Source organism: Argopecten irradians, chromosome 2 (assembly GCF_041381155.1).
Source record: "Argopecten irradians isolate NY chromosome 2, Ai_NY, whole genome shotgun sequence".
NCBI classification, from domain to species: Eukaryota; Metazoa; Mollusca; class Bivalvia; order Pectinida; family Pectinidae; genus Argopecten; species Argopecten irradians.
The window spans coordinates 3972922-4117100 of NC_091135.1; the positions used below are offsets into that span (position 1 = coordinate 3972922).

General features: G+C 34.9%; 3 protein-coding genes and 1 pseudogene across 5 annotated transcripts; 1 reads left to right on the forward strand and 3 right to left on the reverse strand.

The window, feature by feature from the left end:
- Nucleotides 1–4105: 4105 nt before the first annotated feature.
- On the reverse strand, nucleotides 4106–12637 carry LOC138314175 (aldo-keto reductase family 1 member A1-A-like). The gene is made up of 7 exons (XM_069254365.1): nucleotides 12555–12637; nucleotides 11205–11321; nucleotides 10570–10685; nucleotides 7979–8066; nucleotides 5125–5208; nucleotides 4765–4847; nucleotides 4106–4452 (listed from the first exon to the last, which is right to left on the reverse strand). Exons 2-7 carry the CDS (start codon nucleotides 11316–11318, stop codon nucleotides 4410–4412), a joined length of 528 nt encoding a protein of 175 aa, XP_069110466.1. The 5' UTR covers nucleotides 11319–11321; nucleotides 12555–12637; the 3' UTR covers nucleotides 4106–4409.
- Nucleotides 12638–17754: 5117 nt separating this feature from the next.
- On the reverse strand, nucleotides 17755–24023 carry LOC138316857 (uncharacterized). Its single transcript, XM_069258506.1, has 7 exons — nucleotides 23793–24023; nucleotides 22947–23040; nucleotides 22356–22477; nucleotides 21853–21943; nucleotides 21178–21260; nucleotides 20246–20372; nucleotides 17755–17950 (listed from the first exon to the last, which is right to left on the reverse strand). The coding sequence occupies exons 1-7, from the start codon at nucleotides 23936–23938 to the stop codon at nucleotides 17891–17893; spliced, it is 723 nt and encodes a 240-aa protein (XP_069114607.1). The 5' UTR covers nucleotides 23939–24023; the 3' UTR covers nucleotides 17755–17890.
- Nucleotides 24024–35949: 11926 nt separating this feature from the next.
- LOC138314176 (parathyroid hormone/parathyroid hormone-related peptide receptor-like) lies at nucleotides 35950–100616 on the forward strand. Of its 3 annotated transcripts, XM_069254368.1 has the most exons (16): nucleotides 35950–36219; nucleotides 37711–38500; nucleotides 39263–40223; nucleotides 80856–80958; nucleotides 81510–81620; nucleotides 85198–85337; nucleotides 87030–87124; nucleotides 87670–87823; nucleotides 89747–89903; nucleotides 91103–91163; nucleotides 91688–91754; nucleotides 93668–93753; nucleotides 94670–94808; nucleotides 95888–95929; nucleotides 97432–97557; nucleotides 98024–98147. In XM_069254368.1, the coding sequence occupies exons 3-15, from the start codon at nucleotides 40122–40124 to the stop codon at nucleotides 97540–97542; spliced, it is 1368 nt and encodes a 455-aa protein (XP_069110469.1). In that variant the 5' UTR covers nucleotides 35950–36219; nucleotides 37711–38500; nucleotides 39263–40121; the 3' UTR covers nucleotides 97543–97557; nucleotides 98024–98147. The 3 variants fall into 3 exon arrangements, with proteins under 3 accessions (XP_069110469.1, XP_069110467.1, XP_069110468.1); XM_069254366.1 differs by lacking the exon at nucleotides 97432–97557 and having other exon boundaries at nucleotides 35960–36219; nucleotides 98024–100616; XM_069254367.1 differs by lacking the exons at nucleotides 35950–36219; nucleotides 97432–97557 and adding an exon at nucleotides 36867–36986 and having other exon boundaries at nucleotides 98024–100616.
- A 20446-nt stretch (nucleotides 100617–121062) lies between these two features.
- LOC138314178 (dipeptidase 1-like) lies at nucleotides 121063–129067 on the reverse strand (annotated as a pseudogene).
- Between the last annotated feature and the right edge of the window lie 15112 nt (nucleotides 129068–144179).

The following is a 144179-nucleotide window of genomic DNA, read 5'->3' on the forward strand; positions in this document are numbered from 1 at the left end:
TGTTGCCCTTTTTATAGTGCTATATCACTGAAGCATGCCGCCGAAGACACCAAGCAACACACCCCACCTGGTCACATTATACTGACAACGGCCAAACCAGTCGTCCCACTCCTTGTATGCTGAGCGCTAAGCAGGAGCAGGAACTATCACTTTTATAGTTTTAAGGTGTCTCGGCCAGGGGACAGAAACCAGAGCCTTCCTCACAGGGGTAAACGCTCAACTCAATGCCAAAAGCGAGGCGGTACCAAGGGAGGCATTAGGAAACAAAGTCAGTTAGGAAGAAGAGAAAAGATAATATCCTAAATTTAGTCGCCTTTTACGATCATAGAATATGGGCAGCAAGTACAGGGCAGAGGGACCTTGATATCTCACATTGGATCCCTTCTCTAATTTTTTGCATATGTCAAAGCTGAAAAGACCTCGGTATCTCAGCCGCCGCTGTTGAGCAACTGGATGCCTGTCAGGAAAGATGGTCGAATACGGTCGGCAAGGTGGCTCGATTTTGTTTGTTTGATTATTTTAACGTCCTATTAACAGCAAGTGTCATGTCAGGACGGTCTCCAATGTATTCAGTGTGTAGTGTAGTGTGTGTGAAGTGCGAGGTGCTTGTTTTGAGAGACGGCGGTATGTTCGTGTTGTGTCTTCTTGTATAGTGGAACTGTTGCCCTTTTCATAGTGCTTTATCACTGAAGCATGCCGCCGAAGACACCAAGCAACAGACCCCATCCGGTCACATTATACTGACAACGGACGAACCAGTCGTCTCACTCCCTCTTTGCTGAGTGCTAAGCAGGGGCAGAAACTACCACTATTATAGACTTTGGTGTGTCTCGGCCAGGGGACAGAACCCAGAGTCTTCCTGACAGGGATGATCGCTCAACTCAAGGCCAAAAGTGAGGCGGTGCCAAGGGAGGCATTAGGAAACATCATGTCAGTTAGGAAGAAGAGAAAAGATACGATCCTAAATTTAGTCGCCTTTTACGGTCATGCAATAGGGGCAGCAGGTACAATTCCAACGCCCTACATGCAGGTGGCTCGACGGCGGTCCGTGGAGCGGTCTGTATAATATGCAGAAAACAGAATCTAAAAGGAACAACTGCAAACTGCGCTTAGGTCACCGGCGGTAGCAGAGGCAGTTGAAGTCCTGAACATGTTTGACAACGGTGACGTGACGGAGGTTGCCAATGCCCAGTTCTCAAAAATCCGCAATTATCTCATTTTCCGAATGCTTGCCTGTAATGCTTAACAGTCAATAGCCGCTATGAGTATGAGAGCATATAACTACGCAGAAGAACGTTAAGAAGAGACCCAAGCCAATCACGGTTGCGGACCACAAGACCGTGTAACAAAACCCCGGCAACCCTAGCAGTGTTGGCGAACCTTTGGCGCCTCCTCTCCATCTATGTAAACATACACAGAAGAAATATCGTTCCTAAACGGAGGGAGCTCGAAGATGAGAACGGCAAGATCTACACAGTTTTCACCGGAAATGACATGGAGTCGGGACATGTCAATAACGCTATTAATACACCTGGGCTCCGGCATGTACCGGCGCTCCAGCAATTTCCGCTACTAAGATCAGAAAGGCAACTGTATAACTGCAGTAAGGGAGAGACGTCCAGAGATACGAGATGCTCAGTGGGCCATGTGGCTCACAGCAGCCGTCCAACACAAGGATGAAGAAATACAGACCTTTGACGAGGATAATCCTTGTGTAATAGTCCTTAAATTTGTTTGTTTGTTTGAGTTTTACGGCCCATCGACAACTAAGATCATTTAGGGCCAAACTACAAGGCAGGCATTAGTATTAGGATACAATCAAGGACTGTATCTAAAAGATCAGAATAAGAAAAAGGCAAGTAAAAACTAAAAACACAAAATGTAAATGTTGATTTAATAAAAAGAGTTGTATAGGATAAACTCTTTTTGGCTAAAACACATGAGAAAACTCACAACGAGTGTTGCGTTGATATGATAAGATGAGAAAACGTTCAAAATGACAAATTTATTAAAAAATGCCGATCTATGAGATAGTCGAATTTACGATTATGTCTCACGACATGGAACAATGTGTACATGTCGGAGACTTCAAAATACTTATCTCGTATGTGTTTAAAATCAATACAGTGCACTAAAATATGTTCCATTATGAGAGGAGAATCACATGCATGGCATGTTAGTGGATCCTCCCCTCTCAATAGATAGGAGTGTGTAAAATGTGTTTGTCCAGTTCGGGGCCGAGAGAGAACAACTTCCTCTCTGCGGTCTCTCCGACTGGATAGTTTAGCATTAAGTGTAGGTTGTATTTTAAACAGTTTATTGTTTGTTTCGGTAGACCACCTTTGTTGCCAATGGTGTTTGATAGCTGATTGAGTAGAAGGTTTGAAATCAGTATATGGTAGTTTCAAATATGTGCTGGATGAAGAGCAGTCTTAGCTGCTTTATCGGCCTTTTCATTCCCATTTATACCCACATGACTGGGAATTCAGAGATAAGTAATTTGAGTTTTAGAAGATAATCGAAATGTTCGGATCAAAAGATTTTGGACCAATGTGTTTTCTGGGGTTTCTTGATTTCAAAGCCTGAGTTTGTTTGTTTGATTATTTTAACGTCCTATTATCCTTTTTGATCCTTTGCATATGCTACCCGGTAAAAGGCGACTAAATTTAGTATATACTTCTGAATTATTATTATTGTCTAGACATACTTATAAATCATCATTGTCTTTGAATACATGTTTTGAAAGAATATATGGTTCAATAGACGAGAAAATATATACTTTTTCTTAAATTAAAGTATTGTATAGAGGGGTAACCGAACTCTAAGCATGATGATACCTTTCACTTCTATTTCCGGAACATAATACATGTACAACATACATTTCGAAGCATTTCAGGCGTTTAAAAAACCCAGCGGAGACCGCTTTTTTTGTTATGACGTATTCGAACCATGACGTCACGTCATTATTTACTGGCGTGAATTAATGACGTTACAAAGAATGTCCAGCCAATGAAAAGCTTAATAAATCCCTAGTCGATAAAAAGAGTTCTTGGTTATATTACACTGATGAAATCACTGGATATGATGGATTATGTGACAAGATATAATATTATGGACTTTTATTCTGTTGAATATAATGTGATACAGAGTAGAAAAAGAGTCATAAAGCGAGGCGGTTCATATCAAATCATATTTACCAGCATTATATGGTCAATAAAGTAAAATAAAAAATAATATAAAAAAACTTCCTCTTAATTCAGTCAACTTTTAATACACAATATTTCAAAAAGGAAGGAGGCCACCTTTTAGTACGTATTCGAATTCTGACGTCACGTCATTATTTACTGGCGTAAAGTTATGACGTCATAATGCATGTCCAGCCAATGAAAGGCGTAATAAATCCCCGGTCATTAAAAGAGTTTTTGGTTATATTAATTATATTCAATCCCAACTTGATACTACATTCAGAGTCTGGTGACTTCAGTATGAAACTCCTCCAGGTTTGTTGACTGAAAAATGACATAGTTATGGTACATATATAATATCTTTTTACAATTAAGCATTTATAGCATCATTTCATAATTGACTTGAATATTCGATCATGATGTGTTTTAACCAGTGCTCTATCTTTATATAGGTATGCATTTAAGCAGTGAACATCTTTCAGTTGGCATTCTTAGCCAATATGAATGCCAACTGCCTATAAAGGCAAATTCTATGAAGCGCTCTAGCGCTTCATGTTGAATTTGTATAAACATTGGCTATTAATGCCAACAGAAGACATTCAATGCTTATATTTACATTTGGTTTCATATTTATGATGAAACCAGAAGAGATTTTACATCTATGATGAATTAAATAATTCGTTATCCTCAAGGAAGGAGCAGCCATTTTAACAGCCATTTTAATAGCCGTTTTCCGTCCGTGATTGCTGGCACGACAGTTCTGATGTCACAACGATAATGACGTCAAAATAAGCAGTTGAAGTTCATAGTCAATATGATTGCCAACAGCGTTTGATAAGGTTACATAGTGGGACTGCAGTAAAAATGTAAATATATTCATGTACAAAAAAGGGTTATTGACAAGGCAATAGAACATGTAATAAACGTTTGATAATACTTTATATCAAAATGATTTTTAAATCAACTCTAGTGAATAACTAAGGCAGTTGATAAACAAAGCTTTTTAAATTCTTAAATTGATGGAGATTTGAAGATTATTTTTATGACCGAGACACCATACATATAATCGGGATGTACGATTTGTTTCCATGTGGTATGATTCCACTGTCGCTACTGATTACTAGTTGAGACCGTGATAGATTCAATGTAGATTTGTATGGCGTATGCCGCGATGAAGTAGTAAGCGGTTCCTCTCTCGGAACACCTGGTTATCATATCCCAGCCCTACACCGGGATGTTGAATGGGAAATCGGGAGCGTGGACCATTCTAAAATATACGAAATAGATTCATCATTGTTTTATTGGATAATACAAAACGAGAATTAAACAGTGAAACGTTAGGGAAATTTTCTAGTGTAAAATCTTGTCCTTTTCACATTAAAGTGTAAAGATAGAACAGTGCTAATCTTATCCTTTTGTAACTGTATGTACAATGAACAATAGCATTATTACAATATACATGTATCGGTAATTTAACAACCATTTTAAAAGAAAAATGAATGAAATCTTATAAATATTTTCTTATCAATTTTTGCTACATTTGTGATTTTGTTTTCTTTTTACAAAACTTTTTACTTACATATGATACTTGAACATCCGTTGGTCAGTATCTATGTTTTCAATAACGGCCGTATCTTCAGGCGAGAGTTCGAAATCAAATACCTGAAAAGTTCGTCATTTACTGTTCAGCATAGCTGAATTAAAATGTATTCAAAAGAACATACACATATGTAATCTGCCGAGATAAGTTTAACTACAGCAATCCCAACTGCAAAACTCCCTATGTTCACCTATATCAAATTGGATAACTATTAAGTTGAAGAAACTTAGTGTGCCAAAATAAACAATGTTATTCCCTGTGTGATCAAACTTACAGTTTTGTTGTTTGTAAACCACATACACACGTTTGTACGGAGAAATAAATGGCGATGGTACTCACATTTCCATTTTCCCTAATTCTAGAGGGCGTTACACTTTTAGGGATAACGATTAGCTCCCTTTGAAGGAGATTCCTTATCAGGATCTGAAATACAACCATGAAATAAAAACTCCTCATTTCGCGAACTCATGTTTTTTGATATATCCAATTTCACGAGGCCAATCTTCTGTATAATCTTATATAAAATACTATATCTGTATTTACAAAATCGCTGTGTAAGATATGTCTGTTGTTACGCAATGAGAAATGTATCTGTTCTACTATTTATTATCAGCCCAGAAGCCGTTTATATACGTGAAAAAATCACAAGTTCATTGTTCATACTATTTCTGTTCATGTCCTCATAATCAACTTCATAACTTTGAATCTCTTAGTATTAGTAAAGTTGATAAGTATAAAAAGTATAGATATAGACTAATCACGGGAACTATATAATATGGTCGCTGGCTGTGTTCACACTACCGTATACGCAGTCATGATAAAGTTTTAACCCTAGCTGACTAGTCGAATCCTTCCAAATGCCTATTCTACAAACTACATTTACCTGAGCTAGAGTCGTTGATACTTTGTCGCTAGTTATCCTAAATTACATTTAACTGAGTTGGAATCATTTTTACTTTGTCGCTAACATAAGTTCGAGTCCTTTGATTATTTGTCGCTAGTTACCCTAAACTACATTTACATAAGTGCGATTTTTTTATTATTTGTCGCTAGATACCATAAACTTCATTTACCTGACCTACTTTGTTGCTAGTTACCCTAAACTACATTTACCTGACCTACTTTGTCGTAAGTTACCATAAACTACTTTTACATGAGTTCGAGTATTTTGATTATTTGTCGCTAGTTACCCTAAACTACATTTACCTGACCTTCTTTGTCGCTAGTTACCCTAAACTACATTTACCTGACCTACTTTGTCGCTAGTTAACCTAAACTAAATTTACCTGACCTACTTTGTCGCTAGTTAACCTAAACTACATTTACCTGACCTACTTTGTCGCTAGTTACCCTAAACAACATTTACCTGACCTACTTTGTCGCTAGTTAACCTAAACTAAATTTACCTGATCTTCTTTGTCGCTAGTTAACCTAAACTACATTTATACCTGACCTTCTTTGTCGCTGGTTAACCTAAACTACATTTATACCTGACCTTCTTTGTCGCTCCTTACCCTAAACTACATTTACCTGACATACTTTGTCGCTAGTTAACCTAAACTACATTTATACCTGACCTTCTTTGTCGCTAGTTAACCTAAACTACATTTATAGCTGACCTTCTTTGTCGCTAGTTTCCCTAAACTACATTTACCTGACCTACTTTGTCGCTAGTTTCCCTAAACTACATTTACCTGATCTTCTTTGTCGCTAGTTAACCTAAACTACATTTATACCTGACCTTCTTTGTCGCTAGTTTCCCTAAACTACAACACCTGACATACTTTGTCGCTAGTTAACCTAAACTACATTTATACCTGACCTTCTTTGTCGCTAGTTTCCCTAAAAACTACATTTACCTTACCTACTTCGTCGCTAGTTAACCTAAACTACATTTATAGCTGACCTTCTTTGTCGCTAGTTACCCTAAATTACATTTACCTTACCTACTTTGTCGCTAGTTAATCTAAACTACATTTATACCTGACCTATTTTGTCGCTAGTTACCCTTAATTTCAAAACCTGAGCTGGAATCTTTTGATACTTTGTCACTAATTACCCTAAACTACATTTACCTGACCTATTTTGTCGCTAGGTACCCTAAACTTCAATACCTGAGCTGAATATTTTGATACTTTGTCGCTAGTTACCCTAAACTATATTCACCTGAGCTGGAATCCTTGATACTTTGTCGCTAGTTACTCTAAACTACATTTACCTGAGCTGGAATCCTTGATACTTTGTCGCTAGTTACCCTAAACTACATTTACCTGAGCTAGAATTCTTGATACTTCGTCGCTAGTTACCCTAAACTACAGTTACCTGAGCTGGAATCCTTGATACTTTGTCGCTAGTTACCCTAGACTACATTTACCTGAGCTAGAATTCTTGATACTTCGTCGCTTGTTACCCTAAACTACATTTACCTGAGCTGGAATCCTTGATACTTTGTCGCTAGTTACCCTAGACTACATTTACCTGAGCTAGAATTCTTGATACCTCGTCGCTAGTTACCCTAAACTACATTCACCTGAGCTGGAATTCTTGATACTTCGTCGCTAGTTACCCTAAACTACGTTTACCTGAGCTGGAATCCTTGATACTTTGTCGCTAGTTACCCTAAACTACATTTACCTGACCTATTTTGTCGCTAGTACCCTAAACTTCAATACCTGAGCTGAATATTTTGATACTTTGTCGCTAGTTACCCTAAACTATATTCACCTGAGCTGGAATCTTTTGATACTTTGTCGCTAGTTACCCTAAACTACATTTACCTGAGCTGGAATCCTTGATACTTTGTCGCTAGTTACTCTAAACTACATTTACCTGAGCTGGAATCCTTGATACTTTGTCGCTAGTTACCCTAAACTACGTTTACCTGAGCTGAAATCCTTGATACTTCGTCGCTAGTTACCCTAAACTACGTTTACCTGAGCTAGAATCCTTGATACTTCGTCGCTAGTTACCCTAAACTACGTTTACCTGAGCTGGAATCCTTGATACTTTGTCGCTAGTTACCCTAAACTACGTTTACCTGAGCTGGAATCCTTGATACTTTGTTGCTAGTTACCCTAAACTACGTTTACCTGAGCTAGAATTCTTGATACTTCGTCGCTAGTTACCCTAAACTACGTTTACCTGAGCTGGAATCCTTGATACTTTGTTGCTAGTTACCCTAAACTACATTTACCTGAGCTGGTGTCTTTTGATACTTTGTCGCTAGTTTTGCTATAACAGGATCGGCCAACAATACAGGTGGTGGGGACTCGCCGGGTACCCTACATAAGAGATAGTGGGCACGGTTTGTTTTAGTGACATTAACAACCTTTCCCCTTTTATACCGAACGTTTGGTGATATTTACATATATTGCAATCGACATATCTGGCACTATGAGCATCTAATCTGTTAATAACAACCTTTTTTTTCAATCTCACTTGTAACAAGCGTTTTCATTTGGTTCAACAAATTATGCTTCTTGCTTGTAACAAGCGTTTTCATTGGCTTAACAAATTATGCCATAAACCCATAACGTAAAAAATGACGTCACTATTTATAACGTTTATAAGAATTAACTTGAACATCTTTTGTTTTAAAATCTGTGTATATGCTCTGTCGATTATATTTCACTTGAATATTGTTGTATTTGGCTGAATTTTGTATTTTTACTGTATTATTGTTGTATTTGGCTGTATTTTGTATTTTTACTGTAATATTGTTGTATTTGGCTGTATATTGTATTTTTAATGTAAGGTTTTTGTATTTGGCTGTATTTTGTATTTTTACTGTATTATTGTTGTATTTGGCTGTATTTTGAATTTTTACTGTATTATTGTTGTATTTGGCTGTGTTTTTGTATTTTTACTGTATTATTGTTGTATTTGGCTGAATTTTGTATTTTTTTACTGTATTATTGTTGTATTTGGCTGAATTTTGTATTTTTACTGTAAGGTTTTTGTATTTGGCTGTATTTTGTATTTTTACTGTATTATTGTTGTATTTGGCTGTATTTTGTATTTTTACTGTATTATTGTTGTATTTGGCTGAATTTTGTATTTTTTCTGTAATCTTGTTGTATTTGGCTGAATTTTGTATTTTTACTGTAATATTGTTGTATTTGGCTGTATTTTGTATTTTTACTGTATTATTGTTGTATTTGGCTGTATTTTGTATTTTTACTGTAAGGTTTTTGTATTTGGCTGTATTTTGTATTTTTACTGTATTATTGTTGTATTTGGCTGTATTTTGTATTTTTACTGTATTATTGTTGTATTTGGCTGTATTTTGTATTTTTACTGTAAGGTTTTTGTATTTGGCTATATTTTGTATTTTTACTGTATTATTGTTGTATTTGGCTGTATTTTGTATTTTTACTGTATTATTGTTGTATTTGGCTGTATTTTGTATTTTTACTGTAAGGTTGTTGTATTTGGCTGTATTTTGTATTTTTACTGTATTATTGTTGTATTTGGCTGTATTTTGTATTTTTACTGTAAGGTTTTTGTATTTGGCTGTATTTTGTATTTTTACTGTAAGGTTTTGGTATTTGGCTGTATTTTGTATTTTTACTGTATTATTGTTGTATTTGGCGGTATTTTGTATTTTTACTGTAAGGTTTTTGTTTTTGGCTGTATTTTGTATTTTTACTGTATTATTGTTGTATTTGGCTGTATTTTGTATTTTTACTGTATTATTGTTGTATTTGGCTGTATTTTGTATTTTTACTGTAATATTGTTGTATTTGGCTGAATTTTGTATTTTTACTGTAATATTGTTGTATTTGGCTGTATTTTGTATTTTTACTGTAATATTGTTGTATTTGGCTGTATATTGTATTTTTACTGTAAGGTTTTTGTATTTGGCTGTATTTTGTATTTTTACTGTATTATTGTTGTATTTGGCTGTATTTTGTATTTTTACTGTATTATTGTTGTATTTGGCTGTATTTTGTATTTTTACTGTAAGGTTTTTGTATTTGGCTGTATTTTGTATTTTTACTGTATTATTGTTGTATTTGGCTGTATTTTGTATTTTTACTGTATTATTGTTGTATTTGGCTGTATTTTGTATTTTTACTGTATTATTGTTGTATTTGGCTGTATTTTGTATTTTTACTGTATTATTGTTGTATTTGGCTGTATTTTGTATTTTTACTGTAAGGTTTTTGTATTTGGCTGTATTTTGTATTTTTACTGTATTATTGTTGTATTTGGCTGTATTTTGTATTTTTACTGTATTATTGTTGTATTTGGCTGTATTTTGTATTTTTACTGTATTATTGTTGTATTTGGCTGTATTTTGTATTTTTACTGTAAGGTTGTTGTATTTGGCTGTATTTTGTATTTTTACTGTATTATTGTTGTATTTGGCTGTATTTTGTATTTTTACTGTATTATTGTTGTATTTGGCTGTATTTTGTATTTTTACTGTAAGGTTTTTGTATTTGGCTGTATTTTGTATTTTTACTGTATTATTGTTGTATTTGGCTGTATTTTGTATTTTTACTGTATTATTGTTGTATTTGGCTGTATTTTGTATTTTTACTGTATTATTGTTGTATTTGGCTGTATTTTGTATTTTTACTGTATTATTGTTGTATTTGGCTGTATTTTGTATTTTTACTGTATTATTGTTGTATTTGGCTGTATTTTGTATTTTTACTGTATTATTGTTGTATTTGGCTGTATTTGGTATTTTCACTGTATTATTGTTGTATTTGGCTACCTTGCTATAACTCTCTGTGACACTGTCACACCTCTATAATGATTTGAGGTCTAACTTACGTAAGAGCTGCCGTACTACCAGGGGACCCTATCGGGCCATACGCCATCAACCTAATATTGTCCTTCAGTAAAACTCTCTCTAGCTTCCTCTGCTGAAAATAAGCGTGACACTCAACCTGCATAAAGCAAAATATAAAAATGTACATCATTTGTACCGCTACAAAACGTTTTTGTTCAGAAAAGGAAAATTATTGATAGTATACGGTGTAGTAGTAAGAGAAAAAAAGTAGTTTGTATACAGAAATTCGTCAAGCAGTAAATATTTTCTCTCTTAGACAAACAACATAAATACAGAAATGTATTTCACAACGATAGAGGTACACTTACTGATGAATTTTAGTGTAAAACCTATTGATTAATAACTTTACACTAAGTTATTTTCGCGGCGTTTTCATATCTCAGAATGTTTTCATGTCTCAGGACGTTTTCATGTCTCAGGACGTTTTCTTATCTCAGAGCGTTTTCATTTCTCAGAACATTTTCACATCTCAGAACGTTTACATGTCTCTGAACGTTTTTATGTCTCAGAACGTTTTCATGGCAATTAAATTTCCCGATTAAGAGGTTTAAAACTCTATTGCGCTTGCAGCTGAAACTGGTTTTAGTTCATGTGTAAAATGAAAACACTCCCAAACCTGATTCAATACTGGCTTTACTCGTGCAACTTTCAAGATGCGTGCCACTTGTGCGGCATTGAAGTTCGATACCCCGATACTCTTTGCTTTCCCTTCATCGACAAGTTTCTCCATTTCCTATAGGATAAGAAAACTGAAAAGGTCAGGCGGGAAATTTTTGATACAATATTGTGACAAATCTTTTTTATATGTAACGTCATTGTCATTAAAGGCCAACTAGCTCTCCGAAACGGTTTTAGATTGGAATTAAATCGAAATTGATAATTTTGTAGAGTCACAAAAGTTATTAGCTTACCGTTAATACTACACCCGTCATCCCATTCTGAAGAATTAAATTTGAATAAATTAATTTTTAATTTTCATAACGCGGGTCGTATTACGTTTCCCGCCGTCGTCCTAATTACCGAGCGTTAGATGACTGAGGCAGACGGCAGAAGAGCTGAATGAATCTTCACCGTTAAATATAGTTTACGCATGAAATCTTGCATTTGTTTGGCAATGTAACCTCATTTTTGGCCATGGATATATATTTTCTTATGTTAAGTATGTTTTTAAGAAACTTAACTTTTTTGTTTCGGAAAGGTAATGGGTCTTTAATGCATTGACAAAATGTTTTTATCTCTTACCTTACTTGCAAATACACCATTAAACTGCTATAATGTTTCTCTTATACTTCATGATTGCACATAGTTGCTAAGGAAAAGACAATTACAAAGGTGGGGTGTAAGGCACGCGCACTGAATGATTACGTGACATCATCAATACATTGTGGATGACGTCATCAATCATGAAGCATACGGAAAGTGCTCGATCGAAAACAGCTGTTAAAGCAGTTCACTTGACAGACCCATGTAACATTCTTGTTGTAGCGGGCAACGGTGGGAAGGGAATTAGTGTTCAGTTTTACTCGCTTGGCTGAGAGGATATGACAAAATACGTTTCCGCCAGCTTCCATCTACAAAAACAAGACTTCCGGTTTATCCAAATTCCGGATTACATATACTATAACACTGAAGGGAGATAACTCGTACGACCTTATTACATAATCATCCGCCTAGCCATACTATAACCATAACATTGTATAGGACCAAATCAACTAAAGGCAGCTGTCTCGCTATACGTTTCAGCGAGACAGCTTTCCTTGACAATCAAAATACCGGTTGTACAAATGTTAAGATGACTTAAGCTTCCTCTCATATAAAAAGCATACAACCATGTTATGCATGTTTCAATTAAAAATTAGAACATCCCTTCATTGTATATGTATATATTACTATCGAATAGACTCCAGGAAGCGATTAAAAAGACATTCTCTAATTATCAAGATACACTATAGTCGCGAACGCTTACCTTCCAAACCCCTTCAAAATCCACCGCGCCATCGTTGTCCAGCTGACCATCAATGAAGGGGAAAATGTTGTTGGGGTCGTTTTGCTTCTATATTTATAAACCAAATAAAAACACACACGGGTTATCATGTTTTGTCCTTATCATACGTAATCTAACCTGAACGTTGATCAGGTGAGGACAAATATAAAAATTGGCCCCTGATGTCAATAACATTTTTCTAATCTTTTGCCAGCTATTACTGCTTAGTTTTGCTATCATTGTATGAAGTTTGAACAAATTCTGTCTCAAGTTATCCTCTAGAAACGAAAATTTGTGAACAAACTATTTTTAGTAACGGTGACCTTTTGACCCCAAATGCAATCCCAAGCAATTTCATTGATGTGTTCTTAACGTATCATCTGGAAACTAAAATTTGTAAAAAAAAATCTATTTTCAGTAACAGTGACCTTTGTTGTTGAACTTTTGACCTCAAATCTAATCCCGAGCAATTCCATTGATGTGTTCTCAACTTATCCGAAAACTAAAATCTGTGAAACAAATTATTTTTAGTAACAGTGAACTTTTTGAACCCAAATTCAATACCGAGCTGAATTTTCTCATATTATACCGTTGTGTGAAGTTTGATAAAAATACATTGATGCTTTCTCAAGTTATTGTCCGAAAAACTAAAATTTGTGAAACAAATTTTTTTAGTAACAGTGACATTTTTAATTGAACTTTTTGAACCCAAATTTAATTGAACCAAGGAAAAATAGTTTAACAAACTTACAAGATTTAAACAGGTATATTTTACCTTTGTCGTTATAAACAGGTATATTTTACCTTTGTCGTTATAAACAGGTAATTTTACCTTTGTCGTTATAAACAGGTAGATTTTTACCTTTGTCGTTATAAACAGGTAGATTTTACCTTTGTCGTTATAAAAACAGGTAGATTTTACCTTTGTCGTTATAAAACAGGTAGATTTTACCTTTGTCGTTATAAACAGGTAGATTTTACCTTTGTCGTTATAAACAGGTATATTTTACCTTTGTCGTTTATAAACAGGTATATTTTACCTTTGTCGTTATAAACAGGTAATTTTACCTTTGTCGTTATAAACAGGTATATTTTACCTTTGTCGTTATAAACAGGTATATTTTACCTTTGTCGTTATAAACAGGTATATTTTACCTTTGTCGTTATAAACAGGTATATTTTACCTTTGTCGTTATAAACAGGTATAGATTTTACCTTTGTCGTTATTAGATTTTTACTTTGTGTTATAAACAGGTAGATTTACCTTTGTCGTTATAAACAGGTAGTTTTAGTCGTATAAACAGGTATATTTTACCTTTGTCGTTATAAACAGGTAGATTTTACCTTTGTCGTTATAAACAGGTATATTTTACCTTTGTCGTTAAACAGGTAGATTTTACCTTTGTCGTTATATATTTACTTTGCGTTTTTACAGAATTTTCCTTGTCGTTATAAACAGGTAGATTTTACCTTTGTCGTTATAAACAGTTAGATTTTTTACCTTTGCGTTAAAACAGTAATTCCTTCGTTATAAACAGGTAGATTTTACCTTTGTCGTTATAAACAGGTATATTTTACCTTTGTCGTTATAAACAGGTATATTTTACCTTTGTCGTTATAAACAGGTAGATTTTACCTTTGTCGTTATAAACAGGTAGATTTTACCTTTGTCGTTATATAAACAGGTAGATTTTACCTTTGTCGTTATAAACAGGTATATTTTACCTTTGTCGTTATAAACAGGTATATTTTACCTTTGTCGTTATAAACAGGTAGATTTTTACCTTTGTCGTTATAAACAGGTAGATTTTACCTTTGTCGATATAAACAGGTATATTTTACCTTCGTCGTTATAAACAGGTCATCCCTGTTGACCTTGTTTGTACTAAGGTATTCCTGGAGGACTTCGCCTATCTCGGCCTCGTTCTGGTAGTTAAAGGCCGTATCAAACAGGCGGTACCCAGAATCCAACGCGGTCCTCACGGCAGCCTTCACTTCCTCTGGCTTACTCTTAGACATAAAGAAGTGCATTTTATCAATGGTTGTACGTAGAGCAAGTGGATTGTGATATGGACTTAAAATGTAAATCTAGGTCGAGTTAGAGTGTTTGCTATTGCCCAAACTAAAAATGTAAATCTAGGTCGATTTACAGTGATTGATATGGACAACACTTAAAATGTAAATCTAGGTCAAGTTACAGTAGTTGATATGGGTGATTGATATGGACGAAACTTAAAATGTAAATCTAGGCCGAGTTACAGTAGTTGATATAGACGAAACTTAAAATGTAAATCTAGGTCGATTTACAGTGATTGATATGGACAACACTTAAAATGTAAATCTAGGTCAAGTTACAGTAGTTGATATGGACGAAACTTAAAATGTAAATTTAGATCGAGTTATAGTGATTGATATGGACGAAACTTAAAATGTAAATCTAGATCATGTTACAGTAGTTGATATGGACGAAACTTAAAATGTAAATCTAGATCGAGTCATAGTGATTGATATGGACGAAACTTAAATGTAAATATAGGTCGAGTTACAGTTACTGACATGGACGGCACTTAAATTGTAAATTTAGGTCGAGTTAAAGTGATTGATATTGACAATACTTAAATTGTAAATATAGGCCAAGTTACAGTGATTGATATTGACAATACTTAAAATGTAAAAATCTAGGTCAAGTTACAGTTACTGACATGGACGCACTTACATTGTAAATCTAGGTCGAGTTATAGTAGTGGATATTGACAAGATTTAAAATGTAAATCTAGGTCTAGTTTCAGTAGTTGATATGGACCACATAAAAATATAAATCTAGGTCGACTTACAGTGACTGATATGAACCACACTTAAAATGTAAATCTAAGTCAAGTTACAGACAAACATTATGATCATAAAAACAAAGAATAAAAACATTAACGTAGATATGTAGTTATGGTAGTACATTTTGATGAATTGTAAAATATTTTGCAACATCTAAGAAATTTATTATGTGGAGGATCGGATTCCAAATAAACATAAACATCAAACTTATCATTATCTATATTACTATCTCTATGGTAGTGTCAATATTAGGAGGACAAATGGACGATGTTTTCATTTTAGACATTGGTATACAGTTTTATAAGTCTTGAAGGCTTGTATACATTTGTATCGTGTACAGGGATCAAATCCCCCCGCAACACACACTCCCTTATTAAGTATCTAACTAGCGGTAAAACAATATAACTTATCACAGATGATATACTTCATACCCCTAGATAATACATGGCCACAGTCTTTATCTATAACCTTAAAGCTGATGAACATTTTTTTCTGGCCCTGGCTAAGATTAAGACATTATCACACTCTGGCTAGGACATGTAGGCATGCATTTTAATGAGCATGCAATATTAATTCAAGCAATTATATTTATCTAAATTATAAGAGATCATAATCGTGAGGGCGACAACAGGGTAATATAATCATGATGGTGTAACTATGGAAACATTATTGTGAGGGCGTCACTATGGTAACATTACCCTGAGAGCGTCACTAGGGTAACATCATAGTGAGGGTGTTACTATAGTAACATAATTGTGAGGGCGTCACTATGGTAACATAATCGTGAGAGCGTCACTAGGGTAACATAATAGTGAGGATGTCACTAGGGTAACATAATATGAGGGTGTCACTAGGGTAAACATAATTGTGAGGGCGTCACTATGGTATCATAACCGTGAGGGCGTCACTAGGGTAACATAATTATGAGGGTGTCACTAGGGTAACATAATTATGAGGGTGTCACTATGGTAACATAATTTGAGGGCGTCACTAGGGTAACATAATCATATAGTGAGGGTGTCACTAGGGTAACATAATTGTGAGGATGTCACTAGGGTAACATAATAGAGAGGGTGTCACTAGGGTAACATAATATTGAGGGTGTCATTAGGGTAACATAATTGTGAGGGCGTCACTTTGGTAACATAACCGCGAGGGCGTCAATATGGTCTCATATTCGAGGGGGATGTGTATCAATTTTGGAGCAAATGGTCGTCACAACTGTCAAATAGAGCAAAGATTAGTACAAGTATTCCGATAAAGTTAGTGTCATATACGGGATTATAACGTATGCAATGTAGCATAGGAATAGTCGTTGGGAATATCAATCGTCGACCTACCTGCCAGGTGCCCAGACCAAACAAAGGCATCTTGATTCCATTGTTCAGTGTTATTTTCAGTGTAGAAATGGACATGTTGTCTTCATGCACCACACGATTAGGCTTCTGATCAATGTACCGTATACCTTGGACAGTTCACTGTTGGCATGTGGGGCACTACATATTTATTTGTTATCGGTATACTTCGGCCACTGTGGTGTGGATCTATTATCAAGGTTAAGATAAGGAATGTTAACTGACATGTGCATTATATATTTATATTGAAAGGTATTTCTACGTTGCTTGTTTATGTCGAAACCTATACAATAGAAATCCACATGAAAATTCGTTAAGGCCAAGTTCATTTCTGATGAAACTCGTGTGGAATTCTGATCAATTTGAGTTAACATTTTAAAACTGAAAATACTACAAATTGTATATTATATATTGTTAGTTAAATTTGAAGAGGAGAAAAACTTAAGTAGAAATTGCTTATCTGAATTTGTACTGTAGTCTCTCTCTCCCTCTCTCTCTCCCTCCCTCTCTCTTTCTCTCTACATATATTATTGTATTAACTTATCATCAAGCCTACCAGCTCAATGACTTCTATAAGATTAATTCACACAGATAGGCAGTATTATTGTATGGAATTATAATATAAGATGCAATGTTGGTTTGTCTATGGTCAAGTATGGCCAAATTCAACAATCCCAGTATCCGGCAATATCGTACCTAGTAACTGAAGTTATGAAGTTAAAAATGATAAGTATATAATAGAGAAATAAGAACAAAAACAACGCCACAAAATTCAATTGATGCATAAACGAATTTATTCGCAATTTGTATAGATTAGTTATCATTTATGTGGCATATATGAACGTGTATTTGACTAGGAGTTACAGTATATGATGAGTTTAAGACATGTGTTCAATGTAAATTAACTAAAACCGTTTTGTATCACAGTACAAGTATACTATCACAGTCTTACTTTGTATACTATCACAGTCTTACTTTGTATACTATCACAGTCGTTAACAGTGTATTGTTATCAGTTTTAAAGTGTCATGATTTCCAACAGTATCTTCTGCCAGCTGGATGCAGTGCCATCCGCTAGACAGAAATGGTTTGTGAACTTCGCTCTGGTTATCACAGTTAACGAGGTTGTAGTATCTATATCTTGTCGTATGCAACTTTTCCCTTCCCTCTCGTTACAGTGAACATTACGCCATCCTGAAACAAACAAGATATAACACCCATAAAATGTAGGTATTGGCTATCGGTATACGTTTGCTCATCCTCGATACTCCAGGGGTTACGATCACTTACGATATCTACACCCCTAGACTGACTCCTAGTAACATTGAAGGCAGCTCAGAGGAAAACACCTGAACCAATTACGGGCCAGCCAAAATTTCCTTTGAAGACAACAGAGAGAGAGAGAGAGCGACGCCCAACTTCAAAGTCACACAGCCAGTCACATTATACTGTTATTCTGGTCTTCAAACGCCTAAATTACTTTTGTTCTGTTTTGTTGCCTCCAATTTACTATGAGATAGTTCAGGGGTGTAGAGATCGTAAGTGATCGGAACCCCTAGATTATTGAGGATGACATTTGCTGTGGTCTGGCCCATTCCGATGCATCCGAGTTACTGTCCTTCGTTTCATTCCACCACTAACTAACTTTGATAGATCAGAACATCCCAGCTAGGTTTAGACATGTAGAAAGTAAACGCGTGTATTGTTATCATTTTCTTATGACTTCCGTGTGCACTTATGTGATAAATCCATTTCATAAATATGATTTATTACATACGCGAAACATAAAAAATGAATTTGCATTGTGATTAAGATTTGATACTCATTCAAAGACATATCAAAAAAAATTAAGATGTGATTCACATTCAAAGACACAGCGAAAACTGTAAGATGTGATTCACATTCAAAGACACAGCGAAAACTGTAAGATGTGATTCACATTCAAAGACACAACGCAAACTGTAAGATGTGATTCACATTCAAAGACACAGCCGAAAATGTAAGATGTGATTCACATTCAAAGACACACCAAAAAATGTAAGATGTGATTCGCATTCAAAGACACAGCGAAAACTGTAAAATGTGATTCACATTCAAAGACACAGCCGAAAATGTAAGATGTGATTCACATTCAAAGACACACCAAAAAATGTAAGATGTGATTCGCATTCAAAGACACAGCGAAAACTGTAAGATGTGATTCACATTCAGACACAGCCGAAAATGTAAGATGTGATTCACATTCAAAGACACAGCCAAAAATGTAAGATGTGATTCACATTCAAAGACACAGCCAAAAATTTAAGATGTGATTCACATTCAAAGACACAGCCAAAAATGTAAGATGTGATACACATTCAAAGACACAGCCAAAAATGTAAGATGTGATTCACATTCAAAGACACAGCCAAAAATGTACAAGAGCTGTTGGAGAACAGCAAAGCTCGCCTATTCAGAAGAAGTTGTTGTTCAAGTATTTACTATTTAAACATGGAAATATGACAAATTAACAGACTCAAAAAAAACCTAAAGGGCCCCAAATTGGTTGTATTATCACGTTCAGCATCCATACACACTAGGAAAATAAAATCATAAACATTTATGATGACTTATGCTTAAACAATTGACAAAATAGAAACTTGCTCAAAAACTTTAACATGGAAATATGACAAATTAACAGACTCAAAAAATCCCTAAAGGGCCCCAAATTGGTTGTATTATCACGTTCAGCATCCATACACATTAGGAAAATAAAATCATAAACATTTATGATGACTTAAGCTTAAACAATTGACGAAACAAACAGAAACTTGCTCAAAAACTTTAACGTGAAATGGGACGCCAACGCTGACGCCGACGCCGACGCCGGGGTTACAACATTAGCTCCCCCTATTCTTCGAATGGGCGAGCTAAAAATGTGATACTCATTCAAAGACACAGCAAAAAATGCAAAATGTGATACTCATTCAAAGACACAGCAAAAAAAGCAAAATGTGGTACTCATTCAAAGACACAGCAAAAAAAGCAAAATGTGGTACTCATTCAAAGACACAGCAAAAAATGCAAAATGTGGTACTCATTCAAAGACATAGCCAAAAATGTAAGATGCCTGATAAACACAGAATGTTTTCATTGTATATTTAGATGAAAACATATATGCAGAGATCAATTAACAATTTATTTTAACTATTAATACCAATAACACTGTAAAAATATGAAATGAAATTGTAGACCACAAGTTTTCTCCGTGGTTTGATCACATGTTATAACTTCATTGCATTGCATATAAATATGATAATTTGGCGTACTACCAAATTTTATTTTGAGGTGGTATTTATACCTGTAAAATTAAAACCTATGCATTATAAGTATTGGAATTCTCAAAATGTTGGTAACTGTTAATGATGTATAACATTAAAAGTATGGAAAGTATCACACGTTTAAGTTTAATTTTAATTTCATGTTTAATACCATTTCATTGTAACCTACCCTTACTAGTGTTGGAATCGCTGTCCATAAAGCATAGTTAGGAATTCTGTGTTTCCCTGTCTCCTTCCTCACAAAACTTTGAAATAACACACCTGATACAGCGTACACTAGTACAACTCCGGCAAATCTGGGGAAAACAGACAAAATCAAGTCAGTCGTCATCACTGAATCGTGTGTTAAAGGGGAATGTCATTCAGTGAATCGGATATCAGGAAAATTTATGTAGTGTTTTATAATAGAGATTCCAATAGGGAAACATGAGTTAAGAAATGTTTTTGTATGAACGAATTAACAAGAATGGGTCATAGGATTGAAAAAAACCCACCAAAATAACATAGTTCTATTGTTATTTTTCTTTATCATGCGCTGGGGATGCGCATGGGGTAAAATAGTATTGCGTATACATTTTAGTCACAAGTTATCGTGGAGAATCAATATCATTTGGCTCAAAGCGGATTCTTTGATATTTCTTTATATGTACATGTATGTCAATTTCAACACTTGCGCTATCTGGAATATACCTTTCTCCCACACTTGTCAGGGTTATCCCGCGCTTTTACAGGGGTAGGGAAAAGAAAGCTCACAAGCGCTAGACAGTGACGTCATCAATACAATTTCCACCATATCTCGTTAAAGTAAGGGAGAAAAAGAATCAAGCATGGGCCTGTTAGGTGGACAGGGATATCTCAACCCTCGTGAAAGATTTTTACCATTAACCATCAACCCTCGGCAAGCCTCGGATTGACCAGCCAAAATCTTTCACTCGGGATGAGATATCCCTGTCCACCTGACATGCCCATGTAAGATTATATTGTTACATATAACACGTGCCCGGATACCTACCCTATCCTGTCGATACCTACCCTATACACAGTAATGTTCCTGTCGATATGTGTGTTCCCGGATACCTACCCTATCCTGTCGATACCTACCCTATACACAGTAATGTTCCTGTCGATATGTGTGTTCCCTTGGCGCTAGGAGGACAGGCATATTTTGTTTTTAATTCAAAGTGCTGAAAGAAAATATGTAACAGCAAATATTTATAAACATAAACGAAAATGATTCAATCGGCATATTTTGTAGTTTGTACAATCAGCCCGCGAAAGATACAACAAAAGCCACAGCTAAAATCTAATCACACCATAACAACTATCCAAGTGAAAAATTATCTTGCTATCACCACAAACAAGAGAGTACATTGTAGTTTGTACAAAACTCATAACTCCATTACCTACAATGTCATGCTCACTTATGGGGTATTTTAACAATGTCATACGTCAAATTATTGAAGTTTCAATCTACGCCAGATTCATTTCTTTATGCATTATTCTCAATATCTTTTGGGTTTACGAAGTCATAGACAAAACACGGAAGGACATTCTTCATTTAAGCGAAGACAAACGTTCTGTATGTATGACGTCATAATACTCGCTGTACAATCCTTTCGGTCTATGGAAAAATAATCTCAAAGATCTAACCAATATAAATGAGTGTAACATATGGAATTGAATTATAAAAAAGTCGTACTATTCTAAACTTCGATTTATAGAACATTGTCACAGCTACCTACAAATGTTTATAACGTGAGACTGTAATAGACCTACGTATTCTTTTTGGCCGTCCTCCATGTCTAGTCCGTACGCTGTAGCTGTTCCTTCATCATCTGGTGCACAGATTATATTTACTGCTGTCGTCCTGTTGAACACAAAAAATGCTTATCAACAACGGGAAACTTGCACAATGGATGTCTTGTGTTTTAGAAACATCCAATCCTCACACGATGGGGGAGGATATGGGGGAGGGGAGAAAGCACTCCCGTGGAAGGATTGACAAGAGAAAGAGTCCGAGTCTCAACACTAGCTGTCTTTCATGGAAATTGTTCTCCATCATATTTAAAATCATCTCGAAGAAATTCTAACGATACAGAATTTATGATAATTGCCTGCAGGGTACTTGTAAGATGGAATGTACTTTCGTTTGTGGCATGAAGTTTCAAATTATTTCATTGGCAGAAATAATGATACATAGACTACTGTACCTGCTTCCATGGCAACCAGGACAACAAATAATTTGAGAGTGAACATAAGTAGAGGACATGTTGACTTACGCATTGCCGTCCGTGTACTGTAGCGTAAGCAATCCCTTGTCATCATACAGAAAGGTAGCGGAATCCTGTGTGCCTATACCCAGATATTGGGTGATCATTCCGGACGGGACGACTTTACACGCCTGGCACCGAGAAATAAATTTTAAAGTCATCGTGTGCGAAATATTGTATTCAGTAAATCTACAATGATAATGGCATTAGTATTATCTAGCGGTTGTCCATTCTCAAGAGAAAAAAATGTCAAAGTAAGTTTGGCGTAAAATTATACCATCAGTGATAGGTCTGATAAAGTCATTACCAACAAAATTGACCCCTAATTGAATGTTTCAGATCCTCTATGAAACGAATTGAGAATATGGATCTGTAAGGACAGTAAGTTTATTGAAAGAATCATATCGCAGCATATTTTTTTTATTATGTACCAATTAAATTGATTCAACGAGGAAAATATTGTCTAATAACGATTTACATTGACTCTTGGTGAATAAATGGAAAGATTACATTAAGTATGTATGTTCACGTTCTTGACTTCAATTATACGTTGAATTCTAGTATATGACGAAATCAATGTCATTACACGTCCTAACATACCGCTTCATTGACGCACGTGCCTTCCGTAAACTGTTGGCACGGGTTCCACGAGTATACGTCTGTCTTTCCCTTGGAGTCGGGAATGTCCTGGAATCTGGAATCAACGTCAAAGCAGGTATCAGATTTAATAACTAATATCATCAACAACAAAAGAGTAAATCAAATGGTAGATGAAGGAACTTGACATAAACAGAAAAGAATATTCAGAATACTTTGACATCGACCTACTTCTTATTGTGGCTTTCACACCTATTATGTCCCTAGATCTTCTTGCTCACACGACACAAGCCATCAGAATCATTTAGACTATACTGTCCTTTTCTCCAATATTGTTAGAGTTTAAGCGATAGGAAACTTCTGGTAGGCCTTGATCTATACCTCAACCGTTTCGAGTGGAATTCACACGTCGTATAATGAGTCAAAAGTTCGCTACTTGCCAAGACATTAGACATTAGATATTAGGGTACGCTATTGAGATAATGAAGGCAACTGTCAGATGTTTCTAAACGTCGACCATCTGATATTGTTGAATCATCTCGTTCTCAAATGATTCTTCCAATACGTGTGTTGTGGACAAACGACAAAGATTGCATCTGGCTGAAGATGTTTCCTTATTATCCGACTACATATGTCTGTTTGACCCTGTCTGTTGTTGTCCTAAACAAATGTCAGACCCGTGCTAGCTTAGAGTATTCGTTGACACTCAAACTCACACGGGTCAGACCCATGATGGCATCCTCATACGGCTACTATCAGTGATCACCTTGATCTGAAGTTATAGTTATTTAGAATGTATTTGACAATGAATGATGTTCCTTTTTAGTAGAGATCTCGAGAGGTACGTACCTAGGGGTAGTGTCTGTGTTCCCCAGGGGTGTCAAGTCTATCACCAGCCCGGTATCATCCTGACAGGAGCAGCTCGACAACTTGGTACATGTTTGTGCTGTAACAGATGAGATAAACAGACAGACCGTTGTCATTAAGAGAATCATGTTTGTCTCCTCGCTAATAACATATCCGACATTGATCACCCGTCATGTGACAGTCGCGGGTCGGCCGGCTGATACAGATACAGGTTATCGTAAGTCGGCAGCTTAGTAATCAGCTTTCTTCATAATAGATAACTTTTAAAATGTCTCATCATATCACATGTGCAGATAATACATCCATATAACTGTTTCCTTATTCATTTCGTAAATCGTTTTTATGCGTGATGAAGATCAATCTTATAAACAATGCCAGTAATTGGGATTTGCAAATGGGATAACTCAATCGGTTTAAGACATGATTTTAGATGTTTTATATTTTAACAACTATGAGATGGAATATGGAAGATATCAGCATTTATATTATATATATAATGATATGTTTCCATTACTTTACTGTATTATTGTTGTATTTGATGTTTGGATAATTAAAGTTTTGGAAGGACAAATAGCGGAATTGGTGTAGAAAATATCCATTGGATTGATATGACCCACATATCAGTCCGTTTTGGTCTTGAACTAGTCTGTCGGAAGCTGTAACGAACTTTGCTAAATGACTAGACACAAACAATTCCGCCGCAATGACACATAATTATGAAGAAAATATATATACTAGACCCTATAATATGCGTTACTAATATAGAGATGCTATAAACCTATCACTTGATAGCAGACCAGTGTTACTACCATACATTGTACAGGTAATACGATAAAGAACGGCGTTATCTATATGGTGTAGTACAGATACATCCACACAAGGCGATGAAGGAAGCAAACACTTCAAACATCTAGCATTATTCCTTTGAGTTCTTTCGGGCTATGGTTTACATTCTTTTCTTTCATACCTACGGGTGTAATACTGGCTGGTCTAGGGCAATACACTCATGCCGCCTGAGGCTGTATTGTATAGCTACATGTACCCATGCAATAAAGCCTCTTGACGTCACGGCGTCGAAGAAATTTCTATTTCCTAGGTAAAATTTTAACATTTTTTCACAAACTTGACTGGTTTTACTAAAAAAGATGCAAACAACGGAATTCTGGTTGAAAATATCACGTAATTTTTCATGTATGGAAAATTGATTTTAGTCGTGGGTTTCTTCGAATCTATTTCAAAATGGCGGGATATTATAGTTGTAAAATTGCAATAAAACGTCGAGGTATGAAAGAAAAATACTCTTTCATAAATGGATATGATGGATAGGGATATTCTACCCTCGGGATCACAAAATGTTGCAAAACCCTCGGCAAGCCTCGGATTTTACTACATTTTGTGACCCTCGGGTAGAATATACCTATCCTTCATATCCACATATGGAAGAGTCTTATATTCTTGATCATTTGAGGGCAGTTAAGGTCATGATGACAGAGACAATCCGAACGTCCGTGTATTACCTCGGTTGATTCCCATTTTACCCCGATAACATAACACACATTTGTATACGAGACTGCTATCATAGTACCTATTGATGTCTCCCTAGAAATATATTAAATACTGACCCCGGTATGGATTACTATGACATCAATCATCATGTGACATTGGCTGTATATATCCAGTCTAGACACCCGTCATCCTACGATCATGGCCATATTGGCTGTTATCCTATTTTTACCAATGACGGAATCCTGGTCGTAATACAATGTACAAACCAAGAGCTTCACAAAAGTGAACTGTTTACTTAACCATAACGTAAATACATTTATAAGATTCGAGATGTTTTTTTTTTAACTCAAACAATATTGTTTCATACTAAATTCGGAACATGAAAAATACAATTCTATAATTTACCCGAATATCCTGTCTTTTCGAGGTTCTAATTAATAACTTGACTTAAAGATTTTACTGCTTTATTTTTGTAGCTCATTTTGCCATTGGAATTCATCGAAAAGTAGGTTGTTGTACGTGATATATGTAATAGCATGCACCGAAAACTTCTGTTGCCTTCATGAATTAATGTAGGACATTCTTATCAGTTTTTGATTTGCAAGTCAATAACGCTATATATGTATGATACAATGACCGGTGATTATTTGTTAATTACACACATGTTTATTTCCAACGCTAATGAAAAATAGGGGACGGGTGTGCTATGGTTATAAAAAGGTATTACAAACATACTCTGGAAAATTTTACATTTGTATAAGATATTCCCATATATTTTAAAGGAAATTTCAATCTTACAACTTGAGACGTCTTCTTCCTATTGTCCCCCTTGAAATCGCCCAACTGACTGATGTAGTTTACTTAAATATTGTATCAATCTACCGACAGGAAGTGATATATTCTATTATTTTGGCAATGTTGGGCATTGTCGACTGGAATGGAATGCCAGGATAATGCAATCGGTCGGTATGAGTTTCTTAAAAAAGATAAATAGGGAGTTCCGCTGCTTTTGGCTTTGAAGACTGGATAATAATACTAATTCTATAAATTATTGTATGTCCGTTTTCCATAAGAAAAACTTCCGGATCGCAGATTGTTTATAATAGCTTTCCCTGTGTTTGCTGTGTATCTGTATAAAAACAGACGCACTTTCACTTTCGTTTTAAATCCAAATCCCTAATATACGAATTTTGAGTTAAAGGGACAATTCACTCAGGCTAATTCTTTTACATAATCAAGTAGCAAAATATGGCAAAAATGTATTGTTGAGTACATTTCTTATGAAACATATAAGATAAAATATTGACAAATTCCATGTCATTATTTAGTATTTTAATTGATACCGTTGTAAATACAAATCGTTGATCAATACGATTAAGCAGGTACAACATGTACGCTGTACCGATATCCGAGCCAAAGTCACGCACGTTAAACAAATGAACTACATAACCACTGTGGAGGTGATAAAAATGATTTTCTAGGCAAGAAAATGCACCTGATAAGGTAAAAACACTACTGTCAGAGCGATTTGAGCAGTTCTAGACAAAAGTAGCATTTCTCTACGAGCAAGGGACAGGGTTCGGCATACAAGATGTTCGACCACAATGTGTAATGGCGGACAGCGAGCGAGTTTTTCAACATTTCACACGCATTTCATTACCATGATCTTTTCTGGAATATCACAGAAAACCCGACTGGTCTAAATTCCCATTTAGAACTGGTTTATTTTCCGATATATGTACAAATTTTAATGTTCTCTTAGACTGAATTGTCCCTTTAAAAGAAATGTTATCAATACAATCGATTTTTGAATAATACAAACCACATCAAAACGAAAAGTGTTTGAAAATCAAGCCATTTCTGTATACTGCCCATGATTATAATATGTCGGGACGGCGTATTACGAGTGTTATAGCTTTAGGATAGAAAATTGCATTTTGAAATATAAACCTTTAAAGATGCTCCATCGCCTACAGAGCATAAATGATATTCATCATTTGAAACAATAATTGATGTGTAATCGTGTATATATCTGTCTAATTAACACAAAAACTATATATAAAACAATTTATTTCGTATTTGGTGCATGCGCAATCAGTACTTCATTCCATTTATAGGATATAGTGTGACACGGATGCAATTAATTATTTTTCATATTTTTACCTTGAAGTAAAAGTAGAAGCTCAAACTTTTCAATGGTGGTAATGGTGTAAAGTACGTAACTTTTGTAATTGAAGAAAAATACTAAATCGTCTGCTCCTGTTTGTGATAGTGAAAAAGTATCATTTGACAGCGGTGGAGCATCTTTAATACTTGTGGAACCTTAATATTTCCTACTAACCGTCTGACCTTGGCCTCGATTTTACCTAAAACTTTCGCCTGTGGTGGAAGTGAATCCGAGACGGTACTATTCGCTCTATAAAAATAAACTCGATGAATCGCTTTGCTAACGCGTCGAAACTAGATACGTAAACTATGTCATAATGTGACAGTGACTATGTAGCCTTGCGCTGATTCTGGTCGATTGTAATAAGAAAACGTAACCAATGTCCCGGATTATTTGTTCCGGATTCATCACAGATGCGGAATTAGCCAATAGATTATAAAGTCGAAGTGTCTTCTGATCACATGACCACTGTTCTGGGTCTTCTATAGCCTTTTCCTATTGAAGCCGCAGAATATTGTGTAGTCTGTCACAGTACATGGTTTATTGCAGCCATGAACACAATGAAATGATTTCGTAAGATCCAAGAAAACAGTGGTGTAAACCAGCTAATTGGATTTCAATTTTAAGCATTGATAATAACACAAAAAAATCTCTAGTTAGAGTTCTGAAATGTATATTGTACAGTGTTTGAAAGATTACACAGGTATATTACAGAATATCACTAGTAAGTAAAAAAGTGTACCGATAACTTGATATCAGGAAACAGACATAGACACAAAAGGGTTACACGTAAAGTATTATCAACAGCGTGTCCTTATAATTTGTAAGCGAAAGACCATGTTCACCACCCAGACTTAAGTTTCTGTAGTTACCCATCGGTAAAAAACCAAACGATAATAATTTAATTATAATTCTTTTTTACGAGACAAAAGATTTCATAAGTAAATTGTAAATGTAGTATCCTGATTTTAAATCTTGAAATAACTTTTTATGGAAAAAAAATTTAATGAACATTGTGTAACACATTTTGATTGATACTCGCATAATGACACTGCAATAGCCTGCTTCAATTGCCACTGTTCTCCTCTTTGAATGACATTTCCCAAAGCCAAGAATTTGCGTAGTCCTGTCGCATACGATGCCGATAGCAGTCTGGACACAACTATATAGTAAAGTAAAACACGCATGACACAAAAATCTCTAGTAAAGTAAATGTGTACCGATAATTTGTACAGTAAACAGCATGACACACATAAAAAATCTCTAGTAAAGTAAATGTGTACCGATAATTTACATGACACAAAAATCTCTAGTGAAGTAAATGTGTACCGATAATAATTTGTACAGTAAATAGCATGACACAAAAATCTCTAGTAAAGTAAATGTGTACCGATAATTTGTACAGTAAACAGCATGACACAAAAATCTCTAGTAAAGTAAATGTGTCATGATATTTTGTACAAAACATAATGACACAAAATTTCTTCAATGAATGTGTCACGCTGTTTTACGTTAAAGCATGACACAAATATCTCTCGTGTAATAGAGGAGACCGAATGTGTAGGTAATCAAGAATCGGCCATCGTAGTCGCAGGACAAGTTGCACTTTACTATGAAAACCTTTATGCGATGACATAACACGTTAAGCAAACCATGTAAAAAATACACTGGTTTTACCAGCTTTTAAGTCAATGGCCTATTTTAACATAGACAACACATTGACACACCGGATTTATCCAGCAATGAATTGTATAACCATATGAATATATACCAACAACGCTGCTTCTGCCTGTTGCAGTTCATGGCTACATGGTTATAAATGTTATTGTAATGTTATACAAAAGCAAATATAATATCGGTATGTTAACAAATTGATTGAAATAATATCGCCCAAATCGTGCGATGTACGGAATGGTTACATACATGATGTAACGGATGGTGTAGGTAGTTATGACATTTGTAAGCAACTTGTGTAGATATATCATATCTCGTTGTTAGGCAGTACGATTGCAGTAGAATTTATTAATGTTTAATGTATAGTTTATCACCTCCTTTTGATAACATATAGTCGTGTGCCACAGTTATTTAATGTTTCAAATCTTTGAACCCCAGCATCTTATATTACCTTTGGATGACATAATCAGATACACGTGGTAGATACACCTGTATTTGAAAACAGTTAACCAGATAAAGGCCACGTATGTTTTACTAAATGCCACCCTCCTTATCTTGTTTTTAAACAACCTTTACACGTGAAATGATATGCATTAACAACCACAAAACAAGCCGTAAGTTATAAAATATACTGCACAACAGAAAACCAACTAAAATCTGTATTTCATGGCAAAGATTTGGTGACAAACGAAAACAATATTAAGCAAATAAATCGATACTTAAAACTGAAATAAAATCAGCACTCCCTAGGAAAATCTATCTGGTTCACCTACCACCTTTCGCCTGCTGTGCTAACTATACAGGTTACACGAGGTGATATCATTTGTTTGATGTTTGTAATGTTCTAATATAAATCGCTATTCCCAGCATCACTAAGGCGGTCTGTGACAGGCCTGCTGGGAGGTGATGATGTTATGACATACAGAGGCCACAACCCCTCTAGTAATACGTATATGATGTACACCAGGAAGGTAGCTTCCGAAGTTATGTTATGTGTCCACCCAACCTTGCATCATCTCGGTCATGTCTCAGTAATTTTACTAAACCAATCCTTAATACTTTTCTCGGTTATTAGTTTAACGTCCTATTAACAAGCCAGGGTCATTTAAGGACGTCTTTGTTGGTGGAGGAAAGCCGGAATACCCGGAGAAAAACCACTGACCAGCGGTCAGTACCTGGCACCTGCCCAAATTGGATTCGAACTCGCGACCCAGTGGTGGAGGCCTTGTGGTAAAAATATGTCGGGATATCTTAACCACTGAACCACCGCGGCCCCTATCCTTTTTAGAAAACATTTTTCTAATAAATCCCGGTTGCCAATAAGCGCAATCGCGTTGTAATGTTTATCCGTATACGACGTCTTTATAGCGTAATATTTGGTATAGTTAACCACTTTAAGTTCTGCTTGTGACAAGAAGTGAAATATGTTCAAAAAATAAATTAAAACATAACGATAATGGAATAATGAAATTGCTGTCTCTGGTAGCCTTTTCAAATATTTTTCTTTTACAAATAGAAGGAGACGAAATGCATCTAAACAAAGGAGTAATAAAAGTAATCCAGATTTAAATGCGATAAAGCAAGGACAAAGTATGGATTTATCATCATTCTTAGGAATGATTGACTCCATAACATAAAACGAATCAAGGCAAGTAAGCGACAAATCATTGGTAGACTGAATGCAGTAGTCTTTAATGATGATTGAGAAGTTAATGAAAGTTATTTAACAATATAAAAATCATTTTTGAAGGAATATTTGGTCTGCATAGCTGTGGTTATCTGTCAAAACATTCATCAGAAGTAGAAACAAAAGCAGATTGAATGGTAGATCGATTTAAATATACATGTATTATCCTCAAGGGTTTCATCTATAGTGCATAACATTGCATAGCATGAATAAGTGTAATAGAACTTTGACTTCATTACAATCACGTCATTGTGTTTTTTTCTTTTGAAAGAATTGAAGAAAATATGTCAGCTATTTTCATGTTATTTTTAGTTATTTATAGGACTTTTATTTTGTAAACATAATCATTTAACAAAACTAACGCCATATTATATAATTTTACCGCAATGTCTTCTTATCAAACATACCTATACAGTTAAAACACAGTAGTTTTGAATGACACGAAATGGTAAACAGATTTAGAATGAAGTAGAGGAAAGATAGGTTTTTCTTTGTACTTTGGAATGGTTTCAAGACAAGACAATAAATATAATTTAATGCATTAGTACGTTTTGTACCTGAACTCGTTCTTTCGTCGAAAGATCGAGTAAATGATCGACTGAGTTTGGGAGATAACTAGAAATACTCTATAGATGAAGCTTCAACTGCAAAATTTATAACTGTAATGTAACACGCCTGTTACCCAGTGACTTTATATTGGTTGTATCTGACAGAAAATCCATTGTGACGTCATGATATCAATAATGACGTGACGACAGTTAACAATAATATGATGCCAGGATAAAGAAAAATATGCTTGGAACTGTTGTATTTTTCGCAGTATATTTTAATTTTGAAACTATGAAAGAAATATAAAGTTCTAATTGAATTTAACAATTGGAGCCATATCATTATTAATTCCACCTGCAATTCGTAACGATCACATTATGCCTTTTATGCTGTAATTTTCTAACGGATGTCCCAGCTTTGTATCCCTGCCATTTATGACAAAAAATCCATTATATTAAAATTATTGGCATGACTTTAAATACCTTTCATTTCTGTCTTGTGGAAAATGTCATATTGAAGTCTGATAAAATTGATCCAAATTCAACATCAAGCTACGCATCAATTCCCATTACCCTAACAGCAAGGTAGATGACATTGACATTGTAGCGAAATTGATAATAACAAACACATCATGATAACATTTTTCTTGGTAATACAAATTCTAAAACTTTTAGGGAATCTACCTTTTTAACCATCCTTTCGAATGCTAATATTACTTTTTGTTTTATTAGTGAACTAATGCTTATAGATGAACGTTTATATCGCTTTCAGTGAAATTGATATTCAAATGCAAGAAATCATTGTATCACCAATATGTATCTGATGGGTTTATTTTGAGAGACTCGGTTATATTTCTGAGGTCGCTTCATCATTCATGTTTTCAATTCACCATGCATAGCGCAGAAATGAAGAATACTCCAAAGTATAACAAACTGACACCAACTGGCTAATTTCAACTTAACCTAATCATTTGAATAAAAATAAAACACCTAAAATATATTTATTTCAAATAACGCATAGGAAAGTTATCAAAATATTTGAAAATCAATTTGCTTTCAATTACTTAATTGACAAAACATCATTAAAGGAGATTTTTAACAATGCCAATCAGCCAATCAAACGAAGTCGATAATCACGGCTAAATAACATTTTTAAAAAATAATAACTTTACGGAATAATTCACCAGATAAAAGACTACTGTAGAATTGTTTTGAGTGTAGAGCAACCAAGAGCAAAGAACTTTATTTAATTCAGTTTTCTTTTTGAAATTTTTAAAGTATCGTCAATTGAGATTTTTTTCTAATGTCTCTCCTAACACTGATTTACTACTTTCTTGAATTAAGAGTTCAACTATTTATGAAACGCTCTGTCTTGTGTCCACAGGCCAAGACGCGCATTATTTCTATAATTATGGAAGTTTCTGCGCCTCTTCATATCACTAAGCATAAAGGGAGTGGGACGATTGGTTTATTTGTTATCAGTGTAATGTGATTGTTCGGTATATTCGGCAGTTCATTTCTGTGAGATTGTACTGTAAAATAGTCAGGAGCTCTACAACCTTAATGAGACACGAATATACCCCCGCCTCCTAAATATACACTCACTAGCAAATCGCAGACAGGAGGAGACCAGTCTTTATGACTTACATTTAAATTAATATTGCATAAGTATTAATAAGTATACATCGCATTGAACAAAATTTCTGGAAATCTGTGTCAAAATCACTTATGTGAACCTGTAAGTAACAGCTAATAAAAGCGTTGGTACTCTAAATGTGGCTTAGTACAATTAACCAGCCATACTTCATATATGTAATATTTTTTACGATATAACCAAAATAAAAGGTTATATACATTTTATTCGTGTAAACCTGTATCTGTCTTATGTTACCTTCTCTATCTGTGGTTAAATTTTTTGCCTTTCTAGATAATTTTTTCTCTATGTTTTTATATTTCAGTTCTGCTTTGCGTCTCTCACTCCGCACCTCCCCTTAACAGAGATCCTTAAATGACCCAGTCTATCAAGCGAAGTTAATCCGGTGCATTGGAAATAAAAACATGTTCATTGTTTCCTTTAGTTTACTGATATACACCCCGCACTAAATTAATACAAAATACACACACCATATCTCTTAATTCTTTATTTCTTCTTTTTTAAACTTATTGTTCGTTATCTTCAACCACTTGAAATCGTCTTAGGGGGATTGGTACCTTTCCGTCTATTCTGTCGTCAATTATTTATAAAACATGTCATAACATTGAAGGAAAAAGTATAAACAAATCCATTTGTTTCCTGCAAAGGAAACCTACACTGACTGCAGTGTCTATCAATTCTTTGATCGCATGTTTCTAGTTTTTAATACATGCAAAGAGATCAGTTAATTATTAAATCACCACTTTATGAGTTATTTACAAAAGATAAAACTTCTATTCACGCGAATAAGGGACCGTGTTAATCGTTTGTCGGGGGTGCCTAAGATTATGTAATTACAACAGACTTTACGCAGTGGATGCCATGAAGCGGTTCCCCGAATAGATAGTCGGTCTGTGGTATTATTGAACTTAATTGCTGCTATTGAACAAGTCTTTATGGGAAGCACTGCATACAAGGCCGATAGGATGTTGTTATCGTTGTTTATAAGCTATATGGAGGTTTTTCGTTTTCACGTGCTGCTCAGATAAGGAGTTACCTTTCAAGCCATTCTTATCACAAACATTTCCAAAATTGTATCAAATATGCTCCGTGAGCCCTGATATTTTATCAAGACACACATACAAAGGTTAAGACAATTATCAAATTATTCCGTGAGTAAATTTTGGCTTTTAGAATCTGCGATATCACGAAAACAAATCTATTTCAGGGTGAGGCTTTATTGACCGTGGTCAGTGGCCCGTATTACAAGCTTTCATGAGAATATAACTTAGCACCCCATAATGACTGATGGGAATTATATGATATTTTGTTTTCCTTTAATGTACATGTATGTCTAAATTAGACACTCCCATGAAATATATTTTCAGTTAATAAACAAGATGGGTGAAATGACCTTGACAAACGATTTCATCAACAGTAGATAAAACGCCCAACTAGGAAAACAATAATGATGACTCTATTCCGTCTTTGCATATTACAGAGTTAGCTCCCTTGCGGGTAGGTATCGATTGTTACGTCATTATTTTGTGAGCGCAATTCACGTCGTTTTCTCCGAAAAGTCTGACGTTACGCTCGAAAACATATGACGTCACCATCAATACCTTCCCGCAAGGACAGATAACTCTGTAATATGCAAATACAGTATAATCCTTGTATAAAGACCACCTATTTAAAATCACTACTTTGTTGGTCTCAAACGATATATTTTAACAAAGTTTGTACTTTTTGTAAAGCCCAGTTAGTTATAAAGACTATTTTCATTTGTTTCTTGGGTGGTCTTTATAGACAGGTTTAACGTCATTGTTGATAAGTAAGATGGACCATGCATGGTCATACATTAAGTAGACATTCGTAATATGTATTATTTGAATAGTAGATGAATGGGAAGTAACACGATGGTACATTAGTTGAAGGGCTTGACAGCTTTATATTCCTCTAGCAAATTGTGCGTAATCCAGGTGCATCCTCGCATTGCGTTAGACTGCATGTTTCATTTACAAGAATGTCAATCACTAAATAAAAAATAATTATAACATGACAAATGCCACTTAAAGCACTAATTTCATGAAACTGAATACAAAATATCGATCGAATGCATACAATACCTTACATTCTGTAAAGAAGGGAAAGTGAGATGACTTTGGTTAAAGTTCGTGATGGTTAAGGGAAAGTACATAAAAATCGAAATACACGAATATCGTTTAATTAAGAAACCTAACAAAACTGCCGCGAATGTATTAATTACTAGTTTTATTTTCAATGCTTGTGTATTTGATTTCAATATTTGGAAATTAATACCGATTTGTTAATTTAAACACACTGAGAAGTTTCACCGGTGTAGGAAATATAATGTTTTTATAATTTCGAGAAATAATTTAGAGTAGTGAATGCATCCGTAGCACAAACCATATGGTTTCTGTTTCTGCGCACCAGTGGCCGAGCCGTGAAATTGTCCTATAGTGTCGATAGTGTCGATAACTCGCATGCCGAATTAGTTCGATGTGTTGCTAAACATACAATGATTAATTATTGAAATTCACAAAGTGAAACAAATAATCTTCACAATTACTCACTGGTTCTTTATTCGGTTATAATTGTGGCGTTTATACCCCATTTAACTAAATTAAAACGCTGTATTTCTTTTTTCTTTTCATCTTAATAAATAAAGGTTGCCAAAATATACAATATGCATCGACAAAGCCAATGCATGATCCCATTTATTACAATATCAAGTGAGCATTGTTTTGAGGCGTACACGTTGTATTTAGGTATCACCAGACAACACCTGGGAAATTACAAAGCCGTAATCTTACCATTATACAGTAACAACCAAACTTTTGGCATTCGCCGCTAAAACAGCTACAGCCAACATTTCGCTGCTATCGGAGATACCAAACGGATGTATATAGTTATCCAAGGGAAAGTGCAGCGTTCACATGCACGGTAACGTTACAGCATGGAATGTCTCTTAACCAGTTATAGTGTGTATGGTCTTTATAGTATGACGGTCTGACCGATAGCGCCAGGCCTCACGGTGACCTCCGCACATTTCCTATTCTCTATATAGGCGGTGTTATGAGATAGAACAACTTCTGTGATTTTGTAGACGTAACAGGTTACATTGGATGTTTACTGGATTGGCGTCCCCCCGCTCGTGTGGTCGTTTCTAAGGGGTGAGGCAATATTTGATACTTATTAATTATTTCATCAATTGTTATGGTAATATTGTCAGATTCATTGATAGATTCATAAAATGTCAACAGAATAACACTGTGTACCTTTAAAATATTTCAATTAGGTTGTTTCATTAGTGGAATATTTTCCATGACAAGACTCGGTAATTGCGGACAATGCCATGCAAATGTATTGAATACTGTGCATGCATATTTGTTTACTGCCTAAACGTAAGAGCATTGGCAAATTTATCCAGTGGATCGAATGTCTTTCTATTTTGTATTTTTAAACTCCAATGTTTTTAATAAAGTTACCATATGTATTATATTCAAGATATTTAATTACCTCTAAGATTGTAAACTGATAGGCCGTATGTAGCAAGGTACTCAATGAGAAATGAATATTCATTAATTAACATCCTAGTGTAATAGATAGCGTTAAAGAATTAAAAGCTTTATCACATACTATTGTAAATATTTTTGTCAGTCATGATGACGTAAACAGACACTTTGTACCTTTATTAACGTAAAATTGAATGAGTTGAGACATTTGTATTGCAGGATTGATAGGTAAATTATATTAAACCTTGAGAGCATTTTATCCCGTAGAGTCTATAATTGATTAAATCAGCTTTACAGTCAATCACCTTAACGTATCGTCTCAATCATCCCCGCACAGTTGCAATGGCTACAGGTTAGATAAATCAAGTGTCAAAGATTGCTGTCCAATATAGATAGTTGATGATTACACCAATTGTCTCCTGAAGGTAAAGTACAAATGGAAGTTACATTCAGTTATAAGATAAGTACTTTGATTGAATTAAAAGTATATATTTGTGACGATTTGATATCAAACCGATGGTAGATAGATAGGTGTTCAAGGTTTGTTTCAGCTTTATCATATGAATGAATATATATTTGTAAATTTCCAGGATTCTTGAATTACAGTAAATGATGATTTAATAGCACATAAGTGATGTCAAAATTTCGAAAACAGTATTTTACTACCTTAAATCCAGGAAAAAACATTATCGCGAATTTTACAAGGTTTGAAGCAGTTTGCAATGTCTGCTTTTAAATAAGCTTAGAGTAGCGAAGTGTTATGATATATGTTGAATCGATAAGTAATTGCTTTGAAATGTTTTAAATTTTGAAATCGATTTAGCGAGACTCCTATGACATGTTGTCATCTGTTTCATAAAGACATCTTTGCCAATTGTTTGAAAGTTAAAGATATATACTAGTTACTAGATCAAGAACCAGTTTAATGTTTAAGTTTAATCTGTTTCATTTGTCAGGAAGATATTTCATGATATACCTCGAAGTACATGTAAGAGATCTGAGTTGAAGGACATTTGGTTTTTGCAGTGCAAATATTTTATTCCCCAGCTGAAAAGGGATGTTGGAAATTTGTTTTCATATGATTGATTAACATATTTGAGTCGGAAATATGCTTAGATTGTCTAACTATGTTTTCTTTTTCCATTTCAGGTAATGTGCAATCGGATCAAAAGGATCAAAATTTGTCATATACACAGATTTCGATCTCGTCACACGCATCTGACATATATACATCTTTTGATTTAAATCTGGATCACCTTTTTTTCGTCACGGATGACTCATTTAATTACTAGTGTCATACGTGTTGCATTCTCCATACCTCTCAATGCAAGACAGGCCACTAAATCTGCAACCTTAACTTTGTGAATTATAATGCCTGCACATGAAAGACACGTATTGACCGGTGTAATTAAAGTTCTTAAGAATCCACGACTGCTGACCTGACAAAAGTATAATTATATGCACTTCTGGAGCTACTTATTAACGATCACCAATCATTGTGATCACTTGTGAATGACAGGAATACCCCCAGAGTATTCAGCTAAAGGTATTAACATTACTCGATACATTGTCAACAAATTGTGAAAGACCGTGTATCTCGTCAAATCAACATACAGTGCATCAAACTCCTTAAAGGTGTTAAACTTGCTACTGAACATGACCTCTCACAAGGTAAAACAAAGGGAGATTACGTCTGGTTACATCGGGGATTCAAAGCTGCTACCTATTCTCAATGGGAAGGGAGCGATGATCGAGACTTTCTTACGGAGTGTCGACAGTTGAACACCATAGCATACAGATGAATGGTGCCGATTCGCCATTAGTTTAAGGAAATTTGCTGAAAAGTATGCTCACCGAAAGCTAAGACACTTTTGCTAACTTAAAGGTTTTGGTGGACCATTAATGAAGACATGTCGTTATAGACTAAATTGCAGTATATGTAAGTTTTTATTGTAATATATATGAATTAGTGCAACTGACTTTCATCTGTTCGTTTTGCTTAACTTCGTTTTGTTAAGAAATTGGTCCGTTGTTTTCTAACTTTTAAAATAATTTGTATTGAAAATTTGTTCAGAATGAACCTAGTTATAATCCTCATTTACAATTATGATTTCAAATCTTGTTATAGGACTAAGAGACAACGAAACAATTCATCCATTTACGATACATAAGAGTACAATACTTTTTCCATATTTCAGATTAACCTTACAATTCTTACCAAGAGTAATTGTTAAGAGTGGTACTATTCGAATAATGAAGTATCTAACACTTTTTGAAATTGCATTACTTGGTATCTCACAACCAAAGTTAAAATTGTCTTACACATATTCTGGAGGTAAACTAGAAATATAAAAAAAAAAAACCTAGAAATGTTAAACAGACAATAGAATCTGACAAATCTCGTAGAAAGCAATTGTACTAGCAAAATCTAGCGCTATAACAGCAATTAAGCTCCAGTAAAATTACATGGTTTATAATCATAATATCATTGGCTTATAGTGATTATATTAACTTAAATTAGCAAATTTCATAAATGTCAAAATTGTGACAATCAAATCGCTTGCCATGAAACCACTAAATAAATGCAATACATGTACATAAAAAGTAGCTTTATCTATGTTTTAAATTCTAATTTTAATTTTAAATAAATCGAATTTTATTTTGAATGGTGGCAAATTTGTTACATTTTTCTTTTTCATAGGAAAGATATTCCTTCCGATAACAAGTGAATTACAACTCTCTGTTGAATCGGACCTGTCCTTGTTGGCGCCACCTACCGGCGATGTTGGACCTGTGTAGTTATCGGACAGCTAACGAGACAGCTGATGTGAGCGGCACCTATCGGCGATATCGGTCCTAGGACATCGAATGAAAAAGTTTAATGAGTCTCAAATTACCACAAGCATAACGACACTAATGTCCTGCTACTGTCGACAAGCTGTCTAATATCTGATTAAACAAACGCCTTGCACTGATTAGATTTTATAAAATATATTATTTCAGATAGAAAAAGGGACAAAATAGATTCACGAACAGATATTGGAAAGCAATTTAATGCGGACTGAATGTCCTACTTCCAATAAATACATTTTATCAGCAACTGATTGTCCTATCCTCGAGATAATATGGCGACTAATCCGTGTCTTGCTGGAATAATTCGCTGAATGAAGATGTTCCCAGGATATATTAGACTTCTCAATCCAAGCCATTCCAAAAGTGTTCAATACAACAATAATGATATTTGTAAGACTTGTTAAACCCATACTTGCTGACGTCATATCGACCTTTGCTTAATGATCATTTGCAGATACGAATAACAACTAGCAGACTTGTTGGTGCGACTTTGTCATGAATGTTCCTTGATACGAAAATAATATGGACATTACAGCAACAATATCGTGTATCATGGATGACCTTAAGGTGAAAACTCTTCATATCAAAACGGTAACATTAACGTAAAAACACAAAACGATACGTTAGCAGTATGACTTAAGCGTTGGGATTTTACTATTTCATTCCTTCATATACCAACTGCAAAGTACACCATACCATTCAGTAGTATGGCTTACCTTCGCTTTGATGGAATTTGGCTGCGTGTGTTAACAATGTATTTACTGATTATAACAGTGTCATCATGGACTACGTGCAAGAAATCCAAAAAGGTAGGAACTTAATCTTAGTTCATTTAAATATATCTACAAAACATATGTAATATATATGTATGTTATCGGAATGTACACTCGGCGGTAAAGGTATTGAAAAGTAAGATCGAACGCTATCTTACCACTTGGTGTATACCTGGGACCCTTGTAAGCTTCGTTTAAGTCCTGTCAACAACCCTTGATAATATGATACCATCGTGTAGCATTTCTGTATACAATCGGAAACAAATATCTAGGTGAGGCAGTACTTCACCGATTCAAAATAGCGAGGTCTTATTCGTATTATCGTGCCTGTCATACATACAATGTATAATCTAATGTTCATATACTGACAATACTTTGAAGGACATGACTGAATTATACGATTGTTGTTGCATTCAACAAGGAAATAGTACTGCTTTATTCTAGCAGCATTCCACATTCACAATTTCACATGTATTGTATACGGCATGCTCCTCTAACCTTAACTAGATATTTGATCAGTACATCGGTATTATAATTATATTCTTTGACGGAAAGCTGGATGCGGATGGTGGCAACATGCATGATTTGGATATACTGCTTCATAAATTGAGTTATGAATTAGTGTATTGATGGGTGCTGCCATGCTTATTTGGGAAAATGAGATTCACTGTCTGCAGTTATGACCAATAAAATCATGCGCCTTTCTCCTTCAAAGCTTAGGTAGTGTGTAGTTTTCGGAACTAATCCTGTTCTTATTACCAATTTTACGTTAATGTTAAAAGGGGGTGTAACTACAGAGGTTAAAATACCGAAATAAAATTATTGAGTTACTTTTAAAATATTTAAAGTCCTACTGAATATCTGATGAAATATATATATACTATATATAGAAATAAAAAAAAGTAGAAACGCGTTGTTAGTTTAGCATTAACGCTTTCATCATGTTCTGCAATGATGATGAAAGCGCTAATGCTAAAATAACAACGTGTTTCTACTTTTTTATTTCTATATGTTTACCGGACACTGAAAATTTAATGTTATTCAATATACTTATATATACTGTGAAATCATTAATTTTCGTGGGGGTTTAATTTTCGTGGATTTCGTTTTTTGACCAAAATCAACGAATTTACATCCCCACGAAAATATATATATACCTATACCAGAAACACATATACGTTTCTGCCTATACCAATGTCATGTAAGTTTATGCGTTCATACATTGTAGGATAATTATTACCTCACTACATAAGGTCTATTTCAGGGACAAGCATGACAAGTTCAAAGTTGGAAAATATTGTTCAAACAAAGATAGTTTTCAGAATTTCATAGACTTCATCTACATGTACCAAAACACTGGCTGAGTACCGACTCTAGCTTGTGATTGTAACTGTGTTGTGTGGTAGAGCTTAGTTCCGCTTGAGAGATCAAACAATACAGGTGACAGTTTCGACTGTGTATTTTAACGGTAATGTGTAAGGTCTTCTCCACGAATTTAAGTGCCAACGAAATTGTAAAATTTTAGAATCCACGAAAATTGAGCCCAACGAAAATAAATGATTTCACAGTACACATTTCTCTCTCCTTACTTCAAAAACGAACTCATCAAATAAATTTACTTATAATTATAATGAAAAACTAAATTCTTTTATAAATATATTATGACAGTTTTAAGTGTATTGTGGAGATTGAACGAAATATTTTAGATACGAGCATTGTGTTTTGATTTTAATGTTAGAAAGTATGATTTCAAATAATTTTATCATGGTAGGTTAAGCGTTATATTCCTGTACAACCAAAAGATCAGAAAAAATAAAATATATATCACTACAACGATAATTTATTTCTAATGAGGCATACTAAATACTATGTTAATCTAAATTTCATCTTGATATTTCTCTTGTACATATCAAATGACTATATTTGGAACATTATCGTGTAACATGTATTAATTCAAAACTGACATCCTTAACAGTGATTATTAGAACTAAGGTCAGAATAACTCTATCATAAAGAAGAACGTAACAATGAAAAATGTCACTGATCGATCCACAGGTAGATGGATAGGTGTGAAAACCCAATCAGGCGTAATGAAGGCTTTATCTTAGACTATTCATGCGGAAACATTACAAATGAAATGGGATACTATCTGGTAATTAGTACTATGTCGTTCGAAAGCTTGGTATCAGCTGGGTACCGAGATCAGTTAAGGATTGATAACAATGTTCAGATAGTTAAAACAGACACCCAAACATTCTAGTGTGACCAGACCCGTGGGGTTAGTCCGCCCTTTTATAACATTAGAGACACATATACCAATAAAAAGGAATTTAAGACGTACCCTATTTTATTTAAGGACATAGTTCATTTTTTTATCAAATAGCGTTTGTTAATTTCTGATTTTGCTTTGGTTGAACACTGTGTAGTCGTATGAGATCAAAAGTCTAATATGACACTGCGACATGGCCGATATCAGCCACCATACATTGAATCAAAGTACTTATTCCATGGAGGGTGTGTCGATCATATATATTATCAATGTTACAGTATAGTTTAAGTTCATTTGGATACCTTGTATACCGTTTTTTATTTGAAATGTAAATTCCTTATTGTGAATTCATTTTCAATGTTTGGTGTGTTTAAGGAGATTTTTCAGACATGTCATATCAAACATAATGTAAATCATATAATGTATTTCAAAGTCTGACAAAATGCCTCTGGCCCAGAATAAAGAATAAACGTTATTATATTTATGCTAAGCCTTTCCAATATTTGTTCTTTGATATGCTGGGTTTTTTTTTTACAACTCCATACATTGTATAAATTCATTAATAAATGATTCATTCTTTGACACACATGGTTTATTCACTTGGACCGATGTAACATGATTTAAAAGTCTCGTGAAATGTTTACTTATTGAATGTTTCAAATGCTTCTAATTGAGGCTACATGTACCTTATGTATATCAATATATATATATATATATGAATTCTGGATTAGACTCTTTGTATAGTATTGAACACTTATACAAATGTAAACCGATGAAACTCATTGAATGACCGCTTATCTGAACAAGCACAATTTGTTGTCGCGACAATTATGTTACCTTGACCATTAGTTCCGAGTAGGATAATTGTTAATGCGACACGACTGACACAGATATTTTTTATCTACCAATACTGAATGTGAAACAGTTGAGACTGCTATAGTGGTAGTTTGTCATTAACGCCAACAAGTATTGGAAAAACTAATGTAGGTACAAACTTCTGTCTGCTCGATAAGATTATAGATGATGTCCTAGTTAACAGACAGCTTCTGCTGCAAACGTTCAATATTATAGTGGTAACAGACAGCTTCTAATGTAAACGTTCATATTTTAGTGGTAAACACTCTCTTCAGTCCATAAATTTTGCGCTAAATTGTGATTAGGTTGATTACGTTTTCTGTACATGGTAAGTAACAGTAATTACCATAATACTCGAATTGTTCATAGCGCTGACATGTACACTGAAAAATAATGATTGCACCAAAAAGTACGTTAACAGTAAAAAAAAATGAGTGATATTCTGCTTACTAACGTTTCGTGTTTACTTAGTATGGTAATATTGACAAGAGATACTCTCCTTCTTGAAGTGGTTATTCATTAAACAATTATAATAATGATCATGCATCATGTTATAAAAAAAGTAAACCAGATTATCATTAGAGAGAACCTTTGAACAGTCGAAATGTGTAAAAACAGCTATACTATCATCATAGGCACTACCAATGAAGCAATGTGTGTTTGTGGGGCTGTGCCAGAAAGGTCCAGTTCGTACAAATAGTCTGCTGGGCGCGGGTGGTAGAGTGTTTATTTATTTAAGAGAGGTGCTGTATTGCGTGATCCTGTTATTGATTAGGTGATGTGCTTTCATTAACACATTCACCACTTGAGACACATGTAGACTCTTCTAAAACAAAGATCTGGCCAGTCCCATTATGAAATTTAGGGGTAAATGAGTTAAAAGTCCCTTAGAGATGGGATATTCGGCTTCTAATGTAACCCATCCTAATGTTTGTCACTGCTCCCGCTTGCGTGCAGAACTTCACTAGAATACATGGAATCGGGATCACTGGGGTAGTTAGTTGTTTTTAAATGGTTTAATATCTATATAAACAAAACTCTAATGTTGTTGGGCTATTAAGCCATATGTGCTTAATTGCTAATTGGGATACATCCGAAAGTATCTTACTAACTAATGTTCATAACTAGAGGTTTTTAGGTTTCATTAGTTTAACGTCCTATTTAACAATCAGGGTCATTTAAGGACGTGCGAGTTTTGTTGGTGGAGGAGGAAATGGGAGTACCCGGAGCAAAACCACCGACCAGCGGCCAGTTACTTGACAACTATCGGTAGAGACTACGTTGTTATATAATTAAATCATCACTATAAAGTCGATATTGAGAGGGAAATGGAACAAAACCGAATACACGAAGTCTATTGTGTTCGTACATGTAACTATTTCCGTTTGATTTTTCTGTACTTAATCTGTTACTGTTACCTTAACATTGTTGAACAAGCAAAAGTACTAAGTAAGGTCTAATTTGATGACTGAAGAAGACATTAAGTCCGAGATAATATGATACGTTGAAATAAGCCAGTGAATTCGTCATCCAGGAACATGTAAAGTGATGAAGTGTCATATACCGAAGACTTAGACAGATATCGCACTCAATAACCTACATTTGTTTTCCCAGTAAAATCTAATTTACCTGTTGAGGGCGGGGTTTACTATTCTAGGAGAAGCTTTATTTACAGTTTTCCCTTTGTTTTGGTGCAGACAGTATACTATTGGTGTGTTCTTGATGAGACATTAAAAACTTTTTGTAAGCTTATCAAGACAACCAGACAGAATAGACAATTAAATATCTATTGTTTGTGTTTTGTTTAGAGTGCATATAATATTGTACTTTTAAACATTATCAAGCAAATATTCTTTTATTTGATATAGTTCAGAGAAATCTACAAAAGCAGTGCCATTGGTCATACAAGTTTTTTAACTGATCAGAGAGGGGGCATTGGTCAAGATAAAATACTGATGTTTAACGACCTCAATGTTTATTGAATTACAGGTTGTTAGAAATGGTTTTTTTAAAAAGGAAAGCTGAGTTGACATTATACAAATATTGACATTTTGTAGGTTGATACGAAGCATTGTTAAACCGGAGAAAGGTGATATTCCATGCGGCCGAAGGCCGAGGGAAATATCACCTTTCAAAGGTTTAACAATACTTCGTATTAACCTATAATAAGTCAATAATTGTTTTGTTATATGAAACGAATACAATGATATAAAATTTGTCACTTAGAACAAATTGAAGCAAGGACAGCGCAATGACCAATTAAACAAAAATTGAAAAAAAAAATCTTCATGCACGTATCCTCAGTAGGTTCATTTAGTTCTTCTGCTTTTGAACATATATGCTACATAAGAAATGTGTTTAAAACATTTTTCCTAATCCTACCTCACTGTTGTCTGCCATGTTGAATTTGATCTATTGCCCGATGATCGCAATGCTAAGAGACTGGGAATCCTCTGTGTCTATTTATGGCCAAGGTTACCGGATTTGCAATGTCCAAGCTCTTAACAGGTGTTCATCGGGGTCTCAGGTTGACATTGCAATTTTGTCAAGCCCCTGAAAGGAGCGGTCTAGACCAATCAGAAAATAAGCAAAACTCACAGTCATATAACAAAACTGAATACTGAAAGGTTATATGTATGGAAGGCGGTTAATACAGATGATTATAGTTTAAAATGTGGATCTAACACAGCTGATGTATCGTGATATATGGGTATGTGCATGTAATGCACGTAAGAAAGTTTTTCGAAGGACCTGTTTTCAATCAAAGACAAGAAAGAAAATGTTGTGTGGACTTCTCGTGATAATAATCCTTATTATACGTACCAGATAGCAGATGATGGTGTAATATGAATTTTAAGATTAACATACATATTGATACCTGATGTATTGTTTCTTTTTAAATGAGGTCTTTCAAATCATGTTTTCATACTTCAGAGAAGAATTACAAACATCTCGTTCTGTAGGAATTTCGCAAAGTAGAAACATAAAGCAAATTTATTAATTATATTTTAATAGTAACCCAAAAATTGGGTTGATTGTCATCAAAACTGATATTAAATTGATATATAAACCTTATATTTTCCAAAGCCTCTTGCAAAACTCAATACTTTTCCCAGCGATATATAGTGACATTATAAACTGTTTACTCGCAAAACGATTCTTATTTTAAATTTAAATTTATCCTTGACAACAAAATGATATTCAGCAATCTGTGACAAGTATGGATTCTGCCACAGGCTTTTTACCGTCGGTTGCACTCTCCCCCTAATTGTGCTATGCAATTAATACATACATATGCCCTGGAGTACAAATCATTGTAATGGCAGTACTTATACGAAATCTAGTATAAACTCAAGTAAACTCTTAGTACTTCTGACATGTAAGTCTGAAGCTTTGTTTTAATGTAGTTAGAGACGTCTAAATCGATAACACGCATCATCAGACATATCATAATAAATGCAGAGTACAACAAACGTGCAATAAATTATAATTCTAATTTCAATTTGTTCAGATGATGGCGCATTTACACAAGTCACTGGATTTAACACTCTATCATACAGTTTGAATAAAAAAAATTAGAAACACGCGAAAAAGTAGCATCGGAATCCTTGCAGACAACCCTAGATTCGTAAATCTAGGTTAACAAAGAAAAACCCGTCATCCTTTCTCAAAACTGTTTTGAAACACTTAAGAATAAGATGACAAAAACGTACCGGTATCACATTGATGTTTCTGGCATAAATGACACATGGCATGTGTGGAACTCTATGATTAAAGCTTCAAATTCTTTCTTTGTATATTGCAATTATCAAATTAACCAGAGAATATGATTATCGGTTTCCATATTTACGTAAACAACTGCAATATTTTCATGTCTTATTCCTATTGACATATTTGATAACTTCGATTTATAGCGTGCATCCTTAAATTAACTATTCTTTGTCTCCAGATGAAACTTTGATCACAAATACAAAACGTGCAAATCAAAGCACATCGATTTCCTGAGTGTGAAGCTGTTTGGTTTATTAGACAATAATTCAATTTTGCTTGTTACGAGCATTTTCATTGGCTCAAAAATTTACTTTATCAGTCCATAAAGGAAAAAATGGCGTCGCCGTTTGTAACGTTGCTTCTGATTGGTTGAGATGACGGCGTAATGATTTCATAGACAAAAGAGTCCAAAATAAATTTTGAATATTGAAGAGATTATCTTTAGTAAATTGAATTATAAGGATTAATTTGAATAGATTTTTTTTATGTTATGGAGATATAACACAAAAATCTGAGTGTACTCTCATCATACACCGCTTCGTGGTTTATTTAGAGTACACTCAGATTTTTGTGTTATATCTCAATAACATAAAAAATCTATTCAAGTTAATCCTTAAATGCCGTATTTTCAATAGAATTTACATTTCTGTCGATCGGAGCTGTCTTTCCATATAAATACTAAAATATCATATGAATATATTATCAAATTAAAGTCTACAAATCAAATCATACGAGATAGACATGAAGTCAAAATGTACTTGATGAAGGCAAACACAGGCATATTGATAGAGCAGACACCACGACTCAAAGATGATATTATCTCTAAAAAAAATATGTGTCTGTCTCCAGAGACCGGTGGTCCAATCTGGGCTCTGACCTATATTCAATAAATCGTTACAACCGAAACTAATATCCTCTTCACTTCCTGTACAAGGCAGCGTGCGTTTTTCTGTTATTTGCCTCTATGGACAGATTATGGACACTACGCTTGCGTGTGTACAACCAATATAAACACAATTATTAGCTTTTGTCAATTATCAACAGCGGACACGAGTGGTCAGTTGGTCAACATTAGAACAAAGTAATCGCCTTTCACTTCAATAGGAAAAGGGTCAGTTTAGATAGAGGTTTCGCGTACTTTTTGTTTTCATGTGACCTAATTATATAGTATTGACGGAAGTGACCACTACTATCTATATTCCTACAAAATTGTTAGCGGGATAATATGTATGAAGAGACATGGCCTTGAAATACTAGATCACATTTCAAATATTTTGTTTGTTTCAAAGAGTAATTTTCTCTTTGAAAGTAGAATATTATCATATTATTCGTTAGCGCGCCACATTCTCACAAACTGATGACTCCTATACAACACATGGGTACAGAACGAAAGAAAACTAATATAGTTCGGACATTTATTGTCTGCTTCCCGTTTGATCATTGCTGGGTTGATCTATTATGCTTAACTACCTTTTAAGGTTAATTATAGTTGACAATGTGTCATGTGTGGTGCTAGTCTGTGTGTTTTCGGAGGCTGCGGTATGTTCATGTTGTGTCTCCTTGCAAAAGTTAAGACGTTTCCTCTTTTAAATAGTGCTATCTTGCTGAAGCATGCAGACAAAGATACATAATACAATGAAAATGACATTGTATAACTTATAAAAAGTGTCAACCTTGAATAAAAGTGTGCATTCACTGTCTCGGTTGAGTACAAAATAAATGTACACGTTGATCCGTGAAACAACACAGCTGGAGAGAAATAGTGTAACAAAATTACACACAGAAATTAAGTGACATATCATGAACTCTAATTCATTGATCGAAATCGATCTTTTGAATTGGTGAATAATTCGATGTCAACTACAGGTATAATATAGGCGTTTAGGCGTCACACATATATAAAGAGAGTGTTCTCTTATCCCAACACTCTCTGAGAGTAGTGCATGCATCAATTTGTAAGATCTTACCAAGTCCAAAAGTGCATGCGTCGATCCAGTGTCAGCCGAGACAAAAGTGCACGTGCTATGCCATGATACCCTATTTATCCATACATCACAATTATAGGTAATGGTGTGACAACTGTCCCGAAAGTCTCCGCCATTTCACTCCCAGGAGCGTTGTGTTTTATGTGATCAATTGAAATACGTCCCTGTGGGATTCGTCGGTGTTATGAAATAATTAGTATTGGCGAGTTTGCAATAGATGGATAAGTATTGGTGTACTTGATAAGCAATCTACCGTAACATGGAGCATATCTTAATACATATTCCCCAAAGTATTTTCTGCCAAATTATTCATAATTCATGGTAATGAACTAAACTGATTGCTACATGTAATTCGTATATTTCGACCGATGCCATAAACTTCTAAATGCATGGACATTAAAACATATAAAAGAGCAGGGTAGTTATACAAAATATTCCGACTATTTAGGATAAAGTCTACTAGAGATATAAACTTTTATCCTCTTGACTAGTCAATCAAAACATATATTTAAAGATAAGACCTGGATCCTTGGATATCTTTTGTCTTTGTTAAGATGTACATGTAAAAATGTCTCTTTAGAACCCAAATAAAAAATAATGCTTTATTTTATTAATAGTATGCGAAAACAAATGAAAATATGTAAGGACAATTATATTTGTTGAGGTTTAGAAGTTTTAAAAATATCCTTGGTGTTACCACCCGACACGAAGTTTTGTAATATTCTTGAATGATCAGATGATATGTTATATACGACAATGCAATCTAATCACTTATATGTGACCTTTTTCTGGCAATCAAACGAGTGGTCTTTAAGACTTCCAATACGATATGGTCAATTTCAACATTTATAAAGAGGTTTCGAAGATCATATGAATTGTCTTTTATTTGACAAAAACTAATAATATCAAATACACATGAATGAAATAGGTTTAAACACAACACCCTGTCGAAGACCTTCCTTTGCGCGGGGGAGCACTAATATAGACACAACATGTCCGTTATCAATGAATGATGCAATTTTTCATGTCGAATCGTCTTCAGGATCACATTTCAGGATGTGTGTAATTTTAGTTCATAGAGTTACAAAGGTCGCTCCCATCGATCTTCACGATTTGTCATCTAGCATTGTCTATTAACCGTTATTTGGTTATTGGGTAACCCCGATATATAACGAGGATCAGACGGTCTTTATATCGTATCTACATTTATGTATATAATTGAATGATAACAAAGCACAATATGATCACTTGTAACTCTCAACGACTGTATACATTAAGTCATTAAACACAAGCAGGCGATGCGTCAATACAAATAGCAATATGACAAAGCGTAATACAAACACTAAATATGGCTTTTTGTGCTGTAACAGAAGCAGAGTTAATCATACTCATTATTGTTTATAAATCTGCAGCAGTACACGTTTACAATTTCAATTTGGCTGCAGTTACATCATTAGCCACACCTTTTATAAAAAAAATATGTCATATAAAACAGTTTGTGGTAAACTAATCAGATTAGTTTGAAAATATCCATTGGCAATATGCAAAATATTAAATTGACACTAATTGTTCGATTTGATCAGATAATAAAGTCCCGACGTTAATGAGGAACATAAACAAATCATGACACGATCTCGTGAAGAAACACATGGTTTAGCCTATGTCATTCCTGACTTAATTAATTCCTTGGTGCAAACCGACACTCATTATGTCAGATTGGGTCCTGATTAAACATATAGATTTGCGTTACATGTATTCTCTATTCCGTCTTTGCATATTACAGAGTTAGCTCCCTTGCGCGATTGTTACGTCATCATTTTGTGAGCGCAACTCACATCGTTTTCTCCGTAACGTATGACGTTACGCTCTCAAACACATGACGTCACAATCAATACCTACCCACAAGTGCAGATTACTCTGTAATATGCAAATTAGGAATACAAGGGATGACACTTACTCTTTAGGACCAACCTGTATCTTTGTCTACCTCCCTATACAACCAACCATGCATATAAAACGTGTACTACTATCAGACATTGTTAAAATGATGTATTAATGTGTTTACACTAACAACTTGTTGTTTATTCTGAATGTTTCCCTGTCAATAACAGTCTGACATTCCATCTGGATGTTCGATATACGACCTCTGTGTGTTTGTACCGTAACACGTCGTATGGTCCCTGCTAAACAGCATTCAGTTCACAGAGAAGATACGAGATTATATCACATCTGCAGGATAGAGTGATAACACTATATAATCCAGGACAGATAAGGCTATGTTAAATGGAGACAAACACATTTATTTTAGTTCACCCCATCTACTTAGTTTCTAGTTGATTATATTGCTTCTGACGCATCAAAATGATGTTATAAATATCATAAATTTGGGTCGTTCTTTTATTGGACGATTTTGTTTAACGTCCCATTATACAAAAGCTAGCATCAGGTTAGGACACGTCAGTTTTAGAATATGAAAAAAACCCCAGAGTACGCAGAAAAAAACCAACAACCCTAGAGTCATTACCTAACAATGGCCACGCATCGGTTTATGCTAACAATGGCCACGCATCGGTTTAGAGAACTCACTATACAGAGCGATAGGGCCTTTAAGAAAATGTTAGAACGTTTTGAATACTCACCCTTGAAAGATATTTTTGTATAGTTATACATTTTGTTGTTCTCCCAGCTTACCACGTCTGTGATATATACAGCAAGCATTTGGTACATTAGGCTGATAGATAAAATCTATTCTGACACTGTCCACATTAAGTCTAAATGATAAATAAGACGTCGACATTGTTATAGTTTAAGTAATTAATTTCAAGCCAGGTTAACAAGATACATATGCCCCACATGAGTAATGGATTTCATACAAATCATAGACAGGGAGATAGCTATCACTGCATTATAACAGAAATTGTTTAATTCATCACACTGTGATACTATCGCGATCGTCAGTATGTGCTATTGGAGATGTGTAAAATATCTGTCCTCGCATCCATCTTATAACGACAGCGGGTATCGTGCTGGAGCTATAGTTCTAGACAAATTGATTCCCGGTTGTATATGAACTAGAGCGTAAATTCGGAGAAATGTATGATTTCATACGATTTTATCTCTGTAAGGAGGATCTCTATGAGTCTGATCAATATGATATATTTCATCCTATTGGAGATATATATTTAAATATTTAAAACAGAACAGGCGTCAGATGTAAGTAGATGTAGATGTTATTCCCATCAGATGTCTACAGTGGTCGGATTCCTAATTGCAAGGTAACCTTCCATAAGATTTTACGAAGAATAACCTAAAGAGAAAACACATTGAAACAAAATATTAGCATAAACAGATACGTTATAATATACATCAAGATTCCTTATAAAATTGGCAGGACTGTATTTTGTCGTTTCCGAAGTGTTACTTAGTTTAAGATGTAGTGAAAACATGTTTTTGGACGTTAAGGTATTAGTGTGATTTGTGTAGTATGGGACGTTAAAATGTATATCCATTCGAGATATTTTAAACAAACAAAATCCTTGATGAAACATCATTTTACTAGAATGGTTTACTTTCAGGATTCGACAATATCACTAAACTTAATTTGGTTATGCATACCGTGCTTACCAATAATTGAAGTAGCATACAGACATGCCTAGTGAAAGAGGAAGGGGAATAGTTATTTAAAAGAAACTCTCGCGACATTAGATTGATTTTACTCTTGTTTTAGTCCTTGTCTTGTATACAGTTCACACGTGCCTTAATGGGGTAACGGTAATGTCTTGCATCTCAACTGTTGATGTCAAATTGACATTTGATTGTAAACTGATGCAATTTAAAGAATAAAACATGCCTTCATCTTGAGCAGTTTATCGACTGTAACTTTCGATCAAAACTGCAATTCTGTTTCGTGGTGTCTCATTGATCATCAATTTCCTTTTCGTTTTGCCAGTAAGATTTACATTATCTTTCAATATTATGTTTGACACTAATTTCGTTATATGTGTTTTGTATGCTTATATGGTTTTAGTGCTTAAGAGTAACACATGCAAACAACTGCTGTGAATAAAGTCATGGATATTCCCCGCTCTTTTGATTGAATAAGGCCGTGAAACGGTCTATGATGCCAATAATTTTGTTTTGAAGTGGGACACGGAAAATGTCATGATGTCTTAAAATGTTAAAATTTAGAGTTATAACCTCGAAACAGATAATTAGAAATAGATAACGCGACACAATATGAAGACATCAAAGATTATAAACACACAATCACGAATAGGAAACGATAACGAGAACCAATTACAATTCAAACGAACAAGAAGAATTGGACCATTGTTCCAGAATACTAAGCGTCTTCTATTTACACCGTTGTCAGATACTGTTCATTGGAATGTGACATCAACTTATGAATTTGGAGGTCAATGCAAGCTTCTTGGTGCGCATTCCATGGATAATATTTTGATTACAACTTTTGTAAACATTCGTTATATTTATAGTGTCGACAACATCACTCTTTTATCAAAGTGAAAGAAAGGCTGGGTAGAAAGAGCTTTCTAACATAACATGCATTCTCAGCAATAAACAATGAGACAATAAAAACCTATAAATAAGTTAATAAATTGTTCTGACATGATAGTCTTCACTTTGTGAAAAACCTCAAGACGTTACAGGCTCTTTAAATCAGATTAATACTCTACTGGGCAGAAGATTGATTTGTATTCCGTCAACCGTTTTGCCTCTTTCTCTTCAAACGGCGCGGAGACTTTTTATCGCAACAAAAACACGATCATTGATATATTTGAAATCCTGAAGCGAAGGCAAGTGTTTGGAATTGGATTGAGAACAAGAACACTCGAATATAGTTACACACTAGCGGACAGAATAAGACAATTTGTCTACAATTTGGTGTTTGTTTGGTCATATGACCAGGCGAGAAAAAAAGGAATCAAAAAGGCATGAAACAGTGTAAAACTGATACTTTAAACGTAGCATATTTCTCGGCTTATGTCTCGCTTTAATTAAATCTCCGCGTATATATCCACATGATCCCATCATCAGGTGCTGACAATGTTGACCAATATTTACCAATATCTAGAATATAGGCGTACATCATGACAATTATATTACATCTCAAACACTATATTTCAATTTTCACTGTAGTTGGGAATTAATGAAACTACTTAAAGCATCCGGTTTCATTTGCTCATGAACTTGGGTATGAACTTGGGTATATTTTTTGAGGTTGAAATACTTGTGAAATTGTTCAATGTCGGACTTGGCATGTCTCGCTTTTAGACGGGTTTCGATAGTATTTAAAAGTCTTCACTCTTGTGTTGAGAGCCGTTGGTAGGCTGGAAAAGAGTGGGAGCCTCCTGTGTTTAGTTTCGGGGTTAATCGTTAAGGAGATATTTTGAGAATCTTCGCTAGAGAACGGTGTTTGTGAAATTGGAGGTTAAACTATCGATAATCGGCCCGGTGTGTAGCGCCACGTGCTCGGTCTTTCATTGATGGGTAGGAGTTAATTCTGGTAGCGAAAACGTGAGAATATTAGCAGCAAAATTGTCCATTTCACAGTACTTCCCACTGAGCCACGCGGGTGTTTTCTTGTTGTCACCTTTACACATGTTAAATATTAATAAACTGTTAAATGAATTTGATGTCGTCCATTGTCCATACTCACTAGTACCTTTGAATATTGTAGCGAGACATAGGAATCTGCAAGCTAACGCGGCAGTCGAACCCAGAGCAAAACAAATTAATTGTATCATTCTTACTCTACGCTAATGACTGCGGTCGTAGCGAAACAAGTCGTTACTTAACATCGGTTTTCGGTTTTTGTTTTATCTAGACCTATTTTTGCCAAAGAAGCTTCCTACCAGGCCTAGGCATAGATCTAAACAGCAGTGGTTTAAAAAAAAGAATGCAAATATTACGGACAGATTTCTACAATTTTAAAAGCATTTTTATGAACTCTCGTTTTACTGACTCCGTGACTCTTGTGTATCGTTCGAGTCAGCAGTATTGCCTTCTGAAGCAAAATAAAATCTGCCATGCCCCTGTGTGACATGTGTCGAAACTACGTTAAAACGTCTCAGTTACAAACAAATGACGAAGCCTAAACGTCGATAAAAAATACTATATAAAAGTCAATGAGTGTTGATTTACCTGTAATTAGTTGCTTAACTTGTATCTTGGCTAAATGCTACATAAACCACCAGAACCTTTCCGCTCTCATTACGTTACGGTGACTCCATTTTGAATCGAAGCGGGAGACAACTGTATCACACAGTCTAGACCTTATCTTTCCGCATCTTCGGCGGACGATTTTTACAATCACTTCTAAATCTATTGTAAATGTTTTATGTTTCTTCTTGATTACATTGATGATAAAGTTGTTTCAAAATAAATGTATGACCAATTGTAATATTTGCGCTATTTATTTTCAATTAGTCGTATTCTAATGACGCACTATTTTCTTACGTCTCTCGTTGTAGACTTGCACAAGCCCAGAAACTAGCAATTTTTCAACAAAAATCAACAAAAATCTAATACAATTGAACTGAAATATAAGTATTGAATCTTGCTTTGGTCGATTTCATGGGTTGATGAATTGAGTTACTCTTGAAACAAATTCAACATGAACTGCTTCGGACTTCATTCAATTTGTTTCAAGAGCAACTCAATTCATCAACCCATGAAATCGACCAAAGCAAGATTCAATCCTTAAATAAACCTGATGTAGTGAACATAGCGAAAAGATATATATACACAAATATATCAATGTTTAAAATATCAACGTAACAACATTCACGCTTATGACAGAAAATGCAAACCTTGAAAAACACTTAGACGAAATATAATTATCTTTATATGAACATCTATTACATAATCCAAGTTTAACAGAATGATGAAACACTATAGTGCACATATATGTTTGGTATTTTGTTTTATAAAGAATGAAGATTTCAAGCTTGAAATAGAACCTTATCACCTGTCCTTAAGGATTCGTGAGTTCATTTTATAATACATCTGTAAGTCTGTGGTGGTCCGTCAACATTTCCTTTAAAACGCTACTTCTCATGAACTACTAAGTGAATCGTTACCAAATTTGACTCGAAGAATTCCTTGGGTAATGGGAACCAATTTTCTATAAGCCATAGTCATTGCCCTCTGCGGCTTAAGGGATAGTCCCAAATTCTGCAGCAGGAAGGAAAGCATTGGGTTCAAGTTTGGTCTGCAGCATTCTTGGGAGTCAATTTTGTATCAATGAAGGTTTTGTGTTCCCCAGGTGTCGGAGTGGCGGGGTTCGATAGGGGAAATAGAGGATTTTGTTGTTGTTGTTGAGATATTGAAACGATTTGGTTCATATTGTGTCAGGAAGCAAAATCACGTTTGTATAAACCAAGGGCCTTGGTGCAAAGAAGAGGCTATTACGCGAAATATAGAATATATTATCTATAGCAAACTAAATGTTTAAAATGTTTTATCTTCAAAAAAGTTTGAATATCTCACCTTTAATCATACAGCAATATTGTTTATTTTAAGGTGATATAGACTTATTAGCTAAAACTTCATTATGACATTCCTGAGTTTACATCACATGCCATGTGAACGATAAAGACCTTTGGACCCCTTGTTGTTTTGATATACAATGTACTGACATAGGAGTCATTAAAGTTTTTTTTTTCATTTTGCGTTTGCTCATTTACACCAGCTGTGCAAAAATATCAATCAAAATAACAATGAGTTATCGAAAATCGTATGACATTTCATTGTCGTTAGTAACCTTAATACAAATGATAAAAAATTATCTGTGATGATTGAACCTTACCACCCAACGAGGGCTGCGATATTTGATATAAAATAGCGTTCTAGAGATATTAGAGAAACAATAAAAACCTAACGTGTAAAGTAAATGACCGAGGGCTATGGGTCAAATAGGCCTTAGAAATTTATGAGTGCATTGGCATTCTCAATGATCTTAGCATTTTGGTTGGTTTGACAAAAGTTTTAAAAAATCGAAACCTGTTTGCGTTGTAAAAACCGCGGTACTAATTTCGAATACTGAGATTGAAGATGCAGCACACTCACACACATATATACTTGGCAGCTTCAGTATAATTAACCTAGGGAGATAACTTTGCATATAAACTAGTTTAAACCTATACGAAATTAATTTGTTTAACGCAGCTCACTTGAATCACCAATTAAAAAAATGTGTGTCAGTACATGTGGATACTTTTGTTTTCTTTGCATTGATTGATTATTTAATTTAAGTGTTACTATCACTGTAGCTAAATTCGCTGGGTGTTACAATCACTGTAGCTATATTCGCTGGGTGTTACAATCATTGTAGCTATATTCGCTGGGTGTTACAATCACTGTAGCTATATCCGCTGGGTGTTACAATCACTGTAGCTATATCCGCTGGGTGTTACAATCACTGTAGCTATATCCGCTGGGTGTTACAATCACTGTCGCTATATCTGCTGGGTGTTACTATCACTGTCGCTATATCCGCTGGGTGTTACTATCACTGTCGCTATATCCGCTGGGTGTTACTATCACTGTCACTATATCCGCTGGGTGTTACTATCACTGTCGCTATATACGCTGGGTGTTACTATCACTGTCGCTATATCCGCTGGGTGTTACTATCACTGTCACTATATACGCTTGGGTGTTACTATCACTGTCGCTATATCCGCTGGGTGTTACTATCACTGTCGCTATATCCGCTGGGTGTCACTATCACTGTCGCTATATCCGCTGGGTGTTACTATCACTGTCACTATATCCGCTGGGTGTTACTATCACTGTCGCTATATTCGCGGGGTGTTACTATCACTGTCGCTTTATCCGTTGGGTGTTACTATCACTGTCACTATATCCGCTGGGTGTTACTATCACTGTCGCTGTATCTGCTGGGTGTTACTATCACTGTCGCTATATCCGCTGGGTGTTACTATCACTGTCACTATATCCGCTGGGTGTTACTATCACTGTCGCTTTATCACTGGGTGTTACTATCACTGTCACTATATCCGCTGGGTGTTACTATCACTGTCACTATATCTGCTGGGTGTTACTATCACTGTCGCTTATCGTGGGTGTTACTATCACTGTCGCTATATCGCTGGGTGTTACTATCACTGTCGCTATATTCCGCTGGGTGTTACTATCACTGTCGCTATATCCGCTGGGTGTTACTATCACTGTCGCTATATCCGCTGGGTGTTACTATCACTGTCGCTATATCCGCTGGGTGTTACTATCACTGTCGCTATATCCGCTGGGTGTTACTATCACTGTCGCTATATCCGCTGGGTGTTACTATCACTGTCGCTATATCCGCTGGGTGTTACTATCACTGTCGCTATATCCGCTGGGTGTTACTATCACTGTCGCTATATCCGCTGGGTGTTACTATCACTGTCGCTATATCCGCTGGGTGTTACTATCACTGTCGCTATATCCGCTGGGTGTTACTATCACTGTCGCTATATCCGCTGGGTGTTACTATCACTGTCGCTATATCCGCTGGGGTGTTACTATCACTGTCGCTATATCCGCTGGGTGTTACTATCACTGTCGCTATATCCGCTGGGTGTTACTATCACTGTCGCTATATCCGCTGGGTGTTACTATCACTGTCGCTATATCCGCTGGGTGTTACTATCACTGTCGCTATATCCGCTGGGTGTTACTATCACTGTCGCTATATCCGCTGGGTGTTACTATCACTGTCGCTATATCCGCTGGGTGTTACTATCACTGTCGCTATATCCGCTGGGTGTTACTATCACTGTCGCTATATACACTGGGTGTTACTATCACTGTCGCTATATCCGCTGGGTGTTACTATCACTGTCGCTATATCCGCTGGGTGTTACTATCACTGTCGCTATATCCGCTGGGTGTTACTATCACTGTCGCTATATCCGCTGGGTGTTACTATCACTGTCACTATATCCGCTGGGTGTTACTATCACTGTCGCTATATACGCTGGGTGTTACTATCACTGTCGCTATATCCGCTGGGTGTTACTATCACTGTCGCTATATCTGCTGGGTGTTACTATCACTGTCGCTATATCTGCTGGGTGTTACTATCACTGTCGCTATATCCGCTGGGTGTTACTATCACTGTCGCTATATCTGCTGGGTGTTACTATCACTGTCGCTATATCCGATGGGTGTTACTATCACTGTCGCTATATACGCTGGGTGTTACTATCACTGTCGCTATATATGATTGGTGTTACTATCACTGTCGCTATATCTGCTGGGTGTTACTATCACTGTCGCTATATCCGCTGGGTGTTACTATCACTGTCGCTATATACGATGGGTGTTACTATCACTGTCGCTATATCTGCTGGGTGTTACTATCACTGTCGCTATATCTGCTGGGTGTTACTATCACTGTCGCTATATATGATGGGTGTTACTATCACTGTCGCTATTATCCGCTGGGTGTTACTATCACTGTCGCTATATCCGCTGGGTGTTACTATCACTGTCGCTATATCCGCTGGGTGTTACTATCACTGTCGCTATATCGCTGGGTGTTACTATCACTGTCGCTATATCCGCTGGGTGTTACTATCACTGTCGCTATATCCGCTGGGTGTTACTATCACTGTCGCTATATCCGCTGGGTGTTACTATCACTGTCGCTATATCCGCTGGGTGTTACTATCACTGTCGCTATATCCGCTGGGTGTTACTATCACTGTCGCATATATCCGCTGGGTGTTACTATCACTGTCGCTATATCCGCTGGGTGTTACTATCACTGTGTCGCTGGGGTTACTATCATATCCGCTGGGTGTTACTATCACTGTCGCTATATCCGCTGGGTGTTACTATCACTGTCGCTATATCCGCTGGGTGTTACTATCACTGTCGCTATATCTGCTGGGTGTTACTATCACTGTCGCTATATATGATGGGTGTTACTATCACTGTCGCTATATCCGCTGGGTGTTACTATCACTGTCGCTATATATGATGGGTGTTACTATCACTGTCGCTATATCTGATGGGTGTTACTATCACTGTCGCTATATCTGCTGGGTGTTACTATCACTGTCGCTATATCCGCTGGGTGTTACTATCACTGTCGCTATATACGATGGGTGTTACTATCACTGTCGCTATATACGATGGGTGTTACTATCACTGTCGCTATATACGCTGGGTGTTACTATCACTGTCGCTATATCCGCTGGGTGTTACTATCACTGTCGCTATATACGCTGGGTGTTACTATCACTGTCGCTATATCCGCTGGGTGTTACTATCACTGTCGCTATATCCGCTGGGTGTTACTATCACTGTCGCTATATCCGCTGGGTGTTACTATCACTGTCACTATATCCGCTGGGTGTTACTATCACTGTCGCTATATATCCGCTGGGTGTTACTATCACTGTCGCTATATCCGCTGGGTGTTACTATCACTGTCGCTATATCCGCTGGGTGTTACTATCACTGTCACTATATCCGCTGGGTGTTACTATCACTGTCGCTATATCCGCTGGGTGTTACTATCACTGTCACTATATCCGCTGGGTGTTACTATCACTGTCGCTATATACGCTGGGTGTTACTATCACTGTCGCTATATACGCTGGGTGTTACTATCACTGTCCCTATATCCGCTGGGTGTTACTATCACTGTCGCTATATCCGCTGGGTGTTACTATCACTGTCACTATATCCGCTGGGTGTTACTATCACTGTCGCTATATCTGCTGGGTGTTACTATCACTGTCGCTATATCCGCTGGGTGTTACTATCACTGTCGCTATATCTGCTGGGTGTTACTATCACTGTCGCTATATCCGCTGGGTGTTACTATCACTGTCGCTATATCCGCTGGGTGTTACTATCACTGTCGCTATATCCGCTGGGTGTTACTATCACTGTCGCTATATCCGCTGGGTGTTACTATCACTGTCGCTATATCCGCTGGGTGTTACTATCACTGTCGCTATATCCGCTGGGTGTTACTATCACTGTCGCTATATCCGCTGGGTGTTACTATCACTGTCGCTATATCCGCTGGGTGTTACTATCACTGTCGCTATATCCGCTGGGTGTTACTATCACTGTCGCTATATCCGCTGGGTGTTACTATCACTGTCGCTATATCTGCTGGGTGTTACTATCACTGTCGCTATATCCGCTGGGTGTTACTATCACTGTCGCTATATCCGCTGGTGTGTTACTATCACTGTCGCTATATCGCTGGGTGTTACTATCACTGTCGCTATATCCGCTGGGTGTTACTATCACTGTCGCTATATCCGCTGGGTGTTACTATCACTGTCGCTATATCCGCTGGGTGTTACTATCACTGTCGCTATATCCGCTGGGTGTTACTATCACTGTCGCTATATCCGCTGGGTGTTACTATCACTGTCGCTATATCCGCTGGGTGTTACTATCACTGTCGCTATATCCGCTGGGTGTTACTATCACTGTCGCATATATCGCTGGGTGTTACTATCACTGTCGCTATATCCGCTGGGTGTTACTATCACTGTCGCTATATCCGCTGGGTGTTACTATCACTGTCGCTATATCCGCTGGGTGTTACTATCACTGTCGCTATATCTGCTGGGTGTTACTATCACTGTCGCTATATCCGCTGGGTGTTACTATCACTGTCGCTATATCCGCTGGGTGTTACTATCACTGTCGCTATATATGATGGGTGTTACTATCACTGTCGCTATATACGCTGGGTGTTACTATCACTGTCGCTATATCCGCTGGGTGTTACTATCACTGTCGCTATATCCGCTGGGTGTTACTATCACTGTCGCTATATCCGCTGGGTGTTACTATCACTATCGCTATATCTGCTGGGTGTTACTATCACTGTCGCTATATATTTGCTGGGTGTTACTATCACTGTCGCTATATCCGCTGGGTGTTACTATCACTGTCGCTATATATGATGGGTGTTACTATCACTGTCGCTATATATGATGGGTGTTACTATCACTGTCGCTATATCTGATGGGTGTTACTATCACTGTCGCTATATATGATGGGTGTTACTATCACTGTCGCTATATATGATGGGTGTTACTATCACTGTCGCTATATATGATGGGTGTTACTATCACTGTCGCTATATCTGCTGGGTGTTACTATCACTGTCGCTATATATGATGGGTGTTACTATCACTGTCGCTATATCTGCTGGGTGTTACTATCACTGTCGCTATATACGCTGGGTGTTACTATCACTGTCGCTATATCCGCTGGGTGTTACTATCACTGTCGCTATATCCGCTGGGTGTTACTATCACTGTCGCTATATCTGCTGGGTGTTACTATCACTGTCGCTATATCCGCTGGGTGTTACTATCACTGTCGCTATATCCGCTGGGTGTTACTATCACTGTCGCTATATCTGCTGGGTGTTACTATCACTGTCGCTATATCGCTGGGTGTTACTATCACTGTCGCTATATCGCTGGGTGTTACTATCACTGTCGCTATATACGATGGGTGTTACTATCACTGTCGCTATATCTGCTGGGTGTTACTATCACTGTCGCTATATCCGCTGGGTGTTACTATCACTGTCGGTATATCTGCTGGGTGTTACTATCACTGTCGCTATATATGATGGGTGTTACTATCACTGTCGCTATATATGATGGGTGTTACTATCACTGTCGCTATATCCGATGGGTGTTACTATCACTGTCGCTATATATGATGGGTGTTACTATCACTGTCGCTATATACGATGGGTGTTACTATCACTGTCGCTATATACGCTGGGTGTTACTATCACTGTCGCTATATACGCTGGGTGTTACTATCACTGTCGCTATATATGATTGGTGTTACTATCACTGTCGCTATATATAATTGGTGTTACTATCACTGTCGCTATATATGATTGGTGATACTATCACTGTCGCTATATCTGCTGGATGTTACTATCACTGTCGCTTTATCTGATGGGTGTTACTATCACTGTCACTATATATGATGGGTGTTACTATCACTGTCGCTATATACGATGGGTGTTACTATCACTGTCGCTATATCCGCTGGGTGTTACTATCACTGTCGCTATATACGATGGGTGTTACTATCACTGTCGCTATATACGATGGGTGTTACTATCACTGTCGCTATATCCGCTGGGTGTTACTATCACTGTCGCTATATACGCTGGGTGTTACTATCACTGTCGCTATATACGCTGGGTGTTACTATCACTGTCGCTATATCCGCTGGGTGTTACTATCACTGTCGCTATATCCGCTGGGTGTTACTATCACTGTCGCTATATCCGCTGGGTGTTACTATCACTGTCGCTATATCCGCTGGGTGTTACTATCACTGTCGCTATATCCGCTGGGTGTTACTATCACTGTCGCTATATATCCGCTGGGTGTTACTATCACTGTCGCTATATCCGCTGGGTGTTACTATCACTGTCGCAATATCCGCTGGGTGTTACTATCACTGTCGCTATATCCGCTGGGTGTTACTATCACTGTCGCTATATCCGCTGGGTGTTACTATCACTGTCGCTATATCCGCTGGGTGTTACTATCACTGTCGCTATATCGCTGGGTGTTACTATCACTGTCGCTATATCCGCTGGGTGTTACTATCACTGTCGCTATATCCGCTGGGTGTTACTATCACTGTCGCATATCCGCTGGGTGTTACTATCACTGTCGCTATATCCGCTGGGTGTTACTATCACTGTCACTATATCCGCTGGGTGTTACTACCACTGTCACTATATCCGCTGGGTGTTACTATCACTGTCGCTATATCCGCTGGGTGTTACTATCACTGTCGCTTTATACACGATTATTTATGGATTTAATAATAGCTATAGTAGAAACACGATATCAAAAATGTTTCAAACAGACAATTGTTTTGATTTGTTTTATATCCCAGGGACGTAAAAAAGATAACTGTTACATTGTTAGATTTTATGATTTTTTTTTCTGGGATTACCTATGCAGAAGATGCTTCGACATATACCTATGTCGATGACTCAGTGGAGAGTTAGATCGGAATGATTAGCTGTATCATTTCACGGAAGATGTAATATACATGCCTCGATGCCAAAATCAAAATGAAAACTGATGTACGAGTTTTACAAGTAACTACAAGTTTATACGCATCTAAACGCCAACAATTCAAAGACTTTCACCGTTATAATTAGACTTAACACTTGCTGGATCGATCATATATAACATGAACTCTACAGTTACAATAGGGTTTTGCCATTTCAGCCATTTCTGTAGGAGTATGATACTATGATGAGATTGTTGGCATTCCTTAGAACTACCACAGTTTGACCTTGTCCGTCATTTAAGACTTTGTAATTTGTTACGGAAGCAAAAAACGTATTATGCCACCATAAACGTTCGTTCCAATAGTAAAACAAACTTTGAAAATATACAAGGAATCCATATAATTTAAAGAAGCATCTTATAAATAGCATATGGTAGCCTTTATCATTGTATCGGATTTACTTAGAAATGTTAAATTTATAAGTAAGCATATTAATTTTTTATTACCGTTATCAATATAGATATAAGAGTTTTAAACATAAATTTACTGAATTAAGATGTTTAGAATAACTGGTCTTAATTTTACTTCCAGCTGGTCAAATAATTCTGACTTGCTCGGTTAGAAATTATATGATATATTTACTAACAGTAAAGAAAAAAAGAAATAGAAGAAAAACATAATACAAAATTAATTAAAAAAGCTACACAAAAAACTGACAATGCAAAACAAGGAAATGGGAAGATGTTATTATTAATATGATTTATTTGTTGAAAAATTGGTTATTGGTCTATTGAAAACGAATCCCAGGTCTCAATATTTATTTTCGCTTTAACTAATGCTGTAGATATACACCATGGTTATCTAATGTTTGATTCATGTGCACATTATGTTCTCAGTAAAAAGCGCGCTTTCCATATTATAGGTGGACCAAAAGGGACATAAAATACATACAAAGAAAGCGCCATTTTATTCAAACTCTTTCAACTTAAAATTATGAAGGGGTTACGCACAGAGGAATTGTTGTGATTTACATAGTTTTTGAAGTAGTGTCAATGTTTTAAAGACTTTCACACAACACATTACCTGATAATATTCATGCATGTGCGACAGTATATGTGCCCTCAAAACGATTTGATTTCAGGTTAAAATCAGAACTTAAAACATGAATATATAATATGTGTCTAAATCGACAGACGTTGATTAGTCGGTAGCCATATGAACACTATTCATAACAAAATGAGGTTACCTAAGCCCTGACCGATGTTCTCATGGTAAAACACTTGTTATAAAAATAGCATACGGAGACATTTCCTGTATTAAAGGACACTTAATGGGTTGTTGGTGTTCGATACTATATCAATGGCTTACATCTAATAAGTATGAGATTGTATATAACCATTTCTCTATGAATTTTGCTTCATCACATAATCCGCCTGATATCCAATGATTTCGCTCGTGTCTTTTTGCATTTGTAACAAATGTAATATGACCTGGAACGCTTTTCATTGGCTGAAATGTCATTGTGACGTCAAGACAGAAAACAAAAATTACGCCAGGAAAAATGACGTAACGGCAAGATTTCGATGAAAGCGGGACAAAATGCCGTCCTCCGCTAGATTTTCGCAAAAAATGACGTGAGATTCTTTGAAATGTAGGTTTTTGTAGTTATGAAATAAAGAATATCTTAAACTTTTATTCCTTTCATATGAGATTTTATGAAAATCCTCCCGAAGTTTCAATTTAAAATGAAAATTTCTTTGATTCGTTACATGAAATTTCATATGAAATGAACACTCATTTGAAATACAATATCTATACAATGTCAGTAATGGTTGATTAAGTAGCCTCACAATGCGCACAAGGCAACTGTACGCATGTCAAAATTTCCAACACAATATATAACATGTAAAATATAAAAGATCCAATCATCGTAAGTAAAAATACTTCACGCATTATGTACTAATCTAGAGATTTGTGAGGTAGTACTCTGAGAAATGTCCTAAGTTAACAACTGGCGGATGAACCCTGACCATTAGACATTACTTCTGGTAATTTGGCAATCATTAACATGCGTTACAAGTGGTTGATAATTGACGGAGCATTACACACCATGAATCACTATGTATAAAGTTTTCTTATGCATGTGCGAAATGTGAGTGAAAACGGTACACGCATGTGATGCTTCAACAGCTGTGACGAATGGACAACAACCATTAAAGTGGTGTGTTCAGGGCGTTATACTACAGCATGCTAAGTGGGCCATTTATGCTATAAATAAACCGTAAAAGTAAGGTAATAAATATGCCGATGGAAGCTTTGAGACATGTGGAAATGTACGATACATTTGTAAACAAGTACATGATTATACTCCTGTTAATTCTTTTTTATTGGACATACATCCATTTTATAATCAGATGTCAATTTCAATCCAGAAATTCGCAATTTTTTTAACAAAAATCAACAAAAATCTAATACCATTGAACTGAAATATAAGGATTGAATCTTGCTTTGGTCAATTTCATGAGTTGATGAATTGAATTGAATTGACTTAACACTTGCTGGATCGATCATATATAACATGAACTCTGCAGTTACAATAGGGTTTTGCCATTTCAGCCATTTCTGTAGGAGTATGATACTACGATGAGATTTTTGGCATTCCTTAGATCTACCACAGTTTGACCTTGTCCGTTATTTAAGACTTTGTAATTTGTTACGGAAGCAAAAAACGTATTATACCACCATAAACGTTCGTTCCAATAGTAAAACAAACTTTGAAAATATACAAGGAATCCATATAATTTAAAGAAGCATCTTATAAATAGCATATGGTAGCCTTTATCATTGTATCGGATTTACTTAGAAATGTTAATTATATAAGTAAGCATCTTAATTTTTTATTACCGTTATCAATATAGATATAAGAGTTTTAAACATAAATTTACTGAATTAAGATGTTTAGAATAACTGGTCTTAATTTTACTTCCAGCTGGTCAAATAATTCTGACTTGCTCTGTTAGAAATTATATGATATATTTACTAACAGTAAAGAAAAAAAGAAATAGAAGAAAAACATAATACAAAATTAATTAAAAAAGCTACACAAAAAACTGACAATGCAAAACAAGGAAATGGGAAGATGTTATTATTAATATGATTTATTTGTTAAAAAATTGGTTATTGGTCTATTGAAAACGAATCCCAGGTCTCAATATTTATTTTCGCTTTAACTAATGCTGTAGATATACACCATGGTTATCTAATGTTTGATTCATGTGCACATTATGTTCTCAGTAAAAAGCGCGCTTTCCATGTTATAGGTGGACCAAAAGGGACATTAAATACATGCAAAGAAAGCGCCATTTTATTCAAACTCTTTCAACTTAAAATTATGAAGGGGTTACGCACAGAGGAATTGTTGTGATTTACATAGTTTTTGAAGTAGTGTCAATGTTTTAAAGACTTTCACACAACACATTACCTGATAATATTCAAGCATGTGCGACAGTATATGTGCCCTCAAAACGATTTGATTTCAGGTTAAAATCAGAACTTAAAACATGAATATATTATATGTGTCTAAATCGACAGACTCTAATTAGTCGGTAGCCATATGAACACTATTCATAACAAAATGAGGTTACCTAAGCCCTGACCGATGTTCTCATGGTAAAACACTTGTGACAAAAATAGCATACGGAGACATTTAAAGGACACTAAACTGGTTGTTGGTGTTCGATACTATACCAATGGCTTACATCTAATAACTATGAGACTGTATATAACCAATTCTCTATGAATTTTGCTTCATCACATAATCCGCCTGATATCCAATGATTTCGCTCGTGTCTTTTTGCATTTGTAACAAATGTAATATGACCTGGAACGCTTTTCATTGGCTGAAATGTCATTGTGACGTCAAGACAGAAAACAAAAATTACGCCAGGAAAAATGACGTGACGGCAAGATTTCGATGAAAGCGGGACAAAATGCCGGCCTCCGCTAGATTTTCGCAAAAAATGACGTGAGATTCTTTGAAATGTAGGTTTTTGTAGTTATGAAATAAAGAATATCTTAAACTTTTATTCCTTTCATATGAGATTTTATGAAAATCCTCCCGAAGTTTCAATTTAAAATGAAAATTTCTTTGATTCGTTACATGAAATTTCATATGAAATGAACACTCATTTGAAATACAATATCTATACAATGTCAGTAATGGTTGATTAAGTAGCCTCACAATGCGCACAAGGCATCTGTACGCATGTCCAAATTTCCAACACAATATATAACATGTAAAATATAAAAGATCCAATCATCGTAAGTAAAAATACTTCACGCATTATGTAATAAGCTAGAGATTTGTGAGGTAGTACTCTGAGAAATGTCCTAAGTTAACAACTGGCGGATGAACCCTGGCCATTAGACATTACTTGTGGTAATTTGGCAATCATTAACATGCGTTACAAGTGGTTGATAATTGACGGAGCATTACACACCATGAATCACTATGTATAAAGTTTTCTTATGCATGTGCGAAATGTGAGTGAAAACGGTACACGCATGTGATGCTTCAACAGCTGTGACGAATGGACAACAACCATTAAAGTGGTGTGTTCAGGGCGTTATACTACAGCATGCTAAGTGGGCCATTTATGCTATAAATAAACCGTAAAAGTAAGGTAATAAATATGCCGATGGAAGCTTTGAGACATGTGGAAATGTACGATACATTTGTAAACAAGTACATGATTATACTCCTGTTAATTCTTTTTTATTGGACATACATCCATTTTATAATCAGATGTCAATTTCAATCTTTAATTCATCGTATTTCTCGATACCACCTTTTCTTAGAAATGATAAATATACATTGCATTTTTTCCCAGTTAAATATTTCAGTTCTCCTTGGTCCGTCGTTATTTTTTAATATCTAAGTTTAATAATTGAAGTGGGTTACCGCTTTTCTCCAGCTTGATAGGATCTTTTCAAATCCTCAAATACATTTGTGTATGTCCATGTGGTCCCTAGGTATACATACTCCATTATAAGACTAATGAAATGACAAAGTTTCAGAGAGACAGTTATCTTAGCTTTAACAAAGCTGGCCAGCATTTATTTGTTATTTCCAACAGTATCAAGTGTTACACTGCAAAGGTAAAGAAGAGAATGCCATAGAAAAGTTCCGTCTTTCATTTGACTGATAAGGATCTATCAATTGTGGGCGCCAGTATCCCTCTGGGATGTCTCCTTGTAATGGCTGTTGCAAATACAATACTTACACAAAATCTTCAATTGAACGATAAGATGTTTCAATTCTTATATTGCACGATAACATTAAGATTTTTTTTTTTTAAATCAACCGCGCCTTATAATGAAAAGAAGCCAGCTGATTGTGATTTGGAAATACTGTGCATTTGATTGATATCAAAGAGCTGTGATGGTTTGATCAGGATAAGTAGCAACATCAGTAGAGACCCCACAATCAAGCTATTATATCCTATACAACTTAATGACATCATGGGCCTGGTAGTTTGCCTATCAACCCAAAAGATAAAAAAGGCACATAAATACTTAGAACACGTAACCTGAGGCGTGTTATCTCAGTTAGTATGATAGTTTTGGAAAATTCCGGGGCGTGCATTATTACCTGATTATTAATGAGATATCATTAAAATCATAAATGATGAGAATATGGCACCACCTGACGGGTTTACACTTTATTACTTACGTACTGAATCTTACTATCAGGATTATCATAAAACCTACGCAGCACTTCACATACGGTATTAACAGACAGTCATGCAATTTTAATTTTGGCATACATATAGGTGAGATAATTATTTCTATTTTTTATTTAATGTTTTACATAAATGAAAAATTGAGATAAAGAAATGCATATTTTAAGTACGTATGCATATCAAATTTGCAAGAACTGCAAATTCACAAAAGTGCACCTCATTTTCTCCTAACGATACTACTGTTTAGATACCATAGAATGTTAAGATCATTTCGAATTGATTTTGATAAGCTGAAGTTTGGTGAAAATCTTTAATTCCCTGTGAAATGTTTTGTATTGAAATAAAAGCTAAATAGTGGGATTTATCACAGATCTCACGATAAAGCTGGGATGAAATGACATAATATTTATTGTTTTATCCGAGTCAAGTGGATTTATCATATTTCCTAAGCATCAGCAACAATTTCAAAAAAGGACAAAATACACTTTATGACACGATCTAATTCCTTAAGTGCCTTTTAGGAATGGGTTTGATCATTTATTTATCGGAAACACACCATTGAACAACTAAAAATTAATGTATATGCTTAATCAAGTAAGTTATATAATGATCTAATTCATCGCTAAAATCAAGTAATGAAATAATGAAAATATCATAAAGCTTCTTATGGAAAGGACTAATATAGGCATTACCCGTTGTCTGATACATTTTTGACTACCACTTTTTACTTTATAACTGAATGTATTCATCGTGTTTATCAACAAAAATATATCTTGAAATAAAATATTTTCTTTAATGTCTTTTTGATTAGCATATTTAATGTACCATTTAATTTTGTTGTTTATCAATCAATCATCAGTTAACAACAGAATGAGATGTCATAAATAATTTATTTATACATCTGTTTATTGCCCGGCTCCCCCTGTGGCACAAACGGTTCAACGACCAATTTGAAAATAGACTTTATGCGCGGATACCTATGGCCGTAACAATTTTAAATACACAGAAATACGAGTCGGAGCATGAGATAAAGAGGTCGTACGTGGCGCGATCGTGTCAGTGTCAGAAAGGGCTGTTCTTTGTCTATATTTATATAATTATTTACATATTTTACTCAGATGGGAGTTTACTACAAGACATCATATTTAAGTACCTAGAACAAGCCAAGACCCCACACGACAAATCTAGCTTGAGGCAATCCTCTTCCTGTCATGTCTTCAAATTTAATGATCCCAGCCGTATAATATTAGACAGCAATATTATTGGTTATGGTATACAAAATGATAATAAAATTCCCCAAAGCATAGTGTTTATATCTTAAAAACAATTACGTAACTGCACAATATTCGGGTCTTGGCCATAAGAACAGTCAATTATCTCTATATACAACATCAGAAATGATACAAAACATTGCCTCAGTAATGATAAAGTTTTTTGTAGCTTTGCCCTGGCCTGGCCCAAAACTCACGATAAATGTCACGGGTTCGCCAAGTCATAGACGTACACTAATGCCAGAATTGCTCCATTTCATAATACGAAAAGGACCTGGTTTTTCAAAGGATGATTAGCTTAATCACGTGATTAGTGAAATTTTGATTCCTCATCTGCTGCAAATTTTGTGATTATATCTCCAATAAAATCAATCAGTAGGTTACGAATGGAGTCTTTAAGAATCTTATAAAATTATGCAAAATTCGTATAATCAGAATTTATCTTATCTTGGTTTGAAAATTGTCGTTAAACTATGATTAGCCTAGCAACCGTTTGAACAACTGGGCCCAGACATTTAAGCTGTCACTGATATCATTATGATCGTAATCGTATAGACAAATGCCATGACCAAATATTTTTTATGACATAATCTTACCCGTTAATTGTGATATGGCCAATAGAAATAAAAAGAAAATTGACAAAGCCAGTACATCACAACTTTGACCCATGTCAATCACACAGGGTCAATGATCTGTTTTATATATGGACATTGGAAAGGTACTACAGTAATAGTGCTGGTTCTCTTGGCAGAAAAAAATGTTTATATGTAACACGAGCAGATATAATCTTGTGAGATCTCTTGTCGACACTAACATAATGGTTTGACCTGATTTCAGATATATCTAGCGATAGAAGAAACATCATTGATTACTTTAAAAAACGTCATACTGTAAATTGTTTCCCCGCGTGAATATTTTGCGTAAAATAGAAATTAAAGACATTAAATCACCGCGACAACGTTTCAATTACAAATCAAATAAACATGTTTCATTGGAAATAGCGAAATTAAATCTTCATTAAGAAGACGTAAGGAATGAAACTGCCCAATTTATCTCCGCAAAAACAAGTTAGTTTACAGTAAATCAGAGTTTGTCAAATGATTTAGATTTAATATTCAATAGCCAACTGTTCATGATAACAATATTGTTAAAATGACAAAAATACCTCTTAAATTGCACTGATTTGTTTAAAGGAATGCATAGTACATGAGACTTTGAGAATTACAATTATATGTTAAACGTATGGGATTAAAATATATGTATATGGATATGTAATATACCTTAAAATTTAAACTACACTAAATCCATTTCGTTTGCTTAATAAAGATGCTGCATTCAGTTGATAACCAGTAACGTAACCGTAGTAATTGTTGAAAGTTTGAATGGAATTCAAACAATCGCAACACAAATAATAGATGTCTGATTAAAATATGATACCCCCCCCTCCCCCTTGGAAAAGGAAGAACCATTGGTATCACTCTGACTTTCCATAACAAAAAGACACTATGAAATTAACACAGCATTGCATATATGCGAGTGAGTGTTTTTAAGCTACAATAGACACCAGCTATAGCAAGTGTCTTTTTGTAACTTTTCAACCATAGCAAGTGTCTTTTTGTAACTTTTCAACCACCGCAGGTCCTGTTGCCTGTTTCTACCACAAATATCCGCTTTTAGGAGATAGAGATACGGTCAGGATAAGGTAATCTGTGTTTGTAGAAATATGTAAGTAAGGTGTAAGGATATCTTCCTCACAAAAAAAGGCATTGCTTAACATTCAAAAGTCATCATTTGCATCCATTGATGAGATTCTTCTATTTAGTATTTTCTTTAGTTGAAATATTACTCATTCAATCGTCTTTTTAAAATATTATTTTTTTCATAATTGTTTAAACTCTATAATTCGCATTGTCAGGTTATACAAAAGCAAGGCCATAGCACATTGTCGTCTACTTCCCGCCAAACAATCATCAAACCATTCTAATCAAGACCGTTTCAGACTCGCTAAATACCAATTTCATTAGTGAAATTTTCTTCTGTCAAAACGCGTTACATTGACTATAAGCATGACACCATAGAAAGGCCACTTACATGTATCTGGTCTCCAACAGCGGTTTGGACGTCGAGTTACAATAACAATATAGTAGGATGTCACTCGAATTTTTCATAATGTTGACAAATGATGACGTGACACTGATGAAAAAAACAGTTTGGTTTTGGTCAAATTGTACTGTGTCAGTCAGTTATAATGCATACAGTGGCATAAACAACTTGTTTATCAACAGCTGCAATATTTACTTGATGCTCAGAGAGTTGATAACATTCACCTTTTGTGGTAGAAAATTAAAAGAAACAATTGCGGTGAACTGAGATTTTCTTGCTTCGAACTTAGCTATATATTGATAAGTACTGTGTTCTGGAAAAAGCAGTCACCAGTTCACTATTGCACAAGTATCACATCTCGTTTCGATGATTTTATTTATCTCGATACAGTTTACAGTTTTTACACGAAGATCTCACTTGTTGTTACAAAGCTGACTTTAGGTAACTTTTAAGAGAATTTTACAATATACTACTATAGATTTTTTTCTGTACATAATTACAGCATTTTTGTCCATGTGAGTGGCGGATGTGTTGCCATAACGTACATCAGGATGCTTCGATGCAGTAAAACTATAAATTAGTGGAAAGTCCCGTCATCACAAGGAGACATAAACACAATCAGACCACATTCTACACTCACTTCACAGAACGTAAAAATATAATTAACACAGATCAATTGCTCGACAAAAATACTGCTCGTTGTATCTTACATATGGTTGAATAATTGCAACCATTAAAATTACAAATATCCATACGCGTTGCACATTATACACCTTCAGTGGTCTGATATAACTGTGTGAGTGGAATATAAATGAATTATAAATACGGCGTCTGATACCACCTCCGGTATTTTCTATTATGTGTTTATTGACGACAACATTCAGGTTTACGAGGAATTCTCGTTCATCTCTATATTCGTCCTGTCATATTGACTTAAATTTGAATTTTCCTTTGTGTATTGGCAATAATGCAATAATGATTATTTAAACCCAACACAAAGTATGAGTAATAAACTTGGCTGGTAAGCATGGATGACACAAGGGGACATCCGACGGTGATCATAAGACATTGTTAGCAGTCTTCACAAGCAGTAAATATATTTCAGTCGTTTGGGGACAATGTTCACAAAATATCTGCTTTTCTTTGTAAAAGAATTGTCTCAAATATATGCGCCCATTAAGTTAACAAGACTTTGTTTACATAAATTCCAGACTTATTTGAATTTTATTTTTGGCTCGTAACAAGAAACCTCATTTTTTTAAAAAGTTGATTGTTTTGGTTATGCAATATGCAGGCGGTTAGTCAATAAAAAGAGACCATTTTATGTAAATTAATAGGCTTATTCTTGTTTCGTTACTTGACACTCTTCTTGGTCGATTTGCCAATGTTCATACGTATCATAAAGCAATACGTCTGAACTATCATATTGAGATATTTTAATGAAGATATCTATTTTAAGTCTTTTGGAGGATAAACTCGACAGCTTTATGCTTTCCAGAAGTCTCTTTTACGTCAATGTCATTTTTTAAAAGTTAAAAAGAGTATCAATTAAGTTTTCATTAAAAATGCATTTTTTGTTTATGTTGTTTTTCTAATACCCCATGAAACGCTATTTATTCCAAGTAAACAGTACAGATAGGGTAGATCTGTGTTAGTTAGTAAACTCGAATACTTCATTTAGGATGTTTTGAAAGATATTCATTTTTACTCTTGTAATACGTTGGACAGATGTCCTTCATCCTGGGACATTTAAGGGCGTATCTATGTTTGGTTGTCGAGGATTGTCGGAGTACATAGAGAAAAACCATTGGCTTAAGTTTGTAGTTTTTAACAGACCCACTCGGATTCCGTACCAAGGCATGTTCGATACATGTATCTCAATTACTCAGCCTCCCTTGCCCCCACTACCTGCTCAATGTATTTCGGAAAGGAAAAACAAAAGAAAAGCTACCATTAAGGAAGTTTGTTTTGCTAAAAGAATTGCGGTTAACAATTCGATGCGTTGCATAAATATTTTAATTCCTTAAGTGAAATAAACAATGTCGCTTTCAATTGAAACCTGGCCTTGTCCTTGATTCTGAATATTTCTAGTTAAAGCTACCATATAATTTCTGACTGTGCAGTCAACGTTAATAACCAAAATGCGATTTATGAATGCATTACATAATCGTGAAGTTTGTTTATTGAATCATTAGAAAATTTAATCACATGTATCACCCAAAACAAACGCATAACAGTGTAATATGGGGGAGCTTTTGTCATTTTGTGTTGGCTTCAAATCATTGTCAAGGACGAAGGAACTTGAAACAATAATTACACGTTTACTTTCATTTTCCTAATTATATTGAAATAATATGGAATATGGTTTGAGTTAATTTGAACAAGCTTGATATGATATCATATTATTGTTGTTTTCGTTGTTAATCATTATTAAAGCAGATACAACCTCACTTCCGATTCAGTTGCCTCTGGAAACAATGAATGTATTGCATGTGTATATTCGGGCTGTGAATAGTAAAATGAAATGTCGTGTTTTTACACAAGCGTTTGTATATGTGTCTGGCTTCACCTGATTCCTTAAGTGTTTGTTCCTTTTGCAATATCATTAGACGTTTCGTGTTCAGAATATATACCCATTACCAATCAGAGAAGAGTTATTGAGAATTATGAGCATGTTTATGAAAACAAACATTATAAGTAAATATGTGGAACTCTAAGAAAGTGAGGCAAATAACAAATATCTAATTGGGTAGAATACATGTATTTCAAAATCAAACAATATCTACAATTAATCTGTTAGACTTTTGTATATTTAAATCCACAGTAAATTCATTCCTACTTCATGTACATCTATACGCCATACCTATATACGCGTTATATGTTCATAAATGTCATTGACACATTTTGGGGAGAAATCGGTCAAATCCAAAAACGAACTATACAGTGAAATTGAAGATGTTTTCATTCTCGTTCAAATGACCCAATTGTAACATCCCAGCTTGTCATATCTAGGGCGAGGCTCTTGCGTTGAAGATAAAATATTATCTCAAAGGTCATACCATTTTTCAAACATGGGTGCTTTACATGTCTATATAACTTGTAGAACAGAGATAGTGCAGCCATGGTTAATTTCAGCTGGTTAACATATATCTAACGATGTAAATTACAAACATTTATACATATGAAAAATACATGTTTTCGTGTATCTCATCTCGTCAAAAGATGTACGATAACGAAATGGTGAACATAGCAATGAAAAAACTCGCTAGTGTCTGTGTGTCAATTTCATATTCGTGTGTGCTAAAACGCAATGGATGTATATGTACCTTTTTGACATATAAAACAGGTTAATGGAGCTAATCTGAGCTACGACAAAAGGATTTATTTTGTTTAGACGTATACGATAAGCTACATGTATCTGTCGTTTTGTTTGTTTTGTTGTTCACTTGTAAATAAATGAGAATCATTATGGCAATAAATCTGTCTTAAGGATAGTATATCTATAAGATTTCAAATGCATACTGAATCTTTTTTTAACAATTGTTCGAATAACATTGTTGTTTTTATATGTCATGATTCCTGCGGATAAATCCGCATCAGTATCTAAATTTAGTAGTTTCACACTTGGTTTCAGATTGCGTTTGTCGACTGCGATTATTCAGAAAAACAATGCAAAGTTTCGTAAACTAACACATACTTTGAGTTAGCCTGGGTCCGCTATATTTGAGAACGATAAAAGGAACTGGTATTTGCATGACTATGCCGGGGACTATTAGTCTCCATGGCAATCTAATTATGATTTTGCTGAATTTGTTTAATATCAAGGACAACTGTTACAAAAGAAAAAACAACCTGTTTATAGTTTATCAGATTAATGTATATCAGCATTACATTAAGATTTATTCAAGGTACATGTACTAATAATTCCTTTCTATAGTTTACCAAATGGAGATTGTGGGCTTTTATGCTTTATTTTTTGGTGATTGTTTTTCTATTCATACCATGTGTAGTTATTCAAAAATAGGTCCTTTCAATTGCGATTTTCAAATTGAAATCGCGGATAACAGACCTTGTCTGCATAGCTCCCTTTGTTCTCTGTGATAACATCACAAATTCCAATACGTGTACACAAATATTGGCGGAATAATCGCTCTATGAAATCCTGACGAGACTTCAACAAATATACAAAGAAACGACAAACATATCTGCTGTATGTTAAATGAATTACAAGAGAAGAAATATTACTTTCATTCAGATAAATATAACTGGTTCTACTGTAACAAATATTAAAATATTATATTTTTTCACAATACTTCATCAGCATTCTTTATTCAGGAAATTTAAAGATATTTTCGTCAAATTGACGTATTGACAAGTAAATGTAAATTCTTTTCGTTAAGTCAAAACATATTAAGGGCTGGCTATACAGATAGAGGGACGGGGATAAGTAGAAGGGAGGGAGTTACAGGATATAAAGTTAGAACATGGTTAATGTTTGTAGAGTATTGCAATATCGTTACGGACGTTTTAAAGTAACGGCTTATTGAGGGCTGTATTGTATAACTTGAAATAAGTGTATTTTCTTTAGTGTATTATCTTTAATTTATACACTACACATATTTTAGGTTATACAGTATTACGTTCAAGAGATAATATACTGTATTTTATCGCGTATACAAAAAAATCTCTAAACTTCTGTATTCTAGAAAAGCTTGTGACCTTGGGAACGCGAGACGGCTCCCCGTTTATCATAACCGCCCTATTCCCTTAACAGTAGGCAGTGTATGAGGGAAAAAGCTGCTAAATATATCATAATTTAACCCGAAATATTTATGGGATTGACAGACTACTCCAGACTTGAAAAAATCTTACATACCTTGGGATATATATTTACAGTTTAAATTATCATTTAAGCCTTGCTGGATATTCCCGTCTCAATATGATTGACGTTTGAAATCAATCTTTCTAAAATTTATTATCTGAGGCTATTCCTTGAGGCCACTCGGGTGAAATTTCTTTAAAAGAAAAGTCCGAAAAAAGATACGAAAAAATTCAAACGACTTCCTTTAAGTAACGTTCCGCTATAAATGTTAAAGGTAGGTTTCGCCCAATGAAATATAAAGACGAAGAAATTGAAATTTATCCTATACATGTAGATATAATCTTCAGATCATTTTCAATGCATACAGCGAACAATATGGGTGGTCAGTTGCCTAGCTTGACCAAGAAAATACTTCTCTAAAAATAGAGCGAAGTCAAGCTTTACATAGAACATGACGTATTTTTTTCCAAAACGAGGCCGCAGCAACAAACGGAAGCGTGCAACAAAATGTCAGATAGAAGTGACAGTCTTGCTACGGCATGTTTAGTTAAAAAACAACAACAGCAAATCGAAGTGCGAGGGACTGTTTATACATATCATATAATCTAAAACACTTCATGTTACTTACATACGCTCGCTAACTTTGTACACCAAATATACATGTAGTTAGTCTGCGGCTGTTTGTGCGCTGGCATATGTGTTGAAATTTAACTCACCACGTGCAATGCCGTTACACGAGTCCCAACAGATCCCGGCAAGTTTCGCTTGAGATGTGGCTTCTGTTTCTTCTATTGCTACATGCCATCTCTGAATTTAAATCCCTATAGATATCCTAGGGTGCTACCGAATCCATTATAATTTCCTCCACTTTGTTGCCGATTCAGATATATTTTTTTCATCTCGCACACTTTCGTTCAGCCATTTTGTTTACTTTTAGTGCGTGACAATGCGCATGCGCCAAACTTCGACAACGCAATCCATCGCAGCTTCATTTGCATATTATTTTGTCTGACGGACACCGTAATAAATCAAGGATTTCCTTCAATTTTGTATTCAAGACACATTTGTTCAATCTCAAACATATAAAGAAATTAAATTGAGATATTTTAATATGTTTTTTTCATCTTTTCTTCCGCTTATCGCATTTCACAAAAAAAATATTTATTTGGTTGGGCGAAACCTAAATGTTAAGAAACTGCACATATATCTGAATGGCAAGAAAAAGTACGATTTAGCATGAAACAGGAACCAAATAGTATAAACACTTCTACATAATGCATCTGAAATGCAAATATAAAACCTGCACTATATCCGTGTTTTGGTTTCCGGAAATCGAAACGTTCACCTGCGTATGGCTACCTGTCTCAACAAAACCCAGATGAGGTGCATTCCAATCGTTATGAGAACTTCGATTGCCGTGAAATTGAACTATGTAGTCAATGCTTTGTTGTCCTAAATCCAGAACTTATTCACTGTGTTTATAAAAATTGTTTGCAAACTTTTGTGTGAATCCGCGTAGTTTATTTTTTCAAACGTTTTTGTAGTGTTCATATAAAGGTGGATTTCAGATAACTCAGATAGCGCATACTTATGTGAAGATTTCGTTCACTGTAAATGCATTTTCTTTTTCACATGGCCATGAATCAAAGTTTTGGGTATGCTACTTTGAATTATTGAAATTATTTGGCTGTTTTATACGTTTTTATGTAGGCCATCCCATTAGCCATTCCCACGGCCTATATCGAAAAGATGATAGAATCGCAGATTATTTCATACTTGATTCCATTTGACTCCACACTGAAATCTTAGTACAATCACGAAATGTAGACTATTTGAACTATGGACTAATTGTCAAACATACATCTACAGTTACTGTATAGTACAACTGTTAAATGTTATAGTAGGTGTTCTATATGAACATATCTAACATATAGGACCTTACTTGTGTGTTTATTTCATATGAGGTTTTATGAAACGAGTCTAAGAAGTTTTTATCTTTGCGAGCCTTGGCGAGCAAAGATTAAAACTTTAAGAAGAGTTTCATAAAACCTCATTTTAAATGAACATAAATTTAAGATACTTTTTATCACATAACTACAAATACCTACATAATAAAGAATTTCATGTCAAAATGCAATCCGAAAATCCAGCAAAAGCCGACATTTTGTCCCGCCGTCCTCGTAATCTTGACGTCACGTCATTTTTCTTGACGTCATTTTATTGTTTCTGTCTGACGTCACATTGAAGGTCTAGCCAATAGAAATCGCTCCAGGTCATATTACACTAGTGACATACGCAAAATTATAACACGGGCGAAATCACTGAATATCAGGCGGATTATGTGATAAAAGTATAATTTTGCTTTGACATGAAACACAACAAAGTCCTATTCAAATTGCTACAATTTTGCGTAGTGGGATATAAGGATATAACGTATATCCTATAATACAATTCTTACATATGATTATAAAAGTCCATATGGCTAAGTTTTAGAAGGAAAAAAAGAAAATATTGTTAACGTACATGTTTTGCGCATCAAATCGTAACCGCTAAACTGATATTTAACAAATTAGCGCAAAAATGAAGTGATCCACAATTGATGCTGCATCTAAGACTCAGTTCATTTTTTAGCGTTAATTTACTAGCGCGAAATGCGCTAAAAATATTATGGCTAGAATATATATTTACAGTTACCTTCCTGTGAATCAGATTTATGGTTTATATCAACATATAGAAAAAGAAAAATCTTGGTTCAAAAGCATTTTAACTTTCATTTTAGGTATATATTGTGAATGCGAACGCCGAACAGCAGAGGCAGGGAACAGCCAAGGCGATAATAGCATGCCATACGCGTATGCTTACTGAGACATACCCAACTGATGGTAAATATCTCAAAAACAATGGCGAAAAATTTAACATATCAGTAAAAGTTGGACCTTCTGAGGAAAAAAGGCTTGCAATCATCAACTGAAAAAAATACCAACACGAATTGCTATTATGAATTATATCAAAAGTGTGGCAAGATAAATGAAAAGAAATTGAATATGTATCTAAACGATACCATGTAGATTGCTGTACTAGAAGTCAATACTTAAAGTTTTCTCGTTCCCATTCGTTTTTAAACCATCCCGGCAAGTTAAAGACTTCCCAGAATTACATCTCATTTATTATCAGGGATGCCAAAACTATTTCTTTGGAAAACTATTTCACAATTTCTTTTAAATTCATGGTTTAGAACTTTCAAAATTAGTGTATATATCAGATTTGAAATATTCTTTGGTGATTGAATATGAAGGGACAGTCGATAACATAAGATTTGTGATCCGGATTTTTTTAAGAATGTACAAAATCCAGGTACGGACGTTGGACAGACATTCTTACTGTAACGTCGTGGTTTTTTTACAACTGTGCACACATCTTATTTTTAAAACAGGTGTTTACTGTAACATGACGTTCGGTGGCGGTATGTGCTGGCCCTACACAAAGGCTAATACCACTGTCAACGTTGACTGCCCAGACTACATCCATGGATTCGACCGTCGAGGTAATATTTTGAACATCAGCGGCGTAGCCAGGTCTGGATAGGTCTGCATGCTTGGGGGTGCAGGGGGCGACAGCCCCGGTAGGGGTTCTGGGGGGCGATTGTTACAATGTAGTAACCATTTTACTTCTTTGGTAAATTTTAACGTATATACCAATGGTTAAATGGAGGTCACGATATTTAGGTGATAACCATGCAAAACTATATACATTGTATACTAGCTACTGTTGTAGCGGAAAAAATATCACCTTCTGACTGACTTTTCAGTCAGTCAGAAGGTGATAACTTTTTCGTTACAACAGTAGCTAATTGTATACATACTAGACTCCCGTGACAAGTGCTCGAACAAAAAACACGGATTTTGGCTGTAAATATTAAATTAGTAAGTAATGGGAGAATTTTGTGTTATTTTAACTGATGAAAAACTTATGGAGAATATTTTAAACAAAATTAAAATTAAGTTTACGTGTTGGTTTGTTTATGACAGCGAGTCAAAGACCACTGTCAAAATGGTGGAAATTGCGTAAGAAGGGACCAGTCCTCGACCACCTCAATAAAAAAAAATTGTATTAATGACCTATTTTTCTACTTATTCTGTTCTATTTCTAACAGTTACAACAACACAAATTATTTTCTAAATAAAAAATCTGTTCATATTCGACAAAAATAAAAGTCAACTATTTCGTGACACCGGAAATCACGGATTAACACGCGTTTTAACGGGGCGGGAAGTGAACCAAAATTGATCAATTCACTTTTTCGTTACTAAGGCCAAGAACATGTTGCAATTGCTTTAATTAAGTTGTTTTGCTATCATTTTTAAGATGATTATATGTTTTTAGAATATTTCTAACTTTTCATGCGATGTTGTTTATTTTGGTATTCGTAAATGTTTCCCGATTCAAAATCCACAATTGCTTGAGGGATTTTGGTGAAGAAGTCTTCTTCTTTAGTTTAAGTCTAATATTGTCTTCGACAAAATTCAAACATATTTAACAACTTGGTAACCGGAAATATATAGACTATTCTAATAAATTTCCAGAATGGCCAATCTTCAAGTCTTTCAAATGTGCACAAAGTTATGTCAGGCATACAGTTGGGCATATCATATGTATTTATACATAATTTATATTCTGCAGCGTTACGTGTATTCAAATGTTGTTTTTTTCTGACTGTTCAAAAATGTAAGTCAGATTATTTTTTGCATGCTTGAGCATGCAAGCATGCACCGTCGAGGTAATATTTTGAACATAATTGTTACTTTCTCCCATATTTCACTTGGATATTCCGCGGGTACTATGAAAACAGGGGGTGTAAGACAGTCCACACGCACTACACAATTATGTGACGCCATCAATACATGTGGCTTTAACGTTTCGTGCCTTGTCGATGACGTCAACAATAACGACGCAAACCCCTACAATCATGTTAAGATGTCCACTTGGCATGTCCATGTAAGATTCTATTTATGGTGATATTTTGTTTGTCATTGTGCTTCATTTACTTCTGAGTATTTGTTAACCTTGTTTGTGATCGTAGAGCATTATAAAAAAATCATATAACAGTCATTTGTTGGAGATTAAGTTGACATCGATTCATTAACATCCATGGTCATAAATGTTCGATATAGATGATATATATAAAATGTTCTCTAGTGGTATCGAATTTCCAATTAATTTCGTAAACTAAATCTTCTGTGATAAAACTAGTAAAACCGTATTGTATACAGCTTCATTCGATGGATTCATTGATTTGAGCCCCATGACAACTATAACAAGGAGAGTTTTAAACACCGTGATTATTTCATATCATAGTGATAGCATGACATCTAACCCGGCCAAAGCATTAAAAGAAGCATCATGAAAAAAGTTTAATAACCAATTAAAACCATAAAATTTTTCGCAGGAAAACATTCATTTCACATGTTTAAGCAAATGGTAAATCAGATGGAACTGATTACAGCAGGTGTTTAAAGCAAATAGCAAAGCAGACTGAATATTGTTTTATACATATATTTTTTTTCAAACTAAAGCTAATGAATCCACGATAAGATCAAAATCGTATAAACCCGCTGCTAACTCTCATCATTTGCTTTAAACATTCGTGAAAGTTCTATTTTTATTTAACACTATTCATATAATTCTGTGCTACGCGTTTACTAAACAAAAATGTCGTACAATAAGTAGTTCCAGAAAACGGCGAAGTCTTTTCTTTTGACGATAACAAAGGACTGTTTGAAATCTCTATCCTTCGTATGTTGGCTTTGTTAAGGAAGCCGTCGAGGAATTCGAATGGAATTCAACGTGCTTTCTGATCATCATTGCAAAAGAAAATCACATCGACTTGTCATTAAGGAGAGGAGCTGTCAAGTATCAAATACGTTTACAAGAGAACATTATGTTACTAATCCCCGTTGTTTCTATGCGACGTAAAAGCCATCAATCAAACAAAAAAATAATCGAATTCCCTAACACTTCATTGTCATGGACAATTATTGCAGTTTATGTCAATGTTTTTTTTTTTATTTTGTATGCTTTTACATCCTTCGTTTTTTGCATATGTGATTAGCTTAAAGGCCCTTGAAATCGTTACAAATGCAAATGGTCCGTTCACCGGTTCTAGGAAGATAATTTATACGCATACAAATATGATGGAAAGTGGCAGACAAAATACCATTAAGGCGCAATGTTCAAAATTTGAAACCAAGCAACTGAAATGAATCCGTTCATCAGAAATTTACACCCAGGCTTGCCAGTTCTTAATGAACAGCGAATCGTAACCTCAGTGTGACCCAGGTGAAAGAAGGATTGTATTTCCTACAAATCTGTCATTATCGGTTAAGCTAATGAAAGAGCAATCACACATAAATAATCACCTTAATGAAGTATTTTGATGGATGAAGCCGCATACATTTGTTTTTTTCTTTGATCTAAAACATCTCCATTGTGTAACCATGAAAATTATTATTGCAAAATATTGTGTCGTTGCGAAAGGGAAAGGAATGGCCAATTTGCATTGAATATCATCATCTTTCCACAGTCATCTCTAACAGTACTTTCTATGCATTGAAAACCTTATTTCTTTATGTTGGATTATCATGTAAAGCACTTAATGTCTACTTGTGTATATAGCTTTTTTCACCCAGGATATTGAGGCATTTTTTTTGATTCTATAGAATTTACCCTATATTGTTATCACTAGAGTCCATTATTAGCAAAGCCGCCGGAGGTAATACTTCTACACAACGGGCAGTGGTGGCTTAGATTTAATTTTAAGGCCGCGGTTGCCAAACGATTTTGAAATTTCGATATAGTACAAGACATCTACCTCTGAGTTGCGAACTCTTAACCCCATGTAATGTACCGACCTTACATTTAGGTCCGCAGTTAGTCGCCGTAACAATGACTCCCTCCACTTTCTAAAACCTGGCCTGTTTGAATAAATATAGATATTGGTACGATGCTCAAAATATTAATGTTAGATTTAAAGAACTATGTCGAGAAAAATAGAGAAAAAAAAAGAAATCATTTTCATATTCCTTGATTTTCCTATCATCTGATTATTTTGTTGTTCACTACAGGCCAAGCGCAGCGATTTTGTACCTCTGACGGAACCTGGGCGATACATCCGACCAGAAATAAGACCCTGACAAACTACGACGGCTGCACGGACTACACGAAAGGTGGCACAGAAATAGTCCCAGTATCGGCCTACACCAGAGTATGTTCATATCTATCCCTTTATCACGCATTTATGTAATCATAACTATATTCACCATTAAAAGCTATATATGTATATATTTCGTTTAATATGTAAGATTGATTTAAAGAAAGATAAAACACCTATTTCTAAGACCACCTGACTTGGTATTTTCCCATTTTTTTCTTTTGGTGTTGTTCTTTCTTCGTTATTGATATGAAGCATTATACTATACATAGACATGCATACAGAAGAAGAGTTTTAACTGACGAACTGACATTAATGAATTTAGAGTCCCTCAACTAGCATACATGATTTAATATTCCCGGCACGTATGTAAAGGAAAGGATCTAAGATTCATGTTAGAGATTCGCCGAAGAATGATTTGTTTTGTTTGATTCGATAAAGAGTTTAAATAACCCCAATCATTAGCTTGGTTGAACATATGAAGAGGATTATTTGTATTGGATACATTGAAGGACAGACAGTCCGTGGTCGACTAGGCCACAATGTCTTCTACAGACAGGAGATGGAGGCAAGTGCTGTTATATAATTAAACGTGTTACTGGTACATCACCCGCCGAAATCTGAGAGATTGATTCATCTCTCACTGACGCAACGGGGCTATTTCTAAGCAAAGATGCTCAATACCGGACAGACGAACAAATGGACATGACAGACGGGCGCTTCTTAATCTGCAATGCACAAGTCATATTGACGTACATGACTTGAGTTCACAATCACAGTAACTCGAACATGAGTTCATGGTCAAACAGACATTCGTTTATCTGTTCGCCACCTTATGTGATGGAGCATCAAGGGCAAACATGGTTGCTTTAGTATTTTTCAATGATTGATAAAATTCAGTTTCTATACTATAAAGACTGCGCAATTTTTTCGAAGTAAATCATTTTTTGACAAATATTTACATTTCTTGCATTTCTATATAGGTGATCATAAATGATTATCAGAAACGAGTCTTACCGAATTTTAAAGAAAAAAAAAATACTTTTCTTGAAAAACAAAAATTGCGAGAGGAATTTCATCAAATCAGTGAGTGGCATTCTTCAAACATAACTTATATCTAACGGCATTTTAATTTAAAAAAAAATGTTCGGTAATATAATTTCACATTACGACGTTACGTCACAATATTCGTCATATTCTGACGTCACAATGGCCATACTATTCTAATGATGCCCTGAACATTCCTAATAATAATAGCTAATTTAATATGCTATTACAATGGATACCAGAAGTACTACAGGCATTTGTAAAGTGTAAAGTGATCACTATTAGTACAAAATCTTAGGATCAATAACAAAACAAACTCAAAAATCAGGATTAAAACGAATTGATGCATTGACTTTTAACCTCTGTTAATGGAACAGGAAATTGATTCCATTTCGATTATTCATTTTAGTTTTAGGTTTCGATTTATAATATACGAAATACATCAGGTTCGTGGGTTGAATTAGAGATTTATACCAATAGAGCATTCGCGAAGACCATTTTTTTAAAGAAAAGAATCTGAAGTTAAAGTTAAAGTTTCAGGATCCTTGAAATACTAAGTTTGACTACTTTGATATGTAGGTATATAGAATAGGTCTGTGGTGAACACATCCCGAAGTAGATCTCGATGTATCTTTTAAACTGCTATACAAGGAACACAAGATCCACTTTGTAAATAACGTACACATTCTGTTTTTACAGAGCCATGCATACACTATCAAAGTGCTATACGAGATTGGGTATGCTATATCTCTGGCGTCTTTGGTATTAGCTGTGTTCCTCATGCTGGTGTTAAGGTAGGTATCAATGTATGGCATACTATTGAAGAATACCCTTCAGAAGTCTTCAAAATTTCATATGCTCGTTGAAAAAAAATACATAGTGCTTTTCGACGTGGATATCCATTGTAAGAAACGTAAATAAACATTTGTTTTCTGTGGATTTAGGAATATTTTTAAATATTAAATATTAAATCTTTTTACTGGTCTTAAACCTTTGCAACCTTTAATTTAAAAACCAGAGTTATGTTTAGTCAATATATGTATATAACCTAATACACTTATCAATATTTTATTTTGATAAGTATATGAAATAAAGTAACTCAATTTTACATTGTATCGTGAAGGTTCCAAAGGACAGGCCCCGATTTCTCGAAACAAAAGTGCAGACTTAAGCCAAAACTTAAGTTTTTTTTCGAGAAATCAGGACCAGGTTACCCAAGTATTTTCTTTTCAACATTATTTACCTAAAATAAAGGGATCAGTAATTATACTTTGAGGATAATTTACACAGGGAATGCTAACGGTAGCATTAAAACGCAAATATTCTTTTTACTATTCAGGAAACTTCACTGTGACAGAAACACCATACACGTGAACCTGTTCATCTCCTTCATACTAAAAGCTATAATATGCCTGGTAAAAGACCTGCATTATATTCCGCAGGGCTACTCCGCTATAGAGGACAATGAGATACATTTCGTTGCCATGGGACCGGTGAGGCACGTGCATCTGGAAGTGAGAGAGAGATAGTAATTAATATCAGGGTCAGTTGTGTGGGCTGGTGTGCGCATGCACATTCCTTCAAATATATATATATTTATATAATTAAACTAATAATTTATGCATCGTTAGGAACAATTATATTATAATCACCTAATTATTGTCATAAAAGTGTGGCCTCGGCGATTACATGTGATAAGTAACTTACATTTATATCTCACAATATAGTGATTATTGCACTTACTGAATAACACGAAAATGTTCGTTGATTCCCTGGTTTTTTTAAACCACACGAATATAAAAACGATTCATTTTTGTTGTTGTGTTTATCATCATTACTGTTCTATCGGCTAGCCACGAGTATTTCTACTCTAGAAATGATATCAAGTCTCCATACCACGAAAAAAAGTACATGTAGACGAATATTTCAGCCATATTTCGGTGTCCCTCCCCTTACCCGACCACTCTTGTTTGATACAGTATGCCATATTTCGGTGTCCTCCCCTTACCCGACCACTCCTGTTTGATACAGTATGCCATATTTCGGTGTCCCTCCCCTACCCCGACAACTCCTGTTTGATACAGTATGCCATATTTCGGTGACCCTACCCTTACCCGATCACTCCTGTTTGATACAGTATGCCATATTTCGGTGTCCCTCCCCTTCCCCGACAACTCCTGTTTGATACAGTATGCCATATTTCGGTGACCCTACCCTTACCCGATCACTCCTGTTTGATACAGTATGCCATATTTCGGTGTCCCTCCCCTTCCCCGACAACTCCTGTTTGATACAGTATGCCATATTTCGGTGACCCTACCCTTACCCGATCACTCCTGTTTGATACAGTATGCCATATTTCGGTGTCCCTCCCCTTCCCCGACAACTCCTGTTTGATACAGTATGCCATATTTCGGTGTCCCTCCCCTTACCCGACCACTCCTGTTTGATACAGTATGCCATATTTCGGTGTCCCTCCCCTACCCCGACAACTCCTGTTTGATACAGTATGCCATATTTCGGTGTCCCTCCCCTTACCCGACCACTCCTGTTTGATACAGTATGCCATATTTCGGTGTCCCTCCCCTTACCCGACAACTCCTGTTTGATACAGTATGCCATATTTCGGTGTCCCTACCCCCTTACCCGACCACTCCTGTTTGATACTGTTTGCCATATTTCTGTGTCCCTCCCCTTACCCGACAACTCCTGTGTGATACAGTATGCCATATTTCGGTGTCCCTCCCTTACCCGATCACTCCTGTTTGATACAGTACGCCATATTTCGGTGTCCCTCCCCTTCCTTACCCGACTACTCCTGTTTGATACAATATGCCATATTTCGTTGTCCTTTCCCTTACCCATCAACTCCTGTTTGATACAGTATGCCATATTTCGGTGTCCCTCCCCTTACCCGACCACTCCTGTTTGATACAGTATGCCATATTTCGGTGTCCCTCCCCTTACCCGACAACTCCTGTTTGATACAGTATGCCATATTTCGGTGTCCCTCCCCTTACCCGACAACTCCTGTTTGATACAGTATGCCATATTTCGGTGTCCCTCCCCTTACCCGATCACTCCTGTTTGATACAGTACGCCATATTTCGGTGTCCCTCCCCTTCCTTACCCGACTACTCCTGTTTGATACAACATGCCATATTTCGGTGTCCTTCCCCTTACCCATCAACTCCTGTTTGATACAGTATGCCATATTTCGGTGTCCCTCCCCTTACCCGACCACTCCTGTTTGATACAGTATGCCATATTTCGGTGTCCCTCCCCTTACCCGACCACTCCTGTTTGATACAATATTCCATATTTCGGTGTCCCTTCCCTTACCCAACAACTCCTGTTTGATACAGTATGCCATATTTCGGTGTCCCTTCCCTTACCCGACCTCTCCTGTGTTTCAGACATGGCCCTGTAAGCTGGTCTTCTCTATATTCCACTACATGACGACTGCCAATTACATGTGGATTCTTGTGGAGGGTCTACACCTGCATACTCTCATATTCTTCGCAATGTCAAATATGAAGAGGCTTTTCAGATTCTATATTGCATTTGGATGGGGTAAGTGTGTTTTTCAATACGCAATCTATTATCTAAGGTCGCAGGGGTCAAATAGGCTATTTTTAACGACTTCTTGTGGATAATTAAGAGGCCTAGAGACATGATATTGGACCCATGACATGCTTGTATAAAGAACTACAAAGTATGTTAAAATAAATGACCTTGATCTTTATTTAACGTCATCAGGGTGCTAAAAAAAGGCTAAATATTGGAATTATCTCTTCTCACGAACCGAAAGGCACAGGATACCCATATAGGGTCTGCAGCATGCTAGGGGTAATGTTCTAAAAGGTTTGTTCAAATGAATGACCTTGACCTTCATTCAAGGTCACAGGGGTCAAATAGGCGAAAATATTTAAACGGCTTCTTGTGAATAACCAAGAGGCCTAAAAATCTGATGATAATTATACAATTATAGCAATTTGATAAGGTCGATGCATGTTTTTATTGATCAAAGAATAATTATCGACCGAGAACTTTGTCAAATAGGCTAAACAATTTAAACGACTATGTTGTATTGTGCCAATAGTCAGATGACCGTTAAGGCCCATGGGCCTCTTGTTATTTATAAAATATATAAAAGATCGTGTAAACCTCACCTGAAAACTATACATGTTTCGTTCAACTTTAATATTGTTCTGGGATCAGACACTATCCCTGTTCAATGTGTTTGATATGGGTTTACTAAAGAACCAAGCACATTTACATGTCTAGTCCATATATCCTCAGCTAGTGAAGGTTAATGCTAAACTTCTTTAAGAAAAAAGGCGATCACAAGACGTTGTAACTGAGAAAATGTTTATCAATTCTACCGTTTAAAATTAATGTATTTATGAAACTTGACGTTTTTGTCTTCATTCTGCCACTGATCATATCATACATCATTTGATGGAATTAAAAGACAATCCTTAGGGACTGTTAAATCCACCATCTTACTATATATCGCCTGTTAATGATATAAGGTTTTGATTGTTGTCTAAAAATCGAAAATTATTAATCAAAGGAGCCGCAGTGGTCGAGGTGTTAACGTGTCTCGACATTACCACAAAACTCTCACCTTTGAGTGGCGAGTTTGAATCCCATATGGGGCCAGTGGGCGATGGGTTATCTTTGAGATTTGTGGGTTTCCTCAATCGTCTATCCCCTGACTGTTAAGAAGACATTAAAGCTAATCAAACCAATGTATGTTGTTGTTTCAGTTGCCCCCTTTCCGTTCGTGTTGTGGTGGGTTATTTTCCGTGTCCGATATGCAAACAGTCTGTAAGTATTTAACATCTTCTCATACAATTATTAAAGGTAATTATGTCAAGGAAACAATCGTGATTGAACTTCGAAAATAACAACAGTCATTGAAAGTCAAAAGATTGTTTAAATTTTATTTCGCTTAAAGCTTTACTGTATTTCTTTATCAAAGAATACATATTAATCAAAGAAACTAAATTCTAAAAATTAAATTTTAAAGGCTTTATGCAATTACATGGCTTCTGAAACACTTTTTTTCATTTTCTAAAGTGGAAACATTTTCTTTTAATGATATCATACTATACCCAGCAGGAAAATTGGTAGGGAAAAAGTAATTAAAAATCATTGTGATTAAAAAGTCTGGCTTAGCAACACACGAAGAAAAAATATCTGAAAAAAAACATTCCTGCGAGGCAATGGAATTGTCTTTAAATATTTGTATATAGACTACACATATGTAAAAATACTAAGTGTCTTTTATAATTTTTAAATTAGACATCTATATTTTCATCCTTTGTATGGTTTTACGCGATTACTTTCAGATGTTGGAGTACTGACGAGTATGGTTATCTGTGGATCATTAGAGGTCCAATCGTCCTATCCATTGCAGTAAGACAACTTTTCTTTATCAAAAAATTGAATCATTGTCAATGTTATTGTCAGAATACATGAAAGAACTAAATGTTACAGTAAAGATAATCACAACGAACGATACAATTACCAGATATTCCTTGCACTAAATCTGAAATTAGGAGACAAAATACATATGGAATATCTTATTATACTTATAAAGGCGTTAAGTTAGACGCAACGTTATTCGTATGATATCCTATGTGGTTATCAGTTGACCTAATAAAATCTGAACTAAAATCAAATGTTTGGCACAGTCAATACTGCAGGCCATTCATTATATTATGTATAGTTGCATAACCCTTAAACACATTTTTATCGTATACATGTTTGACTAGGACATTAACACATCAGACACCTGCAACCCACGCTTTATATAGATATTAGCCACAGACACGTCACAGATACGTCATATAAACGTCACAGACATGTCAAAGACACGTCATAATACTATTTGTAGTTAATACTGCTGTAAAATGTTGAAAAAATTGCACATGTTCTCGATCCCACCCCGGAGGCAGTTAACTTAATTAAGCTGACTAGAATCGATAGATACATGGGTAGGGTATTATTATTATAATTGTACAAATTTAAGGTGACGTAGGTTAGACATACGTATAAGTGTATCCTGGAGCTTAAAGTCTAAACGGAAGCATATACATTTGTTAATTTAATGCCTTAATGTCTTGTTTGAAATACTTTCAAGTTTTAAAGAATCAAAAGGAGGCTTAAATTCATGCTTTTTATTCCTAGTTTCTTTTAGTGAAACTGGAAACATTTTCGTCATACAATTCACAAAAAAATGAAAGAAAACAAATACAAAATAAAACTCAATGAAAAGAAGACAAATACAAAAATGTAAAAAAAAAAATGAAATAAAAAAAAATGCGAAAAGTAATACAATGAAAACAAATATGTAATGTGGATAGTTGCTCTTGCATTGAATCCGTTGTCGATTTGAGTTTTCACTGTGTCTTTGGTGTCATCTCTCAGTACTCCTTATCATTGATCGACACGTACTCTATAGCTGATAAATTTTGCGGATGTATAATTTCACGATTTGCTATTTTGAACTTATTCGCAGGGTTTTAGATTTTCGCGAATTACCTTTGTAGCCTTTGAAAGCGTATGTAAAACCATGATTTCAAAACATTTTGCGAGGCATTCATTTTCGCGAGTTTGGACGGATCCGCGAATTAGCGAAATTAAAACCCAAGCGAATATAATCAACTATACAGTAAATGTTTGTCCCTACATCTATTCGACATTGTAAAAAGTTGTTTAAGCAAATTTATTATACCACATGCAATGTATTTCTTGATGTTGGTATGATGTCTTGATTTGCCCCACATAGCCGATCCATATCCATGTTGTTTTCTCGTTGTGTCCAGGCAAACAGACTAGGATGGCAACGGCACACCCTGAAATCCATCAATTCTTGCTTATGTGTGAGAAATCGAAGTTGCTATGCAGTATAACGCTAAAGAATGATAAAAGGATCTTTAAGTTAGAGAATTCTATTCCGTATCATTCGGTCATCTAAACAAGAATATTAATGCGTCTACAACAAAACAAATGCATAGATATAGATAGCCATGCATTGATCATGGTTTTAATGGTTACATCTCGAACAGGCACAAAACATAGTTTTATATATGTATACCTATTGCATATGAAGTAGCAGATCGTGTTCTCAGCAAAGATTTAGATGATACTTAGGTGTATAGAATAAAGTATAGAATAAAGGGATTTCGGAGATAATAATAAAGACATGTAATATATTTGTTATGGTACAATAAATTATCACAATTATTTTACCTCTAAGTCAGAAATTTTTGTTTTTGTTTTACATGTATATCTTTTTACAAGTCTTTTTTTCAATTTCATTTCAGATAAACTTCTTACTTTTTATAAATATCATCCGGGTGTTGTTTACGAAGCTGACAGCTACAAACAGAGCCGATCCAAATAGATATAGGTATGTGTAGTGTTACTACCAGATGTTCAGTGTACTACGTGACCACAAAAAGACTCTTTAATTATGTAGTATCTGATGTCAACCGTGTGGTTATCAGTCTTGTGTTGTTATGCATTTTAATTACATTCGGGGCTGAGGTGGCCGAGTGGTTAAGATATTGCCGCATGCTCATCTCTGGGCCGTGTGGTCAAATCCCATGCGAGGCAGTTGCAGGATACTGACATTTAGTTGATGGGTTTTCTCCTAGTACTCCGACTTCGTCCACCACGTTCCTAAATGACCCTGGCTGTTGATATGACGTCAAACCTAACACACAAACAACAATTCCATTCAATAATTCGATAGTCAAGTATACCCACAAAACCATTAACGTATAAGAGCGATTCATTTATAGAATTTCTGTATAATCATATTGGGTGTCTTTAATTACAAATCGGCGTTCTGTTACGTTGAAGAGATTCTTTTTTTTATTTTCTTGGTTTGATTTGTATCTGGATAGTGTTAGCAGACCTCGCCGTTTCAGAAGGGAAAATTAACCAGTTGTAGTGAAGGCATTGATTCACACGCCCTTTGATATGTATTATCATCTCTTTTCCAATGAAAAAAATGGTTCATAAATTTTAATATATCGTGATAAAATAATAGCGAAATAAAGTGATCGTCGGTTCTGTTTCTTACACGCCTTCCGTGAACTTAAAACTTGGATCAATCAGGTATAGATAACAAAACAACATTCCAGTGTAAAAAAGAAATCTAGAAAAAAATGTTCATGAAACAAAAAAGATAATTCTGACAGTTTATTTTGGAATTTCCATCATAGTCCGCGCCCTATCTACCGGAGGGTTTATGTGGGCGTTTTCTTTATCATTACATAGTATTTACCGTTATCTAACTCCATGGCTGGTTTACCCTACAGAAAGTTGGCGAGATCGACCCTGGTCCTCATCCCATTGTTTGGGGTCTACTATATCGCCTTTGCTGCCGTTCCTGACTGTATTGGAGACTACGCCTATGTGGTGCTGATGTATATTGAAATATTTTGTAGTTCCTTCCAGGTAATTAGAACATTTTCTTCTCCGCCTTCTGAATTTTAGTTCTATTTCAAGACTGAATTTGTGGGATAAAAATTAACTTGAGTTCTTCTTAATATATGTATATCTAATCGAAGAGAGAATGTTTTTCGAATCAATCAAAGAGAGAATATTTTTCGAATTAATCGAAATCACTCTTTCCTTCCATATATGTTGAGCGTCAAACCATTTTAATAAGCAGGGAAAATCCACAGCTTTCATGATGAGATAAAGTAAGATTAACATACTCTACAGCTTTCATAACGAGAAAAGGCTTAATCACGATTTAAATTTTTTTTGGAAAACCCCACCGCATACTCAGCGACTCAGAAAATAGAATGTATGGATCGAAACGTTGTCTGTTTAAACTATATAAATGATTTTAATAATCTGCCTATGCACACACCAACACTTTCCACATTATTATCAGGGTTGCCTTTTAAAAAAGTCAACAAAACGTTGATTGCCATGCCGGCACTTGAGGGAATTTGGTAGTTATCTGAAAGCACAGTTGGCTTAGCAAATACATAGTCCAAGGTCAACATTTATTTATCGATCCCCGGATATTTCTCTTGAACGAGTTTTCTCGCAGCAATCCCATAAACTTGTATCTTTAAATTTGTTTTAATTTTTAAGCCTAAAACCTCTCAAAACTATAATGATAAATTGAAACCCCTTACATTCAAATGTTCAGGAGACAACAATACGGCTTGATTTCTTTCATTTTTTAATTCGATTAAGAAAACATTTGACGAATGATAAAGTGTTATTTCCATTTTTGTGACTCTGATATATATCTTTTACGGGATCAATAAACACCGCAGACGCTTATTTTTGCACATTGAAGTAATGGCGTAATAATCAGAACCTGCTAGCCGATAATCCTCATTATGTTTCATCCTACATTTATGGAGTATATGCTTCTAAAATTTACTCTGGATCTTATTCAAGGATGGCGTCAATCAAGAATTACATAAAATGAAATGACAACAAATAAAAATGGATTGTTAAGTTGACGTGCAGGTCATGGTTAAAACTGATACTTATTTTTTATATCCTTGCAGGGTCTGATCGTAGCTGTGCTCTTCTGCTTTATGAATAATGAGGTATGTAACCTTCAGATTTTAGCACTATATGTGAGTTCTGTGTGTTGGTGTGATAAACTATATATACATTTTTTGATATTGTTATCTGTAAAAACGTGTGCAGTGTGACATATGCTATCTTTTGTATATTTGAGAGAGAATATATTGTTTGATTTGATGACGATAAGTGGTTTGTCCCAAATCTTGTACAACAACTTCATCAGTCTCTGAACAGGTACTTGTGTCTATTAAGCGTAAAATTTAAACACTAGGGAAATCACTTTGCAGGGATTTTGCTCGATCTGATGCCTAATCCAGTGAGATATATTGTCATTAATACTTAACTTAGACTCGGGACAACCGCATTAACAAATGCCCTTTGGCATGTCCTTGCTTACACATGGAATAACTTGTCTTTTATAACTACGTCCGTTTCTTGATTCTTCATATATGCACTACCATTTCCGCTACTCCAAAAATAAATAATGACCTCATTTTCACATCAACAAAGCTCCAGAAATAAATAATGACCTCATTGTCGCGTTACCAAAGCTCCTACGTATTGTGGGCTAACAACAATAAATGTACAGTATATAAACATGTGAAGAAATGGAATCATAATTATTTACATGCTTTAACTATACAATTTGTGACTCTGAACATCTACATCGAGATAATAAAGTACAATCCAAATCTTTGTTTGGTGGGGTTATTGAATTTCTTTGACCTCCGAGAGTCATTTTCCAAAACCATTCGGCCATTTTTTATAGTAGTTTGATTAATACAGAGCATATAGTAAAACCGGAACTGGTCGACAAACATATTGATCTCGTTTTTGTCGGTCATGTGCATATTTTGTTTGTGTACTGAGAATGCTAATTTACGAAAAGCGAAAATGGCATTCTAGTAAACAGTGTGCTATGGGTGATGATTTCATTGAGGCATTGGTTAGTTTTCCATTTCTGGATAGTAGCTCCGTTTCATCCTGAACCTCGGGGTTAAAACGTCACAGTGTGTGATTTTCTTGTTCAAATCGGTACTCTACCCGATATCCTTTAGTTCAGATACATGTATTGAACCTGGACCCTATAAATGCAGTTTTAGTTCAAATATTTTATTTCATTGGTGTTTATTAATATCATGTCCGTTGTTGTAATATATTAACTATCAAAACCTAAAAATTGGTTACAGAAGTACCTTGTTTGTTTTCAACTTCCGTTTATAAACAGCATCAGGAGTTTGAAGTCATAAATTGCAATGAATGATTGCCAGTGTCGTTATATGTGGATAACTTTTATTATCAAATACAATGGCGTGTGTTACGTACTGGGCTAATGTTTGATCCAATAGTTAAATATATCTACGACTGTGTGAAGTGTTTGTATGTTTGTTGTGAATACGTAAAGGAATCGTAATCGATATTTTAGTTTATGTTTGGGCCTGTTGTGTGTTCCATGTTTTTTAGTGTGTCTTAATTACATTCCATAAACTTTAGTCTTTTACTGATCATATCTTTATTGCAGGTATCCAATGAAATACAAATAATATGGCGGAGATTCGTGAAGCCTTCAGATAATGTCATCCCGATAGGTGTTTCGGCTCCTCCCAAAAACCATTATAAACCAGATACTTGAACCAAAACACGTGGAGTATATCTAGTTTTTGATTTAAGAATTTGGCGGGAACTGTCCGTGTTTTGGCATATTCAAAATTCATTTTTCATTATTTATACATTTTTTTGGTATTGTCGTTGTTAATCGTGTGGTTATTATACTGTATGGATATAAAATTTGATATACAAATACAATCTTCATACTTAATATACGAAATTTATATCCTTTATTTTTTCTTTACTTTTATTTTGCCCCAAATAATATTCCATATACTTAAAATTAACTATTTCCTTTCAATCGCATTGTCTCAGTCATTGCTGTTAATCATTTAACATAAACCAAGATAATTATGTTTTCAGATCATGATAACTAGTATTATATACCATTTTTAAAGACCCTTTATACGCCCCGTTCTGGCCAAATACTGGTTCAAAATCTCTTCTCACGTGTTCTATATACTTGCGCATTGTAAAGATATTGAAGGTCTTTTGTAATATTTCAGGTGCGTTCGGAGATAGCCAAAGTTTGGAAAAGACACATGCTGCGGAGACATAGTGCAATATCATTCCGATCAAACAGGACAATCTCAACCGGAAGTTCCATGTTTTTTCAAAGAGGGTCCCCAACCTCGACTCGTCACCACGACACCATTCGAGATATGGAATCGTCCGTTTCTCCTCAAACAACTTCAACTCTTCTGCCAGCTACCACGGACACAAAAAACGGGAACGTTTATACTGTGGATAGCAATAACGAGATTACAATCACTGTTAACGGGACCCCCGTTAATGGCGGACTATCAGCATCCGAGGAGAACCTGACGGAAACAAGTCGAATGTTGTAAAATGTTGCCATGATAGATGACGTTGTGGTCTTTAAGTCTAAATACCACTAAACTATGGTCCAATGTACCGAAATAAAATGTTTTTATTTTGGATTGATCAGTAAGATACTTCTTGTATAATGTTACTTAATCATTGAAATGAGATTATTTTTAAATAATGAATATGTACGTAAATGCTGTTTTCTTAATCATGTGCATGGACCTTAATGAAATCCTGAAGGGTTCGATTAGGAAATGCTAGTTTGTCCCATTACAATATCATAATGTGATGATGATCATAATAATCGTTTGCAACATTAAGGATGGACAAGTCGTTAAGCCAACGCCTCTCACTTCTCAGATACAGAGATATGTCTTCTGTCATCGGCCGTTCGTGAAACAACAATAACACTTCCTGCCTGAGAGATATTCTCATAGCTACAATATGTAATTTAGATAACTCCTATATTACATCAAAGGCAACATTCGTCGATGAAAGTTATTTTTGTACTTATATCACGGATTATTATAGATATATATTATATTCTTTTCTTTCTCGTTAAGTTATATTTGATGCATTATTAAATGTCAATAACGCATCATCAAAGTAGGTTGTACCTCAATAGGGTATGACAGTTATTTCAAGAATACCAGAATTGAATTTCATCAATCAATTTTTTTTCTCAATTTTTTTAAAGTAATAATAAATAATCGGTTTGAAACAAAGATGGAATAGTGCAGTTTAATATACCTCAACTTTATTTACACTTAATAAATGTTACTTGGTAAAATTTACTAGCTCCCTACTTTTTTCCAATTACCTCACTCAGCTGTGTGTTAGTCTTTCGATCCCGCACCCGCTATACAGTATTTCCGTCGAACCAATCAGATTCGAGATCGAGGTAGGCGGGGCTCGCCATCAGTTGCGAGGCGACGTAAAAATTGGGCGGAGCTAGTTTCTGATAACGCTATCTCCGGTGACGTTACCAAACGACGTTAGTATTGGTCGGAAAATGTTACCAGTTACCAACAACTACGTATGTTTATTATGTAAGTGTGAAGTTTTTGTAGAAAATGTGGAAATGTTGAGAAATTATAGGTGAATCAAAGTTTTAACCCGCGGTTTAAATAGAAGTAAAACAAAACGGAAATGTTGAATCTAATAATATGTATTGCAGTGTAAAAACTGCGTTTTCAATCTCTAATGACCAGATAATATGATGACTAATGATTAGATAATATATGCGTACATCTTTTAGCCTATTAAGTATCATAGCTTTTGTATGTATCGTATATCAAAACGGTTAAAGATAAAGAAAATGACTGGTTTCTCTCGAACTTGCCTATTTCTCTCAACATTTTCATTACTATACTAATTCAAATAAACATTATTTTTATTTATCTTTTAGAAATTTAAAATGACATTCATTATTTTGTGAGTTCATTTTAAGTAATATATAACTTAACTATTGTAAATAATGTGTCCACTGTTTCCATGGTAACGTCTAAACCCGGGTAACAAGCAATGTTACAATAGAATTAACTTTGTCAAAGCATTTTACTGTGATAGAAACATTTATAGTATACAATGATTTGTAGCAATATGTTTTAATTATTGATGTATCAATCCCGATACAGACTTCATAACATTTTCTTTTAAAATTCTGAAAAAATCGCTTATCCCCTATATAATTAATATTCAATGCAGAACAATGTTTTATAAGAAACTTCAACTCGACAAAACCTGGTATCTGTTTGATTGGAGTTTCTCGTAAATATACCTTGAAATAAACAATTAATAATTGCATTTGCAGGTATTGGTTTATTCTATGTGTGTGTTGTTTTCAAATATATCATTTCCATATTTATTGATTGACATTTTAATTTTTAAACACGTTTCATGAAATACATGTAGTATTTGAAATAATAATACAATGTTACTATTATATATATATATTATGATAGTTATTATACGTGTTCATACTGAGACCGGTGTAGCCTAATGGTTAAGGTGTTCCGATATATAAATTAAAAACTTTCCACTTCCGGTGAGTGAAAAAAATTGCCGGGTCAATGTGACATTGTGATTTTTTTTCTCCGGGTATATCGGCTTTCTTCACATATTACAATACTTACCTACAATATGTCAAATACATAAAGCTCTGTTAAGTATTGAGTATACGTTTAGATAAAATACTAAAATGATATACAAACCAAGCGTATAGCAAGGATAAGTGGAGGTTTTGATGTTTTTGTTTTGTTTTTTGTTTTTTGTTGTTTTTTTGCAATAAAATATTAATGGGCAGCCATAGGTCAAATTCAATTAATACTATTATGTATTATTACATATATTTGCGGTAATATGTACACTGTAAATTACTTTTTGGACTTGATGTTTTCTATCTCTCCAAAGATAACGTTAATATTGTATCATATTTTCAAAACCTCGTTTATTTGGTAGAAATATTTATAAATTTCGACGTAGTCATTTGACGGAACTAGATCGTTGTATGTTGTATGCATGTTTGTTTGAGTTGTTCGTCGTATTGGCAGCTAAGATTAATGAGTATGTCAGGTTTACGTGTAGATGGAATATTGCTAATAAATGTAAATACACAAGATATCACCAGACTACCCTTACAGGAAACATATATCCTTAAATCTAGACATATAAAGTCAGTGTTAAAATTTCAAACGCGATCAAAATTTATCTTTCAAACTTATATGATCAAAGCGATTTTTGGTTTGTCATTATTCGTTTAAATTGCCATTTAATATTTTAGATTAAATACGAATGTAGCTTATCTCCGCCAAATATGTCTCATATCGTCAGTTCATAAAGATAGAACTCTCGAACTATCGTAATAACAGATCCTGTGATGGTGGCGAATGGTTCATGCACTAATCGTTATCGTGTAATGAAAAATATTAGCAGCTGACGTATTTAAGTTTATGTTAATACCATAAATTGTTTGTTGATATTTTCAGTTATAATGGATAAAGATGTGTTGATATATGTTGTATCGTGGAAAAGACAACATTGTATATACATTCACAGAACATCGCGTGTAAATATTGACATTGAAAACATTTGAGATTATCATTTTTTTATATTACAAATAAAACACTTAATATCTATAAAATGTACATGAGGTTTTTCTGTTTGAAACAAAAATATCACATTTAGATTAAAATAGCAAAAACAAAGCAACAGAAACAATTATCGGTGCAATAGATCCTTTCAAGTCTAAATATCTATAGTCTATGTGGATACATACTTTCATATCTTACAAAATATTTTTTTGAGATGGAAAACACAATAACAAGGGTAAGAGTTCCATTATTACAAGGAGGCACAACACGAATATACCGCAGCCTCCCAAAACATACGGCAATCACGCATCGGAACACACTGCACACGGTGACCGCCCTTAAATGACCCTGGCTGTTAATAGAACGTTAAACATAACAAACCAAACTAAATCAAGTGCTCCCGACGACCCATGGGTTGCAAAAAGGGTGCGCAATGTTCTGATCATGGAAAGCAGTTTTAGGTAAACGCGTTTGATATCAAATAGTAAAATCAACATTTCCTAGCGGAGCCATGAAATCAAGAATGGTGATCGTCAAACGGGATTGTTAAGCTGTGTTGAAGACGAAAAAATGGAAAGGATCACTGTAAAAATAATTTCTGGAATGAAATATAAAAAAAGATACTTACACGCACTCCAGATAAGCATTAATAGCATTTAAGTTATTGATGGTTTTTCTTTTAGTTTTGTTTAACTTGTTTATCTTACGTCAGCATATTACTGCGATTTAAATTATTTCATTATTACAACATAACTACAGATCGTATCACCAAAAGATATATATATATGATCATTACAACAATATCCAAGATTGTGCCAACAAGTAAGAACATTATATCACATTTATAATCTTCTATCATAGTTGTCTAGTACAATCAACTCCTTTTCATAACAGAAAAAAACCCGGTAAATTACACTTTAAAGAAATAAGAACCGGTAAGTTACACTTTAAAGAGAAAAAAAACCGGTAAGTTACACTTTAAAGAGAAAAAAACCGGTAAGTTACACTTTAAAGAGAAAAAAAAACCCGGTAAGTTACACTTTAAAGAGAAAAAAAACCGGTAAGTTACACTTTAAAGAGAAAAAAAAACCCAGTAAGATACACTTTAAAGAGAAAAAAACCGGTAAGTTACACTTTAAAGAGTGCTACTCTCATTCTTTCCATTTTTTCGAGAAAAATTAAATATTTCACGTTGTTGTTATTTCTCAGAATGAAATATGTGTTTTTACACTATTAAATTAATGATTACAGGATTAAGATCATTTTTTTCTATGTACTGTTGCTTTTCTTTATATATTTCTTTGAATCATCGTCTCTTGTCTTTTATGACGAGGTAGTATGGTGTTTACATTGAATTGAAGGAATTTGAAAGGGTACTAAAGAGACATTTCTTAAAGTCAAAGGGTCAACTTGAAAATAAAGAAGTAAATTATATCAGGCTGATCGTGGCATAGTTTTATTACTCGGCATCGTTATCGAATGTTACTTTCAGCTTTATCGACGTCCTATTCAATTAAGAAGAAACAGCACGAAGTAACATCAATGGCATGACATTATTTTCCAAACTTAAAATATATCTCACCCTGATGTATATACAAAACTGTTAGGTGAATCTGAAACATCATCTGAAACTAGATGATGTGGATATTTGATAAAGAACCGATGTGATATGTTAATAATTTATTTTTGTAATTGAAATCCATGATATATACATTATTTCAATCATGAAATATAACGTCCATTTCGCATGACTACATGTTTCAAATTGGGACAATGTTCTGCGTTTCACAGAATCAAATTATATACAAATACATGGTCATTATTTAGACATCGTGTAAAATAAAACATTCATTTCTACTTAATTCGTTGTCATTGATGGTTATTTGCGTTACGTTCTCTGTATATTCATATGAAATATGTAAATTTTGATATATAAAATGTGTGTTTTTTTCTTCAGATCGTTCAGTTTTAACTCTTGTAAAGTTTTATAAAATATAAATTAACGGATTGCAATACCGTTATGTAATCATTGCCTCTATATGAAGTGCATTACATTGTAATTTCAAATCTTCAGGAGATATTTCCTCATTAAGAACAGGGCGTAGACTGTAAACATGGATATTTTCGAAAGTGCTTAATATTATTTTCATGCATAAAACTTTCTATATTGTTCCGTTATTACATAACAATCACAAGACCGATATTCGGAATAACCCAGTCTAACTTTCTTGATATTTCAATGGTGTTTATATTAACGAAACCTCGTTTTGTCGAATTCTCACACCAAAGATATTTACCGACTTCGAGATGGCGAGGTTAGACTATAAATCTTTGTGTTATATCAATGATATAAAGATGCATCTTATATATGTCTGTTCGATCTAACTTAAACAGCGATAGGTTAACAATACCGAATTAATTATATATACCTGGAGTAATTTTGGTAAGGTTTTTAATGTGTTTTGTGTTTTCCTTCATAATTATGTTTGCTGTATATCTATACTATAATCATTAAAATTCATTATTAAAATATGATTATTGACGAAATGAATGTTTTCTTTTTTCTTATAATTTTTCTGGAGACATTCTCAAAGTGTAGCACTCGTGTTTGAACAGTACTGTTCTTTTTGAATGAGAAAAAGTTTTGATACAGTTCGCCATTTATCCCTTCATGAGACAAACATCCAGTCTGATTGAATATGTGAACATGTGTGCAATATACATGTATTGATATATTTCAAAGCATTATGACTAAGATTCACCCACAGTAAACCGGAAATGAAAAGTTGTTATTAAAAAAAAAAAGCATCATTACCTTCGATCTTGCTGACGAAGTCCTCAAAATGCGACATTGATATAATCATGAGTACTTTACTACAGACTGTATTGATATTTTATTATATTTTACCCACAATCATCCATATAAATCTTAAATGGCGCCCGAAAACTTGAACTGTCCGTGTACAGGCCAGATTGTTGAAGAGGTTTTATAATATTTTGCGTACATGTGTTACCTAACAAGTTGAACAGTGCTGTTAACATGGGGATTGCGCGTGCGGATATTTTCCATTCATTTTTATTAATTGTAGAGAGGAAAACATTTAACATATTTTGAAGTTAAAAACGAGAAATCGTATAGCCAATATCATGATGTTTTTATTGGGTGTTTATACAACGATTGTAACGAACTGTCCTCATTCATTGTGACAACTGTCCTTGATATTTTGTATCAATCCCTGCTGCTTTTGTACGTTCCATGCATGTTGTGGTATTACATTAATAAATAAGTATACCTAGATTCATTAAGTAGTGATTAACAGCGTAATAAGGAGTGGTAAAGGAAGACATTAGCCCAATTTATAACTAAATGATTGTCATATTAAAGACGCTCCACCGTATTTTCCTTCAGATACAAAAGTTACTTACTTTAAAACATTACCACCATTGAAAAGTCTGAGCTTCTTATTTTACTTCAAGATAAAAATATTAAAAATCATTAATTGCATCCCGAAAATAATTCGTGGCACTATGTCCTATAAGGAATGCAGTACTAATTGCGCATGCACCGAAAGCAAAATCATTTATTTTATATTAGTTTTTGAGTTAATTAGACATATAAATACACGATAAAACACCAATTATTGTTCAAATGATGGGTACCATTTATGCTCTATCGGCGGTGGAGCATCTTTAATCATTGACCGCATTATATAAATATGGGTTGATGCATGTATGATTAAAAGGGCCGTCACACATGCATGCGAAGTACTCATTATAGACTATTATCAGGGGAATTGCTAAGTCATTTTCTGTCTTACGGGATGTAATTATCGTTAGATTTATAAATGTAAACGTATTAAAAAAGTTCTTTTATTTTATGGAATCAATTGATTTCGCGACAGTGAATACAATTTGAACAATTACTGAAAATTACAAAAATTTGCTTGCAGCACAGAGAAAGTTCCTGTATGGGTAATTACCTTCTAATAAATGTGAGCAGCTGGTCTTCGCCATGTAATAATTCATGATTACAGTAATGTTGGCAATAAAACAAAAGTCTACACAAAAATGAGAAAAGAAAAGATATGTAAAACAATAATAAAACAGGAAAGCCCAGATAGTGTTTTTGTCACTGAATTTCAGAAACTATACGCAGTGATTTTCTTCGCTTTTACCTATCATAAAAAACATATGTAGACGTTAGTAGATCGTGTGTTTAAGTCGATATGAAACTGTAATTCGGATAAAAATCATTATCGTCTTTGATTAATAATATATGTTTTTTCAGATGCCAATTCCGTATGTCTTAAGCTTATATCACGCACTTATCATATTAATAACACAGTCGTGAAACTAGGTACATGTAGTCAACAGCTTGCATGAAGCAGGTTTTAAATCACAACATAAAAACATAAAAACAGTTTGTCATATTTCCAAAACTGCATTCCTCACATCAAATATTATTTTAATTGTTACTCATTGGGTGATGTTCTTATCAAATACTTTTCTATACGAATGTGTTATATCTTAACAGATCTACTACATATATATGATTACCTAATGAGAATTTTTTTAAACAGATCGCATTAATTCCGTACGGTATCATCGTTAATGATTTTGCTGTCTATCTAGAAATAAAACAGAGATGATCTATTAAAATACTTTCCAATTAGACTGGTATATAAATGACGCGTCGAAAACTACTTTATCACCCTTCCTCTGAATGTTTTTTTTTTTTAATAAATTACAATAATAAAAGCATAACCTAACAGGCAAGATTCATGAAATCATTTCCTTCCTGCTTTAGCAAAAAGTCAGTATTGCTTATGTTATAGATTCTGGATGGTGAAATCCTTTGCTTTATAACAAATTGGTTATAAGTACTTCATTATATTACCATTAAACCGTTTGGGGAAATAGTTGAGGAAGACTTACACCATTTAGTACTATATATTGTAATTTCGTTGTCCGCATCTGGTCTTTACTTTGACATATATTTGTTCATTGAATACTATACACGGAACTTAACTTTTAAAGAACGCCTAGTGGTATCTTTTTTTCTGTTTAATCCCCATTGGTAATTTATTTCTGTAGAGGATCGCACATTGCGACTGTGAATGGTATGTAGTACATACAATTATTACATACAATTTAATTCTCAGAAAGTCATTTTTTTTTACTTCCATCACATATTGATTATAGACAACCGAGAAATGTCATGATGATTTCAATCCATTTTAATCGACGTATGTATATTAAAAGAATGAAACAGTATTTGGTTCCATCGTATCATTATATATATCACTGCGATTTGTAGTGTTTCTAAACCTGGATTTTACCTTTATTTTTATAAAGGAGTACGCGATAGGTACATAGTCTTTTGCTGCAAAAAAAAACCTCACTTGTTAAATAATGGATGATGCGGCAGTAACATGCGATGTGCCAGTAGCAATGCGTCTCTCATGTACTTCATTATATTTCAACAAATGACATTTCCGGTTTTGTAAAATTTTATTCGACGTCTACGAAACGTTAGACACATGCTTTACAGACGATAAGATGCTGGATTACAAAATGTACGGAAGCCATAGATATTATTGAGCAAACGACATTTGCCTGTCTAGACATTTAAGATTAATTTTACTATTGGAACTACTTTTATTCACAAAATACACAGGTATTAGTTGTCTCTTTAATAATGGTTCCAAAAAAATACCATGGAAATATCATCCTCTTTGTTCAAGCTAATTTCACAATTTCAAAAAAGGTATATTAGATGCAATTTATTTTTGTGATTTTTTTTCAATCACGGAGGAGGTCCATAAACCATAATTCATTTAAACTCTTAAACATTACGCTACGGAACGTAATTGTTTTTATCAGTATGAATCCAGCTAGAGGCATTTATATACATGTAAAAGCTCTACTTAATCTGTGTTCAGTGGGCCATCTGGTTACACTGTGTATTGTCAGCAAGGGGCAAAACATGAAATAAGATCGACACACAGTTCGAAATAAACCGAAATGTTAATTCAGTTTAAAGTTTAAAGCATTTGATTTTTTGCATAATGCTCGAAAACGGATTAAATTCCCGTTCAAATTTGCTAGTTTTGGGTTAATTGTTTTTCGACACAAAACAGACATGGCATAATGATGAATATTAATCGGATACGACACTTTTGTAAGCTTCTGCTGATCTATTTATATACATTACACAGATTAGCAGTCGGTGAATTTCTATCAGTCAGTGCCAACTGATGAAAGTTGGTAATTGTTTGGGGATTCAAAGTTTTGAGTACAATGGAAACGCGTTAAGGATCTGCTCTGGCGAGAACATTTAAATTATAAATACATTAAAATGTTATACCTAATTCGTTTATTCTTATTTGAAACATAGACTTTTGTTTGGTTTTAGTGAAACTGTCGTGGAGAGACAAACAGCAATGAAAGGTAAAGTTCGTGCTGTTTTACCTATCGATGTGACCTTGTCGAACCCACTCGGAAGCATAAGTAACGTTACACAATTCTGCTCTTTAAGTCCCGTTTCAATATAAATCAAAGAGTTTCTATGTGGCTTTCAAAAAAATGATTGTCTCTATTTGTAGCAAGTTGCCATATTCAAAACATGTCAAACAATTATACTTCTATTGTTTATAGATTTTTCATTAACACATTTTGAGAACTGACTAATTCGGCGGCCACTTTGAAACTGTGTATTTTTGACACTTTGTACAGAGGTGAAATTTCAACTTTTTTACTTTAACATTTTCAGTTAAATCGCCTATGCGACGACATTTTTAGCTATATCATGCCTTTTTTTTTGCTATAAATCTTATTCAGGTTCACTGATATGGAAATGTTAAGCATTTAAGTTTGAACTTATAAGCTATTGGTCATTTATTTTTTATATTTTAGTGGGATTAAAGTAATTTGACATGATGAAGAATTACCAATTTTGTAATGGGACAATGGGACACACAGACCTTCTATGTTTTGCTGGCTTTAAAAAAACCAGTTTTCTTTTGAAGTTTTAGAAAAAGCTGGACATCAGAACGATTTCTGTGAGGCGTTGAATCTGTCAGAAATCTGAAAAAAAGAGGTAATTTCATTTTTAAAATTTAGGGAGTTGAGGTATATCATATACTGCTATTCTAAGCGAAACGAATGGATTGATTGTGTGCTATTATTATTTTCATGTATATGGTCAAAACAGTGAAATTCCGGTAAAATCGTAATTTGCGTCAAATAACTATCTTTGATTCATGATAACTCAAAATCAAGAAATTACATGGCTTGTCTTTCACTCAAAAGTGTAGTTTACATGATTGAGAATGCTAATTATTATTTGATCCTATTTGATGCTATGTCTCTGTTGTAATGAAGTTCGTAATCTTTGCCTGTCCTACGATGGGTATGATTAGTTCGTTTTTGTAGCCGCACAGCAGCTGCAAACGTACCGACCCAATTTTTCTCAGCGAGGGAATCTCGCTGCGTTTTGTTCAGTAACTGAAGAAAGAGACTGTCATTTCTCTACTGGGAAGGCATCTTTGGTTTTCAATAAGAAATATATTGACATCTCCAACGACAATCGTGAATCAGGTGTCCAGAATGTTCGTTAATGATGACTGTACGTCAGGTCAGTAACCAGTCTGGTGAGGGTCATTTCAATACCATTGAGATTCTGAACAGACTCTCACTCGAATGTCCATTTAATAGATACCATTAAGAGACAAACATGCACGTTGTGTGATTGTCAGTGACCTTTACTGCATATACAAATGATAATATATGATAAAGGCTTTGCCTGTTGCCAAAACCATTTGCATATTATTTGCAATAAAATTTATTGAAATGAAAAATTACAAATGATAAAAAACAACGAAATCTAGGGCAGGCTATGAGTATCCAATGCGGTTCAGTGATATCAAAATAATGGTATGTAGTGAGAATGATCGGTTTTGTGTATCTAATTACGAGTAGGTAACATATGTATTGTGGCACTAAATACACGATAAGATGATTAATAGACCAAAAATAATTCTCATTTAAAACATAGTATAGCTCTCGAGTCCTGAACTGTTGTTTCCATGATTCCCTGTCTCAAACTATATCACAAACAACGTCTGTATTCATTCCCTTTGAGTGTGTTTACTACATCTTTTTTAACAACATTTGAAAGTTATTTTGATTTACGCAGCTGTTGTTACTTACAACCTTCTACAAAGAACTTCTTAAAGGAGTGATATTTGCTAGTAGTAAATAAAAAAAATACGCCAAAGGACAAAAAACAACCACAAAGCGTTTTCCGTCAACAGTATGACCTCTGCTGATTCCACCGCTTGTATGACTAGAGTCGATAATGTACAAGGTTGATCGAACGAATGGAAGATAGTTTTCGGCGTTTATCGTCACTGTACATGTAGGCTTGCTAAGATTTGAATGGGAAGTCGTGGTTTTAGTAACCTTTGCGCTTTGGAGTCACAAAATATAAAAAAAAATATCTCAACGACGGTTTCGGCTATCAGTAACGGCCATAAATCATTGTGATTACTAGCTGGACGATTAACCTTTACTTCCTATTGTAAGGTAATGAGACCGGACAGATTTATTATCGATCAAATCAGAAAATGTGGGCTATTCGGATGATGTAGCTGGGTCAAATGTCAATACACCATGACATATTTATAACCAAATTGATATACGATATCCTTGTAAGCAGCATCAACTCTCATTTTTTATCATAATTTTCGTATATAATCCATTTATAAATTGGAATAAATGTTTAGTATCCGAAGGTCATGGAAATGAACAACATCATTGTTCTTGGTTCTTTGATTCCTGGTTCATTGATTTTTGATTATTTTTTCTATGACCGATTGACTGTCAACAATAATTCCATCTGTCGGATGTTAGTTAACAATTGCTAAGACAATTGATAGTGTTTCTCGGATTATACAACACATTGTCTCTCCCGATTGCTAAGACAATTGATAGTGTTTCTCGGATTATACAACACATTGTCTCTCCCGATGCCAAACCATTCCCTGTTTTACATTACGTGTATCCCATGCCCTGCCAAATAATCGGATAAGCTTGTGTGGTACATGCCATTATTGATTGACAGAAAAGTAACAAAGATTTGTACTGAAATCAAAGAGGGCGAGTGTGGCCAACAATGGTTATGTTACACTTACGTTTTCACTGCCTCGTCACGGTCTGCCTACCTCTTAACTAGTCGGCAATTTAAGCCGCAGGAGTTGCAAAATGTTAAGAGTCTACGTTCTATTTCAGAGATCTGCTAAGAGAATGGTTATCCTCTTAGAGAACGGAATTTCAACAGCTGGAAAACATGAACGATGCCAAGTATTTGACACATTACAAATATTAATCAGGAAGTTGATATCCATCCTATCCGTAGGAGGGCTTAAGTTAGATTGCATTGTCCTATTACCTGTGACTACATCTTTTACGTACTATCAGAGACATGACATCTGCAAAACCTACACACAACATCTTTCATGGCAACTTCTGAACCAAATCGTTCTGGCTACAGTCGACTGTCATGGGACCTTCGTCATTCAATGATAATAGCATGATTTCATGTATTATATTACGTGTATCTGATAAAGTTTGTGTTTGATAGATGTTCTTCATCATCTTAATACCATAAACACAGGAACATATATACTTTTTATCGCCGACAGAAGTTAAAAGCTAAGTATGGTGTGAGAAGACAACAGAAATATTTTTTTGAACTAGGTTTTTATCTGAATAAAACTTTCACACATCGTTAAACGTGTGTTTGAAAAACCATAATACACTGTAACAAGAGGAATTATTCTATGATACGGACATGAATCGTCGTCTATAAAGACGTTACTCACGGAATGCATCGTGTATCATCATGTTTATTTGTGTGCAGAATCATAAGCCGTTCTCATATATATGGATATGAAGGATATGGATTTTATACCCGAGGGTCACAAATTGTTGTAAAACCGAGGCTTGCATGAGCTTTAATAACATTTTGTGATCCCGAGGGTAGAATATCACTATCCATATATGACAGGGTATTTTTCTTTCATATATCAAAGTTATTATTACACATATCCTGCCTTTCTGATTTTTCTCGTTAGGAGTTCTAAGGAAACCGCGACTTCAAATCAGTTTCCTACTTGAAAATTGTGGGATGATATTGATGTAAATCACACTGTTTTCGTCTTTTAAACTTATATCAGCCTGTTGCATAAATATTTCCCAGAGAAAATAACATTTTGTCGACGCCGTAAGGTCACCATTCTACATTGCATGAGAGGCCATGTTATACAGCCTCAGACAACATGAGTTTATTGCATGGAAAACACCAGGATTACATCCGTAGGTATGAGAGAAACGTACTTTATGTCTTAGCGGATGGCGAGAGTATAATAATAATATCTCAACCGAGACATTTTAGCATGCCATGTAATGAGACCGGATACATTTATTAGCGATCAAATCACGCAATGTGGGCTCTTTGAATATGTTAATTCCGTTTTTGCATATTACAGAGTTAGCTCGCTTGCGGGTAGGCATCGATTGTTACATAATTATTTTGTGAGCGCAATTCACGTCGTTTTCTCCGAAACGTATGACGTTACACTCGCAAACACATGACGTCACAATCAATACCTACCCGCAAGTGCAGATAACTCTGTAATGTGCAAATTCGGAATAAGCACCAACAAAAGTTACCAACATTTTGAGAATAACGTTGCTTTCAAAGTCAAATGAAACTCATAATTTTAAAAATTACGATGCGTATATATCTATTGTGCAGTCAAATGAATACACAATAGCAATTTACCAACCAATAGTTATAAGTAAAATAAAATTAGCTAGTGACCTTTTCGATATGTTTTCATAAAAAATTAAAATATCATAATATCAATATAAGAATTTTACGATATGTAAAAACTATGTTGTAGTCTGTGGGTTTCCTGCTAGAATCATATTATGGAAAACAAAATCTACTGGAAAATATTATTTAAACTACCGTATGACTTTGAAAATCGGCCATTGTATAATCTGGATCAATGCGTGTTATGGCGCAATTGTATGGCATTTTCATTCTTAATCTTAAGTTTTTAAAACTCTATATTCCGGAAACCTTGACATACTGGTCAAATACGCTGGTCCAAGTTACATTCAGTTGAGACTTATTACAAATTAAATATATATATTTTTTGTGTGTTATATCTACTCGACCAAATATTCAAGGGGGGCCTTCAAATTATTTGATTTTATTTTCCAAACGTATGGAATTAATTTCTTTATTAGCATATACAGGGTATATAATATCCAACATCGTTCCATTACCATGTTGAACACGATGTTAACTATTGATTATTTAACCCAATAACAATTACGTTTAAGTAACTATGTGTAAATATATATTCAAGTTCTATAAGAATGTCCATGAAATTATTCATATGTCAAAATTTCCCATTGTAGGGCAACAGATCTCCGAAATGTCTATAAATAAACTAAAAACAAATTAATACCAATAACGCATTGCTTGACCTTTAATAGTGTTTTCAAGCCAGTGGTCATACTTTATTCTGTGTCAGTGACCATCTGCTCTGGCGTGAGTCTGTTATTGACCATTACAACGCCGGCGTTTGGCTATTTTCTTGAAATGAAATTTTCAAATAGAATTCGGGCGGTATATGGCATAGCATGATGGCTTCTGGTATATGAAAATAGACAAAACTGTTGAGAAGTAATTTGGTTGCGCTATACTTCGCACTTTTTACGATTGCTCTATCACACACGGACACGCATACCTGTCGTATCCATCACGTCCTACAGATGAAAACTGTCAGCTTTGTATTTTCTCTGAAGAATTATTTTCTTACCGATTCCATTATTCTTTGTGTTTGATCTTAACGGTTTGTAGGGCCGTACTTTATATCATGAAACTTCGTTTTTCTCCTGCTCGACTACAGCTATTTTACACGAACATCTTTCGATTGACGGCGGTTATATCGTCTGCAAATCGTCCATGGAATGGCTTCATGACAGAGCTTTGATGGATCATGTAACGTTCGGAGCTATTTTGATATCTATCTTTCACGGAATTACAAGAAAAGCAACATTTTTTCCTGAGATAACTTAGGTAATTGATTATTTAAAGAAAAAAAAAGTTTAAAATAAACAATAAATAAAGGCGATAACAGATAAGAAGAAGTCCAGAAAAACGCTTTACGTCTTTCTCCTGATGTAGAGATATTTATAAATTCGACTTCGGAGAGGAGAGGGGCGCATTCTTCGCACTGTTGGGATAACGTGGTATGTCGTTACTGTCTGTCTGTGCTGTCCCAATCTCCGATGTACAGGCGGTATCCTCGAGACACTAAGAGTTCTCTCAGCAGAACCACTGTCGTTATCGTCTCTCCTGTTCATATTGCCAGGATGACCATGGCGTCCCGGAAGGTATGTCCATTTCCTGTAGGTCGTGTATTTTACTGAATAAATTTAAAAGGAACATTTATAAACAATATATAACTTACTTATACTTTACATATTTATGTCTAAGTTTTTTACTACACAAATAAAAACAAAATATAGATGATAAAATCATAAAACAGAATATCTGCATTTAAATTCTAAATATAAAATACATAATCATTCATACGAAAACCCTGTATTGGTTTGATTTTTAGCAAAATGATATAGAATTCAGCATGACAATGAAAAGAGACGCAGATGTCTCAGTATTTGATTGACCGGGTTTTAAGCCCTTGATAGGGCACACATATATTTGTAGTTAGCTTGATTAACACATTTTGTTTTCAATACAGCATACTATTACAATATAATTATTACAGTGTATTATTCCTTTTAACACGGTTCGGTATATGGATAAGTTCATTTAAGCAAACACAAATGTTATAGATGCACTGTATTTCATAAGTGGCTTTAATGCTGAAACGTTCTCACATATTGATGCCAAAATGTCAATTTGAACCTATTGAGACAAAACATAATTGCTACGGCCATACACGTAATGCTGAAGCCACATTTCCAATTTGCAATACCAAAATTCTTTATGAAGTTAAAGACGAATTAATTAACTGTTGTCGCATACAATAAGGTCTAATTACCAAAGACACGCGCGTATTGATGCTCAGATAAAAAGTTTAATTACATCTTAGGAAATAGAATACATAATGTTATTGGCCTGCGGATCCTTGTTATGATGTACCATTTCCTCGCATCATTACGTCTGTGTCTGTTTTAGGAAACTGTTGATTTAATAGATTCGCTCGACGGTAAAACTTACAGGTTATGAGTAATCTTATAGAATTAAGAGCCAGAATAAATGTTATGAGGCATCTTTAAAGACTCCTTCCCCAGGTATAAAAAATTATGGGGTATTGTTTTTATTTTATTCATTACATGATAGTTATGTTTTTTCATGCCATTCATGTCGGACCGGGAAATGCTTGTGTCTTTATTATTAAGGTTCAGAAAATTGATTAAAACATAATCAGGTACTAAATGGGAACTGTGTATTTTTCACAAAGAGTGAAAAATTTACTTTTTATGTAAATAATACATGTTAATTTATAGCTTAAAATACAGTAAACGTATTTATTATGGCGTAGTCAAATTTAAGCGTAAATCCGATCAAATGTAAATTATTTTTTATTAGCGGATATAAATATTAGCGCAATTCGGTGATTTAATACCGGAAATGTCAATTTACAAAATTTAGCACTGTATATAAAGCGCTTTTTTACACCGGGAAAAGCGCTTTTTTACAGTGACCTAAAGTTCTTTAAGTATGAAGTACATAAAATGCATGAATTCGACCGGAATACTCACAATACAGAACCACGAAATGTAGCAATATTTCTTTACGATACAATCAGTTTCCACATTTTTCTGATTTCCAAACGTAGGAATATCCGTTTGATAAGTTTGGTACTTACTTATAGGGCAAGTTGGGCAGCAGTGTCCAGGAACTACTCGCGCACCGATACAATTCACGCGAGGACATATTAATCGCCTACAATATATCCTTCCGCCGACATTGCAAGTGCAGGGCCTACATCGACTGGCAGGGACACTTTCACCTGTGACAAAGCAAGTTTATAGACCATAATAATTAGTAATGTAATGAGATTAAAGTCTAAGTTGCAAATTCCATCATCGAATACAGGTAACAATGGTAAGATGGATGACCAAATAATGAAATACAACAGATTATTGATCCCTAATGTGCATTTCGCAAAAGAAAAATGCACATTAGGAATTAGGAATCGGTTGTTTTTCATAAATAGAATGTTGTATGGGTTTGTCTGCACCTCGTCCCATTGTAGTATATATGCTACATTTCCGAAATGAAAGTGTAAAAACAAAAAAATAAAATTTCACAGATCATTGTGTTTGAACGTTTGTTTTTCTAGTTTATGTACTCATAATTATCACAGTACTCATAAACCTAATGTTGAACATGTAAGACAAAAGAAAATCCGTACTTCGTCGTTACTATTTCTATGGACTCGTCCATAAAGAGGTTGCGCTATAATACATTATAGCTATATATATTGGCCAACGAAAATATAACATATCAAACCTGTTTCATATGATAATCCATTCCGTCTGCACACTCCTTCAGCACAGCCTACGACGAGGAGGAGGAGAAGTCCCCACACACTTGGGGTGACTAGGAGTCTGCACCCGTCCATACTGTCCCCTGTTGTCGCGCCCATTCATCTCATAATACACATAAAACTCAACAACTTTTGTTATATGAGTAATTAGTCTTTCTCGTAAATTTAAGAAAAAGACGTATGGATTCGCTATTTTTGTATGAAGTCGTGTACGAGTGAGCTATATCGGGACGTTCGATATTGTTTATGTATATACAGAGTAACGACAAAAGGTGTTTGGATTGTATTGGTATGCGATGAAGAATGTAGCATAGAATTGTTTGTCCACAAATGTTTTATTTCATCATTAAAATATCTTGTATTAAACAATTATTTATAACAATTGCATTTAAAATGGCATAATTAAGCTCTCTGTTATTGCTACCAAAGGTTATATATTTCATCAAAAATAAATCCAGCTTGCATATACGGGAGAGTTGTGTACATCTCAACATTCTGTATTTGCACATTACAGAGTTATCTGCCCTTGCGGTGAGGAGAAAACAATGGCGTCCCAATCGATACCTAACAGCAAGGGAGCTAACTCTGTATTATGCAAAAACGGAATACTGTATGCAAAGGATTGTATATCAATCATTAAGACATACATGTATCTGTACAAAATGTAGAATTTTAGATAGTGTTGTTATACCTATTTAAAAAATGTAAAAAATAAACTTTATTTATTTAACATCGATTGCGAAACAAGTTATACAAATAACTTTCGATGACCCGGAAAAAATCGCGCAAAGGTTCTTCGAGTGAGAAGAAACCGGAGTGCCCGGAGAAAAACCACGTGATCGGGCAGTTAAACCCTGACCTTTTCACGTACTTGCCGGGGATCGAACCCTGACCGCTAGGTGAAAGGCAAGCGGCAACCGACCACCCCTGAAAACATATTTTAGATATACTTAGCTGCATTGATCCGAGGCTTACTGGCAAGGACGGTTTATTTTCAAAGTCTGTGTATTTTCAAGACACGCTTGACTGTAAGAAATCCAAGGCTTGCTTTCAAGACCGGCTTAGATTCGATTAAGGGGTATTATCGAGTTTTTCGGGTATATTAATTTTCTCGTTATATTTTCTGAACTGAAGTATGAATTATATAAGAAAGATAGGGATTTTTTGCATAGACGAGTGTAGACCGGTAATTATCTACCTCTGAAACTCTAAACACCTTTTCTTATATGGTATGGAGTCAATGATTACCTCTTACACTGATTTTGGAAAAAGAATCATTTCTTTAACATTTTCTATTTCAGTTCAAATTAAACTTCCGATTTTGTCTAATATTTCCGATTCCCCTTGGGTCACTTATAGTTCACAGAGTTGTTTGCTTTATATTTCGGTCCACATAACACGGCCCGAACAACGAGAAGTTCATTAGACGTTCAAGAGGCAGTATCACTTACAATCATTAATATCAACTATCATCCAAATGTGATCGAGCTGGTATCTTAATGATTGTTTATGTATTCTAAGGCATAAAACTGCTGCCAGATCCCAGTTCTCGGGTATAAACAGAAATCAAGTAATGATAGTTAAAGAAAGTACCGGTCAGTGCAAGGTGACTAATTACATGTATTTCTCAAACAATTGATGATACTTGCTCCGTCATCTTTGTATCATTGCATGCAGCGAATGTTCATAACCATTACCGGCAAATGATCGATCTTGCTTAACTAAGAGTACATGTATAATATCTGAAAATAATGATTGTAATCTTATTTCTTGATATTTTGTTGTGTGTGAGTAAGGATCAAATATTTCTTTCTTCATAATTTTCCAAAACCATAATAATTGCAGGTTGTTTGATTTTACCTAAAGTGAACAACAAACATTGACAGTACACAATATTTCAACCGGAAGTAAGCATGTTTTATGATCTTGCACGGTTCACTTTATTCTCCAATTCTCCAATTGTTATCGTACTCTGATATTAAAATATTTCTTAATCACACGGTACTCAGTACTGTGGCCTTATTATACATTTTCCGGTACATCAGCATCTTGATTGAAAACTGGAATTTAGATTGGCAGTGCAAAGTGAAAAATAAAGGCTGAAAACAATATTGCATTTTCCCGGCTGCTTCTTATACCAGGAATACGTTGTGTTGCTTAAAAAGTGAGTTAAGAAAGAATATCTAAAGTTACTAATCGCAAGAACATGTACCACGCAAGATCATGTGTCGTTCCTGAAAACATTAAAAGATCAAACATTTCACAGATGTGTCTTAAATTAGAGTAAAATTTTATCAATATATTATCTAAGTACAACTGTAGATTGAGATCAGCATTATTTATATACCTATTCAGGACAGTGCTGTATGATAACGATAGTTAGAATAACTTCCTGTAAGCTCACTCAAATGCTCACCCAAAGAAACCTAGAATAATAACAATCATCACAAAGATGGAATTGCTTGTACAGGATGCCGTATGTTACCGAGAACCCAGCAGATGATAGAAAAAACACGTGATTTTACTGCATTCCTTCTTTCATCGAACCTGTCATCTCATAGAATGGCATCAATCATCTAAAACATGCTATATCCCTTTAGTTAAATTCCTATCTTAATAGTATTAAGGTCAAGCATGAATTAGGACGTCAGAGTGGTTTTTATCACTTCATCTTTTTAGATTAGAGATACGTTCACTATACGTAAATGTGACTCTGTTATACCGTGTGTGCATGTACATGTACATTTGTAACTGCATTGTATTCTAGAAATGGTATGACACCAAAATAAATTTAGAAGTGGAAAAAGACGTCCCACTAAACAAACTATGACTTTTTTTTATTAATATACGAAAACTATTTATTCAAATAAGTCAATAGATTAAAAGTTGAGTCTGTATGGGACCAGCAAAATAATTTGGAATAAAAACAAGGTCTTCGTGAAGACAATCTTGACATTATAGGTGTGAATTACTTTACACATGGCTTCCTTTGTCTCATGGTATTTTGTATTCCTAATTCATTCAATACCAGAAGTATATTTTTTTCAACTAAATTCTCTGAACTTACAAGATCTCATGACAGAGATAACGCTGCCATAGTCCACAAAAAGAGTTTGTACAGTTTAGCAGAATTGCTTCATGTTTCTGTCTAATTAGCATTGTATCCCTTTCACGTCTGACGGAATGTATAGGCTGAAATCCATTTCATTTGGTATGTGCAATAGTGCCCGGGCAAGCGGACACTATTAAAGTGGCACGAAATTGGACGTGAATGTATTGTGACGTCACCATTACATGACGTCATTATAACTTGCGCTTCAACCAAGACGTCAAGATGGCAGACAGGCTGTTGTGTGCGGGGATGGGAGCAAATGTTGCTTTTCTACAAAAGACAGTTATTCATGTTCTATATTGATCAACTTTTAAATCTTCGTGAAGCTGAATCCCAGTTTATAGAATCACAGATTTCTGCGACAATTCGTATGTTGTACTTTTAATGTGACAACTTGGTGTGGAAATGAAAATAGCGTTGCGAGGTGTCGTCAGACGTGCTTCTGTTACGATGATATGATAACGGGTCTCATGTGAGGGTGATGTACTAAACCCATTATGGCCTGGTTGAGATGGCACTATTGCCTCATAGTATTGTCTCGTGATGGAATATAGTGGCCAAGCCGATCCATCCCTCGACAATACTATGAGGCAATAGTGCCATTTCGACCAGGCCATAATAGATAAATAGTCTACAATAAAAGTACTAAATTGTGGTTGAAACTGAAATGCATTGACGAATGTATGGTAGCTTTTCTGAGGAAAAAATAAAATAAACATGTACTTTACTGTATTTATATATTAGAAGTGTCCTTGTCATGACCTTTTACAGAAATTATATATGATTATATAATTCACACGTTTCGTGATCGGGAATATAATTGAATTTCTTTATTTATACATTTCCTATTTGTCATCATTAATTACTACAGATCACGACATTTCTGACATCACAAACAAAACATGCGATAGGACTCTTGATCATACACAAAGCTAGTTGTCATGTTAACCACATGTCAGAATATGATAAATTATACCGCAGTTTACTACCATAGTACCAGCGCAGACAGTTAACTAGGTAAACAATATATATCAAATGTATTATCGGTGCTTAAAGGTAGTAAACAATTATTTTACTAAAAAGTCATCAGACAATTTCTCATTGCAATAAACGCCTGTAAAATATCAGAAAAAAAATCAAGATATGTTTGTTAATTATCTAAACGGACAAATACTTATGTCAAACAGTAAAGTATTGAGAAGAACGACTAAATACGTACATTTAAATATTTTATTAATATCTGAAATGACAATTGTACATGTAACATTCTAAGTAGTACCGACCAAACATTATTACATACTTGTAAAACCATTTTTTTCGCGGTTGCTATATTTTGCGATATCTATTTGAACACAATTGAATTTTAAAAAATTAATATGGAAATTACATTGTACTATCATAATAAGTTTTTATAAATTCGCGGAGGTAAACCGTACATAATTTACTGTGACTTCGAAATTCGCGTTAGTAAATCGCACGCAAACGAAAGTTAGATTACAGTATCTAGTTTAGAACACATATTTTATACTGATAAATTGGTACCTTAATTTGAAACCCGTCAAAACTTGGTTTTATTATTTATGACATTTAAGAAAACAATCTTCTATCATACATTATTTATTAAAAGTACCTTGAATAGAACAATAAGCGACCACATTATGAGCACTTCAACAATAATTCACCGCCTTACAATACTAAGGTTAAGACTTAACACGAATTACCAACGTTAACAATGGCCAGCATACATACAACATCGAGTTTGAGTTATCGGAACTGGAACAAAATGATTAACGACTGTTAGTATTAGCGGGTGTCAAAATGATTTTGTAATTTCTGTACATTATAATTTGATAAAAAAACAGCAGAAAAACAACTTTTAATTATAAACGTTTCTAAGTTTTAGCACCAGTGTTGTTTTCAGCTTTTATATGGATAAACATGACATGATAATATATTCAACTTCATTGTTTAAAATCAGATAAACTTGCTTTTACCGGTAACTATTAATAAGCTCCCCTTACAATAATACGCACATTATACATTAACTTAATCGACAACCAAAGGACTACACTATACATGTTAGAAGATACACATTGAGCAACTGTCCCTGCCGTTGTAATATCTACTGTTGAGTTTACAAATACATCACGGTAACATAAATCAACGATCTCCCAAGTACTTCCTACTAAGTTTTATGCTATTCAATGCCATGATACAAATGGTTTCAATGCAAGCTAAATATATGTATATATATATTGAAAACAGATTAATCTGAATTACTTTTGGATTTTCCAGAACTTTTAAAAAGTGTATTACTGAATTGAACTCTTCACCGGTACGTGCTATTTTGTTAAATTATACCATCATTTCAAGGGATTGATACGCCAATCGGAGATGCTATTGTTTTAGTTGCCATGTCCTATATGTTCGTAGTACATTCCTTCAGTGTGATGTCCTCTCGGTCGATGATGTCTTCATACGGCGGCTGGTCTCTTAATTCATCTCGCACCTGTCAACAATCAAAACGGGTAATTAACATTAATATGCAATTGCATATTGTGATATTTTATTTTCTTCTAACCTGATTGGATTACATCATGCATAGCTCTGGTTTTACGATGTATATTAAGTCAATATTATAAATAGGTTTCCGTAACCAATCAATCATCATCAAGACAGGATGATATGAACATTGAGAAGTCGAAAGTTAAGAAAAGTGGTTTAGAACTTCTGTCGTCTTTATCGGAGGGGTAGATTTTAAGATTTTAAAATAATAGTATATTACGAGTTGAAACTAACACCTTGAGGAGCATACTGGTTATAAAATAGCTCTCTCCCTCCCCCACCTCTATCTTTCTCTCGTTCTTCCCTCACTCTCTCCCTCTCTCTCTCTGTCTCAAATACAACTTTATATATGATGTATATATTCTCTTGTAAATGCCATCTTGTCTGTAATTTGAATGTTTTATTATTTTTGGGATCGGGCTTAATATAAGTTGTATAACTTGTGCCCAATCCCATTGCACATTTTGCAATAAAATATGTTTAAATCAATCATCGTCTAAAATTGGTAGGCAGCGCAGTAGCTGTTACATGTCTACAACGTCCCAAGATCGATATACTCTACTGAGACTATAATTATTTTCTGGGAGCTACCGATGGCGGTTTTTGTTCTCAAATGACTCGCAACAACAAATCGTCCAATAAATATTTTCCAGAGCTGTCGAAGTTATATTACACTCACTATGGTACATGTGTAGAATGTACATGTACAAAATGCCAGTTTACTCTTGACACCTTACACTCGTAAGTTACATGTGTAAAATGTGCATGTACAAAATGCCAGTTTACTCTTGACACCTTACACTCGTAAGTTACATGTGTAAAATGTACATGTACAAAATGCCAGTTTACTTAAGCATACTCGTATATCTATCTCCATTCTTGAACATGTAGTCCCAGGACACTTACCCGTTCGACTGACTTAAACACCCTCATGAAGTTTTTCTCCGATTAATTTCCGCAAGTCCCCTTCTGTCCACCCTCGGTTCCGGAGCTCCAAAAGTAGATCAGGGTATTTGGATGGGTTTTCCAGACCTATGGGTAACCTGCATTATTGAAAAATAAAAATTGGGGAAACGTTCAAATTTAAATTGTCAATATATTTACAAACGTTTTCTTATTTGGAAAACTATTACTCTTTGTCGCAATTAAAAGTTAAACTTGTCTTCTCTCTTTATAAAAAAGGATCCATTGAATTAATAAGACCACTAGTTCTGAATGACTAGTTATATCACATTTTACTTGTACATACTGTCTCAAGACAATTGGCTGAGACTGCGAGTCAATAATCATTCTTTGCCCATTCCGTAGCCTTTATAGACACAGATATAATTTTGTACTCGCTAATTACATGCTAAATAGCATTTTAAGAGGCAGTAATCATGATATCATCAACATCAAGATGAATATTTTTAATTACATCTAAAGCATTTTGAGGCAAGTGATTCCACATCTAAAACTAAACTTACGGATAAACCCCGTCGAAATCGGAGCCCAGTCCAACAAAGTCTGCACCAATTCTGTTCTTGATGTATTCAATATGGTCTGCCAAAAAAAATCATGATGTCAAACATTTGTTATTAAACAAATATATTTACATATGTCATAAAGTAAATATTTGTTATAATTTCTTTTCAAAGTGTAAATATGTTACTTGAAATAGATGCATTACGCTTTCAAACTCAATTATACATTCTGAAATACGAAGCTGAATCCATTGGAAGTGATAGTTGTAACGAACAGTATTCAGTTATCAGTTCTGTCTCAGTTTTTTTCATTTCAGATTTACTTTTCGTTGTTCTGTAAAGATTGTTCGTTTCAGATTTGTTTTTCGTTGTTAGGTAATGATCGTTCATTTCATATTTTTTTTCGTTGTTCGGTAAAGATTGTTCGTTTCAGATTTGTTTTTCGTTGTTCGGTAATGATTGTTCGTTTCAGATTTGTTTTTCGTTGTTCGGTAATGATTGTTCGTTTCAGATTTGTTTTTCGTTGTTAGGTAATGATTGTTCGTTAAACAACTGTTTTCGTTGTTCGGTAATGATAATTCGTTTCAGATTTGTTTTTCGTTGTTAGGTTATGGTTGTTCGTTTCAGATTTGTTTTTCGTTGTTAGGTAATGATTGTTCGTTTCAGATTTGTTTTTCGTTGTTCGGTAATGATTGTTCGTTTCAGATTTGTTTTTCGTTGTTCGGTAATGATTGTTCGTTTCAGATTTGTTTTTCGTTGTTAGGTAATGATTGTCCGTTTCAGATTTGTTTTTCGTTAATGGTTGTTCATTTCAGATTTGTTGCTCGGTAATGGTGATGATTGTTCGTTTCAGATTTGTTTTTGTTGTTAGGTAATGATTGTCCGTTTCAGATTTGTTTTTTCGTTTTTCGGTAAAGATTGTCCGTTTCAGATTTGTTTTTTCGTTTTTCGGTAAAGATTGTTCGTTTCAGATTTGTTTTTCGTTGTTCGGTAATGATTGTTCGTTTCAGATTTGTTTTTCGTTGTTAGGTAATGATTGTCCGTTTCAGATTTGTTTTTCGTTGTTAGGTAATGATTGTCCGTTTCAGATTTGATTTGTTTTTCGTTGTTAGGTAATGATTGTCCGTTTCAGATTTGTTTTTGTTGTTCGGTAATGATTGTTCGTTTCAGATTTGTTTTTGTTGTTAGGTAATGATTGTCCGTTTCAGATTTGTTTTTTCGTTTTTCGGTAAAGATTGTTCGTTTCAGATTTGTTTTTCGTTGTTCGGTAATGATTGTTCGTTTCAGATTTGTTTTTCGTTGTTAGGTAATGATTGTTCGTTTCAGATTTGTTTTTCGTTGTTCGGTAATGATTGTTCGTTTCAGATTTGTTTTTCGTTGTTCGGTAATGATTGTTCGTTTCAGATTTGTTTTTCGTTGTTAGGTAATGATTGTTCGTTTCAGATTTGTTTTTAGTTGTTCGGTAATGATTGTCCGTTTCAGATTTGTTTTTCGTTGTTAGGTAATGATTGTTCGTTTCAGATTTGTTTTTCGTTGTTAGGTAATGATTGTTCGTTTCAGATTTGTTTTTCGTTGTTCGGTAATGATTGTCCGTTTCAGATTTGTTTTTCGTTGTTAGGTAATGATTGTTCGTTTCAGATTTGATTTTCGTTGTTAGCTAATGATTGTTCGTTTCAGATTTGTTTTTCGTTAATGGTTGTTCATTTCAGATTTGTTGCTCGGTAATGGTGATGACTTAATCTGTGTAGGAGAACTCACCTGCCACTGTCTGAATGGTTGTATTTTCATGTTTGTTTGGTTCACAATTCAGGTGCTTAGTGAAAAAATTCACCATCATTATACCTCCATTTTCTTTCTACAAAATAGATGTAATGATGCCATTTTTGCTTCATACAAATATCTAGTTATCTAATAAACATATCATACAAATATGAAGTTATCTAATAGATATATCATACAAATATCTAGTTACCTAGTAAATATATCATATAAATATCTAGTATTCTAATAAATCATCATATCTAGTTACCTAGTAAATATATCATATAAATATCTAGTATTCTAATAAATGCATACAACTGATTTTACAGTAATTAAAATATGCTGCATACAGTATCAAAGACTAAAACTGTATTTGAAATAAACTGTATTTGAAATCGTAATATATAGAGATAGCCCCAAAATATTGAAAACGATATTTTTCTGACATATCGCTGTGAGTTTTTTTAGGTTAACAGAATAGCATCATGTCGATATAAATTAGTCACAATTATAACTATACACTGCACATATCATTATCATTCAATAACTGTACCATACATACTTATAACATTAAATTAATGTTGATATGAATTTCATCAGACAGATTAATGATTATGATACACGGTATACGGTTACTCCAGTTCAATGTAACAGCGAACTATGAGCATTATTTTGACCTTGACTTACCAGCATGTCAATGACGTCATCCTGTACATTTCTATAGTTATTACAGAGAGTAAAGACGTTGGAATGACTGAAGATAACGGGTGCTTCTGACGTCATGATAGCATCAATCATAGACTGGTGCGACACGTGCGAAAGGTCAACAATCATACCGAGACGGTTCATCTCCTTGACAACGATCTGTGGAGATGGACAACATTTAAGGCAAAGGCTTCACTACGTATTAGAATATGAATCGGAAAATAGTTCATTTGCACTCGGAAAGGAAAATACTCAAGAATTTTAATTAATATGCAAACTAAAATAGTGATGTTTTTGTTACATTTAGATATGCTTAAACATTAATCTAATTAACTAAGATACTGATAAGGATGGTATCAAAACGCCTAGCTGCTAACCAAGATGCATAAACAAATTACTTTAATGATTAAGAGAAAATGTCCATTGTCAAATGTTACTAAATGTATAAGTATAACTTTCCAGTGTTGAGGGTACCTTGCCAAATACAGTTAGTCCCCTTGTTGATGTCTCGTTGATGTCAACAATAAAGTTGTCAGCCCTTTAATAATAAACAATAATATCTGATTATTAAAACTCACATACATTAACTTGTTTATATCGAAATGTTTTAAATGCAGACATGTAAGAATGCAGTAAACCGCTAAACTTCCACGTTTTACAAATTCCTCTCACATAATTGATTTTTGTTAAAACATTGGTATCGTGTTTTGAATTGAAATAAAAACAAAATATTAAAGACATGTGTGTGTTGAGGTGGGGATCTCTTTCAGATTTAATCAACTTTCGTTTTGAATTCAATTCATAACGATTCACTCAAATTTTACCATCACCTGCACTTTTCCATTATTCGTGCTATGACGTCACTCACCAGTCGGTGTCACAGCTGTGGGTCAAGGTCATGTAACGGGCTCCTAGTTCGTAGAACATACGCAGTACTCCGAGTGTGTTGCCGATCATGTGACCCCCTTCGATTCCGATACCGCTACCGATTTTGTTTTTGCGGAAGGTGTCCATTATATCTGAAAATACAACCGTTTATCATGTTAAGGTCGCCATAACTTGCAGATATGGCCGGTATCGCCAGTATTCCGAATTATTAGTATTTGTTCACTACAAATCAAGAAGGGAAATGCCATATAAATACGCGGGAATACATAGGGTCCATATACGATAAAGGCCGGATTTGACCTTTCATCGGTTCTTCAGAGGAAGGGCAACGCAAAATTGTGTTCCACGCGCTGGAAAAACTAATTGTTCTTGATGAAACTCAATAGCCATCTTGTCCAAAAATGATCTATTTAGACAATTATGAGTTACGATGTCAGAATGTATGACTTTTTTTCTATACATTTTGGTTTGACAATAAAACGTATTTGCAATTTCCACATAGAATGTGGTCATATCAACTACAAAATAATGGTTGTATCAATGCTATTTATCGCTTTATTGAACTCATAACATAAGAAACTATTATGACTCTCAAAAATGAATTCATATGAAACTAGCACTCGTTAGTTGTATTTAGTTGTAATGATACCATACCGTCAGAACTCCTGATCAGATCAAAAACATCTGAGTAACGCCGTATAAGCTTATAAACGACATCGATCTGGTCCAATCCCATCCGAACGGCATCTTTACCCGAGGAGGAACACGCCACAAATATCGCCCAGAACTATAAAGGAATAAAACATTGCTAGTAAGTATACCTCATGACGGTATCCCGTCTTATGTATGATAGTCAATTTGACTCTAATGACGTTTTGCTGGTTGTTAAGTTCCATGTCAACCCGAACTAAGTACAATAATCTTGTGAAAATACAAATAACCATCTAACTGATGGAGATGATACTTGAAATATCTCCTGGTAACATGGAAAACAGCAACTTTCTTTATGTTTATTGAGTGATTAAATGGTAAATGTATCCGTATTAAAGTTCGGAGCGTTGACAGAAATAACTATTTAACGTAAGTAAATGATATAAGAGTACTTCGTAAGACTCGATATGAGTTATGAACTATAAAACAAGACTACAATAATTAGACATATAGTAATACCAAGAGCTTAGAGTGTAGATCAAAGGATGTTATATGGTTAATAATTAATATATCACGAAAAATCGACAGATTATTTCTTTCCAAAAGTAGAAAATTCGAAGATAGATATTTTGAAACTGCTCTCTTTCTTGACTTTGCCTGGAAATTTGAATGAGTTGTAACTTTATAAGAATTTTCTATTGTATCTATTTTTTTTGTATTCAGACATTGTTTAATGCGCACCTAATATAAATCCCACTATTTCTTGAATTAATACTATTCTTTGTCCCTGCATTACTCCGAAACTTACCTGCGTGCCAACCTTCCCTTTCAGCAGATTAGGAATACTGGTGCTGGGTGGCATAAAGGGGATACTTGGATCAGTTACGTTGCCGTCCGCTGTCCATACTTCTCCAAGGTCACCGTTGAAATCGAAGGAATTCACTTTGTTCTTAGCGGACTGACGAACTGCCCATGGGAAATCATTATGCCTGGAAGAATTACAATATCAACTAAATTGTTTGATTCATAACAGAAACTATGCTTTTGATTCTCAGGGATCAGTGGAGAACATTTCAAATAATACTTACGAGAATTTAAATGAATACAGATTCTTTATATATAAGAAGTAAATGGTGTGTCGATTTTGTTTGCTGGTTGCAAAATGATATCACGGTTTTTTCTGTCTCTCTCTAAAGAGTGCATCTATATTCAAGAAATTTTGTTACATGTATGTAAAAGATCGTTCTTTGGGTTTTCAATTGAGATCCGGATTTCTGAGTATAATATAACTCTTATTTTTATTAATTGCAATTTCCAAAACTGTATCGAATAAAAGCGGATTTTGTGTATTCCGTCCTTGTATATTGCACTTACGTGTAGGTAATCATTGTGACGTCATTTTTAGTGAACGAAACTCATGTCATTTCCCTGGAGAATATGACTTTATGGCCGCAAACACACTTCATAACAATAAATACCTATATAGACTAAAAGGACAGATAACTCTGTAATGTGCAAATACAAAAACTAACATCTCTGCATTAATCATATACTCCATACCTACCCATCTATGAGTGGAAATCCGTCCAGAACTCTTTGAACCACGCCTTCATGGCTATCATCCACCTGATTTGCTATAACACCGAGAGCCACGCCCAGTATTACGGCTAGTGCTCCAATCAGGAATAGACCGGCCAGGATCAGCGCGCACCGGTACCGTGTCCATGTCGTCTCGGCCATACTGTATCTGAATGATTATTTAAGGATTAACTTAAATAGATTTTTTATGTTATGGAGATATAACACAAAAATCTGTGTGTACTCTAAAAAACCATAACAAAGAAAAATTCAAATTAATCTTTATAATTCAATTTACTAAAGATATTTTCTTCAATATTCAAAATTCATTTTTGAACTCTTTTGTCTATGAACTTATTACACCGTCATCTCAACCAATCAGAAGCAACGTTACAAACGGCGACGCCATTTTTTCCTTTATGGACTGATAAAGTATTTTTTAAGCCAATGAAAATGCTCGTAACAAGCAAAATTGAAATATTAACGGAAATGTTAACCTATCCATGTCATTAATTTTCAACATATTTTAATGTAAAAAAAATGAAGATAGCATCCATCAGATAGATATTACAGTATAAGTTTACTGAAAATATTCCAAATTTAAGACAATACAATCCTATTCCGTAGTTAACATGTTCAATGTTATCATATAACCTGGTTGTGAAACTGATTTAACCGTCCTTAAATCACACTGTGATGATAAATGTATATGCCTAGATATTCAAGATCTAAAGACTCTGATGGATATTGTTTAAGGCACATATACTGTAGGACGTTAACCAAAGTTTAATGCATTGTGACCTAAGTATTAATACGGTAAGATATACTTTTTTAAACTGCAATATTATGTTCTATTTGTTTGGCTTCAACTTAAATGGAGAAAAAACTTAAGTCGACTATTTTTGACAATAATTTCTAGTGTATGTAATAATAAAGTTCTATACATGCCGTGTTCATTTAAAACAGACCAAAGGCATTACTGTAACTCTCAATAAACAAGTAAAGATACGTGTTTTTTTTATGTTTGCTTGACAAAATACATTCCATATAAGTAGATTTCTCTATATGATATGGTAATATGGGGACTTGGCTATCAACATATTAAATAGAGATTTTATCACGAGTAATGATTATCATAATAACATACAGGTCCACATGCCCGGCTAGACGGTGGTGCCCCTAAAGCCTAAGCAGCGGCCCCCACAGCCTCACCAGCAGCCCCTACAACTTCAGTAGCGACCCCCTAAAGCCTAAGCAGCGGCCCCTACAACTTCAGTAGCGACCCCCTAAAGCCTAAGCAACGGTCCCTACAACATCAGTAGCGACCCCCTAAAGCCTAAGCAACGGTCCCTACAACATCAGTAGCGATCCCCTAAAGCCTAAGCAACGGCCCCTACAACATCAGCAGCGTCTAGCCCCTTCGACATCAGCAGCGACCCCCTAAAGCCTAAGCAACGGCCCCTACAACATCAGCAGTGGCCCCTACAACATCAGCAGCGACCCCCTAAAGCCTAAGCAGCGGCCCCTACAACATCAGCAGCGGCCCCTACAACATCAGTAGCGACCCCCTAAAGCCTAAGCAGCGGCCCCTACAACATCAGCAGCGGCCCCTACAACATCAGTAGCGACCCCCTAAAGCCTAAGCAGCGGCCCCTACAACATCAGCAGCGACCGCCTAAAGCCTAAGCAACGGCCCCTACAACATCAGCAGCGACCCCCTCAAGTCTAAGCAGCGGCCCCTACATCAGCAGCTAAAGCTTATCTGGTAGTTTCTAATTACAAGGAAAATATAGACTTCCTATGCCGTATTCAATTATCTCCAATATTTTATGTTTGTTTATAGTGTTCAAGTTCAAGTGAGTGGTTTAATTTGTGAACTGTTTAGTTTCGAATAGAGGAATCAAATATTTATATTCTGTGTACAAATAATCGATATCTATCCGAAATAGAGAGTAGAACTTGGAAATAACTTTGATTTCAATATAGCAAGTGCATTTTATAGTACATACATGATGTATTACAGTTAATATACTTTCTTAATTCGTATCGATCCTGTTTTTCAGCTTCGATGTCAGCACATTCAGATTAATGTTTAGGTTTCTAATCTGTTTATCAAAGGCGTCGAGATTCAATTTATAGACATGGATTTTTTTTAAAACAAAAATTTGTTATGGTGACTAATTAATGCATAATATTCTACAAACGAAATATAATTATAACAATATATGATACAATATTAGCGATTCAATGTTAACATATAATACAATTTAATCTTAGTTAAAAATATTAGTAATACATAATACCTTGTGCTTTCAATTATCTCAGTCTTACTTGTAATGTTTCTATATATACGATGCATTTAATCCATTGTAAACAACGACAATCCATTGTAAACAACCTAAACTAAATTCGGTTTCTCTTCTACAGACCAAGCTTTGTTCCTCATAGACATATTTGTCAAGATAAATTTATTAAAAAATGAGAAAGAATTTGAAGTTTTTGCATTTTACAGAATAATTTGAACATTTTATTTGTATATACTTACCTACCAAATGCAATGCTCAAAACTATATGTTCGGTCCCTTGAAAGTCACATCAACAAAGACAGACGCGTGGTGCCTCGAATTAGTTCAAAGTTGAAAGGTTATTCAATACTGCTACAGTGGCAGTGTGATGTACGAGTTCTGCTGCAAAGTAGTCTAAAAACAGCCTTACACCCACGCTGAACCACCATCATAGAACATAAGCCATACTAGATGGGTGAGTGCACTGCTGTTAAAGGGGGTGTCGAATTATCTAATGGATGTAGCATAACTCCTATGGGAGGGGAAGGAGAAGGGGGAATCTTTGTACTAACGACTTAGCAAGGGAAGGGATGGGAAAAATTCTGTTTTTATTTTATGCGATCAGTATTCCGATTAGACCGTCAAGCAATCATACCATCAGAGAAACATCTGTTAGGAAATTAAAAAAAAAAAATCCATTCAATAATGATATTAGGCTTGGTAACAATGCGGTAATGTCTTCGTTTGTGTTCACTAGTACTGTACATATCGATTTTATAAGGAAAGGCGTAATACTGGCCTTTCGATATTGTTGACTAATTTTGTGTAACGGCCACTTTCATAATCACTGTGGCCTTTTCTCAAAAAACCTTCAAAATTCCCAGAAGTGTATCCAGGGACCATGTGATGGGTCTGGATAGTATTCTACAGTAGTAAACATCTCCACAGGAAGCAGACATAGAAATCATATGATCAATTGCAGTATTTGCTGTAGTTAGCGACCAGGGCGCTTAAATAATTAGAACAAAGGGGGCGATAAATTAATGAACCAAAATGTAAGTTTTGGACGAAAAACTTCAGCCATATTTTAAACTTTCTGTACTCTGGATCTCCTACAGTAAACTTGTATATATGTCTTTTATCTTTTGTTATCAATTATCATGTCGAGATACACATATAAAGGATTTATTAGTTATTTAGCTTTTCTGTTGAACTACCCAAGGTCTTTTCTTAACTGAAACTTTATTTGACATAGGCCTACTACCGGTATACACATATTTACGTGTTCTTGGTGTGAGTGAGTCTTATATGAAATCAATTCTACATCTTTTGTACACTAAATAGAATATCTAATCAATTTGAAAGTAATTTCAGGGAAATGTTACTACTGCTGTCAAAATCTATAAATTATATCAAATTATAATATAAATCATGCACGGCATCTAGATCTGGGATCTAGCAATTGTGAAGTTGATTTGCATTTCATGCACAATGATTAGATTAGAACTATATGAAAAGAAAGGCAGATTTTTTTTTAACGTACTTGTTTCTGTGATGTCGCTTCCATGTAATTTTAAGTACAGGTCCATGTAAGGATTCACGAATAACAGAAAGGAGAAACCAGCAGCTAAATTCAAAACACAATTTAATTATATATACAATATTATACAGAGATGGTTTACAATATCTAAAGTAATTGGTGGTGGTACAAGACTAGTACGATGATTTAAAGTGTTACTTATCTGTATGCGAATGTCCTGGTATAATCCTTGATCCTTCCAGGTTTCAAATTAACAATAATCACAAATCCACAAGGAAATTGAATGTCCACCGATGATTTGTAAAGTTCCAGGCAATATGAATAAATCCACACACAGTGTTGTAATAATCCACAGATAAAGTCACAATAGCTCTCCCAATAGAATCTTATATGGCGCTGTACAATTCTTGATATGTCTTATTACAGGTCTCATTACAGTTCTGATTAGCCTTGGGCAGCTGGAGTATATATAGCTTAACCCTAATTCAAGAATATTGGAGAACCTTCTACTTCTAGAAATATCTAACCAAAAACAGTAAACAAGTAAACACACATAACTTTCTGGAAATAGATCATTCTAGATCTCTACTTAAAATCAACATGTTTACAAACATATTTGTTTATACATGATTAAATTCTAGAAAGTTCTATAACCTAAATCAATGATATGACCTTCATAGGATGTATTGATAAAAAAAGCTATAGGAGTTATCTCCCTTATCTCATAACTACATGTATTTAGTGTCATACATAACACACCCCTCCTTAAAGAAAAGAAAGTTTTCTTGAAAAGGAAACTTTCTTGACATATCAAGTAATATTTAAATCCTTGATAAAGCATCAGCTAGAATATTGTCTTTCCCTTTGATATGTTTGATGTCAAGATTGTACTCTTGCAAAGTCAAACTCCACCTGAGAATTCTTTGATTTTTGTTTTTCATTTTCCCAATGAATGTCAAAGGGTTGTGGTCGGTGAAGACCAACACAGGCACAACTGTAGTGCATAGATACACATCAAATTGGTTTAAGGCCAAAATCAATGCTAAACATTCTTTCTCAATGGTGGAATAATTTCTCTGGTGTTTGTCAAACTTTTTCGAGAAATATAGTCAATTTGTTCAGAACCTTCTTGCATCAAAACAGCACCAACACCTACATCGCTGGCGTCAACAAACAGTTTAAACTGTTTATTAAAATCTGGAGCAGTCAGAACTGGTGAGTTTGATAGTATGGCTTTCAATTTCTCAAAGGCAGACTTACATTCGTCTGACCAGACAAATTTGACATTTTTCTTTAACAAAGCAGTAAGTGGAGCTGCTATAACAGAGAAATTTTGACAAAATTTTCTGTAGTATCCAGCCATACCAAGAAACCTCATCAGCTCTCTCTTGCCTCCAGGAGCTGGAAAATCTATAATTGATTCTACTTTGGCCTGAACAGGTTTAACCTGCCCCTGTCCTACAACATGGCCTAAAAATTCAACAGTTGCATGACAAAATTCACATTTCAATAAGTTTACAGTCAATTTCATGGTAGTGAGTCTTTCGAAGAATTCACGAATCCCGCGTAGATGGTCTTCCCACGTGTCGTGGTAGTTGATGACGTCATCAATGTATCCATCACAGCCTTCCAGGTCTGATATCACGCTGTTAAGAAGACGTTGAAATGTTGCCGGGGCATTCTTCATACCAAATGGCATAACTTTGTACTGGTACAAACCTTGCGAGGTTACAAATGCCGACACTTCTTTAGCTCTTTCTGTTAATGGCACCTGCCAATATCCTTTCAACAGGTCAAACTTGCTTACGTACTTGGCTTTGCCAACTTTGTCAATACATGAGTCAATCCTTGGAATTGGATAAGAGTCTGTTTTACTGACAGAGTTTACTTTTCTGAAGTCAGTACAGAACCGGTATGTCTTGTCTGGCTTTGGCACCAGAACACATGGAGAGCTCCATTCACTTTTGCTTGGTTCAATAATATCATTGTCCAACATGTATTGAATTTCTTTCTTTAAGTGTTCTTCTTTCAAAGGATTGACACGGTAAGGATGTTGCTTGAGAGGTGGCGCATCGCCTACATCCACGTCGTGATAGATAGCATCTGTTTTGCCTGGTGTATCCGGAAACAAATGTTTATACTCAAGTATCAAATCTTTAAGTTCATTGCGTTCTTTTTCCGATAGATGACATAGTTTCTTGTCCAAGTTCGCGAGCACATCTGAATTCCGTAACTTAACACCACAGTCTAAACCTACATCTTGTACACCACCATCTAAGTCTAATTTACAAATATCAGCTGTACTTTCACTTTGTGATGGTACAGAGGCCAAAGTAGCAATAGGTTGAGAGGTCTTGCTCTCTTCTCTATCTACATATTTCTTAAGCATATTAACATGACATAATTGAGTTTTCTTGCGCCTCCCTGGAGTTTGTACAATGTAGTTAACATCATCGACCTTTTTCTCAACAACATAAGGTCCAAAATATCTAGCTTGCAAAGGCTGACTCAGTATTGGTAATAGAGCCAAACTTTTGTCACCTGGATCAAAACTTCTTGCAAGGGCATCTTTATCATACCATGTTTTCATTTTGGTTTGAGTAACGGCCAAATTTTCTTTTGCCAATTCACATGCCCTTGTCAACCTTTGCTTAAAGTTAGACACATACTCTAAGAGATTCACTTTAGAATCTTCGTCCAAAATTTTGTCTTTCAAAATTTTCAAAGGACCATGTACAGTATGTCCAAACACAAGTTCAAAGGGACTGAAGCCAAGAGATTCTTGTACAGATTCTCTAACGCCAAACAACAACATGTGTATACCTTCGTCCCAATCTCTTTTGTTTTCAAAACAATAAGATCTCATCATATTCTTCAATGTCTGATGAAAACGTTCTAAAGCACCCTGAGACTCTGGATGATAAGCGCTAGACTTATACTGCTTGATCTGGAGCTGGTACATGACTTGTTGAAAAATACCAGACATGAAATTCGAACCTTGGTCCGATTGGACAGCTTTTGGAAGACCAACCAATGTAAAGAATTTAACCAAAGCCTTGACTATGTTAGGGGCTTTAATATTCCTGAGTGGAATGGCTTCAGGAAAGCGTGTGGAAGCACACATAATAGTTAAAAGATACTCATTCCCAGACTTAGTTTTGGGTAGAGGACCTACACAGTCTATAATGACTCTACTAAATGGTTCCTCAAATGCTGGAATGGGGTGCAAAGGTGCAACAGGGATTTTCTGATTAGGTTTCCCTACCACCTGACAAGTATGACAAGACCTACAAAAATCAGCCACATCCCGTTTCAACTTGGGCCAAAAGAAGTGATCTAAGATCCTGTTATAAGTCTTGGTCACACCTAGATGCCCTGCCATAGGTACGTCATGAGACAAACTTAGAATATCTTGCCTATACCTCGGTGGGACAACTATTTGATTGACAACCTTCCAGTCTTCCTCGGGAGACACATCAGGGGGGCGCCACTTGCGCATCAACACACCTGACCTACGGAAGTAACAAACCGGGACTTTCTCCGCCTCTTCCTCACTCAAAGCCCGATCACACAGTAAGGAGATTTCAGGATCTTTTTCCTGTTCTACTATAAGCTCCTCTCTAGACAAAGATGATTTGCTCATCATGTCAGACAAAGAAGTACCCTTGTTAGGAACAACTCTATCACTATCAAAGTCTACAGGATTGCTCAAAAGATCACACTTGCTCCCGACATCCTCTATATCATGAGCCAAGAAAGTGTCACCTAACCCTGGACTATAATGATCCTCAACTACTGCAACATCAGAAACCTTCTTACTCATTGAACGAGTTACAGCACAAGAAGGGAAAATACCAGGAAATTCCTGTTGAATAGTCTCAGCATCATCTGTTTTATCAGGGATACTGGACACTAAGGGATCTACCCTAACTTTCTCTCCAGCCAAGTCATTGCCTAAAATGAGCGACACGCCCTCTATGGGAAGTTCCGGTCTAACACCAATGGTGACAGGCCCAGTTACTAAGTCTGACTTTAAATAAACACAATGGAGAGGCACATTAACAAAACCTAACTCTACACCTTGAAGCAAAACACTACTACCACATGAGGTCTCCTCAGACAAAGGCACTACGCCATCTAATATTAAAGAATGAGAAGCCCCAGTATCTCTCAAAATCTTCACAGGTTTCAAGTTGGTGATATCACTAGTAAGTGAAACAAAACCTTCAGAAATGAAGGGAGAGTACTTCTCCAAGACACTATCAGACTCTGAGCTCTTAATCTCAACAGACACTTTAGAATCTTCCACAATATCACTAAGTTTCTGACTAGGCTTTGACATAGCTAACACAGAAGGAACTGACTGTTTACGCCTTTGCTCCTTACGCTGGAGAGAATAACATTCAGACATAGTATGCCCTACTTTCTTGCAGTAATTACAAACAGGACCAGAAGGAGACCCCACACCTACCCTATCATCTGTTTTTTTAGAAGCAGACTTAGTTTTATCACCTAATTTAGGTTTGTCATTGGAAGGGCCACTAAAGGTTGGGGTTCCTAGGTTGACCAAATTTACTAGTACCTGTGGTACTGTTTTTGTCTTGAGAACTGTTTTTAACAAATGAGCCTTTGTGGGTGAGAGCGTAATCATCAGCCATTGTAGCTGCTTCACTAAGTGTTTCAACTTTTCTCTCATCTAAATGAGTTTTTATGTTTGTGTGGACACAACGTTTAAACTCCTCTATCAACAATAATTGCCTCAATTTACCGAAATCCTCATCAATTTCTTTAGAATCACACCACCTATTAAATAATTGTTCCTTTTCTCTGGCAAATTCTACATGAGTTTGTTCATCTCTCTTTCTCGAGTTTCGAAATTTCTGGCGGTAAGCCTCAGGAACTAACTCATAAGCTTTCAAAATAGCTTTCTTGACTACTTGGTAATTTGAAATCTCATCTACAGATAAAGAAGAATAAATGTCTCTAGCTTTACCAATCAAGACACTTTGAAGAAGCATTGTAAGCTTATCTTCAGGCCATTTCATACTATCAGCTATTTTCTCAAAATGCAGAAAATACTTGTCAACTTCTTTCTCTTGAAAAGGAGGAACTAACCTAATGTTTCTACTGACATCAAAACCTCTGTTTCCTTGAACTGTCCTAAAAGTTAGATTACTTGAACTGTCTTGAGAAGCTAGCTCTAATTCTTTCATTCTAAGTTCTGTTTCAGCTTGAATTTTCTGCTTCTCTAGCTCTAACATCTGATCTCTCTCAATCTCTTTTTCTTTTAATTCTCTTTCAATTTCTTTTTCTCTTAACTCTTTTTCTATTTCCATTTGTCTTAGTTTCATTTCATGTTCAAGTTCCATTTGTCTAATTTGAATTTCTGAGCTGACTGTTTCCTCTATACTATCTAATGCACTAGAGTCAAATTTGTCATTGTCAACAAAATATCTTATAATTACATTCCTAATTTCAGCTTTCCTCAAATTAGTTTTGATAGTAAGGCCTAAATGTTTACCCAATAACAGTAAATCCTTCTTACTAACTTGCAAAAGAACTTCCAGGGATGGCGCTTTAACAAACTGTTCTACCTGCATAGTAGTCATATTTATCTAGCTGTTGGTTTCAAATGTAAACTCAAAGTTTGTACACAAATTTTGAAAATTTCTTAATTAATTTTTCAAAGTTAGATTTCACAAATTGAATATCGATCTCGGACACGAGCCCCCAATTCTGTTACATTAACGAATAACAGAAAGGAGAAACCAGCAGCTAAATTCAAAACACAATTTAATTATATATACAATATTATACAGAGATGGTTTACAATATCTAAAGTAATTGGTGGTGGTACAAGACTAGTACGATGATTTAAAGTGTTACTTATCTGTATGCGAATGTCCTGGTATAATCCTTGATCCTTCCAGGTTTCAAATTAACAATAATCACAAATCCACAAGGAAATTGAATGTCCACCGATGATTTGTAAAGTTCCAGGCAATATGAATAAATCCACACACAGTGTTGTAATAATCCACAGATAAAGTCACAATAGCTCTCCCAATAGAATCTTATATGGCGCTGTACAATTCTTGATATGTCTTATTACAGGTCTCATTACAGTTCTGATTAGCCTTGGGCAGCTGGAGTATATATAGCTTAACCCTAATTCAAGAATATTGGAGAACCTTCTACTTCTAGAAATATCTAACCAAAAACAGTAAACAAGTAAACACACATAACTTTCTGGAAATAGATCATTCTAGATCTCTACTTAAAATCAACATGTTTACAAACATATTTGTTTATACATGATTAAATTCTAGAAAGTTCTATAACCTAAATCAATGATATGACCTTCATAGGATGTATTGATAAAAAAAGCTATAGGAGTTATCTCCCTTATCTCATAACTACATGTATTTAGTGTCATACATAATTTTAAGTGCAGGTCCATGTAAGGATCAGGCAGGGGGTGATACATGATAGTCACCAAAATTTCTCATTTTTGCATCACAGAAACATCTCACATAGATAAATGAAAAACACCATTTTTTCTTGATAATTAGTTCACGCGCACGGTGCATTTGAAATATGGACAAATACATATCTCCAGGGCTGACGGCTGACCTAATTGAGTAATTATGTTTACATCAATATGATCATTAATTTGTGATAAAGAAAACACTGGGGCATTTAGCATAGGCAGTGATGCGCGTTAGCGCACCATGATAGATGTGCTAGAACGCCCAATGGATATTACACACCAATGCATGTCAAAATATGACAACCAATGCTTATAGTAAACTGTTATATAGCCATTCGTATTCTAAAGAGAAAATAGATTAAAAAAGATGAAAATATAACTATTCTGCTTATTGAAATTTCATTTGATGGAACAACCTTAGACTTGGCGGGAAATAGTGGGCTTCCTGCGTGCTGCCATGGACAAGTGACTAAACAATAGCAGTTGATGAAATACTCCTACCGATAAAGCAGACATACAATGATAAATAACAACACTTCAATCCATTTAAAATATTCTAATTAGAATATTTTTTCATATTGAACAATTTTAAGAATATTAACAGATTTTTCATGACTTCTTGAACTCTGATTATAGTATTAATACACAAGAGCCTAACTGACAATGTTAATATTGGAAAATAACACACATTGGGCTTAGTAGCAACATATAGGTAATGTGTAGTGGCAATGTAAAAAATTTCAATGATATATATTTGCACCTGTTATAATACTAATTCATGTAGATATACCCAGGCATATCGAGATCTAGAAAATATCATTTGAACAGTGTTTTTCAATAGATGGCGACGGATGAAATATATGTCACAGTTTCTTGGTTTTGGTATGCAATCCATCGCCTCCTCGAACCCATGCACCAGGTATGAAATTCCAATGCCATATAAGAGAGGAAATATAGCGCAAACAAGTTTAATATTTGTTAACTTGAGGTCAAAAATAGGTTTCAGTGATTTGATTTTGGTACGTCACAAACAACCTTACCACCGTGAAACCATACATCACATGGGAAAAGGCCATAACAGATTTAGTACGTCACATGACATTCATTATGACGTCATATATTTGGTCGCGTGCTCATTCCCGGGGGACTATACTTTAGTAAAGTTCCCGTAGTCAGGTATAGTCTCCCGTAGTCAAGAAGGACAGGGAACTGCCGCAATATAGATCATGGCTGTTATCCAATCGCATTCCTAGTAATTATCATGTGATGTACTAATGCTTTTTAGTATCGGGTTTAAGTCTAGACAAGACCATGTACGCAAGGATGAAAGATAGAGTGGAGGAAGGACGAATGTACTGACAGAAGGACGGTCAGACTGACGGAACAACGCGACACAAAACTATACGTTTGTCCCTTGTTGACCATGTACGCAAGGATGAAAGATAGAGTGGAGGAAGGACGAATGTACTGACAGAAGGACGGTCAGACTGACGGAACAACGCGACACAAAACTATACGTTTGTCCCTTGTTGGCTATAAAAACAACACCAGTACATAGTTTTTATTCATGCATGATTCAAGATGTTAGAAATTATCTATTTGTCAACCTATTTAATAAAATGGTGGTCCAATTGAAAAAAGGTGTCCGAAAGTCTTTTTTTTACATTAATAACTTTCTTAAAGGCATCGGCACATAGGATTCTACGTATATTAAATTTCAAAATATGATTGACTGACAGTAGGGGTGGGGAGATAGAAAATGCTCTGGTTTATTGGATGTTTTACAATGATAAACCTCTTAATACATGTTCTACTTTTCAACATAAAAACGTAATACTACAAATACACTATATACTACATTTTGACGATTTTAATTTTAACACGCTTCCGTACACAAACCATACAACAGACCTCTCAGATGTCCCCTGCACTGAATGACATATGACCTGCGCATGCGTGGTATGAATTGTAAGTCGTATACAGAAATGTTTTGTTTATTTCATATAAAGACAAATACAATTAACTTTAAACGAGCTTTGTTTTTCATTTTCACACGGTGATTCGATGTTGATAACCTGTAAAGTATTTTTTCTTCTTTATTTTCCATAGCTTTATGACAAAAATGAGAATATCGAGAAAACGCGACATAATTATATGACGTTACAATAAAACCATTGATGTTGCATATTTATTTACATTTTACAAACAAAGTAAAGTCTTGATAAATCAATGGGATCGTACATCAATTTGTTTGAAAAAGTGAGTATAAGCACTGACGTCACTGTTTTTAATTTCTCATTTAAATATGAAAAGGTATTTAAAGGTGCAAATAGATTCACACTGTTTGCAAACAAAGTGCCCCATGTCTCCATTACATCCAGTAGGGCCACGGTGGCCGAATGGTTAAGATGTCCCGACACATTACCACAAGCCCTACACCACTGGGATGCGAGTTCGAAACCCGTGTGGGACAGTTGCCAGGTACTGACCGCCGGTCGGTGGTTTTGCTCCACCAAAAAAACCTGGCAGTTTCTAACATGACCCTGGCTGTTAATAGGACGTTAAACTAATAAAGCCAAACTATTACATTAAGAAATAGCGACATCAAGTCCTAAATCAAGTGTAACGTGTGTAGCCATTGGGAATTCCAATGTACCATATGATGTCCTAAAACGAGGGTCATACGGAGACTTTTGTAACATGGTTTGTCATAATCTTATCATTATTAATGCATGTTTGTTGCGAAATCAAAATTTAATATTTTTTTACACAATTCATATTTGTATCCACCTATGTGGGACAGCTACAGGGTGCTTATTTCAGATGTAGATCGGCGGTTTTTCTCCGGGTAAGTGTTCTATGTAATTCCCTCCATTTACGTCGATACATTATGTAAATGTCCCATCCTGTTAATCGAACATTAAGTAAACCAAACTAAGCCAAACTGAGCTTTCCTAGTGATATAACGTGTTATGTAACTTCGATTCAAAAATAAATCCAGGATGATTTGCTTTCTTGGTATACTTAGATTTAGTAAATCAATTTGATTTAAGCCACTAAACCCAACAAATCATAGAAATAAAAATACTGTTTTCAAATTGCGAATGTGCTTTATTGTTACACTGTATTTAGATCAAATACCATTCGAATGCCTCCGACAGGCACGGCGACATGCTCTTCTATTCCGGAACCTGTTTGCATTTCCTCCACAGCCGTAGTAGGTAAGTTTCCTGCATCTCCCGCTGAAGTGGTCATAGTAGAACCACTCGGTCAATAGACCTCCACATTGCCGACCGGGATGTGGAGGCATTCTACCTGTAGGTGGAACGTCAGAGAATATATACTCCTCACATGTTTTATTTGTATAAATTCAACGAACTATTCTTATTTTCACGTTTTTGTTCGCATACATGTAATTAAAGGTTGATGAAACGATACCAAAAAGCAATTTCTTTAAAATAACCATAATACCATATTAAGCTACATGTAAAGTTTATTTGTTATTGCATATATCAATATGAAATCATAGTTTAATAAATAGACAAGCGTAATGTTTAAGGATGCAAGTTATCTAGCATGTTGCCCTATCATACATTTACTGAATTCGACGGTGAGAAAAGAAGAACCTAGGCAGACTGATATCATATAGCAATACATCTGGAAATTGCAGTAAACACGTGTTCTTACACATTTTGGATTATTATAATAACTCATACTTACATCTACGACGGCCTCGTCTTGCGTCTATTGTTACAATCAGCAACAAAACTACAAAAGCCAGCAGTAAGACTTTCGTATTCGCCATTGTTCTCTGAAAAATGTAACAAGTAATAACAAGTGATCGATCTAAATTGTGACAGAAAATTTACAATGAGTTAAATTTAATGATTGAATCAATATGAAGCTACACCAAGAAGTAATGTGTCTAATGTGTTAAGCAGAGAGTGTTAAGTGAGATATTGCTTCTGTTTTTCAGAACTTAGAACTGGACTAGCTGTTCATATAACATATCTACATATTGCAGATTGAGCGAACAGCGGCAACACACATTAAGGCAAATAGTGTATATCATTTTGATATTTCAAAATGTTCGCATGGGAATATTACTAAACCTGGTTTAATATAGTATCTGTATTCTTGTTGAGATGACTGACAGACGATAGATAACAAGTACGGTAAAACAACTCTCTTTCGCGACTATTATACATCTCGCAATTTCTATGGCAAAACAATGCCACATTTCGGCAATTTAAACATAAAATTGAACTACCTATCCACATAGAGCATTTATATATACACTCGCGGAAATAAATTATCCCAAATTTACTTTAATCGTAATGATCGCAAAATTAAAACTTAAGCCAAAGGAAGTTGCTATGTAATATATATTGTGTTCGTATCATATAATGCTCAGATAAATAGAAATATGGTGTACCTACCGTATGTAGAATTTCTCGATGATATCCAATGATACAATGTAGAGACACAGATACTTATATAGTGTACATGGTAACAGATGTAGCACCAGCCGTCACAGGTGCCTTTAGGGTCGTCAAAATATATTAGTTTATTTTTGGAGAATGATGGGAAATATATTATCGTGAATTGGATGGCAAAGGGTCTAGAATTCTACAACAATACGAAGCTATCGAATCTCTGTTAAAGCTGTTAAGTTCGTAATAAGTGTTCTGATCCATCTTAATAATAACCCCGGACTTATTATTTTGACTAGTCTTTTGATGAGTACAATATTTCAATATATATTTAGAACAAAATTATGCCACTGCGTCATGAGAGATGCACAATATATGAAAAGTCATTTTTTATTCTATTGGTAAAATGCAATGACATAGTGTGAATACATACATAATACTGCTGTATATCAAAGGGAAATAGTGGAAAATGCTAAAAATTGAAGTTTGATTAAAATACATGAAAGTTAATATGAAATCTTTACTTAAATATTTGAAGTTACACATTTGAAACTGTTGATTGATTTTTTTAAAGTACAGGAGTATGTCTGTATTGACTTAGTTTTTTGTTT

What these genes read in the sequence shown, in the direction of transcription:
- LOC138314175 (XM_069254365.1), bottom strand. Translation starts at nt 11,318, where the DNA reads ATGGAGAAACTTGTCGATGAAGGGAAAGCAAAGAGTATCGGGGTATCG. An exon ending in TAAAGCCAGTATTGAATCAG is followed by an intron (nt 10,686 to 11,204) that starts GTTTGGGAGTGT and finishes TGCTTTATGCAG; the next exon opens with GTTGAGTGTCACGCTTATTT. An exon ending in GGTAGTACGGCAGCTCTTAC is followed by an intron (nt 8,067 to 10,569) that starts GTAAGTTAGACC and finishes TCTCTTATGTAG; the next exon opens with GGTACCCGGCGAGTCCCCAC.
- LOC138316857 (XM_069258506.1), bottom strand. Translation starts at nt 23,938, where the DNA reads ATGATTCTCTTAATGACAACGGTCTGTCTGTTTATCTCATCTGTTACA. An exon ending in CAGTACACGGACGGCAATGC is followed by an intron (nt 21,944 to 22,355) that starts GTAAGTCAACAT and finishes TGTGTTCAACAG; the next exon opens with GACGACAGCAGTAAATATAA. An exon ending in CGATTCCAACACTAGTAAGG is followed by an intron (nt 17,951 to 20,245) that starts GTAGGTTACAAT and finishes TGTTTGTTTCAG; the next exon opens with GATGGCGTAATGTTCACTGT.
- LOC138314176 (XM_069254366.1), top strand. Translation starts at nt 40,122, where the DNA reads ATGGCTTACCTTCGCTTTGATGGAATTTGGCTGCGTGTGTTAACAATG. An exon ending in TTCCTCATGCTGGTGTTAAG is followed by an intron (nt 87,125 to 87,669) that starts GTAGGTATCAAT and finishes TTTACTATTCAG; the next exon opens with GAAACTTCACTGTGACAGAA. An exon ending in CTATATTGCATTTGGATGGG is followed by an intron (nt 89,904 to 91,102) that starts GTAAGTGTGTTT and finishes TTGTTGTTTCAG; the next exon opens with TTGCCCCCTTTCCGTTCGTG.